This window comes from Taudactylus pleione, unplaced genomic scaffold (assembly GCF_031769625.1).
Source record: "Taudactylus pleione unplaced genomic scaffold, aTauple2 ptg000005l, whole genome shotgun sequence".
Lineage (NCBI taxonomy): Eukaryota > Metazoa > Chordata > Amphibia > Anura > Myobatrachidae > Taudactylus > Taudactylus pleione.
In genome coordinates this window covers 26330332-26474510 of record NW_028284408.1, presented here as the reverse complement: position 1 = coordinate 26474510, position 144179 = coordinate 26330332, and the positions used below count along the sequence as shown (strand labels likewise).

The 144179-nt window shown below is 45.4% G+C and overlaps 1 protein-coding gene across 2 annotated transcripts; it reads left to right on the top strand.

The window, feature by feature from the left end:
• The first annotated feature begins 49522 nt into the window (after window positions 1-49522).
• On the top strand, window positions 49523-127879 carry DHH (desert hedgehog signaling molecule). 2 transcript variants are annotated; one of them, XM_088479996.1, is made up of 3 exons: window positions 49523-50831; window positions 122500-122761; window positions 123746-127879. In XM_088479996.1, the coding sequence occupies exons 1-3, from the start codon at window positions 50532-50534 to the stop codon at window positions 124372-124374; spliced, it is 1191 nt and encodes a 396-aa protein (XP_088336122.1). In that variant the 5' UTR covers window positions 49523-50531; the 3' UTR covers window positions 124375-127879. The 2 variants fall into 2 exon arrangements, with proteins under 2 accessions (XP_088336122.1, XP_088336121.1); XM_088479995.1 differs by having other exon boundaries at window positions 122500-122776.
• Window positions 127880-144179: the final 16300 nt, after the last annotated feature.

Below are 144179 nucleotides of genomic sequence, written 5' to 3'. Positions count from 1 at the left end.
GTGAATGTGTCCTGTGACCCCAGGACCATCCCTGACATGGAGAGTCGGACAAAAACGGACAAAGCCTTTGTGTTGTAGTTTGTGGTGTGAAGGAAGCTTCTAGTCATCGCTGTACAATTCAGAGGATCACTGCAGAGGAGAATGCAGCCAGGAACAGGTTCTTGATCACTATTATTAATGTAGTACAACAACAATAACCACACAGCAGTGAGCTGCATATATTTTAAATTGTTGACTCCTAATATGCAACCCTGGCTCCAACTTTTGGAGACCTTTGTCCAGGTTTGTTCAGTAGGCCTTTGTCTAGATTCAATATCTTGAGCCTGATGCAGAGTTTTACATAAATCAGGCTTATGTGGCTCAAAATAAGCATGCATTGCAGAGTTGTACACATATCACAATGTGACCTCACCCTATGTGTGTACTTGGTTTGGCATTAGTTATCAGCACCAGTGCGCACTTGCATCTACCCTGTACTAGGTCCAAGAGAGAGGCCTCCAAACGGGTGCAGTTAGTGTATGTGATGGAAATGTGTATGACTCTACCACATCACACTTCACTGCATCCTATACACTTTGGCCCGTATCGCCTATTAACATGATAATTGATTCTGGCGGTAGTAGGTTTGTGTGCCCATCATCTTGAGTTTCTGAGCATGGCACGGCAGTGGTAACTAACAACACACAACAGCACTTGTGGGTGCAGAGTCCATCACATGACATCACTAAGGTGTCATGTGCTAGTCTAAAAGTCCTGGCAGTGCCGGAGAAAATTACATTGAATCTGCCAAGAACTGCACCCAGGGTACATTCCCTGATACCCCAGCACTTGCATCATGTGGCTTAGCTTAATGATGCCACTCTTCATCTGTGTTCACAGCTGATATGAAAGAAGACGGTGGTCACTGACCATGCTGCTACACTTGCGGCATGGTAAAATTAATTTGAGGATCGTACCTCATATGCTCAGACCTAGGGAGGTTCCTGGAGCAAACAAACATGCACACACAGGCCAATGTCATATAAAAGATCATGGGGCCTATTCATCAAGCTGGATGGGTCCATTATACATGTAGGACAAAAGTTCCCACATGTTTTATGTAACAGACCCATTCACCATTGCTGCAATGCACAGCGCAGTTCTGTTGCACCTCACATCCCCATACACTAGTATGAGGAAGTATTCATCAAGCTCCAAAGAATGAGTTTTCAGAGTTCAGCTTCAGGAATTAACACCATCAACAGCTGTCGTTATGCCGGGGAGCCCCACTGCTTCCATTTGAAAGGAGATCAAGTTTGCAAAGTGGTATCCACTCGGACGTGACAGTGTAAACTTTCCCCTCTACTAATTAGTCACAATAGAAAAAGGGTAGGGTTTGTGGGACCACTGCTTTTCGGAGCAACTGTCCCCACACCAGAGCAATACTGAATTGCTCCATTTGGATCCTTAAATTTTGTGGGTCAAAAATAATTAGTAATGAATAAGCCCCTATATCGGACAATGATCCATTGTGCTCATCTTAGGGCCACGCATCGCTATATGGAAGCATGTATGGGCACTATAAACCAGCGTTCAGTCGATAGATCTATACTAAAAAGGTCGACAATGTCTAGATAGACCCCAAATGGTAGACAGTCAATAGGTAGACAGGAACTAAAGGTTGACGCACAAAAGGTTGACATGGATGAAGATAGACAGGTACAAAAGGTTGACAGGGTCAAAAAGTCGACATTGAAATGGTCAACACAAAAATGTTCGACACAAATATTGTTTTAGTGGGCACTTACTGGAGGGTTAGGGTTAGGCTCTAGTAGGGACGGTTAGGCATTTACCAGAGGCTTAAGGGTAGGCACTAGGAGGGATGGTTAGGCACCAGTAGGGAGAGTTAGGGTTAGGCACCAAGGGGAGGGTTAAGAAGATTAGGGTTAGAAAAAAAAAAAAAATGTCGCCCATGTATGTATCAAGCATTTGTGTTGACCTTTTGAACCTGTCTATCTTCATACATGTTGACATTTTGTGTCGACCTTTTGTCCCTGTCTACCTATTGACTGTCTGCCATTTGGGGTCTATCTAGACATTGTCTTTCTTTTTAATGTAGATCTTTTATACCTAACCCCTATAAACCTCACTCACTCATACTGAACAAGAAAGGCATAAATATAAGCTATACACCCTTAACTTTCTTGTAAATCAAAATTCATTACATGACTGCTAGCGTCTAAATACACTGACAAAGAGGAGAGTGGAGAAAGCAGTGTCTGCTGACAAGTAAGCTTGAATTGTAGAGCAGTGTAGTTTTACACTGATATAAAGGAAGAAAACGGGCAGCTTTCCAATTGTTCTCTATAAATGAGACAGGACTTTTGAAACTTGCAGACTGTATGTCAACATATATATGGGAATGTTACATAACAGACTTTTATACTATTCCTGTTGTTACGACAAGCCAGCCCCGGGAATGTTGTGCTCTGGTGGTGACCTCAGACAGTATGTAACAAGGAACCTCTCATGTCACTAGCTGTAGAAGGGAACAGGATACAAAAAAAATTAACTTTACGACTCTCCTTGATTCCATCTCTTATCTTTTAATCCAGCCTCTGTCTCTTATTCAATGGAAATTTGTTTACCAACTTGAAATTCTTTTGAGCTTTTGTCCCTACAGTCTGTCACCTGTCTTCCGCTAAACCACCCCAATCACCTTTGTCTTTTCAAGACTAATGTTGGGATCTTTCTCTGTTTGCTGATAACACAACTGCAGGTAGAGGAATATAATTGATTGCCAGGAAAATGCAAATAAACGCTAGGCCTCAGCAGCTTTGCTCACATGTGATCAAAACTGGATATGTAACAGTTACAGAACGGGTACATAACATGCCCCTTATGTGACATTTAAGGGTTTTGCAAAGAGAAATCTATATATCAATTATTATTATTGTTATTTTTTTTATTTATTAACCACCAATACAACCTGAAAGTTTATCATTTTCTATTAGTACAAAGAACCTGATTCAGCAGTGCACTAGTGCTAGTGCACTGCTGAACACAGATTCCAAATGGTCGGGAATCTGCGCAGACGCCTGACCTGTACTATGCATGAGCAGTACAGGTCCTGCATGAACGCACGCAGAGTGGCAGCAGCCTGTCAGTGATTGACAGTCTGCTGCCGTTTGTGGACGGGAGGTGACGGTAACATGTATAAGCAGCTCTACTGTGGTGTAAAGTGTATAAGTGGCTCTACTGTGTGGCGTAATGTGTATAAGGGGTACTACTGTGTGGCATAATGTGTTTAAGGTGCACTACTGTGTTGTGTAACCAATATAAGGGGTACTATTGTGTGGCATAATGTGTATAAGGAGTACTACTGTATGACAACATGTAGAAGGCATACTACTATGTGACAGAACGTGTATAAGGGGTACTACTGTGTGGCATAATATGTAAAAGGAGTACTACTGTGTGGCATAACATGTAGAAGGCGTACTACTATGTGGCATAACGTGTATAAGGGGTACTACTGTGTGGCATAACGTGTATAAGGGGTACTACTGTGTGGCATAACATGTATAAGGGGCACTACTGTGTGGCATAACATGAATAAGGGGTTCCACTGTGCAGTGGCATAGAGAGATTGGCCCGGGGAAGGGGGTGTGACCTAATTGAGATAGGCGTGACCACACCCCATTAGGGAGAAAAAATGCGCGCCGGTGAGGGGGAGCACTGTGTGCCCCTCAACCCAGTGCAAAGCCAGGGGGGCGTGATCAGTGTGATCGCTCCCCCCCACAGGCAGAGGAGACTGCTGCATCGAGCAGTCTCCCACTACAGTGCAGCCCAGCACATGCTGCTGTGTGCTGGGCTGCCTGTGAGGTAAGACGGAGGGGGGGGGGCAACGACTGACCAGAGCCCCCGCTAGGCCCCTCCAGCAAGCCTGGGCTTGGGTAATTAGTACCCGCCCCCCACCCTCTCGGCGCTTCTGCTACTGTGTGGTGTAATGTGAATAACTGCCACTACAGTATGGTTAAATGTGGCTAACGAACACTACTGTGCGGTGTAATGTAAATTGGTACTATTATGTGACCACGCACCCTTCCCATGAAGCCATGCCCCTATATTTTTTACATGCGCCTTTGGCGCAGAGTGTACCTATTTTGAACAGAGGGGGGCACTAATTTTCTTTCTGGCACAGGGACCAAAATGTTTAGTTACAGCTCTGGCTATGACACTGTGCTATCAGCCCTGTTTTCTCCCTCCCACCAGTAACCACTAACAAATAAATCACTCCATCCTGAAAACGCCAACATGTTCAGTTCCTTCACAAATTGTAAATTCTTTATGTTTGAAAGAGTCAATATAACAGTCGAACAGAATAAAGAAAAACCAATGGAACTTAACGTGTGTTTGTTATAAACAAATAAACAGGGCAATTAAACTGAGATGAGGAGCACACAAAAGAAAGAGAAAGTGTGGAAAATTAGCTGAAGGAAATAGTTTCCCATTGGGCCTGGGAAAATCACAGGATTCATTTATGAATTGGTAAAAATTCAGGATGCAAGTGCAAATTTCCTTTTTACTGTTTGTGATGTCATGAGACTATTTCTGCATGACTGCACCTGTTGTCATAGGTAAGAAGAACACAGATTAGTGAGCAGAAACACATCCAGGTACACTTTATTATTATTTTATGTTTAAGGGGTCACATTCTCTACTGCGCCGTGCAGGAAAATACAAATACAGATAAACTGATAACAAGGGTTTTCCAGGTCACCCAGCAGGAGCACAGGTGTAGTCATTACTCACTGACACATTTTAAAAGATCCACAGGTGGAGCTAATTATTTCACTTGTGATTCTGTGAGGAGACCTATAAAACATGCACTGTTTGGGCTAAATTGAACTGTTTATGGCCAGTTGTACTCTCATGACTTAATAACAATATAAATGCAGATCCAACTTTAAGAAGGAAAAGTTAAAGTTTAATTCATGAAGGAAGGGGCCATAGTGACAGGGCTTGATATAACAGTGTGGGCTATATTTACAAAGCGGCAGCTTGCAAAAGGTAGGTTGGAGCTGAAAATTGAAAGCGGCACTCATATTTAGTGTAATGCCAAGCGTAATTTACACTTAATGTGAGTGTCACTTTAAATTTTCAGCTCCTTCCCGACAATAAGCGGCGGCTTATAAAAGACACTGCTTCATAACTATAGCCCCTTGACTTATGCTGGCATTCACTGTCCTACTATTGTCCACGATCTTGCAAATTGCCTGCCAAAGCACAGGTCAGGGGCTGGCTGGCAACTTTCAGCCTGGGGGGCAAACCAGAGCAAGTGGCCCAGGTTTTCTACCAGCGAATGCAATTTTAAAAATGGGCATGACAATAATGTTGGGGGTGTGTACCACAGTAAACTACTACATGCCTGATTTTTGAACCTATATGGTACACACAATAATTAATTTTTTTTACTTCAATGACATTGAATTTATCACACTATAAGGCGCTTGTTTTTCACCTTCAGTAAAATTGAAATATTTATATATATATATATATATATATATATATATACATACACATTGCTTGAAGTGTGCCGGTATGAAATGGTATGTCATGCCTTTACTTCGGCACCCGTCCGGCACTGGGACTGTCCCAGTGCCGGTCAACAGGCGGCTGCTCTCTGCTTGTTTAAATTGATCTCCGACCACAAATCAGTCATGGCTCGCGGAGTGGCAGCCAATCAGGGGAGGCCGGTACTGGGACTATCACTGTCTCAGCGCCGGTCACAAAGCAGCTGCATGTTTAAATTTGGCTCCGGTCCGCGAGCTGTCATTTGCTCACAGCCGGCGCTGAATTTAAAATGCCAGTGCCACCAAGGAGAAAGATTGGAGAAAGGCCCAGGGAAGGCAGCGCAGAGCAGGGTGAGGTGGGCAGTGTGCTGTGGTGTGACTGTGAGGGAATGTGTGCTGTATTTAAGAGGAAGCGTTGGTATGGAAATATCAGGGGGCTCAGGATTTGGGCCTGCCTAAGTAAAGCCCCCCTGACATTTCCATACCCCCACTTCAAAATGTCTACTTCGACCACACACACACACATACACACATGTGTATATATGTATATATATATATCTCCAAAGACAAAAAACCTTACGGTTTCATATGTCCCATTAAGGCTGCTTAGACATGATCTGAAAGTTTTCTGCCACTCAAACCTCAAAAAGCAATGAAATTATGATCATTAAGGCTGACGCCTTAATGGACGTGTTCCTTGCGTAATACAGATATGGTATGCCATCACACCCTGTGGTTAAATGCAGATTCAGCACTCTCACAAATGAGAAAGCTGTCACTCACAAAATGGTGGAGCTGCCAATTCACAGAATTGTGTGCTCATTGGACTACACACATGCAGTCTATGCAACTGAGGTTTGAGCAGTTATGTGGCTCCCACATCCAACTCAATGCCCACAATCTTCCCATTTGATCACCAAAACAATCTCACTGGCTATCAACATCCTTCTCACTGCATACATTTATCTCATTAGAATACACCTTCAGCTCCCTTATTTTTAAAAATATCATACTCTGTCTATGCATGTACACTTTCTTCCCCTATATGCCTCCATGCTGCTATATATTCCCCAACCCCTACTGCTGTGTGGTCTCCCAACTGTTATAGTCTGTGTTCCCTCAACAGCACCAATGTTTTTCCCCAGCCGCACCGCCCTGCATCCGTTCCTTCTCCACAGCCACGTTGCTGTCTTTCTCTCATCTGTGGCATGCTTTCTTCCTCCATCTGCACTACTCTGGTCCCCCAACCGTTCAACTCTGTCTCCCCCCAGCACCCGCACCACTCTCTTCCTCCCCATCCACACCAATCTGTCTTACCCAATCCCTACTGCTATGTGGTCTCTGAACTATGGTTGTCTGTGTTCTCTCATCTGCACCAATCTGTCTTTCTACATCTGCACCGCTCTGCATCCATGCCACTCTGTTTCCTTCTGCACCACTGCCTTACCCTAAGCCACGCCGCTGTCTTCCTTTCCTCTGTCTCCTCCCCCCACCCGCACTACTCTGTCTTCTTACCCATCCACACTAATCTGTCTTCCCCAATCCCTACTGTTGTGTGTTGTCCTATTTGTGCTAGTCTGTATTCCCTTATCCGCACCAATCTGTCTTTATCCATCTGCACTGCTCTGTCTTCCCATGTCCATGCCACTCTCTTCCCCCATCCACGTCGCTGTCCCCACAAACTGTGCCACTCTGTTTCCCCCCATCCGCACCACTGTTTTCCACCCATCTGCATTACTTTGGCTAGCCCCACGCCCTCTGTACTGCATAACCTTCCCTCCTCTACACACCTTTGTGTCTCACCTATCCACGCTGCTGTGTCTCCTCCCCCCATCCACACCACTTTTATCCCATCTGCACAGCTCTATTTTCTGCTTTGACCTCAGTTGCATAGACTGCATGTGTGTATTCCAATGAGCACACAATTCTGTAAATTAGCAGCTCCACCATTTTGTGAGTGACATCAATCTCATTCTGTGAGAGTGCTAAATCTGCCGTTAAGCACAGGGTGTGATGGCATACCATATCTGTATTGTGCAAGGAACACGTCCATTAAGGCGTCAGCCTTAATGATCGTAATGTTATTGCTTTTTGAAGTTTGAGTGGCAGACATTCAATAGGTTTTGTGAATTTTCAGATTATGTCTAAGCAGCCTTGATGGGACATGTGAAACCGTAAGTTTTTTTTGTCTATGGAATTTCATAGCTTTTTTAAAATGTATTAACTATCTATTAACTATTAATTATTGGATGAGCAAACCGGGCCACCTGTAGGGGAGAAGGGTAACAAAATGTACACTAGCACAGGTGGAAGAGGGGACAACACACAGGAGTTTGGTTTGGGAGGTGCAGAGTGTGAGACGGCTGTAGGCGTGTGGGGTAGCGGCAGCAGCAGTGGTACAGAGCAGTAGCAGCAGTGCAGTGCATGCACAGGGGGCATCAGTGGGTGACAGAGGGCTCATTGGTAGTGCTTATGCACCTGAGAAAATCAAATCAGTAAATCACAGATGCTGCACGAATGCAGCAGTGAGATCCATCTTTGCATCTGTTAAAAATTGAATGTTAAAAAAAAAAGCGTATCCCCGCCCCCTAGAAGACAACCAGCTCCGGGCTTTAGAATCCAGTACTGGTAGTGCTACATACAGGGGACAAATGACGTAGGGGTCCCCCATAGTAAGCACAACCAGCACCAGGCTAGTCAGAACATGTCCTGGTTGCCAAAATACGGGGGACAAATGACTTAGGGGTCCCCCATATTTAGCGCAACCAGCACAGGGCTCTGAGCCGGTCCTGGTTCTGGAAATACAGGAGGAAAAATGCATAAGGCCCCCCTGTGTTTTCCAGAACCAGCACCAGACCCCTTCTAGTGGGGGAGTGATGCCACGGCCAAGGGAGCCCTTTCACCGGGCCCCCGAGCCGCAGCATCACCCCTGACTGCTAGTCAGCCCAGGCCGGGGATCCCTGAGGAGCTGGGGAACCTCCCAATAAAGGGGTCCCTCTCCTCAGGGCACCCCAGGCCTAGGCTGATAGCCTGGGGCTATTCCCAGCACCCCTGGGTGGTGGGTGCCAGGTTGATTATGTCATGTGGTGCATTTTAAATAATATTTTCTTTTGCAGGTGAACTATAGGTCCCCGCATGCCTCCCTGCATGCTGGTACTTGGAAAACCACAAGTACCAGTATGCTGGGCATTAGGGCCCACTGCCACCTGTAGTCCACCTGTAAAAAAAAAATTAAAATAACACAACACACTTTAATATTGTAATATTTATTTTACAGGTCTTCACCTGGGGGACGGTGGCCTTTAAGCTCTTTTGCGTGGCCGCCACCACCCCAGGGCTTAGGCCTCTTCGCCTGGCGGGCGCCAACCCACCAGGGCTTCGGCAACTTCGCCTGGCGGGCGCCAACCCACCAGGGCTTCAACATCTTCATCTGGCGGGCGACAGCCTGTGTCAGCTCTTTTACTTGGCTGCCGCCCACTAGGACTTCTGCGCCTGGTGGACGCCAACCTGCCAGGGCTTCGGTGTCTCTGCCTGGCGGGCACCAACCCGCCAGGGCGTTGGCATCTTCATTTAGTGGGTGGCAGCCTGTGTCAGCTCTTTTACTTGGCTGCCGCCCACTAGGAGTTATGGTGTCTTCACCTGGCGGGCGCCCACCCCTTGAGCACCCTGCCCCCCCCTTCAGAATTCTCTATGGAGAAATCCATTTTTTTAGATGCAGCCTTAATATAAGGGCACGCCCTTATAATATATATATATATATATATATATATATATATATACAGTCACACTAAGTCAGCACACACACACAGTCACACTAACAGCCTCATTTAGCAACGAGTTTATAACTCAAAACTTGTGATAAATATCACTTTTTATGATACATGGTGCTCCAGCCAATCAGCTTCCAACTGTCATTTTCCTAACAGTTGACAGTTGGGAGCTGATTGGCTGGAGCACCATTTATCATACACAGTGAAATTTATCACTAGTTTTGAGTGATAAACTCGTTGATAAACGAGGCCCTAGCGCACACACACATACAGTCACACTTCGCACACACACATAGTCACACCTAGTCAGCACACCCAGTCACACTTAGCACACGCACATACAGTCACACTTAGTCAACACGCACACATATACAGTCATACCTAGTCAGCACGCACACACACATACAGTCACACTTAGTCAGCACACACACACATACAGTCACACTTAGTCAGCACACAAATATTTTAAATAACAAAACACCACAAACTTTATGCCACTGTGACACACACTGTCACTTACCTGGTATGGGTGTAGAAGACAGGAAACAGGCATTCCTCATCTCTGCCCTCTCTCCTCCATGGGTGCGATTAAAAAATGTATTTTATCATTCAGCTCCTCTTCAGGCTCTTCCCTCTCCCCCGATAAGCCACGCACCCTTTCTCATTCTACAGCCTCTTGGAATTGTGGGTAGGGCAACCTGGATCCCCATTGGTCGACAGTGGCTATCTTTTTGTAGCCTGATAAGGGGGCAGCCATTTAATTTTTGCCCCTGTTACTTGAATTGGATCTCTCTCTGGGCAGCATGGGAGCCAGAGCATCGCATTCTCTGCCTGCCTGCCAGCCCTGAAACACTAGAATTGTACCGGTCGGGGGGGCAGATGGCACCCTGCCCCCTGGCCCAGACCGCCACTGGCACAGGTGCACTTCGAAATGAGTTTGTGCATGTGTGTATGTGCACAGCAACGATAGACAGGCACATGTGTTTCTCTTTAGTTTGTAAATTAACTTTATGGGGGGGATGTACTAAGCTCAAAAATGCGGTAAAACCACAGAAAATGCAGTTTTCGGATGTACTAAGCACTTGAAAGGAATGGCATAAGGTGTATAAGGGTCTCGACCCGATGGATAACACCATATTTAGATGGCATTGCCCAATAGAAGCCTGTGGGCTTCTTTTCCGGTCACCCCCAGAAAGGGATCAAATCGGATTTCTCCCAGCTCCCCCTGCGGCGTGCGTGTCCTTACCAGGAAAGCTGTCCTTTGTGATTTTCTAGGTACATACCGGCAATATTATCGGCGGTATGTACGGCATCGCAGATGCAATGCTTAGTACATCCTGCACTATTGATTTTTTTTGTGAGAATTAATTATATATTTTTGTTGCATATGTTACTATTTTAATATCTCTTTACACTTTGATTTTTACTTGCTTATTCAACCACCTTGATTGTATTTTTACTTGTTGCCTCTTGTTACCCATATGATATACTGTTTAGCAAATTAATTTAATTGGTAACCCACAGGCCCACCTAGGCAGCCAAATTACATGAGATTCAGCTGTTTTGGACCAAATCACTTGGATAAGATACACTATACTATTTGCTATTTGCACTCGCTCGTTCAGAAAAAGGGGCCGGATATTTAAATTGAGCGCTCGCTCTTTGTGGTCTGTTGACACCTTTTTGTCTGAGCGAGCGAGCGAACGAAATATGCGCTCTCTATTTTGTAAATACGCCCCTGGCCGCTCGCATCCTACGTCATCTCCGCTGTTTATTAGATTAATCGAGTACATCAAAAGGCGTCTGAACTGCTCGCAGTGCTTGTGGTTGGATTTTCCTACCGCAATCATGCGAACAGTTCAGGCTAAGAAACAACCGTGACGTGGCCGATGACGCTGCTTTGTTAATTATGCACACCCTTAAAACGTCTGTTTTGACCGTTTGGCACGCCTGCGTTCGGATCACCACAGCACCTTCCCCTGTTACCACCCACAAACGCCTCATTCTGTCACTCAAATTAGCAGGCATTCGCTATTTTGCGAGCACACAATTTCCGATCGCAATGACTGGTTCGCGCATGCGTATTACAACCATACGCATGCGCAGTTGTGTGAACATCGCTCGGAGCGAACGAGCGGCCGCTTACGAGCGGCTCTGAATCAGGCCCTCAGTGCAGTCAGTGTGTATTTGAAGTGAACTACTTATCCCAGGGGCACAGAATCTAAAGGTGCCTACACACTAGACGATATTTTACACTATTCGCCCGATTTCGATGCGTCAGAACGACAAATCGTGTAAAATATGTCCAAATCGCGAGTGTCCACTTATGATTACGATGCGCGTACCCGCTAGTTGTACATCGCATCTTCAGATCTTGCCTACTGCAGGCAAGATTTGCCAAACTCATGCACGATTTTGTGCAATAGATAGATATTGTGTACGCTAGAACTATTGTCAGATTGGACACTTTTTAGCACCACATCGTGTCCTGGAGTGCCGGGGAGCTGCCTGGGAGAGTTCAAGGGAAATAACTCATGATATCACATCATCTAGTGTGTAGGCACCTTAACATAGTGCAGGTATTCACCAGGAGCCCCCGCAAGGAAATATGGACGTGCCTGCTGACACTATGCAACACATGGCTCTCTAGGTAAGCACCAGTGGCAGTTTTTTACCTAGGGGCCTCTGCCCTTCCAGTAAAATCTACCACCCCCAGTGAGTGTTCCTGGCAGTGGTTTCTTATTAGAAGTGCTATCTGCTAATCACACCCAGGCACGTAGTGCCAGGTGAGTATGGACTTTGCACCTGGCAGGAGCTGAAGAGAACAGGAGCTGGCCAGGCCGCTGACCGTGCTGCTGCTTGGGCAGCCCCTCTGCCAGAAAATGGTTGGTATGAATGTAACTGGAGAAGAATTGGGGGTAACACTGATTAGAGTGATTGTGTAGTGTGTGGTGACAATTTAAGTACCAGTGAATATGTACTGTTAAACTGTGGAACAGAGCAGATCGGACACGGCCTGATTCAGACCCGGACGGTATCCGCAGTGCGCTCGCTATTGCCGATGGTTGCTAATCTGCGCATGTATATGCATCGCAGTGCGTGTGCACAAACTACACTGTGCGATCACAGATCCCTCGCTCGCCCAGCAAAGCCAGCCCAGCAGAGTGAGTGACAGGAGAGGACATTTGTGGGTGGTGACAGGGGCAGTTCAGTAAAAAGGGGGGGCTGGAGATGCGAACGCAGGTGTGCCCGAGTGTTTCAATGCCGTTTTAGAGGCGCTCATAATTTACAGGCAGCGTCATAGTACACGTCACCAGCCATTTTTTTTCCTCTGTTTTCCTCGCAATGCTTGCAGTAAAAAAAGTTCACATCCGATAGTGGTCGATGTACCAAAGTTTTCATAAACTTCCAGGAGATGACGTGGAGCAGTGGGCGTCTTTGCATATGCTAAGGGGAGACTGCATATACAAAGTGAACGCTCGTACAGGTACGATGGGCGTGCCTATGCCTTGGCGAGCAATCGCACCCCCCCGCCACGTCACTTTCAAATATTTACATACACATCATGCGAGCGTATGCTCACAGCGACCGGGTCTGAATCAGGCCCAGAGTCTAGAAGCAAGCCAATGGTCATGGCAGGTGACAGACAAACAGGGTCAGAATATGGTCAACCAGGCAAAAAGCAGGCAAAACAAGCCAAGGTTAGTACACAGCTGAGATCAGAAAAGTCCAAAAAAACAGTCCAGGTTGGGAACAAAATATTAATCAGAACAAATGCAGCAGATCTAGCAAGTCAGGTGACTAGCAGTATAACCAGCACCTTATGAGGCCCATTTATTAATGATCGCATTTTGCAATGCGATCAGAGCATCCAGTACCGCCCATGATCGCATTGCAAAATGCGATCATAGCGGCTGAATGTATATACCGGCACATGCAGGGAGACGGGCTCCGATAGGAGCCCGTCCATGCGATGTGGCCGGAGTACATGCGGGGCTGGGAGATCACTCCGCTGGCTGAAATACGGTAAGTTGCCATAGACTACAGCGGCTAACGCTATCTTCAGATGGCATTAGCTGCTGGGGCCAATATCAGGAATGCTTCGCATTCCCGATATTGATACATTTGGCAGCATCGCATCCCCCATAGAAACTTATGGGGGAGGCGGCTGCCGGCGGCAATGGAGGGATCGCAGCAGGTATCGGAGATAGCTGCTGCGGTCCCTCCTTCATACATCCGGGGGATACTTAGTATTTGAGGTTAATCCCCCGAAAACAGGTGTTTTGGGGGAATTTACTTCAAATTAACTTTGATAAATGGGCCCCTAGGAGAGGCAACGCAACGTGGCTATTTAAAGTACAGGGAGCCAATGAGCTGCAAGAATATTCAGCCCTATTCTAATCAACAGAAGCTGCCATAGCTGAGAAAGCAGAGAAACTTGGGAAGTCCAGCATAACATCACTGGGGAAAGACAGCAGCTGCTGTCTAGCAATAAGCCATGAGTGTGGCGGTAGGAGCCACCGATGTTAGCACACTTATATTGTGGAAAAAGCAGGAATTCCCCAACAGCACAGAGTGGTGATGTAAGGTTACTGCCCAACTAATGTGGGAACAGCTTAGTATAAAAAATATATATTATTATTTTTTTTTTTACATTTCTAATGCATTAAATAAAATGAAATAAAGTGATTGATTGCTATGGATATCACAAACTTTGTAATTTGCATGATTTTTTTAATATGTTTAGTCTGTCTCTGCTTGGTGGATGAAACAAGTGTGTGGTATATTCATTGGTAATGCCAAGCGTTTTGGGGCCTGATTCAGATAATTGGTGATTGCACGCAGACCCTTCTATGCAGCTTTCTGATTGACAGGCAGAGGCATTTAAGGGGCAGTGTAGGGGCGGCTGGCGTTCCCGGAAATGGAGTGTTTCAGCCCCATTTTCCAGGTGTGGCAAGGCCTGAGACTGCGTCAACGGTCGCCATTTCCTGGCCTCGCAAGTCTAAGTAAGCCTCAGCAGGCCAGCGGTCCGGCGCTGTTCACCATCCTGACCTCGGTCGCAGTGCTGGGATCGCAAATGCAGCAGGGAGTGTCATACACCGCCTGCTGCATTTGCATATTAGCAAGGCCAAATTTTCAAAGCTGCCTGCGTGCACTACACACTACAGTATATGCCTGCGTGCACTACACACACTACAGTATATGCCTGCGTGCACTACACACACTACAGTATATGCCTGCGTGCACTACACACACTACAGTATATGCCTGCGTGCACTACACACTACAGTATATGCCTGCGTGCACTACACACTACAGTATATGCCTGCGTGCACTACACACTACAGTATATGCCTGCGTGCACTATACACTACAGTATATGCCTGCGTGCACTACACACTACAGTATATGCCTGCGTGCACTACACACTACAGTATATGCCTGCGTGCACTACACACACTACAGTATATGCCTGCGTGCACTACACACACTACAGTATATGCCTGCGTGCACTACACACACTACAGTATATGCCTGCGTGCACTACACACACTACAGTATATGCCTGCGTGCACTACACACTACAGTATATGCCTGCGTGCACTACACACTACAGTATATGCCTGCGTGCACTACACACTACAGTATATGCCTGCGTGCACTACAGTATATGCCTGCGTGCACTACACACACTACAGTAAATGCCTGCGTGCACTGCGCACACTACAGTATATGCCTGCGTGCACTACACACTACAGTATATGCCTGCGTGCACTACACACATTACAGTATATGCATACATGCCTACCCTCCCGGTTTTCGCGGGAGGCTCCCGATTTTTCGGGTAACCCCCCGCACCCCCGGAAGGGTAGGCATTTCTCCCGCATTCTGCCCACTTCCTAGTTAAGTGGGCAGAATTAGGAGAATACCCGCGGCAATCGCGGGTCTCCGTGAAGGGGGCGGGGCTTAAGCTGTGATTCTGCATGAATCACAGCATTTGGCCCCGCCCTTATGTAAATTGTGCCCAATCGCGGCAATTTTACCGCGAGGGGCGGGGCTTAATGACGCAAATCGTCAAGCCCCGCCCCCGTCTGCCCCCTGCTGCTTCTCTTACCCGGGCTTCTCCCGGGAAGAGAATATTAAAGGTAGGCAACCCTGAGTATATGCCTGCGTGCACTACACACTACAGTATATGCCTGCGTGCACTACACACACTACAGTATATGCCTGTGTGCACTACACACTACAGTATATGCCTGCGTGCACTGCACACTACAGTATATGCCTGCATGCACTACACACACTACAGTATATGCCTACGTGCACTACACACACTACAGTATATGCCTGCGTGCACTACACACTACAGTATATACCTGCGTGCAGCTTTGCAATTCCGTCCGGAGCTAAATCACCCCCTCAGTCACTTTTTCAAGTTTTCTTCTGTCAGGTGATATTTCATTTGCCTCGGCATAGCAAAAAGGCAGCTTCCACTTATATTAGTATTCCAAATAGGCAGTAATACCTATATCTCTATAAAGAACAACTTATGCCACCTGCTTTAATGAACACTTAATGCCACATACTGTGAATATAAACACTACTTACAGTATATAGCTAAGGGAAGTTTGCAGTAAAGAGTTGCACTAAATCAAGTTTCAAGCTTTTGCTTCACCATGTGTAAATCCATATTTTGAAGCATATATAGGGCAGGATGTACTAAGCCTCGCATCTGTGATGAGCTACATCCCCCCTGTCTTCGCGTACATGCCACGGTTGATTAACGCTGTATGTACCTAAGTGCTGTCCTTTGCGACGGTCCTGGAAAGATGGACTTCCGGGTTTAACACCCAGAAGTCCCTCTGGCGTCCTTCTGCACATGCGCAGAAGGACACGGGCTGCAGGGGGTGATGGGAGGGGTCAGAATGCTTCTATTGGGTAACGCCACATGAAGATGCAATGCATTCCAGTGCTTAGTACATATGGGGTGTGCAGTAAAACCGCATTTTCACCTTTAGTACATCCCGTGTGTGGATAGAACTGGATTGACAAAGGTCAATTCATTCTGCAGTAGCCTATGTTGTGTTTTAGGTGGGTTCAGTCTATCCTTGCTCCTCGTATTTCAAAAATCAACAGACACTGACAGATCCTGGATATCAGCCAACCAGATGTTCCGCCACTCCCTATCAACATCTCAAAAACATGACGACAATGCTAGTAATTTTAAACTAACATGTATAGTGATTTGTAAAATCTTGCAGGTCACAGGCTCAGAATGAGCCATTAAGTTGCAAATGGATCCACCAGAGGGCCCCAAACTCTGGGGGACCCAATTAGGATACTTCATGCAGGAAAAAAATATGGAAAATTATTTTTTTTTATCACATTAGCCCTCTTTTATTGTAAACAAATCCCTAGATGCCTATATTATGCAAATATGTAAATTGGGTATTTACAATATATAAAGTACACTATGTACTATAAATAAAATTTTAACTTTGCATTTGACACTGATCAGGCATTAGTAATTCAAGACTGAACCATGGGCTGTGAAAGGTAAATCAGAATTTTTCCATTCTCCTGCAGATTTGCCTGGGATGCAGCTAAGCCAGAGGTTCCCAAACTCTGGGCCTGATTCAGAGCCGCTCGTAAGCGGCCGCTCGTTCGCTCCGAGCGATGTTCGCACATCTGCGCATGCGTATGGGTCGTAATGCGCATGCGCCGCCAACCAGTCAGTGCGGTCGGAAATCGTGTGATCGCAAAATAGTGAGTGCCTGCTAATTTGAGTGACAGGATGAGGCGTTTGTGGGTGGTAACAGGGGAAGGTGCTTGAAAACGGGGAGTGGAGATCCGAACGCAGGCGTGCCAAATGGTCAAAACAGTCGTTTTAAGGGTGTGCATAATTAACAAAGCAGCGTCAGTGACCACGTCACTTGGTTGTCTCTTAGCCTGAACTGTTCACATGATTGCGGTAGGAAAATCCAACCACAAGCACTGCGAGCAGTTCAGACGCCTTTCGATGTACTCGATTAATCTAATAAATAGCGGAGATGACGTATGATGCGAACGGCCAGGGGGCCTCTTTACAAAATAGCGAGCGCATATTTCGTTCACTCGCTCAGACATAGAGGCGTCAACAGACCGCAAAGAGCGAGTGCTCTATTGAAATACCCGGCCCCTTTTTCTGAACAAGCGAGCGCAAATAGCGTCCGGCTCTGAATCAGGCCCACTGTCCTCAAGGCGCCATAACAGTTCAGGTTATAAGGATATCCATGCTTGACCACAGATGACTTAATTATTACCTCAGTCAATTTAATTTAACCACCTGTGCTCAACCATGTATATATCTAAAACCTGAACTGTTGGGGTTCCTTGAGGACCGCGTTTGGGAACCTCTGTGCTAAGCCATCTGTTGATCGCTGTCCTTGATTCAATTTTAGCTATATAAGTTGATGCTGACATAATCAACTTAAATAACCTCTCCCTAGAATCCAGTGGCATAAGAAAAGAAAATCAGTTACTTGTAGGACAGGATCCATCTTTCATACATGGGCAGGTCTTGTTTTATAGCCTTACTGCTGACCAACCAGATCTGTGGGATTTTGCCCTGCATGTGTGGGCTCAGAATGGCCACAGGTCCTGTTGTTTGGAGAGCTCTGTACTTGCCCATGTAGCCCTCATAATCCTACCAACAGTCCACTTTATAAAATGCTATATACACACATTATAGATATAAACAAGTAAAATACCTCTTCCTGTGTCATTGCACTTGCTACAAAAGCACTCAAACTCACTTATTATTCATTAATTATTATTAATAATAATAATAATAATAATAATAATAATAATAATACAGAGAATGCATAGTGCTATGTGACATTTGTGAACCAGACAGACACACTGATCAGGGATTCAGAGATGTAGGCTATGTACTAGGGGTGTGCACCGGCCACTTTTCGTGTTTTGTGTTTTGGTTTTGGATCTGGATCTTTCTTCGTGTTTTGGATCTGGATTGGTTTTGCCAAAACCACCCTTCCGTGTTTTGGGTTCTGGGTTTTGTGTTTTGGATCTGTATTTTTTTGAAAAAAAGCATAAAAACAGCTAAAATCACAGAATTTGTAGGTTTTTCTGCTCCTATGCTATTATTAACCTCAATAACCTTAATTTCCACTCATTTCCAGTCTATTCTGAATACCTCACACCTCACAATAGTGTTTTTATGTCCAAAAGGTTGCACCGAGGTAGCTGGATGACTATGCTAAGCGACACGAGTGGGCGGCACAAACACGTGACCCATCTAGGCGTGAAACTGCAGTGGCAGACAGGATGGCATTGAAAAACTAGGCCCCAAACTGTACATAATGCAAAGAAAAAAAAGAGGTGCAAGATGGAATTGTCCTTGGGCCCTCCCACCCACCCTTATGTTGTATAAACAGGACATGCACACTTTAACAAACCAATCATTTCAGCGCCAGGGTCTGCCACACAACTGTGGCTGAAATGATTGGTTCGTTTGGGCCCCCACAAAACAAGCTGGCAATTAATCTGTCCCTGCACAAACTGGCTCTACGGAGGCAAGAAGTCGTCCTCATCCTCCTCATCCACAGATTCCTCACCCTCTTCAGTGTTATGTACATCCTCATCCTCACAGAGTATTAATTCGTCCCTGCTGGAACCACAGGTCCCTCTGTACGTTCTGGAGGCTGGTCTCCCTGGAAGAGTTGATCATTCATTTTATGAACATCATCTTCTCCACATTTTGTGGAAGCAACCTCCTACGCCTTTCGCTAACAAGGTTCCCGGCTGCACTAAACACTCTTTCGGAGTACACACTAGAGGGGGGGCAACTCAGGTAAAATAGAGCCAGTTTGTACAGGGACCTCCAAATTGCTTCTTTTTCCTGCCAGTACAGGTACGGACTGTCTGACATGCCTACTTGGATGCTGTCACCGATGTAATCCTTTAACAGACAGACGCACGCTTGTCGCTGCTGCTTTGAGGATTCAAGTGCGGCTACAGCCCACACAATTCACAAAGACAGAAAAAAAAAAAGAATATTTTTATTGTTTGTGGAGCACACTTTGAGGGTTACACCACCCTCTAACAGACAGACGCACGCTTGTCGCTGCTGCTTTGAGGATGCAAGTGCGGCTACAGCCCACACAATTCACAAAGACAGAAAAAAGAAGAAGAATATTTTTATTCTTTGTGTAGCACACTTTGAGGGTGTCACCACCCTTTAACAGACAGACGCACGCTTGTCGCTGCTGCTTTAAGGATGCAGGTGCGGCTACAGCCCACACATTTCACAAAGACCAAAAAAAAAAGAACAATATTTTAATTGTTTGTGTAGCACACTTTGAGGGTGTCACCGCCCTTTAACAGACAGACGCACGCTTGTCGCTGCTGCTTTAAGGATGCAGGTGCGGCTACAGCCCACACAATTCACAAAGACAGAAAAAAGAAGAATATTTTTATTGTTTGTGTAGCACACTTTGAGGGTGTCACCACCCTTTAACAGACAGACGCACGCTTGTCGCTGCTGCTTTGAGGATGCAAGTGCGGCTACATCGCACACAAGTCACAAACACATTAAAAAAATAGTTTTTTATTTTTTGGAGCACTTTGAGAGTTACACCACCCTTTAACAGACAGACGCACGCTTGTCGCTGCTGCTTTAAGGATGCAGGTGCGGCTACAGCCCACACATTTCACAAAGACCGAAAAAAAAGAACAATATTTTAATTGTTTGTGTAGAACACTTTGAGGGTGTCACCACCCTTTAACAGACAGACGCACGCTTGTCGCTGCTGCTTTAAGGATGCAGGTGCGGCTACAGCCCACACAATTCACATAGACAGATAAAAGAAGAATATTTTTATTGTTTGTGTAGCACACTTTGAGGGTGTCACCACCCTTTAACAGACAGACGCACGCTTGTCGCTGCTGCTTTAAGGATGCAGGTGCGGCTACAGCCCACACATTTCACAAAGACCGAAAAAAAAAGAACAATATTTTAATTGTTTGTGTAGCACACTTTGAGGGTGTCACCACCCTTTAACAGACAGACGCACGCTTGTCGCTGCTGCTTTAAGGATGCAGGTGCGGCTACAGCCCACACAATTCACAAAGACAGAAAAAAGAAGAATATTTTTATTGTTTGTGTAGCACACTTTGAGGGTGTCACCACCCTTTAACAGACAGACGCACGCTTGTCGCAGCTGCTTTAAGGATGCAGGTGCGGCTACAGCCCACACAATTCACAAAGACAGAAAAAAGAACAATATTTTAATTGTTTGTGTAGCACACTTTGAGGGTGTCACCACCCTTTAACAGACAGACGCACGCTTGTCGCTGCTGCTTTAAGGATGCAGGTGCGGCTACAGCCCACACAATTCACAAAGACAGAAAAAAGAAGAATATTTTTATTGTTTGTGTAGCACACTTTGAGGGTGTCACCACCCTTTAACAGACAGACGCACGCTTGTCGCAGCTGCTTTAAGGATGCAGGTGCGGCTACAGCCCACACAATTCACAAAGACAGAAAAAAGAAGAATATTTTTATTGTTTGTGTAGCACACTTTGAGGGTGTCACCACCCTTTAACAGACAGATGCACGCTTGTCGCTGCTGCTTTGAGGATGCAAGTGCGGCTACATCGCACACAAGTCACAAACACATTAAAAAAATAGTTTTTTATTTTTTGGAGCACTTCGTGAGTTACACCACCCTTTAACAGACAGATGCACGCTTGTCGCTGCTGCTTTAAGGATGCAGGTGCGGCTACAGCCCACACAATTCACAAAGACAGAAAAAAGAAGAAGAATATTTTTATTGTTTGTGGAGCACACTTTGAGGGTGTCACCACCCTTTAACAGACAGACGCACGCTTGTCGCTGCTGCTTTGAGGATGCAAGTGTGGCTACATCGCACACAAGTCACAAACACATTAAAAAAATAGTTTTTTATTTTTTGGAGCACTTTGAGAGTTACACCACCCTTTAACAGACAGACGCACGCTTGTCGCTGCTGCTTTAAGGATGCAGGTGCGGCTACAGCCCACACATTTCACAAAGACCGAAAAAAAAAGAAGAATATTTTTATTGTTTGTGTAGCACACTTTGAGGGTGTCACCACCCTTTAACAGACAGACGCACGCTTGTCGCTGCTGCTTTGAGGATGCAAGTGCGGCTACATCGCACACAAGTCACAAACACATTAAAAAAATAGTTTTTTATTTTGTGGAGCACTTTGAGAGTTACACCACCCTTTAACAGACAGACGCATGCTTGTTGCTGCTGCTTTAAGGATGCAGGTGCGGCTACAGCCCACACATTTCACAAAGACCGAAAAAAAAAGAACAATATTTTAATTGTTTGTGTAGCACACTGTGAGGGTGTCACCACCCTTTAACAGACAGACGCACGCTTGTCGCTGCTGCTTTAAGGATGCAGGTGCGGCTACAGCCCACACAATTCACAAAGACAGAAAAAAGAATATTTTTATTGTTTGTGTAGCACACTTTGAGGGTGTCACCACCCTTTAGCAGACAGACGCACGCTTGTCGCTGCTGCTTTGAGGATGCAAGTGTGGCTACATCGCACACAAGTCACAAACACATTAAAAAAAAATTTTTGATTTTTTGGAGCACTTTGAGAGTTACAACACCCTTTAACAGACAGACGCACGCTTGTCGCTGCTGCTTTGAGGATGCAAGTGCGGCTACAGCCCACACAATTCACAAAGACAGAAAAAAAAAGAACAATATTTTAATTGTTTGTGTAGCACACTTTGAGGGTGTCACCACCCTTTAACAGACAGACGCACGCTTGTCGCTGCTGCTTTAAGGATGCAGGTGCGGCTACAGCCCACACATTTCACAAAGACAGAAAAAAAAAGAACAATATTTTAATTGTTTGTGTAGCACACTTTGAGGGTGTCACCACCCTTTAACAGACAGACGCACGCTTGTCGCTGCTGCTTTGAGGATGCAGGTGGAATCTAGACGGGATTTGGAACCGAGGACACACTACCTCCATCAATTGTCTAAATCCCACTGCACTAATGTCGGATACCGGACGCACGTCTAACACCAACATAGCAGTCAAGGCCTCAGTTATACGTTTTGCTTCAGGATGACTGCTGTCGTACTTCATCCTCATCGCTAGGGACTGTTGGAGGGTCAATTGTTTAGTAAAAGTAGTGATGTTCCTACTTCCTCTCTGGGATGATGAACAACTCCCAGCAGCAGCAACAGCACTAGTTGGAAGTGGTTCTTGATCTTTCCCTATTTTATTTTTATCAGAGAAAGTTTGGTCCTCCATTTATGTTATATTGATATATATACGTGCGGCTAAAGCGCACACAAACACAGAAAATATTTTTTTATTTTTGCTGGAGAGTAGTGCACTTTGTGGGTTACACCACCCTTTAAGAAATGAGCCAGCCGGCTCTTTACTTATGGGACACAGACGCACGCTTGGCGCTGCTCCTTTGTTGATGCACGTGCAGCCACAGTGCACACAAGTCACAAACACAGAAAATATATATTTTTTTGGTTTGGAGTGTACTTTGGGGGTTACAGAACCCTTTAACGGTCAAGCCAGCCGGCCCTTTACTTATGACACAGGCGCACGCTTGGCACTACTTTGTTGATGCACGTGCGGCTACTGCGCACACAATTCACAAACACAGAAAATAATTTTTTTTTTGGTTTGGACTGGAGTGTACTTTCGGGGGTTACAGCACCCTTAACGGTCAAGCCAGCCGGCCCTTTACTTATGACACAGGCGCACGCTTGGCACTACTTTGTTGATGCACGTGCGGCTACTGCGCACACAATTCACAAACACAGAAAATAATTTTTTTTTGGTTTGGACTGGAGTGTACTTTCGGGGGTTACAGCACCCTTTAACGGTCAAGCCAGCCGGCCCTTTACTTATGACACAGGCGCACGCTTGGCACTACTTTGTTGATGCACGTGCGGCTACTGCGCACACAATTCACAAACACAGAAAATATATTTTTTTTTTAGCACTTGGGGGGAGCACCCCTAATGGACAGAGCACCCCCTGGACAACACTACAGCACCTCTTTAGGACTGGGACACTGCACAGGACTTTGGAGTGGACACAGCCCCTATGGAGAACTGACTGCACAACACAGTCCAGCCAGCCCCTATGGACTTTGAAGTAGTGGACACAGCCCCTATTAACAACAGCAGCACAGCACAACACAGCCAGCCCCTATGGACTTTGAAGTAGTGGACAACAGCAGCACTACACTACACTACACTACACAGCCCTAACTCCCACCCTCCCTCTTCACTGTCCACAGCCGAGTGAGAAAATGGCGCCGACGTGGGTACCTTATATAGGATCCAAAACCCGCGAGACTCGGAAGGCGGGATGATGACGTTTTGCCTCGATTTCAGATCCGAGTCAGGCGGGAAAAGTCGAGCCTGATTCGGATCGGACTCGGATCGGGGGGGCTCGGGGGGGTTCGGATTTCAGAAATCCGAACCCGCTCACCCCTACTATGTACACAGCAGAAGTGTCTTTGGACGCAGCTGCTGTGTGCATTTATGCTAATGCTGCAGGAGGCATCTAAAGAAAACTGATTGTGTAAGTTTATTTTTGTAATCTAAAGTTGGCTATGCCTATATAGGAAAGCATCAGATGATTCCACCCTTCCAACTCAGACGAGATGGCCATGATCACTTTTCCTATATTTTTACGGTATAATTCCGAGGGATATTTTGGAAGTTTAATGCCTAGCTTTGTAATATGGGATTTAGCCCATGTGAGTGGGAGCTGTCGGCTCCAAGTTGGTTGAGTTACCCCCGGGACAAGATACATACCCTCCGGTTTAGAGATTGATCCGGACTCCCATAAAAGATCTAGGATCTTGGGAAGAGAGTTGCTAGGGTTACCTATATACAATAACACATCATCTGCAAATGCAGATAACTTCATTACTATGTTACCAATTTGAATACCCTTAAAGGCAGACAAGGCTTGTAGAATACGGAGTAGAGGATCAATGGATAAATTAAAAAGTAGCAGCAATAATGGGCACCCTTATCTTGTACTGCGCTGCATAATCAACTGTTCACCCCTTGAGCCATTAACCAAAAGAGAGGTGTAGGGCACGTATAAAGGTATTGTATAAATTTAATAAAATTTTAATTGAACTCTCTGCCTTCCAACGGGTGTGATATGTATTCCTGGCGGGCGCATGGCCGGCGGTTCAATTCCTGACAGCGGCTACCCGACAGCGCTGGAAATCCTGATCGTCCTAAAGGTAAGTATGAATTAACCTAACCCCCCTTTTGGGGTGCCTAACCCTAACCTCCGCCTGTGCCTAAACCTAACCCCCCCTTCCCCGCTGCCTAACCCTAAGTCCCCCGGGGGGTGCCTAACCCTAACCTCCCCCCGGAGGTGCCTAACCCTCCCCATAGCCTAACCTCCCGGGGGGGTGCCTAACCCTAAGTCCACCCCCCGGGAGCCCTAAACCTAACCCTCCTCCCCCCGCGGCTGTCGCTGCGGCACCCGGCATCTGCTTGATCGGGATGCCGGGCGCCCGTCTCCTGACGTCGGCCAAATTACAGGCGTCTACATTTAGATGCTTGTCATTTGTCCCTAGTTGGGATAAAGCAGTCTGGAAGCTGGCGGTCGTTATTTAGACCGTCGGGTTCCAGACTACGTCCTCTTCCAACACTTTGACACATGGCCTGGCCCCACTTATTTAAAGGCCTTATGGCCACTCTTGTGGACAAAACCCAATTGGTGGAAAGTTAACAACTCGGGGAGGATCTGCTGTATTCTGTTAGCCATTATCTTTGAAAAATTGTTTAAATCTACATTTAATAGAGTCTATATGAGTCCACTGACAGAGAATCTTTACTCGGTTTTAGAATAAGTGTGGTGAACGCTTTGGTAAAAGATGGATATTCAGGTTGGGATCTATAGATTGTATTAAACAATTCTAAAAGAGTAGGTATAATTTCACGTTTGAGCATCTTGAAATATACTCCTGTGAAGCCGTCTGGCCCCGGAGCTTTATGAGGTAGTAAACGAGTTATTACAAAGTTTAACTCTTCTTCAGTAATCTCTCCCTCCATGACAGCCCTCTGGGATTGTTAACTTAGGCGGTGCCGCCTGAGATAGAATACGTGAATGTAAAGTCTCCTGTGCAGGGATGGGGCTGTATAATGTAGAGTAGAAACAGTGAAAGTGCGCCAATATATCATTAGTGCGGGTATAGGTTTTGTTCAAGGACACATCCCTCAATGCAGCCACAAATGAACATTTCTTTCATGGCTTGGACATTGCAGCCAACAACTTGCCAGAACAATTTCCCCATTTGTAGTAGGAGTGCTTCGTATAGTCCAGGCGTTGTTGCGCCTGGGATGTGAGAAAAGAATCAAATAGCTTCTTGTCTCTAAGATAAGCCTCCAGATTGGATTCAGAAGATGATCCTATGTAACAATTGAAACTTTTAGAAATGGCCTCCTGGAGAGATTTACAGCCATGGCCAAAAGTTTTGAGAATGACACAAGTATTGGTTTTCACAGTTTGCTGCTTCATTGTTTTTAGACCTTTTTGTCAGATGTTACTATGAAATTACAAGCATTTCATAAGTGTCAAAGGGGCCCATTTATTAATGATCGCATTTTGCAATGCGATCAGGGCATGCAGTACTAAATGCGATCCTATCTGCCGGATGTATTATCCGGGACATGCAGGGAGACGGGCTCCGAAAAGAGCCCGTCCCTGCGATGTCTCCGGAGGGCAGTCGGGGCTTCTGCGCATGCTCAGTCCCGCGGACTGCACCTGAACGGCGCCCATTGCCGGCGGAGGGATCTGGCAGATCCCTCCGCCGGCTGATATGCGGTAAGTGCCCATAGGAAACAGCGGCTAACGCTATCTTCAGATGGCGTTAGCTGCTGGGGCCAATATCGGGAATGCTTCGCATTCCTGATATTGATACATTTGGCAGCATCGCATCCCCCATAGAAACCTATGGGGGAGGCGGCTGCCGGCGGCAATGGAGGGATCGCAGCAGGTATCGGAGATACCTGCTGCGGTCCCTCCTTCATACATTCGGGGGATACTAAGTATTTGAGGTAAACCCCAGAAAGGTGTTTTCGGGGAATTTACCTCAAATGCACTTTGATAAATGGGCCCCAAAGGCTTTTATAGACAATTACATTAAGTTTATGCAAAGAGTCAATATTTGCAGTGTTGACCCTTCTTTTTCAAGACCTCTGCAATTCACCCTGGCATGCTGTGAATCAACTTCTGGGCCACATACTGACTGATGGCCGCCCATTCTTGTCTAATCAATGCTTGGAGTTTGTCAGAATTTGTAGGTTTTTGTTTGTCCACCTGTCTCTTGAGCATTGACAACAAGTTCTCAATGGGATTAAGGTCTGGGGAGTTTCCTGGTCATGGACTCAAAATTTCCATGAGCCACTTAGAGCACCTTGCCATAAGGCTAAAGTGTTAACTATCATGCTGGAAAAGGCATTATTCGTCACCAAAGTGTTCTTGGATAGTTGAGAGAAATTGCTCTTGGAGGATGATTTAGTACCATTCTTTATTCATGGCTGTGTTCTTAGGCAAAATTGTGAGTGATCCTACTCCCTTGGCTGAGAAGTAACTCCACACATGAATGGTCTCAGGATGATTTTACTGTTGGCATGACAAAGACTTTTGGAGGATGGCCTGGTGTCAAGAAGGGCAGCAAAGAAGCCACTTCTCTCCAGGAAAACCATTAGGGACAGACTGATATTCTGCAAAAGGTACAGGGATTGGACTGCTGAGGACTGGGGGTAAAGTTATTTTCTCTGATGAATCCCCTTTCAGATTGTTTGGGGCATCTGGAAAAACGCTTGTCCGGAGAAGGAAAGGTGAGCGCTACCATCAGTCCTGTGTCACGCCAACAGTAAAGCATCCTGAGATAGGATCAGTGCAACACTGCCAAAGAAATACAACAAAAAGCACCTGATATGGCAGATACAATAATGAGATCAGGACAAGCTATAAAAAATATAAAATATGTATTTAATAATGTAAAGTGAAAGTCAATATACAGATAATAACCACACTGATCAAATGCACATGGGCATCATGCAAATACATGTAAAGTTCAAGAATATAATACATCTGTATTGTATATAAAACACCCCCGCTGGAGACAAAAAAGTGATGTTAGAATTAAAGTTGCAACTGTAAGAAATTCAGAAAATTAAATCAAAAGATCGCAGCATTCCCATTCTGCCTGGTCGGACGACCTATCATCTGGTGCAGGGGTCAGGGAACTTTTTTACCTTTTACCCCAAAATAAATTTAGATATGCCGATGTTACCCTCTTGATTTGAAAGGAAGGAAATCGTATAGTAGTACCCCAATGTAATGCCCCTGTAGTAGTGCCCCCATATAATGCCCCTGTAATGCCGCTTGTACAAAAAAACACCTTAATCCCTGCTGCTGCATCAGCCGCCGTCCTGTCCGCCCGGCTGCTCCTCGGAACTATGGGAGAGACGTCATGACGTCTCTCCCATAGTGCGCATGGAGAGAGCTGGAAGCTGGAGTTCAGAAGAGACCACCAGCCTCCGGCTAACGCAACGCTGCAGGGAAGGAGACGGGTGCCCGCTGGTAATAACATCTCAGCAGGGGTCCAGCTTAGAGCCTCCCTGCGGCACAGCCGGGCATGCATATGAATCATTCTATATTATATTATTATATTATATTATATTATATTCTGTCCATCCATTACCCCCCTGACCTCAATATTTGTTAATAGGCCCCTAAGTATGTATGTAGTTGAAGGCAGGGACAGGAAGGGTGATTGATTGGTAGTAAATTTAATATCCTTTTTTGATTCTGAAGCAAATATGAGGGAGGAGAGGAGGCATTTACAAAAAGTATTTTTCTCATTCACATCAGTCCTTGCCCCAGAAGAATCCTTGAGTGCTATGCCCGCTGCTCCTGGGAGTGGATTTTCATCCCAGAAGGGGACCATGAAGACTACTAAAAACAATTGACTGTTATACAATCCTTTGCAAGGATTCCACTTCACTAGAAAAGCATATCCCCACCTGTACAGGGACATTGGCCTCCAAAATGCCGTTGTACCCACTATCCACTTAACCACAGATATGTGGACAAGCCAAACAGAGCAAATGCAAGATTTAAGATTAATGGTTTGTCTTACGTTGTGTCTTTCTTAAGAATCCTTCAGCGCTGTGCCTGCTGCTGCTGGGGGTGGATTTTCATCCCAGAAGGGGACCAGTAAGACTGCTAGTAGTGCTTTCAAAAAACAATTACCTGTTAAATAATCCTTTGCAAAGATTCCACGTCACTAGAAAAGCATTTCCCAACCTGTACAGGGACATAAAAAAAAAACTTACTTTGTGGCCTCCAAAATGCCGAACAGGTGTAAGTATATGCTGTTGAAATCATCTGTAATTTCTCACGGTCTGCTGGCCAATCAGCGGCCGCTATACATGTATGGCCGCTCATTGGCTGGTTCCACGTGGGTCCCAGCCAATGAGCAGCCGTACATATAAAGCGCTCGCTGATTGGCTAGCGGCCCGTGAGAAATTACAGATTTTGGTCATCTGTCATTTCGCATAGTGTAAGTATATGCAACAGCATATACTTACACCTGTTCGGCATGGTTTCGGGTAAGTAGTTTTATTGTTTTGCCAATACCCTGGAGGCTACGGAGATCTGCGCCATGATGTCGGTGAATATAAGATCTTTTTTGCAGGGCCATGCACACGGATTCTACTTGGACAAGTGGATAGACCGGCTGGTACAAGTAAGTATGTGTGATTGATGGATGTGTGTAATAAATCTTTACAAGTCATGGTGTGTGTGTCATGACTTTATTTAACTATTTATTTTACAGTGGGGGAACGGGTGGCGGCCGTCTGCTGGCACTTGTAGTTCCACAAGTGCCAAACAGCAGGCATGCTGGCAAATGTAGTTCCACTGTAAAATACAATAGTTTTCGTCTATTCACTTTATTACCCCCATACCCACGGCTACAGGGGTGCAGGGAAGAGCCCCAAGCTTCAGACCAAACCTGCGGTTTGGGAGAGGGGGGGGCTTTTTGTATGGGGTCCCCACCTCCCCTGAGATCCCCGGCTTGGCCTGACCGACTTGGGGTGAGAATGCTTTGGCCCTGGAGACCCGGTAATAGGGTCTCTGGGCTGTGACATTACACCCCAGTCGTTTTGGGCCCGGTGCTGGTTTTAAATATAGAGGGACCTCTACGCATTTCCCCCCCCCTATATTTAAAACCAGGACTGGCCCTGTAGCCTGGTGCTGGTTCTTAAATTATGGTGGAACCCTACTCATTTTGTTCCCTGTAATTTTAGGAACCAGGATTGGCTGACAAGTCCTGGGCTGGTTATGGCTTTTGGGGGGGTACCCAATGTCAATTGTTTAATTAATATTAACCCTTAAAATAAAAAACAAATAGTCTGCACATATTTCACGGATATGTGCAGGCTGCTTGTTCAGGAGAGAAATTCAGGCGGTGAATTTGGGGCTTCAAAACGGACAGGATTGACCAAATACACCATTAATCAAAACAATCCTGTCAAAACCAGGAGCTTGGTAAATTCCCGATCTTAAAAGTGAAAAAAAACTACTGTTTTTTTTATCGATCCTATCAGAGTTGAAAAATGGGACAAATCGAAATAAGACTCCAGGGAGGTCTCCAAGTATGCACAGGTGTTTTTTTTTATTGCAGGTGCTTGCGGCAGGTGAATTTTTTTACGTATTATAAAACTTCTCTTTAACAACTTAAAAATATGCTAGTACCCATTCTCATGTACCCCAATTTTGCTGGGACTACTTATTTTCACCAAAAAATTATGCAAAATGCTATTCTTCACCACTTATGCAAAGACGCTAAAGAGCAGCTATGGAGATCATATAACTATCCCAAATACCTACAGCAGGGCTATTCGGGGGTATCTATAGTGATCCCCAATGTCAGCGCATCTTTTGGGGGGTGTCAGGCTGATTTCCCCAAAACTGACAGCACTTTTCGCCTGTTTGAGTTTCGCCGGCGTCCCGTTTTCGCGAAAGTGGGCGAAAAGCGGTCGCGCGCACGAAAAGACTTTTCGCGGCTAATTAAATACGGACCTTAGTGTCACGAGATTAATTATTTATGAATAAGAATAACACACTGCGCTAACACTTATGTGGACTATACACAGTGTGATAAAGCAGCCAATCCGATGTGTTGGTAAGATTCGGCTGCTATATTGCACCGTGTATGGCCATGATAACGGACAAAGCGCACTCCCGTGGGGTCGTACATCACACCACCTGATCTTACTGCAGGATCAGTCGATCAGGGGATGCGATGTGCGATCCCATGCAGCGCTATGCGTAGGAGGAGGGGGGAGCCGGCATATTGGGTGGTCGGCCACCGTGTATGGGGACCGCCCCATATATTGGACGTCTGATCGACTGTCACCTTGCACAGTGCCATCGCACCGTGTATGGCCCGCATTAAGCTGCCCATCCGCTAGGCGATATGGGGCACAACGGAACAATTACGACGCCGTAGTCTCCCGCGGGGTGAACTGCATACACTGAACGTTCAGTGTACGCAGATCAATCATCCCCGAACATAGCAACCTGACGGCGGTCGTCAGGTTGACCATCATGTTCGGGCGATGATTGCTGTTAAAATAAGAGATATGGTAAGAACTTACCCTTGTTATCTCTATTTCTATGAAATCCATAGGGTTCCACAGGATACCTTGGGGTATAGGCGATGCGGCAGAAGCAGCGCGCACCACAGAGTTAATACTTTAGCCTCCCAGGATGCACTGGGGTCCCTCCTCTATACCCCGCCCCCCAGCCAAGGCCATCAGTTTTGTAACAAGCCATAGGCCGGAGGAGGAGAACAAAGATAGAGAGAAGAAAGTCTGGAACACAGAAGAATCACATTCTCACTAATAGGAGACGGAAAAACCGGAGACCAGATTAAAGCCCATCTGCAGTACAGGTGCGACAGGGCGGGAGTCCTGTGGAACCCTATGGACTTCGTAGAAATAGAGATAACAAGGGTAAGTTCTTACCATATCTCTTATTTCTACTGCAGGGTCCATAGGGTATCCACAGGATACCTTGGGGATGTCCCAAAGCACTATCCTTTTAAGGGAGGGGACGCTCCTGTGCTGGAAGGAGAATCTGCCGCCCGAAGGAAGCATCCTGAGAGGCGAAGGCATGAATTGCATAATACCTGACTAAGGTATGGACAGAAGACCCCGTGGCTGCCTTGCAAAGCTGAACAGCTGAGGCACCACGGCGAACTGCCCACGAAGGACCCACAGACCGAGTAGAGTGAGGATTAAGAGAGGTTGAATCAATCCTGCCAAAAGTTTAGTGGCAGGTCAAACTTTCTTATGGAAACTATAGAGGACAAAAAAAGGGAGTCCGATTTCCTAAAGGAACTGATACGATCAACATAAAACCTAAGAGCACATACCACATCCAAAGAGGCCTCACCAGCAGAGAGGACTGGGGAATTAAAGGCCGGTACTAGGATATCCTAATTAAATGTGGAAACTAGAGACCAACTTAGGTAGAAAACCAGGGCTGAAGTAATGGACAGAAGAAACACAGTCTTAGCTGTAAGCCATTTGAAAGCCACTGAGCCCAGAGGTTTCAATGGCGGTCCTTGGAGAGCCCTCAGGGCCACAGCCAAATCCCAAGGAGCCACTGGCGGTACGAAGGGAGGCTGAATACGAAGTACACCCTGCATAAAGGTGTGGACATTAGAAGTGTAGCGATCCTACGCTGAAAACTAGACTGACAGGGCAGAAAGTTGCACCTTCAGTGAAGCAAGGCGAAGACCGTGATCTAAGCCCGTTTGTAGGAAAGCCAAAACCCTGGATATCCTAAGGACCTGAGGATCAGAACCTCTAGGACGACACCATTCAAAGAAAGTATGCCTCACCCGGTGGTAAATCCCTGCAGAAGAAGGTTTCTGAGCTATGAGCATGATGTTAACAGAGCTGGAAAAACCCCTGAATCTTAAGAGGGCTGACTTAACAGCCATGTGGTCAAAGCCAGACGACCTAGGTCCGGGTGCTGGAAAGGACCCTGAGACAACAGGTCCGGTTGCAGAGGCAACAATATCGGGGTGTCGACTGAGAGACCCCGAAGATCTGAGAACCAGTGTCGCCTGGCCCACGCTGGGGCTATGAGCAGAAGTGTGTCGCCTTCTTGCTTGAATTTGCGAATAATTCGAGGAAGAAGGGAAAAACGGAGGGAACAGATACGCAAACCTGAAGGTCCACCTGACCAACAGAGCGTCCACCAGAAGAGCCCCTCCGTCTTTTGTGATTGAACCGTACACAGGCAGCTTGTTGTTGTGGCGGGAGGACATGAGGTCTATTTCTGAAAAAGCCCCATTAGTTCACCAGTTGGATATACTTCCCGGAGAAGAGACCATTCCCCTGGATGCACGCCTTGATGGCTGAGAAAGTCTGCATCCCAGTTGAGGCCTCCTGGCATGAACATTGCCGAATTATGGCAGGGAGGTTGGCCTCTGCCCAAGCTAGAATGCGGGACATTTTTGTCAGAACTGCCCGACTTCGGTTTCCTCCTGGGCGGTCTATGTAAGCCAGCGTGATGGCGTTGTCTGACTGTACCTGCACGGACTGTCCGTGGAGGACATGTGTTACCTGCTTAAGAATTTTGAATACTGGCCGAAGTTCCAAGAGATTTATTGGAAATGCAGATTCAGTTGGCGTCCACGTCCCTGAACGAAGTGTGGACCCGTCACTGCTTCCCAGCCCTGAAGACTGGTGCCCGTCATTAGAAGGACCCAGTCCGCAATTGAAAAGGGGGGCACCCTGTTTGGGTGAGCAGTTAGTAGCCACCAGGCTAGAGACAGACGGACCTCTGGGGAAAGCACAATTGTCTGTGTTTTTAACCGATTGGGCAACCCATTCTATCTGTTGAGGATTAGCTGCTGCAGAGGTCTGGAGTGGAACTGGGCATATTCCACCATGTCGAACATCGACACCATGGAGCCCAGTAACCGCATTGCTGAGTGCACAGACACTTGTCGGCTGCGAAGGCAACTTCTGTAATGCAGAGATATTGTCCTTTGTCACAAAGATCCCTGGTGTTGAAAGACTAACAGGGCTCCGAAATGGAGCATCCTCAGTGAGGGACCCAGGGAGGACTTCTCTCAGTTTATCAGCTAGCCATAATTGTGCAGCACAGATATTGGTAGGTGCAGATGGCGCTGAAGGATTTCTGGAGACCCTGCTAACAACAGGAGGTAGTCCAGATAGGACAACAGGCGGACCCCCTGCATTTGAAGGTGGGCTGCCATAACTGCCATGAGCTTGGTAAATACTCGAGGCGCAGTGGCCAGAGTAAAGGGCAGTGCCTGAAACAGGAAATGGAGGCTTAGCATCGCAAACCTGAGGAATTGCTGTTGCACCAAGATAATAGGTATATGAAGGTAGGCTTCATAATTGTCCAGAGACACCATGAAATCCCTAGGTCCCATTGCCAATATAATGGAACGGAGAGTCTGTATCCTGAACCGAAGAACCTCAAAGACTTGTTTAGGCACCTGAGGTTTTGGCCGGTAAAACCCATTGGGTTTGTGTACCAGAAAGAGAATCGAGTAATATCCCGTTCCCTGTTGGGATAACGGAACAGGCACTATAACTCCAGCCCGGAGCATAGAGTGCAGCTTTTCTGGAGTTCCATGGCCTTGATGGATGGAAGACCTGTAGTGAAAAACCGTCTGGGAGGCCTTCGCCGAAACGAGAGGGCGTACCCCAGAGAGACCACTTCTCTGACACAAGTGTCCACGGTTGGCGAACTGAAGAAGCCGGCCTCCCACTTTGGGGTCCCCCAAGGGGAGGCCTTAGGCTGAAGGCTTATCGTCTGACCTGGGAGTAGGACGTCTTGTGCTCTAAGCCTGCTTGTTTGGCTTGGCAGATTTTCTGGTTGCAGCGCTTGCACATTATTCATAAAATGGCCGCCGAGGAGCAGAGAGGAGGCGGGCACCGGGGGAGGAACGCTGAACACAGCCCGCTGTGGAGAGGCACTGTGCAGCGGGGGAGGCGCCGGCTGTAAACAGGGAAGGCGCGCTCCCCTGGCATGCATTTAACCCCAGGGACGCCGGACATTTTCCACTCAGTCACGGCCCGCTGTCCCTGGGGCTTGTGGAAGCGCAGGTTAATACCTGGCTCCACTCGCAAGCCAGTCCCCAGGGAGCCCCCTGCCTGAGGGCTATGTCTTCCGGCGGGTACCCTCCGCGGGAGACGCCGCTTACCTGGTCCCCTTAGATCCGGCCACAGTCCGGGTGGTCCGGGGTGACCGCTAGCCGTGACCCCAGACCCCCACCAGCATTCGGTACCGGCGTTCTGGTACCGGCGGGGTGAAGGAGCAACAGCATGGACGTCTGTATAGACTGTCCATGCTGTACTGCTCTAGATGTGCAGCCACAGCTGCTTTTGGAAGTCTTCAGGGGCTGTAACAGAACACTCTGCTACATGTGCTCCGACTCCTGGCCCGGCACCGAAAAAACTGATGGCCTTGGCTGGGGGGTGGGGTATAGAGGAGGGACCCCAGTGCATCCTGGGAGGCTAAAGTTTTAACTCTGTGGTGCCCGATGCTGCTGCCGCATCGCCTATACTCCAAGGTATCCTGTGGATATCCTATGAACCCTGCAGTAGAAAAATGACCAGCGGGCGCGCGCATCGCTGTTCGTTTTTAACCTTTTACTGCCCGATTTGCGGGCAATTACCAAGCGATGGAGTGATAACGACCGTCGTTATCGCTCCATTGCTAGGTTTAATCACCTAGTGGATGGGCAGCATTAGTGTCACAAGATGAATTATTTATGAATAAGAATAGCACACTGCGCTACCACTTAGTGTCACAAGATTATTTATGAATAAGAATAACACACTGCGCTACCACTTACAGTGATGTCATTATGTTTTATACAAAACGCATGTTATTTAGCACTTTGTTGTGGTTTTGCAGTCAGCGTGTAATCATTTATTCTCAATTGAGGAAAGAAGTGAAAAGTTGAATATTAGACTGCGCTACCACTTACAGTGTCACAAGATTAATTATTTATGAATAAGAATAACACACTGCGCTACGACTTATAGTGTCACAATACATGGACGATAAACTGCGGTCTGGCCGGCAGTGTCACCAAACAATAACAGCGCAGCTAAGTTGCTAACACAGACAAAAAAAAGCACTTTTATTTTTTTTACACTGGGGATTAGCACCACCGAATGAGGCAGCAGCCCCTTGATGAACAATATAGACAGCACCCCTTCTTTATAGACAACAAAGCACCCCTGCCGAGTGCAGACAGACCACCTGCAGAGTCACAAATACATGGACGATAAACTGCGGTCTAGCCGACAGTGTCACCAAACAATAAGAGGCGCAGCTAAGTTGCTAACGCACAAAAAAAATACAATAATTTACACTGGGGAATAGCACCCGATTGACAGAGCACCCCCCTTTCCCGGACAACACAGTACCCCTTTATGGACTGCAGCCCTAGCCCCCTGATGGACAGGACAACAGCAGCCCCTTGATTGACAGGACAAGTGACATAGCAGCTGCAGCACCCACTGAAGCCCCCCTTTATATACTGCAGCCTCAGCCCCTTTATGAACAACACAGCAGCAGCCGCCTTCAGCCCCAGACCTCGACAGGACAAGTTGGTCAACACACTGACACAGACAGTGACAGTAGTTCACCATCCATACCCGCAGTGAAAATGGCGCCGATCACCGGGACTTTTATAGAATTCAAAACCCGCGAGAATCCGACAGCGGGAGGATGACGTTTTGCCTCGTCTTGGATCTGGAAGTTTGAGTGGGTCCGATTCTCTGAGAACCGGACCTGCTCATCTCTAGTTTAAAGACAAAACCAACCTGATTTTGCATTTAAACTAATTACCACTTTAAATTGAATGACTATTCGCCAGGATCACGCCGGTTTCAACAAATCGTAGGCTATTACATTTGGCCCAATGTCTTCCTAGGTAACATTAATGTGGGTACTGCAGAGGGGTGTGGTATGTTAGGCCGACAGTTACCATATTCTTCAGGTTGACATGGTCAAAATGTTGGCATGCATGTCGACATGATCCCTGGTGGACCAGCGGTTGCTTCTGGTTCCCGGCGGTCATGTGATCATCACTCTCGGCACAGACGTTCGACAGAGCAGCAGTTTGGGTAAGTATTCTATCGCTCTCCCTAGTGCCTAACATCCCCCCCTCCCCCACACACACAGTCTAACCCTAACCTTCCTGGTGGCAACTAACCCCAACCGTCAGAAGGTTGACATATCAGATGTCTACTTTGTAAACAGTGGCGTCACAGGAGGGGTGCAGATTGCACCAGGTGACACCATTCTGACAAGGGGGTGACATCAAAATAGCAGAGCAGACACGCTATGTTGATGTCACCCCCTTGGATGGTGTCACTGAGCAGAGCTGCAACGGTGATGGATCATGCACAATTCATCATAACTGTGCTAGGAGCTTCCCAGCAGCTCCTGGAGCCCTGGGCAAGCCCTCAGCGCGACGAGGACCGGGGCGTGACGTGCCTTGCACCCTTTCACATGCACACGCCGAGGGATCTGTAGGTGCCGCGCTGAGAAAAGATGTACTAAGCTATGAAAAGTGATAAACTGTAGAGTGATAAATGACCAGCCACTCAGCTCCTGTCATGTTACAGGCTGTGTTTGTGAAATGACGGGAGCTGAGTGGCTGGTGGTTTATCACTCTCCACTTTATCACATTTCAGAGATTAGTACATCGGGCCATGAGTGTCAGCACCCAGTTGTGATGCCTCTGCAGGCTCGGACTTGGCCACTGGGGATTCCCTGGTGGGCCCTGGTGCTTAACAGACACGCCTTCTAACACAGGAGGGCGTGGCCTAGCACTGGTCTCTGGCGACTAGTTTCACACTGTGTGGGTGGGGCAGCAGGTATGTGTGCGCAGCGGGAAGCGGCAGTCTGTCTGCACTAGTACCGCTGATTCTATTTTCCGGAATCAGCGGTGCCGGTGACGTCATGGGGGGCGGCGGTGGGTAAGTGAGCGTGGCAGGTGGCGCGGCAGTCTCTCTGCACCAGCAGCGCTGATTCTATTTTATGGAATCAGCGGTGCTGATGAGGTCATGTGTCATCAGCGGGAGGGGAGGACTTGCTCAGTCTGGTCTGCAGTGCACTCTACAGACGCACCTTCCTCATATGAGAAGTCCCCAGCACACTCATTCCTGCAGGGCAATGTCGAACGTCGTAGATTTGCCTAATTGTTAGCCAAGTGCCTGTGATGGTTGGCCACACCCCCTTTTGTGGCTGACCACAACCCTTTACCCAGTGGTTTCCAAACTGTGCGCCGTGGCACCCTGGGGTGCCTTGGGACACTTGCAGGGGTGCCTCAGGTTGGTGGTCCAGCACCAAATCAAATTATTTATGGTCAATGTAATGTAAATATGTGGACAAACAGAAGCACAATACTGTCCATCACCACATAACTGAACCTAAGGTGGCTTCTGTGGAGGGTCCTGCCTGGAAATGACACTGGAAGTACTGTAGCAAAGTCCAAGATTGGCATCACTGAGAATAGGGAATCTGTAGCCTGAGTGCCTGCTCTCTCTGGGCCTGATTCAGAGCCAGACACTCTTTCAGAGCGCTCGCTCTGAATCAGTGCACGCCTATTGTATTTTTAGAGCGGCCTCCTGGACGCTCGCATAGCTGTGGGTAACCACCCACAGCTAGTGCGAGCGGCCAGGATGATGGACCATCGCGACCAACGGACTTCCGACGAGACCCTTGTGGTAGGGTCTCGTTGCGGGTCTCGTTGCCGCAAGTCCCAGTGGACTTCTTGTTCTTACAGAGCAAGAAGTCCACCCAGATTTCGGCTCTAACTTGTGATGTCAGTGGGGCCGGCCCTAGACGGTAGGCGTTCCCATGGGAACGCCTCCGTCTGGTCAACCATGCCCCCGGCACGCCCACCAAAGGGGGCGTGCTGTCACTCAACATCGACAGCACGCCCCCTTTGTAGCGAGACCCAGAGCGACGGCTTGCCCGTCGCTATCCGGGTCTCGCGCGTGCGCACGACGGAGCCGCCACCGTCGTGCGCATGTGCACTGGACCAACATCGACCCGCTTGCGAGCGCTCAGCGCTCGTGAGCGGGTCTGAGTCAGGCCCTCTGTCCATTCTTCATAGCTTAAAAAATATAAAAAAATTGTTATCAGTTTGCTATTTTATGTTGATTTAGTTCTGGAAAATAAATTGTCTATGACAAACAGCCCTAGCCCACCCACATTACAATTTCATTACAAAAGCAAAAAAAAATAAAAATCTGCAAGTTTTCCCCACGTGTCTCCCTGGTACCAGCCAATGTGGTCCTGCTGCTCCCCTGTTTGTTTGGGGAATTAGCCTGCTGTTATGCCTGCCCATCCAAGTTGAATCACCCAATACATAAACTCACTGATCTGTTGTGTGAAATATCATATGCATCATTCACACAGGCAGCAGCAGCAGCACATTGCAGAACTCTAGGCATCCCCTGCTTGGTGCAACTGTTGCAGAGCTTTACCACTAAAAACAGACTTATCCTCCAGTAGAGCGAGTAACTCCTGTTGCTGACACTGTAGGAAGTAAGGATTGCTGGGTTTAGCCACAAAGTTAAGCTAGATACACACTATCCGATTTTTTTTTTGATCAGGACGAGAAATAATGTGATTTTTCGGCAAACTGAAAGCTCCAATATTTGTGGAGATTTTCCACGACACCACACTGATTTTGCATATGTCCGCCCACAAGGAGGATGACATAGTCACAGGAAAACATATGGGCAGATTATTGGGAATGTGCACACTCTACTCGATAACAGGAAATTGAGGCAGAGATTTTCGGTCTTAAGGTGCCCACACATATACCGATGTGCTCACGATACGATTTTATGGCCAATTTCCTCATGAACTTTCACGGGAGCTCCCTTGCCGTCGTGATCACGATTTGGGAAAAAAAGACACCCAATCTGTCTTACGATCTCACGATCTATCGGATCGTACGCATCGTGAGATTGGACATAACAAATCGTGAGTTTAAAAAAAAAATAAAACAGGCTCTTGACTATTGGTGGGAAATTTAAATAGCCATAACAATGGGAGGGGCTATCTAGGGAGTATAAACAGCAGGAACCCTTTAAACTCTGTGTACATTCTGCTCTGCTACTAGATGAGGCTAGGTGTATTCCTGCTGAATCCTGTACATTGCTACTGTGCTCTTTGTATTTGGCTTGCCTTATACAAAGTTTATTCTACCTGCAAGTGACTGCTACCTACCTGCATTCTATCCTGTTCCTGAATTCTGTACTGATGCGTCCCTATCAGTATAAAGTGTTGGTCGCTGAAGCTGGGGTCCGGGAGATTAGGAAGAGGGCCCAGCGAAGAAGGACGAGAGCATGCTGGACCAAGGAGTGGCTGCTACAAAGGGATACCCGCTCTCACATGTCCCTGCTGATAGAGATCAAGGAGAACAACCCGAAGGACTATCGGAACTACTTGCGCATGGATGACGCCAGCTTCCAAGAATTGCTACATCTGGTGACCCCCCACATCAAGAGACAGGACACAAGGTGGCGGAGGGCAATCTCTGCTGAAGACAGACTGGTGGCTACCCTGAGATACCTGGCTACAGGAAGGTCACTGGAAGACCTAAAGTTTGGGACACTCATCTCACCTCAGTCTTTGGGCGTCATCATTCCGGAGACCTGCAAAGCCATCGTAAAAGTGCTACAGTACCAGTATTGCAAGGTAAGTTAAAAAAAAACACCACACATTGGTTTCTTGTGCAAAGAAAAATTTTTATATTTATTTTTTACTCAACATATAAAGCAAGAAATTGCCTTCTTTTAATACAATGTGCACTGACCTGCAGGCAACTGAAAGTGTGCACTAAACTGTGTGCGAAATACTTTTTTATTACAACTTTACAAAAGAACATTATCACCAAATTTTATGAATCTCAATAGGTAGCCGGCTGTATGTGATAGGGTGGGTCAGACGCCAGTTTGAACAGGCCAATACACACATGGCACAAGTACACATTGTGGCCCCGGCTTCCAGCTATGTGTACTTGTGCCATGTGCGTAGTGACCTTGTTCAAATGGCGTCATCACCACCCTATCCCATGCAGCAAGCACCGATTGGAATTCATAAAATTTGGTGACATTAAAATCAAGACAAGAAAACAACCAAATTAAATATCACCAAATTTAATGAATCCCAATAGGTAGCCGGCTGTATGTGATAGGGTGGGTCAGACGCCAGTTTGAACAGGCCAATACACACATGGCACAAGTACACATTGTGGCCCCGGCTTCCAGCTATGTGTACTTGTGCCATGTGCGTAGTGACCTTGTTCAAATGGCGTCATCACCACCCTATTCCATGCAGCAAGCACCGATTAGAATTGATAAAATTTGGTGACATTAAAATCAAGACAAGAAAACAACCAAATTAAATATCACCAAATTTAATGAATCCCAATAGGTAGCCGGCTGTATGTGATAGGGTGGGTCAGACGCCAGTTTGAACAGGCCAATACACACATGGCACAAGTACACATTGTGGCCCCGGCTTCCAGCTATGTGTACTTGTGCCATGTGCGTAGTGACCTTGTTCAAATGGCGTCATCACCACCCTATCCCATGCAGCAGCACCGATTGGAATTCATAAAATTTGGTGATATTACAATATAGAACAAATTTACATCTCTGTATATTGGGGCGACTCATCTGCTGCATCCAGCAGAGCATTATACAAGGTGGTGCTGGTGCTTGGGGTGCTTGGTGGGGGAGTAATATCTAACTGGGCAGGGGGGGGGGGACATACCTATTTGGGGCAGGGGAAAATAGCATTGGATCTGCAATTTATGTCGAATTTGAGATATTTTTGCTCATACAGCGACTCAAGAGGTCGTAGTTTAACCGTAAAAATTTTTTTGGGATATCTGCATCCAGATTTCTCAATGTGGTGTTCACATGAGCTGTGAAATCATCAATTGCATCTGGGGGTTTCTGCAGCAGCCGTTCTGCGTTTTGTAAAAAATGGTCCTCTCGTTCTGTAAAATTCTCCTTTCTGCCTTTTTTTTTTTTTTTTTGGGGTTGTTGCGAAGATGAGGGTCCAGGTGGAAGTGGAGTTTCCACTTGTGTGCTATTCTCCGGATCACTGTCGCCACCGAGCAGACTGAGGTCCGGTGTGGATGTTAAATCAGGGTCTTGGGTGGGAGTCTATATAGGGAAAAAAGATATAAAAAATATTATAGTCATGTTTTAACATCTTTTTTCCTATTTTTACAGTTTCCTAACACCGTGGAGGAGTGGACTAGCATCGCGGAAGATTTTGAACAACGTTGGAATTTCCCTAACTGCGGAGGAGCCATCGATGGGAAACACATCCGCATCAACCCACCTGCCAACACCGGATCATATTACTACAACTACAAAGGATTCTTCAGCATCGTTCTCATGGCAGTGGTGAATGCCAACTACGAATTTCTGTTTGTGGATGTCGGCAAGAATGGGCGTGCTTCAGATGGTGGATCCTTCAAAAAGACGGCTTTCTACCAGAGACTCGCCAACAAAACCCTCAACCTGCCCTCACTGGACCAGACAAAGCACGGCCTAAATTACGTTTTAGTTGCAGACGAGGCTTTTGCATTACATGAACATGTGATGAAGCCATTTGCACACAGGGGCCTGACCAGAGAGAAAAGGATATACAACTACCGTCTATCCCGGGCACGGCGCATTGTGGAAAATGCGTTTGGAATAATGAGCAACCGCTTCCGCATTTTCCACACCACCATCAATCTACATGTGGAGAAGATAGACTGGGTCGTGATGGCGTGCTGTGTGCTGCACAACTTTCTGCGAAGAAAATCTACTCAACGAGGACCAGTCCCAGCTAGACCAGAAGATGTAGGACCCCTGGAGGACATTGAACATTTGACATCTGTGTCTGCACCAACAACTACAACAACATCCACCGCACGTGCCAAAGAAGTGAGGGAGGAGTACATGACCTATTTCAATGGACCAGGTGCTGTACCATGGCAGGAGGACTATCTGTGAACTACTGACTAAATTGGACATTTGGGATTTAACAACAAAAACATTAAGGATTTTGGTTTAAACTGTGTCACTACTTACCAAGACTTCTGCAACCTCCTCATCTCCCTCACGCTCAGACATCAAGATGATTGATTCCCTTTGAGGCTCTTGTTCACTGATGAATGACATCATTTGGTAGTACCACAGCGCAGGAGTATATATTTCATCTGTAGCCGCCCCTGATTTTTTGGAGTCATCCACCTTCTTTTTTTCTTTGATGTATACTGTCCTGAGATTTTGTATCTTTTGCCGTACAGTTTTCAGGTCTGCATCAGATATGTATTTTTTTGTATACACCAACAGTTCCTCGAGTGCGGCCAACTTCTGCGACTTATTGTGGTACTTCCGAGAACTGATCTTCCACAGACAGTCTTTCGAGTGCAGGATTTCAATGAATCCTGTAACGAATTCACGTTCTGAATCCATGGACATTATCTATGAATAAGAAAAAAAAGGACATTTAAATATTTGTGTATATAGTTTTGTAAAATGTAATGTTGTTATAGCTCACATTTTTAATGTTTTAATATTTTCTTTTTTACAGGTTTTTAAAGGTTTGTTATGGTATTCTAATCATGTTTTCTTTTACAGGAATGTTATGTGTTTATTGCTTGGTAATATAATGTTTTTCTTTGACAGTATGGGTTTTCCAGCTTTGGGCCTGTCGTTGTGGTAGAACGACAGATCCCAGGATGCCCTAAAAATAGTTTCAAAGGTGGGTGGCAGGTCATCCTGGGATCTGTAGTTCCACAACAGCTGGAGACCGAAAGGTAGAAGACCCCCAGCTTGAAATAATGTGTTTTTAAATGTAATGTATGGTGTTTTTTTGGAAAAAACGTGTTTATTTATTTATTTGAGGTATTACACACATTGGTGGGCAGTGGGGGAGCTTAATGCATGACCCAGCCACCGCCCGCCTCAATACGGCGGGCGGTGGCTGGGTCATGCATTTATTGCCTGGGGGCACACATTGGTGGGCAGTGGGGGAGCTTAATGCATGACCCAGCCACCGCCCGCCTCAATACGGCGGGCGGTGGCTGGGTCATGCGTTTATTGCCTGTGGGCACACATTGGTGGGCAGTGGGGGAGCTTAATGCATGACCCAGCCACCACCCGCCTCAATACGGCGGGCGGTCGCTGGGTCATGCATTTATTGCCTGTGGGCACACATTGGTGGGCAGTGGGGGAGCTTAATGCATGACCCAGCCACCGCCCGTCTCAATACGGCGGGCGGTGGCTGGGTCATGCATTTATTGCCTGGGGGCATACATTGGTGGGCAGTGGGGAGCACATATTGGTGGTCAGTGTGGTTGCAAACTGTACAAATACTCACCAAATATCCAACAAAACAAAAATCCAGTGTGCAGGCTCCCAAAGTGCGACTGACTTGCTCCATACACGATGCTGCACAAGATGGCGATGGGGCGTGTCCAGGCTTCTGTCAGTCAAATTCTGCATTGTGTGATGAATCGTACGATTCATCGTGAGGAAAAAAACACTCACGATCGGCGTCCATCGGGTTCATGGTTGGCTAATCTGCCCTACAGCACGGCAGATCAGAAGATGCGATATACGACGAGCGGGGCCGCGCATCGGCATCATGCTCGTGAGTATAAACTCACGATTTGTACTTTTTTTACCCGATTTGTCGTCACGATTCGTCGAAATCGGCCAAATCGTGTAAAATGTCGCTATGTGTGTGGGTACCTTTAACCAACAGATCGGATAATCAAAGGAATGCATTTTTGCATGTTTTCTAACCATTTTATCAGTGAAACGCTCAACGATCGTTCAAACACACTATACAATAAATGAGGCCGATCACCCGATTATTGGCAAATGGCCCAATAATTATATAGTGTATACCTAGCTTAACTCTGTGCATGGCCTAGAATTTGCCTGTTTGTTGGATCACATTATAACAGGGTAAAGCTGGGTACACACTGACAGATATATTGGCCGATCAATTGATTGGCCAATATATTTGCTGCCCGTCCGCCAGTGTGTACCCGCAATATGTCTGTGAACGTCGTCGTTCACAGACGTATCGCATTGGCTGTGCTGCACACCGCCCATACACACACAGTGGCAGCCGTGGGGAGGTGGACGGGTCACGCCCCCAAGGAGGCCGCCGGGACCCACGTCCAGACACAGATGATGGCCGTTCAGTGTGTATAGTGTGTACCCACCATAACATTGCATCAGTGAGATAATGAGGATAATGCATTATGTCTGTATCAGATCTACCCCAAGGTCAAATAGGGCATAGCAATCATCCAAGTCACAGTAACACAGGAAATGGAATTTTGTGCAGGAACAGAGCTCCCTGTTATATTAATGTTCTACAGATCTCTCTCAAAAAAGAGAAAGTGAGATAGATAAACTGATAATCTGCTGATTATTTGTATAGCGTAGAAGGACTCAGAAGATGAATAAGGAGAATTCAGATGGTTGGAGTTTATGGGTCCATATGGTAAAATTAATAAATCTAGTTTTGGATTATTTATTGGGCAATTCATTAATTATTGAATAGTGAATAGTTGGTGCTGCCGCACATTAGTCCTGGACATTTTTATAAATACCCACCATGTAGCTCAGTGATGGTAATATTTAATATTACCCATTAACATATAATGAAAGAGTGACTATTACATCCCTGATCTCATTGCTGGGATAATGCAAGATAAAATGTCAGGGTGTATTTGTAGTCTGATCAGTAGCCCCATTGTAAACATAATCCTCAGAGTAAAAATCGATCAGCGCACTTATTCCCCAAATGTATGGAAGGGATGTCAATTCCTAAATGTGAAATTGATAAATTATTAAAGTGGAAATAAAACCTTAATATGTACTGAAATATTACCCTCAGTATCTGCAGTCTGGGGCTGTGATGATGATAATTCTCATTGTGGATTGGAGGGGGAGGGTTGCTGTACATACTGAGAGCATGGGATGGAATCTTAGAAAAATATGGCAGCAATCGGTGAGTAATTTGTGAATGATTCTCTGAATAAACTATGGATACCCCTCAATCGCTATACCAAATTGTCGCTATTTAGCGCTACTAGTTGCTTAAGAAATAATTGCTTTCCAGTCTAATCGTGTGGTTCCAAAGCACAAAAAGTTATATTATTCAAGGAAAAAGTATAACGCGCTTTGACCTAAACAATTAGCGCAAAAAGCAAGTAAATACAAAGGTACAAAGCAGATACATACGCGTGCGCACTGGTCCCAGTATACAGTCGTCAATCCAAAAGCCTGTGGTCATCCAAGGAGAATGGCTGTATACTAGAATCAGCATGCAGGTTATATACCTTACAGAGTTAGACTCTAACAAAGAAACTAGTTGACAGATTGCCATTGGTTCTTCCTCCTGGACATTCTGGTACGATGCAGGTCATAGGTCAGTTCATACAGCATCACTAGGGGTATGTCCCAATTCCTCAGGAGTTGCTTTGTGTGGTTTTCCCGCCGAAGAACTGGTTTAAGCTGAATATAGACACTACATACAGATATACATTCTAACTACGAATTCCCTATAATTCATAACTCGCAGACACATGATGTGATCTCCTTGCCGATAGAACCGGAGATCTGCGAATAAACAGGGATTTAGAATGGTACCAAACAAGACAGGTCTACTATGTTTCTGCACCTTAAATATCATATACATTACATTTCACAACATAAGCATTTGCTAATAAAACCTCTAATATTAAGCTTAATGTGAGGGAACCTTTTTATAAGTGCGTGCATGTGTGAGTATGAGAATACTGTGTACCTTCGCTAGTAGGCGTTGTGCGTATATGTGTTTTGTGCTTATCTGTAGGCTTCGATGTACAGCGCAAATGTGCGTTGTGCGTCTTATATATTTTATATGTATTATCTAATGTGCGTACAGGTTTTGATTGGACTTTCAACAATATGCAGTAGCAAAAACAGACTCACGACGCTAATAACCAAGTATAGCGTCGTATACAATAGTATTGTGCTGACGACACAAAATGGCGTCATTGGACGCAACGCAAAATGGCGTCGCCAATTATTAATTTCAACGATTTGGTCTCAGCCAATCATCCGGCTTCGACAAAACAGATACTCTTACAGTCAAATAAACATACATTGTACCCTCATGTATAACTTTAAATATTATCACATCAGTAACTGATATACAAAGTTTCTGTTGTTGAAACTACACTAAGATTTGCGTAATTGTTAGCCAAGTGTCTGTGATGGCTGGCCACACACCCTTTGGTGGCTGACCACAACCCTTGACCCAGTGGTTCCCAAACTGTGCACCGTAGCACCCTGGGGTGCCTCGGGACACTTGCAGGGGTGCCTCAGGTTGGTGGTCCAGCACCAAATCAAATTACTTATGGTCAATGTAATGTAAATATGTGGACAAAGAGAAGCACAATACTGTCCATCACCACATAACTGATCCTGAGGATGACCGGTAAGCACAATGTACTTCACGACTAGTTTACTAAAAAAAAAAAAAAATCTGAATTTCTGAATAACAACTTTTGGCTTAGGGGTGCCCTGAAGACAATGCTGATACACTAAAGCCCCGTAATTCAAAAAAGTTTGGGAACCACTGCCTTAACTACTTGCCTGGCATGGTCGTTTCAGATACGACCACACCAGGCTGGGCTTTCCTGACATGGTCGTATCTGATACGACCAGTCAGAAGTGCCCACTAGGCGGCTGTGGGAAGCTAATCTTCCAGCAGCCGCCTACATCAGAGGGCTGGTCCCTCTGCAACTGTGGCTGCCCCTCCAGTGTTTCCCGATCACTGCTGGCCACAGTGATTGGGCATCTCGCAGCACCCCTCTCCCTTGCGGCTGCAGGCTCCAGTAAATCAAGATCACTGTGGCCAGCAGTGATCTGGCAGCCTGCGTGACCCTCCTCCGTAGGTAGTTGTAAGCAGGAGCAGCCAGCACCACACCATCTGCTCCCAGCGTGGCTGCCTGCTGCTGTGTCGCTTTTCCCGGAACGGCGGCTGCTCCATCGTCCACAGGCCAGCCACCTCCTCCCAGCGCAGTGGCGTCAGTGGCGGCGGCTTCTGTGTCCTGGCCATCTCCTTCTCCTCCCAGCGCGGTGGTCAGCTTCTGCATCCTGGCCATCTCCTTCTCCTCCCAGCACGGTGGAGTCAGCTTCTGCATCCTGGCCATCTCCTTCTCCTCCCAGCGCGGCGGCTCCTGCATTTCGGGGCTGGCCTCCTCCTCCCAGCGTGGAGGTGGCGGCTTCTGTGTCCCCACGGCCGGCCACCTCCTCCAATCTCGGCAGCTTCTTCTGTCCCCGGGCCGGCCACTTGCTACCTCCTCCCTCCCAGTCCTCCTTCCGGCTTGGCTGTCCGTATGTTCCGCCGCAGCTGTTACAATAGCCAGCGGCATCCATACCACCTCCCCACTCAAGCTCCGCCTCTGTCCCAATCACTGCTGGACACAGTGATCGGGCAGTAGATTGTGTTATAGATTATATACATGTGTATACATAAGTATATATATATAATGTGTGTATATGTGTGTATATATATACACACACTGTATATATGTGTATGTGTGCATAGATATATAATGGCGGTCCTGTATCAATCAAGACTCTATACGTTGCCTCCGATTAGGATGGTATACTAAACAGCAGGGGTGGGGAACTTTTTTTTTGCCGAGGGCCATTCTGATATATATAACATTATTCGCGGGCCCGGTGCAGGCCATGTCACCTCCGTGTGATGTCACACAGGGACGATACCACAATCGCCAGTGATTACAGCAATGCCCGGCAATCAAGAGGATGCACCAGGGAGCTGTAAGGGCAGCAGTGTGACCGTCTAAAGCATCCTAAGGATGCTCCAGGCGGTACTGCTGCATAGATTCTGGCTGCAGGGTGAAATTCTAGGCAACTGCTACCCAGATGAGGCTAGCAGAAAAAAAAGCTCTGAGGGCCAGACCAAATGATGCCGGGGCCTTATGTGGCTCCCGGACCTGAGGTTCCCCATCCCTGCTATACAGTATACTAGGGATGGTCACCGACCATCAATGGTTTGCAAACCATCGATAGTCTGTGACAAGTGGTTTTGCCATCGCTGACTGGCTCCATTGATGGCAGCCCCCCAACAGATGTTAAGGAAACATCGGTGGCTGCAGTGTCAATCGATGGTTTCTATTGATGGTTGAAACCATCGGCCATTGATGGGTACAGTTGTCAATGGCCATCACTACAGTATACCATAGACATTTTTATTTTTATGGTATACGGTGTTTTAAAAAATATATTTTTTTACAAAATCGTATTGGAAAAGTTTTAAAAAGATGTTCTTGACCTAATTCAATCATAGAAAAAACCCCGACAATTCCTGAGCGATTTTTGGGGAAAAAAATTGTCAGTTAAGTGGTTAAGCATGGGCCCCTATCACTGCATTCCCCCTGTGGGCCCTTCATGCCCCAGTCCGACACTGTGCCTCTGTTTGTGAACATGTTGACATTCTATTAATGTGGACATACTACCTGTTGACCCGTTGAACCATGTCGACATCCTAGTGTCGACATTAGAAATGTGACTGGATCCCCTGCAGAAAAGAATGATTACCAGAGATGTTATGCGAAAGTGACCCCCTGAAAAGTAACAAAATAGAGGACAGCCCAGGGGTGGAAAACAGCATTTTCAATGAGATGGTTAAAATCGAAATTTTAAAACCCCGAGGCTGCTACACAGTATTACCCCTGATTTGTTGAATCACTGGTAGCTTTAATACTACTTGACCCAATTACTTCCTTCGGTGAATGACTGATGTGTCCCACCCCTGACAGGACGCGGCGTTGTCGGCGGGCACACTGATCACGTCTGGAGCGCCCAGCAGACACTGCCAGTACCGGAGAGGGCGTGCCAAAGGGTGGGAGGGCGCACTGTCCTTGTCCCTATATCAGGGCGGCTGACGATGGCCGGGGAGAGGCAGATAGCCGGTGCTGGGATAAAGTCCGGGGGATGGGAAAGTGCTGCGGAGGGTCCCGGCGGACAGAGGCTGCACATTTGGTACTTGAAGGACTGGGATTATAGAGGGCAGGAGAAGGAAGGAGCTGGATGAGGCAGGTTCCTCTGCTGCAGAGTGATCGGAGCGGTGACCTGGGTGTATAACTCTGTAATGTAGCAGTGACCGAGTACTGACACCGGGCACTATCTGTCCCGGACACCGAGCACGGAATGGTATTTTACTGGCTATACTGTGCAGCAATTACCTGGCTACCCCTCTGCGCGTGCTCATCATAGGACAGTGCAGGTCACCTGTGCCAGCGTGACCCGACTCTGCTGACTTTTGAGTTTACCTGTCCAGCAGAACGACGGAATTGTGTACTGGAAACATCAACCCGTGTGGAATCGCTTACATTCTCCACCTGCTCGCACAGACATCTGGCTATAGGAAAGTCGTGTCCTCCTGATCTCACTGATGGCAATACAAGTGACTGTTCTACTTACCTGGGCAGGCGGTTCTAGCCATACTTACCTGAACACATAGTGCCAGCCATACTTACCTGAGCAAGCAGGTACTGCCAGCCATACTTACCTGAGCACATAGTGCCAGCCATACTTACATGAGCAAGCAGGCATTGGGCAGGTGGACGCAGGCACACTTACCTGTGCAGATAGTGGCATACACACTTACCTGGGCAGGTAGGCAGGCACACTTACCTAGACAGATAGTGGCAGACACACTTACTTGAGCAGGTGTATGCACACCCGGCTGAGGTGTTGGTTGTCACAAATACCAGTGCTGGTGTAGGTATGTAAAAGATGGCACACCTGGTGCAAGTGTCGCAGTGACTGGTGACTATTACTGGGCACCACAAGAAGCAGCTCTGTGAGCCTGGATATCACACAGCCATTACCCCTGTAAGACCGAGAAGCCATTTGGGGTACAGACCCCCGAGCAGTGTGCTGTTCCCGGGGTGCCCGGCATGCAGTGACCAGAGGGGAGATGCCAGCTGCCCGGATATTGGTGCTGGTAGCCTGCTTCTGGCTCCTCCTCGTGCCAGTGCGGTGCTGCGGTCCAGGCCGGGGACCGGCTGGCCGGCGCCGGTACATGCGTAAGCTGGTCCCGCTCCGGTATAAGCAGTTTGTACCCAACGTGCCGGAGAAGACTCTGGGAGCCAGCGGCAAGACGGAGAGCAAAATACGCCGGGACTCGGAGCGGTTCCGGGAGCTGGTTCTGAACTACAACCCGGACATCATCTTCAAGGATGAGGAGAACACCCGGGCGGACCGCGTTATGACCGAGGTGTGTACACGGTGTGGGGTTAGGGGCTTATTCTCCTCTCTATCATTTCTTACGCTTATTCATGGGGCAAATAAAAGTCTTTTCTCTGTACACCTACATTATACACCTAGCTCTGTCCCCCTGCTCCCCTTTTCCAGAGGTTTCCAGACTCCGCCATTTCAGTCCAGGTTTTAAGGATATATCAATGCTTGGGTCCAGATGGTACTAATTAAGTCACCTGTGCTCAAGAATGGATAGCCTTAAAACCTGGACTGTACCTCGGGTTTATACATTCATACTATGCTTCTTATATTACATTAACACCTCTAGAAATCTGCAGAAAATGACATTTTACAGCATTATCTATTGGGGCATTTAAGGCCCTCATACATCAATGACGAATTGTCACAATTCCCTGATCCCCCAAATCGATGAAATCAGCAAATATGGGATTTTTAACATGAAGAACTTTATAGATTACTTGGTGGATCGGCAAACATCGATGGCTGGCGATCAGTGTTTCCAATCGTGGTTCCAGTCGGATCGGGAAAACGTCCGCCTGATGTATGGGGCCCTTACTGTGGTCTTTAGAAGGCAGGAATTGCCCCAGGTGGTGATGTAATTTCTTTATTAATTTCACCATCATTTTAGTATATACTTTACAATTTTATCGGGTCATTACATAGGACATTATTACATAAATTTATCAGTATAACAGAGTGTAGTTTTAAGCTGGGTACACACTGGAGAAATGTGTACTCGGACGATATGGAGGCCAACGGGACTATATAAATCGTATCCACGGTACACATCAGAACGGTGCCGCATGTGATATTGGCTAAAATAAGATATCTCTAACGACCGTGGGAGTGCACTGGCCAATAAGTTGTTCAGTTTCGTCCGGAAACTACATATAGGGCCGATATCGCTCCAATGTGTACCCAGGTTTAGACAGACACTGCATATGCAGCTGGGATTTCTGCAAGCCACTGATAGGCATCTATCTATCTATCTATCTATCTATCTATCTATCTATCTATCTATCTATCTATCTATCTATCTAATGTTTTATGAGGTGATTTATCTTTGCATGCGCATCACTTCAATGATGGAGTGGAGTTGGGATTGGCAATACACCCCTTGAATTTATATATAGGGACTGGTCATATTTTGTTAACACACTGTTTAAGGCAGAGGTTCCCAAACTCCGCCATTAGAGTGCCGGTTTTAAGGATATCCATGCTTGAGCACAAGTGACTTAATTGGTACCGCTGTCAATTTAATTTAACCATTGGATGGATTTAGGCATGGATAGCCTTAAAATCTGGACGGTAAACTCTGGTTTAAGGTATAAGTTTGAATTAGACCAAAATGGACAAGATGACAGTAAACTACTTTTTTTTTTTCTAAAGCTGACCACGCAGGTTAGACATTTGTGGCAAAATCTGAGTTTTCTATTCTTTGGCAGATAGGGCACCAAAACCAGAATTGGATGTGATTATCATCTGTCTGATTATACAGCACATCCTCAGTGGCATCAGATGTTCATCATGATCTGGGGTATTTTGCAGTTTGTAGTCAGTTAGGTCTAAAATTCTCAAATTGGTCAACAATAATGCAGAGTTTGTGGGAACCTTAAGAAGTCCTCATTCACAATTAGTTTTTTAGCAATTTGACAGCATTTTGAATGTGCTTTGCCTGTGGTTCATTTGAATGCATTCTCTGCAGAGTTTACAAATAAAATGCATATCTGCCCTCTCTGGCACAACCATTTGTTGTTCATGCATTAAGAATTGGGAGCAGTTCAAACTGAAACCAACGATTTTTTGAACGATTTGTCGATAACGACGTCGTTATCGTTAAATCGTTAAAAAAATCGTCAAGTTTATGAGTTATAACGATGAACGATAATCACAAAAATCACAAGAGTGCACGCCGTTTGTAGTTATCGTTCATCGTCTATTTCAGACTGTCCAACATGACGATTTCCATTAAGGGAAGGAACATTGGCCCTCATTCAGAGCCGTACGCTCTGAGCAGAGCGCACGCTCTGAATGAGGGCCGTCCTCCATAACTATGGAGCGTCCTTCTGGACGCTCGTATAGCTGTGGGTCACCACCCACAGCCTACACGAGCGTGCAGTTTGATGGCCGCGATGGTCGTGACCATCGCGACCATCGAAACTGCAAGCCGGAGCCTGCGGTTGAGGTTTTCAACCGCAAGGCCCGGAGTGATTTTGGCTCTATCAGAGCCAAAGTCACTCCCACTGACATCACTAGTGATGTCAGTGGGCCGGCTTCTGACGGGAGGCGTTCCCCCGTCAGGGAGGCACGCCCCCGGCACGCCCACCAAAGGGGGCGTGCTGTCAATCAACATCGACAGCACGCCCCCTTTGATCAGACACAACGAGCGAAGGAAAGTCCTTCGCTCGTCGCGTCTGGCGCATGCGCACGACGGAGCTCCCTCCGTCGTGCTCATGCTCAGTGCAGACCATCGACCCACTTGCGAGCGGACAGCCGCTCGTGAGTGGGTCTGAATCAGGCCCATTATTCATTCATCGTTCAAAAAATCGTTCATTACACTTCAAAAAATCATTCACTTTTTCGAGGGAAAATCTGACAGAAAATCTGAAAGAAAATCGGTGGTTACAAAATCGTTACGTGTGTATGCACCTTAACACAGCATCAATGTTGGAATCTAAAGGTGCCCACACACTGGACGATTTTAGGCACAATTTGCATCAATACGATGCATTGGAAAGATATATGGTTTAAAAACGTGCAAATAATGCAGCTTCCAGCAACGATAACAATCTGATGCACGGTCCCACGGGTCATTTGTCGTATCATCAGATCTTACCTACTGCAGGTAACATCTGGCAATCTCCTTAACAATGCACTGGAAATCATTAAGGACGCACGATAGGTTGTTAGTCACATTGCACAGTTTAACAAGTCCAGGTGCCGGTGAGTTGCCTTCGGGGAGTTCAAGGGAAATCGTTGATGACATTGCATCTTTTGCGAGTAGTCCAGTGTGTGGGCACCTTAACTTAGGCATACTTACCTACTCTCCTGGCTTTTGAGGGAGGCTACCGATTTTTCGGGTAGCTCCCTGCACCCCCGGAAGAGTATCCGGATCTCCCACATTACACCCACTTCCTAGAGAAGTGGGCAGGATGGGGAGATAAATTCCCAGAATCGCGTCTCTGTATGGAGAGGCTGGGCTAAATGATGCAAAAACACGTAATTTAGCCCCACCCCTCATCGTTGCCCCACGAGTTGTGGCAGTATGCCATGTTGGGGGCGGGTCCTAATGACATAGGAACCTGGCCCCGCCTCCCAAAGTGTCCAGCTGTGTCTCCCCTCCTGGCATATCCCGGAGAGAAGATATTAAAATTCGGTAAGTAGGAACTTAGGGCCTGATTCAGAGTTGTACATTACTGCATTCACAGCTGTGATCGCGCTCGCAATTTATGTAATGCCTGCTAACAGGCTCCCCTCCCGAAATAGTGTGTGACATACTGAGCAAATGCTGCTACACCAACTTCCCCTAGCTGCGTAGTGTGCAGGTCCTCCAGGGGTTGAGAACACACCACCATCGACGGATCATCTGCTGCACATCAACTCCTCCAGTAAGTCCTGCCTTCACTGTGTACAGATTCACAATCACAGGCTGATATACGCCCAGGAAACTGCTTAGACACACCTGTTTTTGCCTCGCCATCCCCCCGTTACCTCCCACAACCAATCCATTAATTACACTGCATCCAAGTCCTCACTGCGACCGTCGCTGGTAATCTCACTTTGCGCATGGGCAGTGTGACTCATACGCATGTGCTGTATACAAGGAATTGCTCAATCAGGCCCTATGTAGCATATTATGCCAAATACTTTACCCTGCAAACCCAGCCTTTATTATGATGGTATCACTGCCTCAATATATACCCTAGCACAAACAGTAATGCTTCTGAAATTATTTCTAAAATCAGAGGTAACATTTATCTGATAGAACATGTGGCCTACAGTATAAAGGTAAGACTTCAAGAGCATTACAAGTCACAGCAACACAAACACACACACATAAGAAAGCACTCCCCCCCCCCCCCCAAACACACATATATATATACACATGCGATATTTTTCAGCAGTAACTCATTCCTGAACCTCTGAATTAACTATGACGTAATGTGTTGGGACAAAATGTCTTTTCCATAAGATAAGTTTAATTTTAAAGTCCCTTTTGAGTGCCTTCTTTTCTAAATACTAGTATATATAATAGTAGCGGAGAAAATGGCACTCAGAGTCAGCTTCAGTGCAAAAAGACATTTTATTGGTCAAACGTTTTTGGGGTAACTACCCCTTCATCAGGACCACAAGCATAACAGTTCAAAGATAATTGTGCACTTACCCCATACAAATACCCCACCATATGTCACCTGTTTCCGCTCCACTTCATCCACTCGGTCACCACCCACCGGAACAGCCCCCTGCTGCACTTCTGGATCCGCGGCCGCCGTCACTATGGATACTGCAGGCGTGCGTTCCATTGGCCATTTGCCTGCGTTCCATCAATGTTAAGCCAGAAACAAGTATCCAGGGGACGACCTAAGGGAGTCAGGAGAGGGCAAAGAAACTTATGTTTTCTCCATTTTCCTGTCTGCTATTATGAATCTGATTCAAATGCACTGGAGCACTTTGTACCTGTTGATCTGAATGCCGGCAGATTGTGGATGACTCTACGTGTGTGTGTATATATATATATATATATATATTTATTTATACACACACACACACACACCAAATAAAGCAAAAACGGTACTCGGAGACTGGTAAAAAAAAAAAGTTGTATTACACTGTCACATAAAGCTCCCAACGTTTCGGAGCCCGAAGCCCCTTTGTCAAGGAGTGAGTGCCATAAAAAGTTCTAGTAGTCAAGGTGCAGCACTCCAGACAATAAATCCACCTCCTTGCAGCGTATTAACATATAGTGTATCATACACACATAAGCAAGCGCTCCCCCTCTCACACCAAGCCACTTACCTGGTATCTGATGCTAATGTAGGCAGGCAGCCATGGCTACAGAGAGGAGTGAATAGGAGGAGACATGGGTACAGGGAGGAGTCTGGAGAGGACGGAGTGGGATAGAGAAGGGAGCAGGAGAGGAGGGGCCAGACTGTAAAGGAGCTCAGGTCATTGGTGGCTGGTCCCAAGGGAGGGGCCAGCCACTGTAAAGCCCGGACAGCAGCAGCTTTGCACGAGTCTAGAACTGTAGATCAGGCAGGGAACTACTGCATGTCACTTGGACATAGACAGCTCCGCCCCCATAACGCTGCATTCATGGCCACACATTCGGAGTGTCCGGGAGTATACTATACATGTCTCCCGGCTGCAGTCTCTGCGCAAGAGTAGTGTGCCTGCGGCCCACAGACAGCAACAATATACCGGCACAGGGGGCAGATGGCACCCGGCCCAGCCCACCACTGTCCCTGACCCCATCCAGGAACACCCATGGATTGCAGTGGTCTGCTCAGGACCTTGTTATCACTGAGACATTGTGAATACTTTGTAAAACTACAACTCGTGCGTGCATAGTGAGACTTTCCTCTGCATTTTGCACATGCGCAGTACCAAAAAGTTGCTCAACTGTGTAAACATTGGCATAACGTACAACTCTGAATCAGAACATCTCCCCCTCCTGGTTGGCAAAATGGTATCTATAACATGACTTTCTTCCTATTGAGTTTCTTTTTACTATGCAGTGTGGTCACTTTATCATCTCTCTGATTATGGAATTTGAAGGGGTAATTTACTAAAGGATGTAAGTACCAACAGTAGGCTATCATTGGGGCCCATTTATCAAGAATCACATACTCAATGCGATCTGGGCATAATGTTTGTGCTTTGATTGCATTGACGTATATGCGATTATACTGCAGGAATGTATTAAATAGCACAAGCAGGGACAGGGGCTCTGAAAGGAACCCATCCCCGCGATGTGTTCAGAGTGAAGTGACCACATCAGCGGTCTATTCACTCCACTATCGGAACCCCTGTGCATGTGCGGCCTACTGACCTCACATGTGCAGCGGCCATTGGCAGGGAGACTTCCAGAGGAACCCTCTCCTGGTAATTTTTTGCGAAGTTAAGCCCATAGGCTGCAGGGCCAAATAGACCAGCAGTACAATGTCATCTTCAGATGTCGTAAGCTGCGGGGGACCAAGCTCCGGAATGTGAGCTTTCCTACCCCCTTAGTGGTTTACGGCTACTGTTGGAAATGGAGGGACCACAGCAGATATTATAAAACGGGGGTCTAATTTGATAGCCTGATAATGACCATTGGGCAAAAAATCGCATTAAAAGACAGTTTTTTTTTGCGAGAACAATTTACGTGGCTAATAGGATATCGCCCCAAGATGCATTAATGATAAAAGAGCAGTATGCAAATGGATTTATGTAGATTATATCAACTTGTTTACGTATATTATTTTTTTATACTTTGGACTTTATCACCTATTTTTACTAGAGAATATTAAAAAAAAATCTGTTGAAATGAGTTGGAAGAGCATGTGAGGTGCACATTCATTAATGAGGGTATATTCAATCACAAAAGCTAGGACAGCATCAACTCTGTTATACTATGCTAGCCATTTGTCCAAGAAATGCTTTCTATTCCAATTACGTTTGTGTCCCCTACTTTGCCACTAGCATTATATGCAAATGATAGGGAGGAGATAGGAACAGGTAGGAATCCCTGACCCTGTGTCTCTGGAGGAGCGATTACAAAGTAAATATACTGTTTCCTTGGGGTCATTTAAGACCTTTGTGGCTTCTATAATGTGCATTTGCACCTATTTATATGGATACATGAATACATATGATCATTGCAGCACGGAGCATGTTCATGGTCCATTTCCACAACTAATGTGTGCGTGATCATTGTGTTGAAGATAGGACTCTATAGCAGCTGAAACATGTATTTTGTTTAAAATTTTGGTTTACGTAGTAGAGATTTCTGAAAAAGTATTGTCACTTGCAGATAATTTTCTGTAGCTAAAGGTGCCCATCTGCTAGACGAATAAGTTGAGCGTTTGAACGATAACAATATCGTTCAGTCGTTCATTAATCGTTTGCAAAAATGTCTAAAACGACCAGCGATGCGCGCTCCCACTGGTCGTTTAGACATCTATCATCGTGCAGACATGCTGGACAACCTGACGATAACGTCAGGTTGAGCCTGTTAGCAGATGATTGATATGCCTACACTGAACGACTGCTCGTTCAGTGTAGGCACATCACAGACTGACAAACGACTGCGCAATTACAATGTCGTAATCGTGCAATCTTTTGCCTGTCTTCTAGTGGATGGGCACCTTAAGGCCGTGCCGTTCCCAGCAAAATCAGGAGCAGCTTCATATATGTGCGCACTATGCTTTCCTGATCACTTACATATCTCATCCACATAATGAAATCTTGTTTTGGAGACTTGAAAGCTTAGTCATACAAATACTTGCACCTTCCTCCACTGGCAATACTCGTAAGCACCAAGGTCCATCCCTCACCTTGTATAATGTACTTGTTTATTCCCTTATTTTGAGCACTGAAATCCACACTCAGGTCCTTAGGCAAACAGTGTCCAAATAGTTTTATGGTGTCACATAGGAACTTCTATTTTCTCTGTAACAGCAGAAGAGAAATGAATGTCACTGAAATCTAGATAGCATTAGTTGTTTTGTGGAAAAGGATATTTAGGTAATATAGGTACATGCTATAGATATAAATAATTATAAATCGTTTAGACAGTTTTTGGCTTATTTTTATTAGTTATTAGTAGCAGATTCATTGCATTGCTGGCAAACATACAAATTTATAGAAAAGAGAAGGGAAGATCCTGCACCAAACTCAACATATAACAGGTGGCAATAATCAGTCAATGTGTACCAACAATACTGTTAAAGCATCAAATGGGACATTACTCGTATTTTGTGTTGGTGGTGCTTCCCAGGGCTTATATTTCTAGACTATACAGATAGGTTTTGATAAGGAAGCAAAACAAAGGAAAAAAACTCTTTTGGGGGGCACTCTTATTTGTAAATTTTCTAAATATTATTATTATTAGGTATACATTAAAATAGAAAAGGGATAAAAAATGTATGATCGTCTTTCTGGTGAGCAAAAGGACACACAGAGAGGCCTTATGAGTATCCTCCTTAATATAAAAAAACAACATTTAAGCATAATAGTTATGGGGATAATTTCTCAATATCGCTCTGTATATGGGCGAAAAGGGATGTAGTTAGAATACCGATGCACGGGAACCCGTCTGACGGAATCCCGGCGTCGAAATCCAGACTTATAATACCGACGCCTATCTTTAGCCCGACATCGGTATCCCGACAGCTGTTAGCCATGGGGGTGGAACGGTTAGGTTTAGGCACCCCTGGGAGGACTTAGGGTTAGGCACCCCGGGGGGCCTTAGGGTTAGGCACCCCCCAGGGAGGGTTAGGGTTAGGCTAGGGGAAGGGGAGGTTAGGCTTAGGCACAACCAGGGGGAGGTTAGGGTTAGGCATCCCCCCCTCGAGAGGGTTAGGGTGGCGGGAAGGGGGGGGTTAGGTATAGGCACCACTTTGACTTAGGGTTAGGCACCACCCTTGGAGTTTTAGGGTTAGGCACCCCTAAGGGAGGGTTAGTGGGGGAGAAGGGTAGGGTTAATATACTTACCTACCCTGTTGGGATTCTGGTATTTCCGGCATCGGCATTTCATACCCAACCTGGGTGAAAATATTTAGTAACACCAGTGCTATAAATGCTATTAGGAGGATACTCATAAGGCCTCCTTGTGTGTCCTTTTGATCACCAGACAGATGATCATACATTTTTGGGATTGCTCCGACACATTGAGCACATCATTTAGTGTGTACCCAATATGCGTGCTCCCATGGGCTTTTCATTAGGGTCGATGAGCGACCTGCATGCACGGGCGCATTGGGCGACCCAGCTGCTGATACCGGCAAGGTCAGTGGTGACGGTGAACAATATATCTGGCGGTAGTTCACCGGATCGTGCAGTGTGTACCGACCTCCCAATATAACGTTCATTGGCACCCCTAAGTGAAACTAGTTGGACTGGAGTATGTATACAAAGTCCCCTTAGATTCTGCCAACTGCATTTAAACCATATCTGCTTTGCAGCTGTCATTAGTTCACTACCATCTGTAATGCTGGGCATTATTCCCAACTGCTGCCGCGGTAGTAGGAGGTAGTGTGAGGGTGACCCTGGGTCTGTCGCTCACTTTTATTGTGTGGCTGGGGGAAGGGGGTAGTAGCAGGCGGCGTGCTGGTAGGTGCGGGCAATCAGTCACTTTTCAGTGGCTGTTATAAATCAGCTGTGTTTAGGTGTCTCTGGGCCTGATTCAGAGGTGCACGCTATTTGCGTGCGCTCACTCTGAATCAGGGCGTCCCTATTTTTTTTTTTGACCGGCCTCGAGGCCGCTCGCACAGCTGTGGGTGCCCACACAGCGTGTGTAAGCGGCCTGGCGATGGTCGCGATTACCAAATGCAGTGCCCCCAGTAGTAGTCCCCCCTATGCATTCCCCCAGTAGTAGTCCCTCCTATACTGTGCCCCCAGTATTAGTCCCCCATATGCAGTGCCCCCAGTAGTAGTCCCCCCTATGCATTGCTGCATTGCCCCTAGTAGCGCCCCCCCCATACAGTGCCCCCAGTAGCGGACCTCCCATACAGTGCCCCCAGGAGCGGCCCCCCTATGCAGTGCCCTTACACACAAAAAAAACAACTTACTGAATCTCCGCTCCTCAGTCCCGGCCCGCTCTTCTCCTGCACCAAGGGAGAGACCACATGACGTCTCTCCCATCACACGCTGCGGGGGGAGCCGGAAGGCTGAGATCCAGCCGGCTCCCTTCATGGACGCAGCAGCCAATGAGAGTCTGTCTAACTCTCATCGGCTGCTACAACAAACACACAGCCACCGCTGCATGTGGTCCTCAGTCGCATTGTCAGATTGAGCTGCATGTAGGGCCGACCTGATGATGCGACTGACGAAAAACGGGAGCTCGCTCAGTCTTTAGTAGTGCGTACACACTGGCCAATATTTACGATGTGTCGACTCGATCTGCCAGATCGGGCGACATTTCGTCTACATATCAGCTAATGTGTACCCAGCTTAAATTGCAGCTTAAATTGTAAAAATAAAGCTGGCCAGCATTTATAGGCTACATGTAAAAAAGCAGCCAGTATTTATCCCACAGGCAAAAAAATTTATGTATTTGCACCCCTTGCATTGCAACATGGTTTGTCCAGGTACACAGTTATCAGGCCCAGAAATCGCTATTGCTTGGTTTTCATTTGTTATGCTCTCTGGCTTTTGAAAAACAAAAATATACTGTGCCATTGTTCTGTCATTATTGCATACTTCACTTAGCTGTAATGTGCTATCAACACAGTTAATGTACTCACTGTACAGAATTAATAAAGGCAGTATTAAACAGGTGTAAGGTCTTATTACAGATTGTGTTTAAAAAATTATTTGCACCCACAATTTTCATGCAGCTCCCATGAAAAATATTGATTATTGCAGTTCAGCTATATCCGTTATCCTCCCCTCCACCTAATACACACACGCACTGTACTTCCAAGCTTCTGGTCTAAATAGGATCAAGGTTGTCCATGATCCTTTCGAGAATGTGTGAGTCACGTCACTAGTGAGCGGTGCTAAGTGCCTGGTGTAATCCCCAGCCCCACCATGACCAGGAAATCCGCTCAGGGCCGTAGGCATCAGGGTTTTACTCTCCTGGTGTAAGGCAGTAACTTGCACCCGTTTAAGACCGTTATTGTGTGGACAGATGTTCTTCTTGTTTGAAGAAAAGTTGTGTTAACCCATAAGCTGCCACAGTGTTCAACAAAACATCACAGTGTATACTTTTTACTTTCAATCAAATATTTACAGGTGCATTACATATCCATATCAAGTATTTATACTATGTACCGCGGTTTCTGAATCTGTTTTTTAACATGTACGTCTACTTAGGGCAGTATTCAAATAGTTTTGCATCGGCGAGAAAGTTTCGCCTGCCCGACTTTTCGCATGTTTTGGCCACGAAAACTTATTGTGCGCGGCCCCGCTATTCGCCGTATTCAATTCCAAAACATGCAAAACGGCAAGCGGCGAATGTAACACAGGCGGAAAGTACTGTCAGAATGGGGGAAATCAGTGTGAACCCCCCAAAAAGACGCACTAACATTGGGGATCAATGTAGTAGTGTTCCATTAGCCCTAATAAAACTATTTGGGGTACTGAAGTTGTTGAAAATTCTAGTTATTAGCCTCCTTGTAAAAGTGGTGAAGAATGGCATTAAGCAGTTTTTCTATGTGAAAATAAGTAGTCCTGTAAAATTTGGGGTACTTGAAAATGGGTGCTAGCATCTTTTTAAGTCTCTAAAGTGATTTTTTAAAAAATGTGAAAAACGCACCTGTTGCATGTACCTGCAATCCTAAAAACACCTGACCCATCCTTGCAGCCCCTAAGAAGTCTGGGCCTGATTCAGACCCGGTCGCAAGCACTGAGCGCTCGCAACCGGGTCGATGGTGGCCCAGAGCGCATGCGCACGATGGAGCCAGCTCCATCGTGCGCATGCACGAGACCCAGATAGCGACGGGCAATGCGTCGCTCTGGGTCTCGCACCAAAGGGGGCGTGCTGTCGATGTCGAGTGACAGCACGCTCCCTTTGGTGGGCGGGCCGGGGGGGGGGTGGCTGCCCAATCGGAGGCGTTCCCATGTGAACGCCTACCGTTTGGGGCCAGCCCCGCTGACATCACAAGTTAGAGCCGAAATCTCTCTGGGGCTTGCGGTAACGAAACCCTACCACAAGGGTCTCGTTGCAAGCCCGATGGTCGCGATGGTCTTGACCATCGCTACCATCTTCCTGGCCACTCGCTATAGCTGTGGGGGGTCACCCACAGCTATGCGAGCGGCCAGGAGGCCGTTCTAAAAAATAAAAAAAGACCGGCCCTGATTCAGAGCGAGCGCTCTGTCAGAGCGTCTGGCTCTGAATCAGGACCTCTATTTCTCTAGTTTTTATGTTTGTCCCCCCACTGTGTACTTTTCTCCCCCAAAATAAAAGTACTTTTTTGGGGTGATCTTATGTGTTTTGTCCGGATTTTTTGACACAGTTGTCCTTTTGGGGGGCTGTCCCAAGGGTTCTGAGTGGTTTCCCCACCTTTGCACCTTTTTGCCTATTACATTGCATTGACTTTCCGCGTAGGCGAAAACCGGCTGCAATTGAATCTGGAGTTATATTCGACCACGCGAAAAGCCGCGATCGGCGATACTTTTCCGCTGATAACGGCTTTTCGCATCTAATTGAATAGAGCCCTTAATGGCAAATGTATTTCAATTACCCTCTAAATTATTTTCATTAATACTAAGAACCCCCTAATGCAGCGGTGGCGAACCTATGGCATGCGTACCAGAGGAGTCACTCAGACTCCTGTAGGCACGTGTCATCGCCCCAGCACAGCACAGCATGGGGCTGGGCTGCTCCCCTCAGCGCACCTAAAGACATCCAGCCAGCAGGCTGAGGGAAGCAGCACAGGCGGTGACATCTGTCAACGATCAGGTTGGCGGTCTCGGGTTATGGGTGCCGGAGGCCTGAGGCCACGCAATTTGTTGAGTTCAATTTGGTGAGCGCGGGTCAGAGGGACAGTGTGGGGGCTGTGGCGTGATGAGCGGGGTGTGTGTGTGTGCAGGGGCGTACAGAGCCCTGACGGGCCAGGTAAAGATGGGGGCGTGGCCTAATCGTGGGAGGTGTGGCCACGCCCCCTCGAGCAAAGAAAAAACACATTTGCAACGGCGCTGCGTGCTGGCGTGCTGGGGAGGGGGGCGCTGTGAGCCCCCTCAGCCCGGCGCAAAGCCAGGGGGGCAAGATCAGTGTGATTGCTCCCCCCCCACAGGCATAGGAGACTGCAGTGGCTGCTGCTCAGCAGCCACGAGCAGTCTCCCACTGCAGCCCAGCACACGCTGTGTGCTGGGCTGCTGTGAGGGAGGGGGGGGGACGGCGCCGGGCCCCTCAGGAAGCCAGGGCCCGGGTAAATAGTACCACCCCCCCTCTCGGCGCCCGTGTGTGTGTTAACTAGGGCTGGGGCTGTATAGACGTCTATGGGGCATAATATATTATAACTATAATGCAGAACATAAACTGGGGGCACAACTATAGGGCATTATATGATTTGGGGCATAACTATGGGGCATAATATGATTTTGGGCATAACTATATTGCAGAACATGAACTGGGGGCATGACTATGGGGCATTATATGATTTGGGGCATAACCATGGGGCATAATATGATTTTGGGCATAACTATATTGCAGAACATGAACTGGGGGCATGACTATGGGGCATTATATGATTTGGGGCATAACCATGGGGCATAATATGATTTGGGGTATAACTATATTGCAGAACATGAACTGGGGGCACAACTATGGGGCATTAAATGATTTGGGGCATAAGTATATCGTAGAACATGAACAAGGGGCATAACTATGGGGAAAACCATAGTATTCAGGTTAAATTGCTGTGTTGGCACTTTGCGATAAATAAGTGGGTTTTGGGTTGCAGTTTGGGCACTCGGTCTCTAAAAGGTCCGCCATCACTGCCCTAATGTGTGTACAATTATACGAAGTTGCTCCCAATCTGAGTAAATTAATACCAAGATAATTCTTAGATATTTCAATGTTTTAAAAAGTCCCTTTTTGATTTAATTTTTTATTCACTAATATTTTTAATAGAATTTTAAATTATATTTAACATACTAAAATCGCTTTGAATGTATCAGAGGTATTGAACAGGGACCAGCTATCACAATTTGAGTAACCATAATGCACTATAGAATAGACAGATGCACACCTTCCTGTGAGTACTTACACCCTAATTGCGATTGTGCACTTAGGGGTCCATTCAGAGAAGCGCACACAAGTCAGCTGGAGGTGAAGCTGGGAAATAAATGTTGATCTTGGCCTGTATTCCAGACTTGCTTACTGTCCCGGCTTATCTGGGAGGCTCCCAAATCTTGGGTGGCGCTCCCAGACACTTAGAAGAGTGGCATGAGGCTTCATACATCGGCATGTGGCTTATGCTGTGGCGGTCGCTGGGGAAGATTACATACAGCGGCAGTGGTGGCCGTGGGACGGAGGGCGAGGGGAGGGACAGGCTTCGTTGGGGGAAGGGATCACACACAGAGGCTTGGGGCTGATTGGCCTGGGTCAGATGCCAGTGCGAGGGGGGGCACACGGAGTAGGGACTGCGGTCAGGGATAGGGGGACACTGAGCAGGGGCAGAGCTGTGGGCCGGGAGAGGGGGGCACTAAGCAGGGGCTGCGGGCAGGGAAAGGGGATACAGTGTGCAGGGGCTGCGGGCAGGGAGCAGGAGCTGCGGGCAGGGAGCTTGGAAACAGGCAGAGGCTGTGGGCTGGGAGCAGAGAGGGATTAGAGAAAGGAGAAAAGTATCACAATTCCGAAAAGGTAACTCTGCAAAAAGAGCAGCTTTCGGAAGTGATACTTTAGTTAATGAGGCATGATGAATGCCTCTGAATGATTCTTTGAACTTGCAGCGAATTCAAAATATAGTTATCACTAATGATAATTTTGTAATTATGAATAGGCCCCAGAATGTGTGAAAATGGCCGCCTTTTGTTTTATTTAAAAAAATTCATTAATAAAAAATTTTAGTTTTAAACTAGCAAGTACTTTCATGTGTATATTATGGAATTTTCTATAATGACTGCTTACAGAGGCATTTATTTTAGTACATATGGAAAATGCGGTAAAACCCCCGAAAACTGAATTTTCGGGGGTTTTACTGCATTTTTCACTTTAGTACATCCTGCTGCAGCCATCATCATTAGTATCAGGACTTGCACCCATTCCTTACTGGGTGCAAAAGATCTGTCTGAAGCAGGCATCTCATCTCCATCCAAACACTCTGGATGAGCATGGAAGTCTGCTTACACACCCACAACACTTTCACAAGATGACTTAGGGCCTGATTCAGCAAGGAACGCACGCACCCGGCCTCTGCGAGAATATGCTAATAATTGCATAGCACAATGATGCAGACGCCTAGCACTACATAATGCCGCCCCCTTTACCCTCTGCTAACGTCCGTACTGATGTGCGAGCCTAAGAAAACATCGGGAACATCGAGTAACATCGGATCCGCACGCAGAATAAAGGTAGACCTGACCCTTCCGCAGGAGTTGAGAGACTTCCTGCACGCAGAGGGACGACAGGCCGCGTGCGGCATCTCAGTGGCTAATTTATGCATGCCCCTGTAACGGGGTGCGAACGCACTGGCAGGCCTGCGTTCGGCCGACCACTCCCTATATCCATCAACAAACGTCCCTTCCTGTCAATCACTTTTCCATGGGTCTGCGTAATCACTGCGCTCGCTTTTGTGGACACAGTGTGCGGTTCGCCCACGCGCACTGCGACCCAGATGCATGCCCAGACTGCGAACATCGGCCAATTGTGTGCATCTGCATCCGTGTGTTCCTTGCTGAATCAGGCCCTCAGTTCCATGTGTTCGCATGGTCGACGCCCAGTTATGTCTACTTCACGGAAAGAGTGGACCATCAATGGACAGATTAATCTGTCCAAACTTGCAATTTCCATAAGTGTGCAAATGCATGGCCGGAGTATGTACAGTCAACAATTGGTGTCTATGGCAAATGCGTAGTTTGCAGATATCCGCAAGATCCGTCTGCATTTCCACGTGCATCCAACCCAGAGTCGGACCCATTGTGTTTTATGACCTCATGCACCAATTTTCATCTCTTTATACTACTACTGCTAGGTTTAGTGGGTCAACATTGTAGTAAATTTTGCTTCTTGCTTTGAAAGGAGCTGGGTGATTCAGGGAGATTCCTTGCTTAGTGCAGGCTAGCTGTACTCATACTGTAGACCTTATACTGTACCCAAAGAAGACATCACATAATTGGATATGAAGGGTTCATAAAACACTCACACCATACTTGCTGTCTTTTGGTAACACAATTCCATCATCATGACTCCGCCATTGCAAGACAAAGATGTGAAATATGGCATCTTGTCATGGGGGAAGGGTGAGGGGTGGGGGGGGGGGAGCAAGGCCATTATGAGGTGATTCCCAGCAATCCGGGTAATTTGGTAGTCTTCCGATTATTCTGGGAGAGTAAACAAGTATGACTCACACCCAAGAATGTGACATGCTCTATAACTAACGCCAACTGCTTAATTCTCTCCTGGCCAATGGCTTTAAATGATGTGATTGGTTGGGAGGAGTACAATAGCTTTCAGTCATTGTTACTGCAATTTACTTGAGCCCAGAGATTAGAATGTTGTTCATTACATTTCTTTCCGCTTTCCGCATGATATCAATCAATGAAAACTGGCAATATTAACACAATCAACATGTGCATAGGATGGCATGAATAAGTAGTGTGAAATAAAAACATTAGAAAGGATAATTTCACTAACGTGCATGAAAATAACACCAATCAAATGTTGTCATTATGAACGGAAACTGCTACAAAGAAATGTTACTTGGCTCTAGACCTTAGTGAAATTTTTAAATTTTAAAAAACTGTTCTGCAAACAAATTAGCCTTGTTCTGCATTTGGCTGTGAAACATCACACGTTTATCTGGCGGAATTTGGCCTTAAGCATTCCCGCAACCACGCCATACAGCAGAAAGAATTCATCGTTGTTGCACTAGCTGTACACATAGACTATAAATTCTGTGAAATGCGAATGAACATATACAGTGCGAAATGGCCAAATAAAAGCGGAACTCGAAGATTATATTGCTGGAAAGTCCACAATCAATTTGCAGGAAATTTTGCTCAACTCTCCTGCTATGATTTTCATTGGTAACACATGTAATTTACATACCTTCTAATTTTAGTAACATATAATTTGCCTTCATAGCTATTTAAATAAGGGAAATTAAAGATCCCTAATCCCATTGCTATAGCATAAAGGTCCCTAATCCCATTACTATAGCCAAGTGATTGGGCTTTTCCTATTGAACTATATGTAAATAATGTCACCTTGTTAAATGAATGATTGCTTTGCTGCTTTACTATACTCTTATCACCTGAAACTGTAGCATGTATTGCATTATTTGTTTCCTAAATTTGAAGATGTAATTTAAATTGCCCTATGCTATTTTACTAATTTGGCATTCACTCCGGGGCTTCCCCATGCAACAGGTTTTGAGCATGAAGACCAAACCAAGAGGACCAAGAGATTGTGGTTTATGATTGGTCCTCCCACTCCTCTCCTTGTAAGCAGGCATCCAATCCATTTTTAAGTGATTCTACTAGTACTACCTCACCAGACAGTGATTTCTGCAGTATAAATGGCCTCACGGTAACAAATCCCTGTCTAAGTTGGTACATGCGAATAAGGCCATCTGTAAAGCAACTTATTTTACAATAAACAACCGAACTTTGCATATCCGAAGGTATCCTTGTCGGGCTCAGATTCCAAAACAAAGCAAAATGACATCTTCCGTTTGGATCTCGCAATGTTTTGGATTGCATATACAAGTCTCTCCCATATGTTCGGCCGCCATTTAACGCGGGAGATCTGACGGGGGAGGTCGTGAAGGTAGGGCTCTAGCGCTAGAAAGAAAAAAGGCTATTTTAGTTAGCTTGGCAGCAGTACTTAGCAGCAGTATACAGTCACAGAGTATCCCTTGTCTGTATATAATATAAGATTTGGGGATGTGTGACTGGCGCTGAGTTTCATACAAAAAGGGATCCAATTGGATATGCAGCCATGAACAGCAGGGGCTTTTCAACAGAGCTCCTCAAACAGACGATAGAAAAAAATGGGTTGGTTCCAGAGACAAAAAATATATATAGTGTAAATCCGTAAATAAAAAAAATGTTAAATTAATTTTATTTTCTCAACAAAAATATTTTCCAGAAAGAGTATTTAAGATGTGTGCTTATATATATAAAAATGGTATTTGCAGGTCATACATAACCATTTAAACACATCAAAATAGAATAAGAACATATATGACAATAAAATTCTAGAGAAACATACTTTTTTTTTTTAAATAAAAATATTTAGTAATAAAATTATTTCTTAAAAAATAAAAAATGTTTGATAAAAATGGGTAATAAAAAATGGAGAGTACCGAATATCAAGCAACGCGTTTCGCAGAGCCTCTGTCTGCTTCCTCAGTCATGGAGATTTTGGCTGCTTGCTTTTAAACATTTTTTTCCGCTTCTCAGATATGATTTTTCCTATAATTATAACTGCTCTCCTCTCTACCTCATAAATTTGCTTCGGAATCCAAATATTAAATACAATTTACAAACGAATCAATCCTTCCTTTCCATGCCTTCAACTACATACCTACTCCATCTCCTTCAAGCGTCTGATCTAGTTCTTGATTAATGAATACATATTCATTAATGAATACATAATCATACATATTCCGCAGCGCTTTACATAGAATATTTGGTCATTCACATCAGTGAATTCTCTACCATTCTCTACCACATATACACACACATACACACTAGGGTTGATTTTTGTCAGGAGCCAATTAACCTACCTAACTCTTCTATTCTTTTCATTAATAAAATTGCTTTGAAAGACAGTTTTATGTTTCAGAATCATTTGCTAAAGGTTGTCTAAATCTTCCTCCAGAAAAAATGAAGGGGTGTAGAACGCTGATTTTAGAAGACTATCCCACAGTCCTGATTGCCAGGACTGTTGGGAGGCATGTCTGCCACACGGCAATACATTTTTGTGGGAGAGAAAGGATATCGATCTCATCTCTGGTATCCAGTTATGCCATGCAGAGACCTCTCTTAGGACCTGTCATGCTGGTCACACATGGGCCAATTACACATTTTATTGTTGGATAGTGCCTTCAACTTGCTGCTGCCAATGTCCCACTTGCCGACATTATGATCATCGACAAGCTGACTACATCCATGTTGTTTCATTATCCATGCTTGTGTAGCTCATATGCCTAAGAAGTATCCTATAGAAATATTATGCCAGTTCCAGTGAGCATGCGGGAGACAATAAGCTGGCTCACTGACACGCTACTTGGCACCTAACTGCCCTGGCAAGCAAGGAGACTGTTCCCACCACTGTATTGCTCAGCTGCCCCAGTGACCTTTTGTTTAAATTGCAGTACAGTTTATTCCATCACTATGACCTCATGGTGCTTCCTCAAACACCATTCAGCATTTATTAATGTCCTACAGGATACCTGGGTATGGTGTCACAGGAGTTTCTGACCGGAGTAGCTCCAGTTGCTGTACAGTAATAGCTCAGAGCAGTAACAAAGTGCAGAGGTCAGCTTCTGTTGTGTATGCTGGATACAATCCTTATATCTCAATGCTGCATAAGCGTAGAGACGCTGCACTGTATAGAATACGAATAGTTTAAAAGCCCCATTTAACAATTAACCTTAATTCCAGCAGCCTATTTCATTTAGTATTTTAGTGATACTAACGAATATGCCACTTGTATTTAACATTGCTTACCCCTTAGGCGAGGTCCAGCGGCGTCCCCCTTCACGTTGGCACCATTTGCTCTGCTGGCAGGTTGCTGTGTCACGCACGATGGCCAGTCTGCATATATGCATGATACTTTCACCAGGCGGGGACACAGCAAAGCCTTGAAGGCTTCGCTTAAACCAGAAAACTTGTTGCTGGGCCCCCATTGCTGGCAGTGGAGACCGTATCGCTCTCGCCATCTATAGATGGCGTAAGCAATACAGTAACAAACAGCAAGAAACTAAGCTGTTTGTTAAATACTGAAAGGAAGGCATAAGCACTTTAGCGAGTGCTAAAGGGGTTATGGCTCATTAAATGGAGCCCTTAGCATTATCATAATAAAGAGGAAGGAAAAACTGCCAACTCTTCACCCACTAGTACTGATGATCACCCTGTTCTCGCTTTATATGATGTGGATTATGGGGGTCATTCAGACCCGCTCGAGAGCGCAGGACGCTCGCAAGCGGGTCGATGTTCCCCCACTGCGCATGCGCACGACGGAGGGAGCTCCGTCGTGCGCATGCACGAGACCCGGCGAGCGACGGGCTCTCCATTGCTCCGGGTCTCGCACCAAAGGGGGCGTGCTGTCGATGTTGATTGACAGCATGCCCCCTTTGGTGGGCGTGCCTGCCAGACGGAGGCGTTCCCATGGGAACGCCTACCGTCTGAAGCCGGCCCCACTGACATCACTAGTGATGTCAGTGGGAGTGATTTTGGCTCTGAGCCAAAATCACTCCAGGGCATGCGGCAGCGAGACCCTACCGCAGGGTCTCCGTCGCAAGCCCGATGGTCGCGATGGTCACCATCATCATGGACGCTCGCATATGCTGTGGGTGGTCACCCACAGCTATGCGAGCGGCCAGGAGGCCGCTCCATTTTCATGGAGGAGGGCACTGATTCAGAGCGAGCGCTCTGGTCAGAGCGTTCGGCTCTGAATCAGGCCCTATATACGTAGGTAATGTTTTATAGAAAAGTATTTATATATATACACGTGTATTTCTAAATTGTAAGTGCTGTATTGGCTGCATAATTACTGACAGTTGTTAGGACATAACTATAACTGCTGTTAGTTTAGTTTATGTTGTATAGGTGTATACTACTATTGCAGTCCAGGTGTGGGTATACTGTATGTCAATCACTTAATGGGTCATCTCCCTAAAGTTTATCCTTCATTATCTGAGATCCCTATTACATTCTTTTCAGCCCACTGGAATGACAGTCATTTCAAGGATTTTGAAGTGTTATTTATTTTTTCTTTTTATGTATGATAAACTCTTGCTGACCCTGCAGCACTCCTTGAACTCACAAAGCGCCACCCCCTTCAGAAAACAGAGCACCCCCTCCCTCCTGCGTACACACCTTGATCTCTCCCTCCAACTCACACTGTTACCTGCAGAGGCCTAGGTGCTGCTGAGATGGGGGCAGGGGTATAATTAGAGACTGCTCTCTAACTTTATAGCTTTATTTCCAGTAGTTCAAGGGAAATGGTTACCAGGGGGCCCATTTATCATTCAATATTTGAGGTAAAAATCCCTGAAAACACACATTTCGGGGTTTACCTGCTGCGATCCCTCCATTGCCGCTGGCAGCCGCCTCCCCCATAGGTTTCTATGGGGGATGCGATGCTGCCAAATGCATCCCCGATATTGGCCCCAGCAGCTGACGCCTTCTGAAGATAGCGTTAGCCGCTGTAGTCTATGGCAACTAACAGCATATCAGCCGGTGGAGGAATCTCACGGAACCCTTCGCCGGCAATGAGAGCCGCTCATGTGCAGTCTGTGGGAGTGCGCATGTGCAGCAGCCCCGACTACCCTCCGGAGACATTGCAGGGATGGGCTCCTTTCGGAGCCCGTCTCGCTGCATGTCCCGGATAATACATACAGCAGATAGGATCGCATTTTGCAATGCGATCAGCAGCGTTACTGGCATGCCCTGATTGCATTGCAAAAGCGATCCTTTATAAATGGGGCTCTAAGGGTCTGATTCAGAGTCACATGTGGCTGCAGCGGGATGTAGTTATGAAACCGGCGGCCATGATTCGGCTGGTCTCACAATTGGAAAAGGCAATACAAAATGAATGAGGACAAAATTACAATGTACCCGAGCTGATCCAGTCCAAAGTGTTCTGATCAACAAAGATCAATCATCAAGAGCAGCACACAGACAGGGGAGCACTTGCAGTGTCCAAGCAGTGAGTGCAGTAAGTAGTTGCCTGGATACAGCAGAAGATGTTGATTTTGTTCATTCACATAAGTATGTTGCTTCTTGTTGTTCAGAAAGTGTTCTGGTTTTGAGTTTCGTTTTCCTCCAGTTTAACTCCAGCGTAACTCCGACTTAGTTACTCCACGTCACGTCCGGTACATTCACTGAAAGGGATCTATACACAACCCTATGGTATATGAGGCATAAGTGACTGTGGGGTCTATGTAGCATTGGTGGGCAATACATAATGAAGTACCGTCACAATTTACTATGGCCTTGGTGAATACTCCCAGCTTGGTGGTCTATCACAAGCGGCTTCTCTCTGCCATTAATAGGGAGTACTGAATACAGCAGATGTTCTGCGCACGCACATAAGTGTTTTACCCAGAGGTAACTAATGAAGCCTCTGGCTTTTTTGGTCACCATTGTTGGTTACAGCTAATAATATGGTGGCAAATATCTAGGCTTTTACTCAAGGCAACTTTACTATATAAAATAATTCCAGTACAATTCAATTGAAGCAGAAACTTGGAATGTCCATAGTATTTTTGTATTGTTTTTTTTTGAATAGTAGAATGCATCTGATGATCAGTTATCCAGTCCTGTGCCAATTGCAGTGTTACCAGGAGCCCGCGCTACAGTACAACATGACTACTGGAATAGAAGGTTATATATGCAAGTTATGCAGTTCTATTGAAGCCTATCAGGCTCTCGCCTGCCATAAGAAAGCCTGAACGTCTTGTGCTACTCAGAGCAGTGTTAGACTGTTGAGTGCCACTTTACAGCTCTCTGTAACTACAGTGGAATTCATACTATGGTATAAAAATACCAGAGGTGAAAATTGTTCTATTTTCTTTTTATTTAGTCTTGATTTAAATTTTACCTTGCTGCATGAACTAGGTGAGTGGGTGACAGTATTCTGACTGAGATGTATTGCAGGTTCCTTCCAAATAACAGATGTCTAGACATAGTAGAATAAAACTAAAATGCTGAATTACCTGCCTAGGGAGTGTGTCTGTTCAAGTTTGTTACTTCTATTAGTCTGCCCTGGGCCAGTGCTAAAACCATTCCGATTAAACGACTACAAGGTAGTCCAGGGGTGATCTGTGCCAGACAAAGCAGATTAAATTGACTGTTCACTCTCCAGGTTAAACCCTATATTCAAACAATACACTAGGTGAAACCGGTATGCTGTCAATATCCCGACTGCGGGATTCCATCGCTCAGGTTGGGATGCCGGCGCCCGGATTCTGACAAGTATCGGGATTCTGGCACCGGCATCCCGACTCCCAGAATCCCGAAGCTAAGTAGCAGGGTTGGGGGGAGGCTTAGGGTTAGGCAGTAGGGGGAGGGTTAGGGTTAGGCACTAAGGGGGGCGAGGGTTAGGGTGCAGGGAGGGGGAGGTTAGGTTTAGGCACTAGGGGGGGAGGTTAGGGTCAGGTCCCGGGGAGGGAGGGTTAGGGTAGGGAGAGGGGGAGGGTTAGAATACTGACCAACAAGTGACGGTATTTAAACCCTGTCGGGATGCTGGCATCAGGATTCTGACTGCCGGGATCACAAGCGCCTGCATCCCGTACCCATCCCGGTGTAACCATACTTGAGCCTCCTGGGCGTTGCCTGAGAGTAGGCAAGTACGGATAAAAAGTTAGCTATTTGTACTAATGTATAATGTGAGCATCTCTACATAATGAGTACAAAATCTTTACTGCGCTAGGCACTGTAGGTGGATTAGGATCTATATATCTATATTTGGTTTGCTATCTGTTAATAAACAGGAGGCATATATTAAAGATGAAAACAGATATTTATTAAATACAAATGGATCCACATACAAACATCAAAAGTTGCAATCAAGTGCACATAAATAAATCAGACATATAAAACTGCAGAGATCAAATGACTCTCTTGCTACGATGTATAAGGGTATAACTTGATACCATATCAATGAGGTTCCACAGCACAACGTTCTAATTGCTGCCAATAGTTATGCAACAGTGTGACTTTAAAGTAACAATTTGTTTCCAATGAAAACAGCTGAATTCCGCTATTTAGTGGATAATCACTACTGGCGTCCCAGTGTGATATACAGTCACGCTGAATATATAGGTGGAAAAGGGGAAAGAAATGATAATACCTCGACCCCTGGAAGGCAGCAAATGGTGTAGTGCTGTGGATACCTCCAATGCCTGGGTGATGACGTCAACGCGTTTCGTCCCGTAAAAACCGGGACTTTCTCAAGACTGTGACAGGACGAAACGCGTTGACGTCATCACCCAGGCACTGGAGGTATCCACAGCACTACACCATTTGCTGCATTTGCACTTTGGAGGTTCTTTGGAAAGTGACGATCCATTCCCGGAGTTCACTGCCGGCTGATGTACAGACACTGCTCCGTGGGCTGCTCTGGTTTCCCGCTGAGTCCCCGGAGTCCGCCGCCAGCTGGTCTATAGCCACTGCACATTCGGAGTATACCGCCAGCCGCTATTACAACCACCGCTCCGTGAACAGCTCTGTCATCCCGCTGCACGGCAGCTGATTTCATCCAGCCGCAGCTCAAACAGCGAGCAGACAAGCCACATTAAGGACGACTATTGATTTGGATACAGCCTTCCAGGGGTCGAGGTATTATCATTTCTTTCCCCTTTTCCACCTATATATTCAGCGTGACTGTATATCACACTGGGACGCCAGTAGTGATTATCCACTAAATAGCGGAATTCAGCTGTTTTCATTGGAAACAAATTGTTACTTTAAAGTCACACTGTTGCATAACTATTGGCAGCAATTAGAACGTTGTGCTGTGGAACCTCATTGATATGGTATCAAGTTATACCCTTATACATCGTAGCAAGAGAGTCATTTGATCTCTGCAGTTTTATATGTTTGATTTATTTATGTGCACTTGATTGCAACTTTTGATATTTGTATGTGGATCCATTTGTATGTAATAAATATCTGTTTTCATCTTTAATATATGCCTCCTGTTTATTAACAGATAGCAAACCAAATATAGATATATAGATCCTAATCCACCTACAGTGCCTAGCGCAGTAAAGATTTTGTTTTCATGTTGTTTTTGCTGTGGAGACTTGTGTCTCTGGGTTTTTGACCAAACCCCTATTACTTGCAGCAGGCACGTATTATACTACTCTTTTTGATATTGAGCGCCGGGATATTTGCAATTTTGATTGCAAATAGTTTTTTCTATTTCTACATAATGAGTAGCCCAAATGAAAGTTGTTTTGAGTTGGACCTTCTCTAAAGGCCCCTATACATCAGCAATAGATTGTGGCAATTCTGCTATTTGCAATCGATTGTGTATAAAAATCTGCAATGTACTGTATGGGCTTCACAGATCGCAGATTGCAACCAAAACGTGATTGGAATTGGTAAATCAGATTGTCCAACATGATTTCACAGATGGATTGGGGCTGTAGATTGCTAGTGTATGGACATGATCAGCAGATTTGCAGACCGTTACCAGTAAAATAATGGGCCTTTCAAGATTGTCAGATCTGTGTTTGCTGCAATCGATCTGCAAATCACTGAAACAGATCTGTAATGTGTGGGCGCAGATTTCTAGAATGGGAAATCCTAACATCGGGCAATAAATCTTCAAATTGTTCAATTGTGGTTTTCAGATTGCTGATGTATGGGGGCCTTAAGATGAACCAGCATTAGAGGTACATACTCACAGGTGGTTTACTATCTGTCCTTTGCTACAAGTGAACGCAGCTTTAATTATTATCAAATGAGGGACAATCTCTGGGCCTCATTCAGCACCCACAGCTTTAACGACCGACATGGGTGATGGTCGCAATGGTCAAGACCATCGCGACCATCGGGGTTTACGACCAGACCCTAGGGTAGGGTCTGGGCACTCGTAAGTCCCAGGGAGCTTCCTGCTCTGGGGGTCATTCAGACCCGCTCGCGAGCAAAGGACGCTCGCAAGCAGGTCGATGTTGTGCGCATGCGCACGACGGAGGGAGCTCCGTCGTGCGCATGCGCGAGACCCGGCGAGCGACGAGGAATACGTCGCTCGGGGTCTCGCACCAAAGGGGGCGTGCTGTCAATGGTGAGTGACAGCACGCCCCCTTTGGTGGGCGTGCCGGCCAGACGGAGGCATTCCCATGGGAACGCCTACCGTCTGAAGCCGGCCCCACTGACATCAGTAATGATGTCAGTGGGAGTGATTTTGGCTCTGATAGAGCCAAAATCACTACTGGGCTTGCGGCAGCGAGACCCTACCGCAGGGTCTCGTCGCAAGCCCGATGGTCGCGATGGTCTTGACTATTCTCCGGCGGGTCACCGCACATTTCTTCACCCGCGGGACACTGCGACCCGCGGGTGAAGACGGCTCCTGCAGGCTGTTAGAGCAGGGCGCTTTTTGCCCTCCTTCTGGAGGGCAGGGCGCTTTTTGCCTTCCAGAAGGAGGGCAGGGCGCCGCGCCCCGCTAGAACAGCCTAGCGGGAACGCTAGGGAAGGTGCCCCGCTCACCCCTCCCTTGCTATGCCACTGGAAGAAATTGCTGGATTGTCTTTAAAAAAAAATATCATTAACACAGCTTTGCAATAAAGCTGGGTAAACACTAGGTAGACGAATCAGCCACACAGCCGACCCGCCGATTGTATACACACTAATCAATTGCCCGTCCAGTGTGCCAGGCTAGACAGCTCATCTAGGTGGGCATTTCAATTTGTCCGCCCATGTGAGCTGTCAATCACCACCGAGTCCCTGCAGCATATGTGTATAAGCGATTGGCGGTTCACCCGATATATCGCCCATCTGCTGTGCTGCACAGCAGATTTAATATGTCTGTGAATGACATCGTTCACAGACACATCTGTTGTACACACGGCGATGCACTATAGATATATCGCCAGTTCAATGGAACAGGCGATATATCTATCAGTGTGTACCCATCTTAGGAGAATAAAAGGAAACGATTGACGGAAAAAATAAAATACAATGAAGCAATTTAAATAAAAAACGTATGTGTGCAATGGCATGTGAGCAGTATGTATGGGTTCAATGGGCATCTGTGTAGTATGTATGTGGGCAGTGGGCATGTGTGCATTATGTATGTGTACAATGGGCATCTGTGCAGTATGTATGTGGGCAGTGGGCATCTGTGCATTATGTATGTGTACAATGGGCATCTGTGCAGAATGATATGTGCAGGGGATGTAGTCTGCATCCCGGCGTGCGGGATGCCGATGGTCCAAATACCGGGGCCAAAATACCGACAGGTCGGGATCCCGGCACCAGTATCCTGACTGTTGGCATCCCAAAGGTAAGTATCGGGGTGTTAGGGGGAGGTTAGCGTTAGCTAGCGGGGTTAAGGTTAGGCATTAGGGGGAGAGTCAGTGTTAGGATTAGGGTGCGGGGAGGGGGAGGTTAGGTTTAGGCACCGGAGAGTGAGGGTTAGGGTAGGGAAAAAACTTACGTGCCTTCCTACGGGTGTCGGGATTTTGACTGTCGGGATGCCGCTGTCGTTATTCTAAACAGCGGCAACCCGACAGCTGGGATTTCATACCCAACCCATGTGCAGTATGTATGTGAGCAGTATGCATGGGTACAATGGGCATCTGTAAAGCATGTATATGTGCAGTATCTATGTGGGCAGTATGTGTGCAGTATGTATATGTACAGTATGTATGTGGGCAGTATGTATGTGTGCAGTGGGCATGTGTGCAGTATGTATGTGTATAAGGGGATTTGTGCAGTATGTATGTGTACAAGGCCCATGTGTGCAGAATGTATGTGTAGTGCCAGTGCATGCTCTGGCAATGAGGGGGTTAATACTGTACCAGAGAGCACTGGCCGCTGTCAGGGTGTCACAGGGGAAGATATAGGGAAGTAGGGGGAAATGCAGGAGCCAGTAGCAGCAAAAGTAGAGGTAGGGAGGAGGAAAGCCCCAGCAATTAAAAGGCCACAGCAGTAAAGATAAGCTCTAGGGACCAGCTAGTTTAGGGGCGGGCAATTAGCGCTCCTACAGCTGTTATTTTAGCTGGGACAACAGGTCAACACACTAAAGGTCGACATGTAGTTAGGTTGACAGGTACAAATGGTCGACCGGGGTCGACACAGTTTTTTTTTTTAACCCTAATCTTCACCCTAACCATCTCCTTGGTGCCTAACCCTCCCTCCTGGTGCCTAACCATCGGGGTAGGTGCCTGACCCTAACCCTCCCTCCTGGTGCCTAACCATTGGGGTAGGTGCCTGACCCTAACCCCCCCTTCCAGTACCTAACCCTAACCCTCCGGTAAGTGCATAACCCTCCCTCCTGGTGCCTAACCATAACCGTTGGGGTAAGTGCCTAACCCTAACACTCTGGTAAGTGTCTAACCATAAAAAAAAGTGTAGACCATTTTCATGTTGACCTTTTGACCCTGTCGACCATTTGTATCTGTTGACCTTACATGTCGACCTTTAATGTGTCGTCCTTTTGTCTCTGTCGACCTTTTGTCCCTGTCGACCTATTGCCTGTCTAACATCTGGCGTCTATCTAGACATTGTCTACCTTTTTACTGTAGATCTTTAGACCGGATCCCAAGCCATTAATGGAAAAAATGCATTCTCAAACACTATGGGGCCTATTTTTCAATCCGGGCAGCCTGTTATGCCAAGGGCTCTCACACAGTAGCTTCCTCATGCAAAGCAAGGAGAAGCTAGTTTACCATGGACAGCGACAGTACCTCTCTGCCATTGGCTGTCCTTTCTATGCTATTACCATCTTTAATGGAAATCAAATATTCAAATAAAGCTCTGTGAGACTGCCGAGGGGAATGTGGTGTGCAGACCAATACAAAGCCGCGAGCATGGACTGCAGCTTTCTAATGGTTCTCCTGCTTTACAGCGGCCATTTTAAAATCGTGCATGATAAATATTTGAGATTGCCATATTACAGAAACGGAAGCTCCCTCTGGAAAATCTGTTTCAGTACACGGTTCCTGGGGTCTTCCTAGGGTGAAGACCATTCACAGCACAGTGAATGGTCAGTGGATGATTCAAGTTTCTAGGAATTCATTTTTTGATGACTTATTATGGTCTTCACATATCTCATCAGTGATGGGGAAGGCTCAGCAACGTCTTTTTTTCCTTAGGAAACTTAAAGCAAGTGATTTATCAAGACCATTACTCGTACAATTATACAATTTACTGTTGTATAATTAAGAGCCTTCTAACGTATTCCATCACTGTTTGGTATGGGAATTCCAATTGTTCAGAACGTGGCTCTTTAGCTAGGGTCGTTTAAGTGGTCGAAAGAATCATCGGCCAATCCCGACATAGATTAGAAGAAATTTATGCAAAAAAGTGTGTTTCTAAAGCAAATAAGATTTGTTGCTGATTTTAGCCACCCATGTTATTCTCTGTTCTCTTTATTGCCTTATGTTAAGCATTTTAGGTGGTGTATTGGGTGTCGAACTAGTAGACTGCAGAACAGTTATTTTCCTGGCGCTATTATTAGTTTAATTTCTTACATCTTTATTGTACTTTTATGTAATTTTATCTGACTGCGAGTTTTCTTGCACTACAATTTCACTGATACATTTGTAATGTGGTTGTGATAATACATTTTGATTGAATGATACTGTACATTCTGTTGCCAATATTTGAATATAGGGCCTGATTCAGACCCGGTCGCTAAGCTGCAAACGCTCGCTAGCGGGCGATTATCGCACATCTGCGTATGCGTCAAAGTACGATTGCGTGAACCAGTCACTGTGGCCGGGAATCGTGCGCTCGTAGTACACAGACTGGACGCTACTTTGAGTGACAGATAGCGCCATTTGTGGGTTGTGACAGGGGAAGGTGCTTGTGAATGGGGGAGTGGATGTGCAAACGCAGGCGTGTCTGAGCATCAAAACGGAGTTTAATGGGTGTGCATAATTAGCAAAGTAGCGTCATTGAACACGTCCCTTGGGTATTTTAGCCTGAACTAATCGCAGTGCTTGCGGTGGGGTAGGGGCTACCTCAAGTGCTGCGTGCAGCTCCGATGGGTCTTGATGTTCCCGATTAATCACACACTTCCTGGAGATGATGTGGGCTAAGAAAGAAAGGTGGGCGGCTTTATACTCCTGCGTACGCTCACTGCCGTCGCCCTCTAAGATATAAAGGGTGTCCTTAAGCCAGACAGTGCAAACGCAGGATTTGCATACCCGGCCCCTTTTTGGAGCGAACGAGCGCAGCTTAGCGACCTGGTCTGAATCAGGCCCATAGTCTATTCATTTAATTACTATCTCTTATTGATACAACTTTAATTCTAACTTGCATGTGGTATGTTTACAAGATAAAGGTTATACTCAATATAGTTATAACGGATCACAATTATTATGTAATATCTATTTCTGAACCTAGAATAGTGGAAGGGCCTCTGGCACCAGTTCTATATAGTGGGCTATGTGCAGCTCACATGTGTATATCATTTTGCAACATAGAAGGCAAATATTATGAGGATTTTGCATTTGTCAGGGTGAGGGAGTCAGGTTGACATGGGAGAGGTATCCACAAGGGAACATTTGTGCCTGCTGGAAAAGGAGGGGAAAGAGGAGGACGCACATAGGGCACAGCGATCTCTCTTCAGTCCCACGTTGCCCTTTTCCCCGTTTGCCCCGCTTCCTGACAGCAGTGACGTCTCTGAAAAGCTCTTTTGTGGGCAGGCTGGGGAGCTAGCTGGTATGTTGCTTCTGAACTCTGCGCTGGCAAATTCTCGCACTGTTAAGTCATTTAGAGAATGGAAATGGCTATTGTTTGGGCTTGGCAAGGAGTCCAAGTACCATTCCACATGTAGACCTTTTTCCTAGTTCAAGATGTTTAAAGGTGCAGAACTAATTAATTCATGCAAACTTCAATTAACTCTTCCTTGCCTGTAATATTGCCATTTTTACCACTGATTTCCAACTCCTTCACTATTCTTTCCTGTTTGTTTGTTTTTTACTTTTTTATTTATGAAGCTTCTCTGTTATAAGAAAAAATATACTAGTAGGTTAATTGGCTCCCACCAAAAATTAACCCATTAATCCTAGTGTGTATGTGTGTGCGTGTACATGTGGTAGGGAATATAGATTGTAAGCTCCACTGGGGCAGGGACTGATGTGAATGTCCAGATCTTCTCTGTAAAGCGCTGCGGAATATGTGTGCGCTATATAAATAACTGGTAATAATAATAATAAGAAGAAGAAGAAGCATTTCTTATGCCTGTGGGTCTGTGCAGTGCAAAGCAGAAGGTCACTGTCCTCATCTCTGTACCTCCTGCATGTGGGAGGATAGCAAGAGGACGTGTGAAATGTAATTTGTAACCCAAAGGACAAAACCTGTGGCCAGCTTAGAAAGCCACTCATAACAAAGAGCATTGTTCTTCCACAGAATAACTCTGAACTATCAAAAAATCAACATCCATCAACGCTCCGCCTGTGCTGCCTGTGTATACTGGAAGGGAATCTCTTGGAAAGATATTTGCAAGACAGACACAGAATGAGCAGGGTGTAGGAGGAGGAGATTTCAGTTTTCAATAGGATAACAAGACACAACATAAGGCTTATTCAGTATACTGCAGCTGCATGTACAGTAACCCACTGAATCTACACCGCCAGAAGAAATAGTTAGACACACGCTATGTATACCCACATAAACAAACCACATGGCATTGGTTGTAGCACATAGGATGCAAACAATTGTAACAATGCATTAGTATTTGTAAATCTGTGTACTTTACATGTCACAGTGGTGAATATATTTGTGACAAAATGAATAAATGTTGTGTAACATGGGTGCTTTTTACACTAAGGAGTCTATTCATAATCACTTAATTGTAGAAATTAAGTGTCCAGGCCATTCATCAAGAAGGTAACGCAGGAGATATCACAGATGTTTCCTAATTACATTTCTCTCCCAATGTGGCCCTCTGTCCTCATAAAATGGGGACAGAATTTGTCAAGTTCCGAAAATACAGTATTTTCGGAGTTTGACTGCCGGAGCATTCGCAATCTTCAGATGGTGTTTGCTACTGCTCATGGCTCGCAACTCGCTCCTTCCCTATGGAGTCCAGGGTTGCGAAGAGGGCTCATTTCAGATCCCTCCACCCCTGTTCGTCTAATTCCACCGGACGCCGGGGCTTCTGTGTGCATGCGTGACCAACAGGTCACGCGTGCACACTAGTGTCACGGCTCTTAAAGGAGCAGTGAAGCGTTTCAGGGAGACAGCTTATTTTAGGATTAGCTGTCTCCGCGCTGGAGCAATGATGAATTGCTCCAGCGCTCGCCTCAAGTTAGTATGTTCATTATAGGGGTCCGTTTGGACCCCGATAATTAACATAATGAACAGACACTAGTGAGAGGGTTAGGGTTAATCACAGGGGGGAGGGTTAGGTTTAGGGTGCAGGGAGGGGGAGGCTAGGTTTAGGCACTAGGGGGGTAGATTAGGTTCAGGCACTGGGGAGGGCTAGGATACCTACCGACAGGTGTCGGTGTCCTAACCCTGTCGGGATGCTGGCGTCGGGATTTTGACCGCCAGGATCCCAAGCGCCAGCATCCCGTACCCATGCCATCATGGCTAAGCTCCAGAATGCTCTGTAGCCCACATAGAAACCTATAGGGGATGCTGTCAGAAATGGAGACCCTCTATGGTACATTTGGGTTATTATTAATATTTGTAGGTATCCCCCGAAAATGGCTGTTTTCAGGGAATATTCTGCAAATATTCTTTCAAAATAGGCCCCTAAGGAGCCTTTTTATAAAGGGCATTCTTCCTCCAAATCATCTGAAAATAGCAGTTTCTACATGAAATAAATATCAGAGCACTTCAACAAATGCCTACTACAGGAGATATCAGCGATATTTCCAGCATTAGGCAAAATAACGCTGAAGAGCACAATCCCTTTTATTCTTTATGGGAACTGCGGTCTGGCCTAAATTATCAAGCTCTGATAAGATTAGTTTTGGTGTTTGATCCTGTTATTATTATTATTATTAAATTTTATTTATAGGGTGCCACAAGTGGTCCGCAGCACTGTACATATAGTAAAGGATACACAGAACATTACATTACAATACAGTAGCCAAAATATAAACACCAGTAACAATTAGCAACACGATTCTCCATACACAGTACAGCTCTGAAGGTGAAGGCTGTCATAGAAGTGCTAGAGAAGAAGGCTGTGAGACAGTGGGCAGGAGGACCCTGCTCCTAGGAGCTTAAAATCTAGGGGATTCTGTTAGCAAACACCATTAGCCGTTTTGCTCCTATGGGGAGAGCATGGCCAGAGTATTATATAATGTCAGACAGATGGTGGTAATGGTCTTTCTAGTGTTTTTAAAAGTGCTATAAGTATTGTTAATGATTTTTTTTTATAGTCTCCTTTACTGACACATACTGTCAGCAAGTTACTATCTGACAAATTGTTTCCTAGAGTAAAGGCCCCCATACATCAGCAATTGATTGCAGCAATCGTGCAATTTGCAATCGATTGTGTATAAAAATCTTTCCCTTTTTCGATTCAATCAATTGCCGATGTATGGGGGCCTTTAGTAGGTTGTGCTACAGGATATTATACACTATCAGTGTGTTTTTTGTCATATGATCCATGGAATAAATGCAAGCCCCTCATTCTCTTAATATTTATATTACAGAAGATTCCATTACTACTATATCCAATGTACAGTAATGAAAAAATGCACATAGACATGTTAAAATTAAACAGAAGATATTGGACACAGTATACTAGGTCAACTGAATATTTCAATATTTAGTTTAAATACTGCCTTATATATTCATGATAGGACTCAAGTAGTATCGGGGCAATACTGAAATACTCCAGTTCATTGGTATGCCCTTCAACTCACAGGAAATTGGATACCTAATTAACAGGTGGTCATAAGATCCTAATGTATTAGCATGAAAATGCCCTTAGTATACTTTTTCCACATTTGTACTCCCCCTCCACCATACACTGTGTATCTCAAAGCGTAATGAGATAAAACTCTAAAATGCATCCTGGTCTTCATATGGACATAAGTGTAAGTATTGATGGTGTACATGTGAAGTAGATAGAGATCGATCCACCTCTACATGAGCCCCTACACCATGGTGCTCTAGATCAGTATTTCCCAAGTCCAGTCCTCAGGGACCCATCAGGGCCGCAACTAGGGGGGGGCTAGAGGTGCACGTGCACCGGGTGGGGATTGGGGGGGGGTGAAAAATCTGACTCAACCATCCGGCGGCCATCCAAAAATGGCCGCCACCAAAGAGGAGACAAATGCTAGAGGTCCTTACTGGACCTCTAGTGTCTGTCTCCTCCTTGGTGGCGGCCATGTTTGGATGGCTGTTTTCAGCAGATTCCATGCGGACTAGCCGTCCGCATGGACTCTGCTGAAAATGGCCATCCAAAAATGGCTGCCGCCAAGGAAGAGACAGATGCTAGAGGTCCTACTGGACCTCTAGTGTCTGTTAGCAGAGCGCAATGCACACAGCGTTCCCGGAAGTGCCGGGAACGCTGGCGCTGCCGGGAGAAGATACTGAAAGCTGCATCTTCTCCAGTGAAATCCTCTGGCATAAATGAGCATAAACCCCCCTGGAAACAAGCATAAACCCCACTGGAAACGAGCATGTAACCCCTGGCAACGAGCATGAAACCCCTGGCAACGAGCATGGCACCCCTGGTAACGAGCATAAATTCCCTGGCAACGAGCATGTAACCCCATGGCAACGAGCATGTAACCCCTGGCAACGGGCATGGCACCCCTGGCAACGAGCATAAATCCCCTGACAACTAGCATGAAACCCCCATGGCAACGAGCATGAAACCCCATGGCAACGAGCATTTAACCCCTGGCAACGAGCAGGTAATTTTAAAGTAATTAGAAGCCTTACTGTGGGATATAAAATGGTGTCAGGCAAATATGTAAGTGGCACTTTGGTAATAGGCATTACAGTGTGTGGCATAATGTGTAATGGGCATTATGGTGTGTGGAATAATGTAAGTCACTATACCAGGGACGTCTGAGTAGTGCACTGCCTTATGGAGTAGCAAGGACAAAATCCAGGTACAGGAAGGGAGGGGGCGCAAAATTGCTGCCTTGCATCGGGTGACGGCTATCCTAGTTTCGGCCCTGGACCCATAACAGTGCATGGTTTACAGATCTCCTCAGAATAATTAATTAGCACCACCTGTGGATCTTTTAGAATGTGTCAACCAGTAATGAATACACATGTGCACCAACTAGGAGATCTGGAAGCCATGCACTGTTAGAGGTCCTTGATAACTGGAGTTGGTAGACGTTGCACTAGGTCTCAAACTCTATCTTCAAGGTGTATATTTACTAAACTGCAGATTTTTAGAATTGGAGATGTTGCCCATAGCAGCCAATCAGATTCTACTTAACACTTATCTAGCACCTTCTAGAAAATAATAGCTAGAATCTGATTGGTTGCTATGAGCAACATCTCAACTTCTAAAAACCTGCACTTTAGTAAATATACCCCTAATAATCCAGGTTTTAAGAATATCCATGCCTGGACTGTTTAGTGTGTCTTGAGGACAGAGGGCCTAATTCATCACGGATCGCAACTGCAACAGCGCACGCAGATCGGCTGATGGTGCGTACTGCGCGTGCATATGCACCACAGTGTGCGTGCGTGAGTTAGCATTGCGATCACTTACACAGATACAAAGCCATCACAGATCAAGGGACGGGACGTCAGCGTTTGGGGGTGGTGACAGAGGAGTGGTTGGAGAAGCACAGGCATGCCTGTCCGTTTGAACACCGTTTCGTGGGTGTGCATAAATCAGCCACTACAACGGCATACGCAGCTTGTGTACTCACTGTGTGCGACGACAGTTGCCATTTCTGAGTAAGGTCAGACCTGCTGGGTCAGATGTTACCAATGTATACGCAGGACTGCGAGGTCTTACGGATGTGCGAAAGCGATAGTGGGCGTCTCAATGCCGGGTGAGCGGTTGCAGACATTAGCATATTTTAGCAGCAGAACTGCGTGCTTCTTTGCTGCTGCGATCGCAATAGCAATAGGTACTGTAGGTAATAGGTACTGTAACAACTTGCTGAAGCGTGTTGTTACAGTGTGTCCGTGGCTCTTATTGGATTTCTGCGGAGAACATCGTGGGACAAAAGGTGAGTATTGGATCTTTTTTTCAGGTACTTCCATAGGATACTTTACGTTGAGAAGGGGACGTGAACATCTGGCAGCAGGTGAGTATGTGTGAGTGTGTATGGATGTAGTAAACCTTTATTTTCACAGTATGTGTGTCTTGTGTTTTTTACACATTTCTTTACAGGTGAACTACATGTACCAACAGCCCCTTAATGCCCTGCATGCTGGTACGTGTGGTTTTCCAAGTACCAGCTTGCGGGGGAGGCTTGCTGGGACCTGCAGTTCTACTGTAAAGCCAATGTTGTTAATTCTATTTTTCACACTACACATACACTATCAGCCCACCGCCCAGGGGTGGTAGGGAAGGCCCCGGGCTATCAGCCTAGGCCAGGGGTACCCTGGAGAGGGGGACCCCTTTATTGGGGGGGTCCCCAGGGCTGACTAGCGGTCAGGGCTGATGCTGTGGCTCAGGGGCATGGTGAAAGGGCATCCCTGGTTGTAGCATCAGTCCCCTGCTAGAAAGGGTCCGGAGCTGGTTTTAAATATAGAGGGAACCTCACGCAATTTTTTTTCTCCCTATATTTAAAACTAGGGCCCTGATTCAGACCCACTCGCGAGCGGCTGTCCGCTCGCAAGTGGGTCGATGTTCTGCACTGAGCATGCGCACGACGGAGGGAGCTCCGTCGTGCGCATGCGCCAGACGCGACGAGCGAAGGAAAGTCCTACGCTCGTTGTGTCTGATCAAAGGGGGCATGCTGTCGATGTTGATTGACAGCACGCCCCCTTTGGTGGGCGTGCCGGGGGCGTGCCTCCATCACGGTGGCGTTCCCACGGGAACGCCTCCCGTCAGAAGCCGGCCCACTGACATCACTAGTGATGTCAGTGGGAGTGATTTTGGCTCTGATAGAGCCAAAATCACTCCGGAGCTTGCGGTTGAAAACCTCAACCGCAGGCTCCGGCTCGCAGTTTCGATGGTCGCGATGGTCACGACCATCGCGGCCATCAAACTGCACGCTCGTATAGGCCGTGGGTGGTGACCCACAGCTATACGAGCGTCCAGGAGGACGCTCCATTTTTATGGAGGGCGGCCCTCATTCAGAGCATGCGCTCTGCTCAGAGCGTACGGCTCTGAATAAGGCCCTAGGTCTGGCCCTGCTGCCTGGTGCTGGTTCTTAAATTACTGTGGAACCCTACACATTTTGGGCCTGATTCAGGGCCACTCGTAAGTGGCAGCTCGTTCGCTCCGAGCGATGTTTGCCCAACTGCGCATGCGTACGGATCGTTATACGCATGCGCGAACCAGTCAGTGCGGCCGAAATTCATGTGCTCGCAAAATAGCAAATGCCTGCTAATTTGAGTGACAGGATGAGGCGTATGTGGGTGGTAACAGGGGAAGGTGCTTGAAAACGGGGAGTGGAGATCCGATCGCAGGCGTGCTTAAAGGTCAAAACGGGCGTTTTATGGGTGTGCATATTTAAAACAGCAGCGTCATTGACCACGTCACTGGGTTATTTTATAGCCAGAACTGCTCGCAAAATTGTGGTAGCAAAAACCAACCACAAGAATAGCGAGCAGCTCATACCCTGGTCGATGTACTCGATTAATCTAATAAATAGCGGACATGACGTAGGATGCGAGCAGACAGGGGGCGTAGTTTCCCAAAAAACGACCGCAAGTTTTGTTCGCTCGTTCAGACCTAGAGGTGTGAACAGACCGCAAACAGCGAACGGTTCATTTGAATAGCTACCCCTATTTTCTGGACGAGCGAGCGCAAATAGCGACCGGCTCTGAATCAGGCCCTTTGTTCCCTGTCATTTTAGGAACCAGAACTGGCTGGCAATTCTGGGGCTGGTTAGTCTTTTTAGGGGGGAAACCTACGTAAATTTTTTTAAAACATTAACCCGTTATTAACCATTTACGGAAAGAAACATACACAAATCACAGTGATTTGTGTATGTTTCTGACCGTCTGGCAGCTCAGGGGTTTGAGAGATTGAAAAGTGATTTTGACAGAGAGTTTGCTCCTATCTCACCCGAGCTTGTCATCCCGATTCTTGGTATATTTGAGAGATGTATGTTTTAGGTGAAAAGTACTTCCGATTTGGCCGATTGGGATTTGATCGAGATTGCTATCTCACCCGAGTTTTACGAGTGAGACGAGAGAAATCGCTCTCTAACTCACCTGACTTTTGCCTTTAGTAAGTTTGCAAGCAGGAAAAAATATGAATAAATCACCCGAGATGGTCATCTCGACCTATCTCGAATCTTAGTAAATTTACCCGTAAAATTTCTCTAGTAGTTCCCCTGTTGTGTGTTAAAATCCATTCCCCATACACTAATATGGGGAGAGCGATTCATAGAAGAAATGAAAGCTCAGCTTTCCGTCACTATGCTCTGTAAAAATGTGCCATCTCAGGATGGCGCAATGAGGCAAAACTAGCCCCTTGTTAGTAGTAAAAACAGGGAAGATGAATACTTCCCTGCATCCTTCCCGTACTCTGCACTCGCTCCACCCTCTTTGTAGCATCCAGCGACCATTGTGCAAGTATACGCAGGAGTGCAAAACATAAAAGATAAGTAAAATGCCTTCAAAACATGACTATGTATCTATCAATATGAAGCAGTATATAGTGTAAATTACCACTCTGCATACTCTAATCTACATTAACAGACCCCTAAGAATGTATGCAGCTAATGGCTTGATGTATAAAAAAGGGGATGTAGGCCGCCGGTCTCTATACCAACGCTGGAATGCTGACAAGGGAGTTAAGATAGGCGTCGAAACACCTTTCTTAATCCCGACGCCGGAATCCAGGACTATGCGTGACCGATGGTGTTAGCCACGGGGGGGGGGGGGTAAGGTTTAGCTCAGTTAGCGTGGTTAGGGGAGGGAGTTTAGGGTTAGGCACCCCTAGGGGGGAAGGTTAGGGTCAGGCACCCACTGGGGTGGTAGGTTTAGGCACAAAGGGGTTAGGGTTAGGCACGAAGAGGGGAGACTTAGGTTTAGGAACTAACAGAGAGGGTTAGGGTGCGGGTGGGGAGGGTTAGGTTTAGGCTACAAAAAGGGAGGGTTGGGGTTAGGGGGAGAAGGGGAGAGGGTTAGTATACATACCCGACCCCTGTCGGGATACCAACAATTGGGATGCCGCTGTTGATATTGTGACAGGAAGCATCCCGACAGCCGGCATTACCCATTCCTGAAAAGGTATACCATTTCCAAACTTATACGACAGTATGTGGCTTCATTATTGTACTGGTTGTTAAATATGCAGATAGGGGTTTATTTCTTTAAGTGTTAGATTGTAAAAGCTGCCGTTCCCCGGGGATCCATTAATACCACCTAACTATTATCCCTGTGTGCTTAGTATTATTAGATCTACATACACATATTGGTCGTCACATTAGGCGCCTACAGAATTACACAAACTAGCGCAGGCACTATAACGATATCATTGTCTGTAGGAGATCTGGGATTATCTCCATAGTGCCAGCAGCTACCATTATCCTATACCAACCAACAAGTGCAGGTTTTGCATCATCGTCATACAATTGGTCTGGGATGCCTAACTTAATAATTTGAAGATTTAAACCCAATTGGTTGTTATGGGCAAATCTCCACTTCTAAAAACTCTCACTTTAGAAAATATACCCCATAGTGTTGTCATTGTTTTCCTTAACTTATGAAGTATAGGCAGATTCCACAGTGCTTTACATATGAAAGATAATAATGGGACAAGTATAAAACATAACAGTGACACCCGGGTTACCAGAGTTATTTTTGTTTTAGTGTATTTTCTGTTATCTGTTTGAAAGGTATAATCAGACATCATACATTTTGATTTTCTACAAGAGAAACAGAACATTGCTCCCAATATTTTTTTTTAATGGCCTTTAAAACTGTAATACATGTGTACTAACTATGAGATATATAAAACATGCAGTTATACCCCTTTTCCACCAAAATCCTGGGTATGACCTGGGATTTGAAACACGGTTCCAAGCCAGGTCAGACCAGAGATTTACCCCATTTCCACTGCGGTGCCGACCCGGGAATATCCCCGGTCGACGCCGTTCACACTGCATCCGGGTGCAGTGCTGGAGCTTGGAGATGATGTCATCACCAAGCTCCGGAAACTCCAGCTCTCCCCTGAACGCCAGACCGGAGAGGACCGGCAACCAGGAGAGGGGGGTCCTTCTTTCGGGAGTCTGTGATATCACAGCTGACACTGGGGAGACGGGCAGGGAGAGATTACAGCCTCCCCGTAGCCTCCCCGGGGCTGGGGTAAAAACCAGAATGGTCTAGACCATACAGGGAGGCTGTAATCTCTCCCTCCCCAGTGATAGTTGTCACACAGACAGCTTCAGATTACCACCCAATCAGCATGCTGGAAATGGGTCTCGGGTCGGAAGACGCGGGTAACCTGTTTCCAATGAGCCTGACGGCTTAATGAGTCGCACAATAAATAAATGCCTTCAGACTTTGAATGTGGTTCCAAAGCAAAAAAAGATATTATTCAATAAAGACAGATGGTTACACGCTGTGATCTAAATACAATTAGCGCAAATAAATCATACAGACCCAAGGTACAGTTGTTACATATGCACGCACTCTGGGCCCAGATACCGGCATCAGCATTAGAAACCTCCATCAACAGCACAGCAAGAAGACTCAAGACTGGGGTCAGAGAGCGCACATATATACTCTTGCAGGGATAGGCAATACAATAGACAAGTTTGACATGATTCCATTGGTTCTTCTTAAAGGTGCTTTTGTTACAGGATAGTTCATAGGTCAATTCAAATAGACACAAACAACCTCCATCCGCCCTTTGTGTCCTTTTTCCCGCTGCATGCTAATCTAAGCTGCTAACATTACAGAGTACATTTTAATGTTTTAACTCTCTGTAGTCCACAGTTTGCAGACGCATGTTCCGATCTTCTCACCGATGATACCGGAAATCTGTTGAGACACAGTGGATCAGTACAACAGCAAACACGGTCTGCTTACCATGTACTAAACCTTAGATATCAAATAATCTTTATTTCACAACATTAATAATTACTGCATAAACCTTGAATATTACACTTTAATACTAGGGAACCTTTTATGTAAGTGTGCAGTGTGTAAGTATTGGGGAATAGGGAAAAGACGCTAGTTAGCGCTGTGCGACTATGTGTTTTGTGGATTACATTATGGTACATGTTATGCAGGGATAATCTTTTTTTATGTTTTAGTGACTGTCTGTATTTATATGGTGAAGACTTTTAACTTCTTTCTATTGCGTGGGAATTGCACAACACTAAATAATAGCATCTCCGTATGTACTTATAATGGCGAGTTTCACTAAAATGGCACTGGGCGGCTAGTCGCAAAATGGCGTCTCATTGCCATTCGCAAAAATGGCGTTGCGCCGATCTAATTTTAAACCGATCCTGTCTCAGCCAATTATCCGGCTTTGACACTGTCCTGAAGACACACTAGTAGTCCAGGTTTTAAAGGTATCATATGCCAGATAGGCAGACCCGGGCTGAGGTGTTATTATTATCCGGCTTTGACAGTCCACCCTTTGATAGCAAACAACATGCTATCATACTCTGATTTTAAAATTCATTTAGGCTCAGTGATCGCGGTGAGATAAAAAATATGTGGGTCCTAGGGACCCCTCACTGAAAAATCGGGGTCCTACCTGACATTTTCTGGGTCCCATCTAAATCCCATGAAGCATATAGCAGATGACATTAGGTAAAAAAAAACACACACATTGGCCCCAGTAGGAAAATAAACACATGGGGGCTGGGGCACTGGACAGAAACACACATTGGGGGCTGGGGCACTGGACAGAGACACACATTGGGGGCTGGGGCACTGGACAGAGACACACATTGGGGGCTGGGGCACTGGACAGAGGCACACAAGGGGGCTGCAGTTGAGAGAAATATATATATATATATATATATATATATATACTCTGAGTGTGCTGGGGGCAGCTCTCCATACTCCCCAGTGCCTGGCAGCAGTGACATCAGATCGGCTTTTACAGTGCACTGGCTGTGGGGAGCTTTCAGTCGGCTCTGCAGCACGTTGTACATCGGTGTGGTGAGCAGTCTCGGGACATTCCCTGCTCACCACACTGAGCTCCGCACGGCCGGCGCACTGTAGTGACAGGCAGCCAGTCTGATGGTCTGCTAGGCTGCCTGTCACAGAAGTCACTCCATGCTGCCGGGCCAGCGTGTATGTACAGCTGCCCAGCAACTCCCCCTACCCAGGTGCAGGCCACACTTCGCCCCCAAACATATCTGGCGGCCCTGGGTGCATCTCCCGGCAGCCTCAGCGCAGCGCTCACTATTGCACTTTTGTGCAGCCGCTCTGCCAATGTCACTCCGGGTCTGACCTGGGAACAGGAGGAATGGGGGAAGAAGACGCTGTCTCGCTGCTGCTGCACCCAGCATAGCCCCACACAGTGCGTCCTGCAGGACCCGCTGAGTTTTTAAAATGAGGTCCGCAACCCCCTACAGCACAAACGCGCTATAGCGCATATTTTGTGAACCCTGGTATAAGGAATGAGTTGCCACTGTGTTACAGGAAAGGGTATAGGGAAGGTGGTGCCACTGTAGTACAGGGGATTGTGGGTGTAGGACTGGAGGTGCCACTGTACTAAAGGAGCGGGTAAAGGGTAGGCAGTGCTACAGGAGAAGGTGTAGGGCAGAAGGATCTTCAGTATTATGGGGAAGGGTATAGGGCAGGAAGTGCCACTGTACTACACGGGAGGGTATAGATCAGGAGCTGCCACTGTACTAAAAGGGAGGGTAAAGGGTGCCACTCTAATGCAGGGGAGGGTGTAGGGCAAGTGGTGCTAATGTACTTAAGGGGATGGTGCTGGGCGGGATGTGCCACTCTACTACAGGGGAGGATAGAGGGCAGGAGGTGCTACTGTTCTACAGTGAAGGGTATAGGCTGGAGAGGCCACTGTGCTACAGGGGAGGGTATAGGGCAGAAGGTGCCACTGTACTATAAGGAAGGGTATAGAAAAGTAGGTTCTACTGTACTACAGGAGAGGGTATAGGGCAGAGAGTGCCACTGTACTACAGGGGGGGGTTGCTGTTACCTATACACATAGCACCACACTACAGGGATGCTGAGGAACTATTTCAGCACCCCCATGATACACTGTTAGAGCAAAGCCACAAGGACCATGCTATACCCCGACTGCTCACAGTGAGGAGGGAATGCATACACTCACCCATAGCAGAAGGTGTTGATGATCTTCCAGAAGTGCTCCCTCTCCACCTCGCCTGGGCTCTTGCGCTGCCTCCGATCAGTGTAGGTGGTGTCAGTCGTACTCCGTGTGGTTGCCTTGCTGCACTCCGCTCCGCTCCCGACTTTCACCTGTTCCAACTGTGAGTGACCGCGTATAGACATGGCTCGGGTCCGGCCGGAGAGGAGGTGGGTAAAGGTGCTGCTTTTGCTCCCGGGTGCTGCACTTCACTCCCGGCTCTCACCATTCCAACGGTGAGTAGCCGCGTGCAGACGACGCTTTGAGAGCGGGAGGAAAGTACTGCTTCTGCTCCCAGGTAGTGGGCGGGGGCTGGCGGTTCCCGAGACGCAGCGTGGGGGGCCGGCCGGTGTCTGTAAGGAAGCTGCCTGGCCTGCTGATTAGGTGAGGAGACGCCGCGCAGTGACTGGATAAGCAGACGTCACTGCCGGCTATTGGTTGAATAGACGCTGGCAGCGGCGATTGGCTGCTGTGGCAATGCCATACGCAGTGCCAGCGCGTCCTACAGGACCCGCTTAGTTTTTAAAATTGGGTCTCCAACTGCCTATAGCGCGTAAAAACACGCTATAGCGCGTATTTTGCGAACCCTGTAGGCTTACATTATGACATATCATTTAATGTTATATTATGGGATGGCACAAGGTGGTTCTTAATCCATCAATAATGTGTCTCTAGGAGGGGACATAAAGCTACCCCTATATGCACACCGCGGATCTTGGGAGATCATGGGAAAGATGTGGGGATGCACCAATCCTATAAAGGAAGTTTTGAGGGGGAATAGGGACTTACATTATTTAAGATGTTTTAAAATAACATTTTAGTAATACATTTTATGCATGTCTAAATCGTATACATTATACGATGGTACCTTCTAGTTTAGGGTTATAATGCAGTTCTATATTTACCTCAGTATTCATATCGTTACCACTGACCACCATCATGATTTCATTCCTTTGCTTAACCTTATCTTTACATTTTCCACACTTCAACACAGTAGGAACACACCTGACACATATGCCAATTACTATGATGACAACCAGTATGAGGATCAGGAGTTTACCTATGCTCGCAATCATTTCCTGGACCCACTCTCCTAGACCTGAGAACCATTTCACTGGGTTCAACCATGAAACCCATTCCACTAACTTCTCCTCTACTTCAGTCACTGAAGCATTATGGTTCCTTCGAAATTCCCATTTTAGCTGCAGAATTTCATCCATCTTCCGGTCTGTCACCTCCTTGGGATCGCTGGTATCGTTTGTAATATAAGTGCAACACTTTACTCCAAATTGGGTGGCCAAAGTTACGTAATACCCTCCAGTGACAGCTGTTAAATAATTTAACACTAGTCTGTGTTGCACCAGTTCTTTCTTGTACGCTTGCAACTCCCTACCTGTATACCTGAATGTGTCATCATACATATCGGTGATATTATCTATTAATTTAGCAACATCTTGGATATATCTAAAATTTAGTGTACCCCGAGCGATCCTGGTGGGATCCAATGCTACTAGAACTTGAAAGCCAGTTGTCTCACTAATTAACTGTGTGGCGTTATGCACGTATCATATTTCTTTTATCTCTGTGTTCATACTGTGTGTGAAGATATGGTGATGGTGTGTCTTTATGAATACTAAGCATTTCACCATGTGTAAGGGTCAGAACTTCTGGAATTACTCTTCCCAAATAACACAAACCTTCGGAACTCGGAGAGAGCCACTTATACGCTTTCCTTCCACATATAAAATATACATCATCGGGGAGCACATAAGGAATAGTAAACATCATTATCGTCGCACACATGGCAAGTAATCCTACTTCAGGTTCTCCCATTTGACTCATACAAGTTTCGGGTTGTAGTATCTTGGCACAATACCCTTCTGGTACCCTACCAATCATTTCTTTGGTGGGACTCAGTGTATATTTATACCGGAAGTGTCTTCCACTCAACCTAATTGTGCGTAACAGTTCATAATTCATAGGCTCACGATCAGCTCTTACTGAGAAGGTCTTCGTCTGATTATTCCCAGTCACCTCCCAACTTCCTGGTTCATTGGAGTTGGTGATGTTTAAGCATAAAAGTGATATATCTACTTGGTACTGGTGGAGTTTAAAATGGGGTGGTTTGGTATTAAGAAATTTTCCATCTAGTGCATGCCCTCTTTATGATTCTATAATTTCAGAGACATTTAATGGGAATGGCACTAATCCTACATTATGCTGTCCTTGGGGCATGTGAGAACACACCCAACAATCGGTTTGGTTTAAAATTTTGCCCACCATGGTGTAATAGTCCTCTAAAGGATACCCACCCCAATACTGATTATACTTAGGTTGACACTGTTGAATGCAAATCTCATCAATTACGGACCCACAGAACTCACATGTACAATAATCCTCAGACGATAGACCTTCACACTGTCTCCGAGTATCAAAAATACCAGATCTCTTAACTATTACAGTACTAAGATTGGTCAAACACTCCCCTGATTGCCATAGCACTCCTCCTTTCGACTCCACTCCATCAATACTGCCATTAGCTCTCATCTCCTCTATCAGTCCCCCGTCACAGAAACTAGATATCCCGAACAAACCAGGATGTTGGAAACTCTGGAAGAGAATACAAAAATGAACACAGCAGACCAGTCCATTGCCGTAGCAAGGACCTGCAAATTTCTTTAGTTCAGATATCTCACTGCAACCTTTTAACCCTCCCGGAACAAGCTCGCGATCGACAGGTCTACGTTATCAGCCTCGTCTCTGCCTTGTTTCTCCACCGGTTGGTTGACCTTCTTGCAGTGAGTGGAATGGACCCAGGTATCTCTCTCTGCCACCTTCAAAGATGTGGTACTTGTCAGCAACACCTGATACGGACCTTCCCAACGATCAGTCAAACAACCTGAACGCAAGACATTTCTGATCATAACATATTCTCCAGGTTCAACATCATGACAGATTGTTTCAGGCATATCATGGGACAACAATTTCAGTTTCTGCTGTTGCTGTTTTAACTGTTTACGCATTGATATATTAATACCTTACAGTTACCTCGTTGTTACCTTTCAAGTCTTCTTGTGGACTTACAATCAAATGAGTTTGTCTACCAAACAGTATTTCAAAGGGGGACAGATTTAGAGGGGGTCTAGGAGTGGTCCTTATGCTATGTAGGACCAACGGTAATGCTTCTGACCATCCTAGTCCAGTCTCTGCCATGATCTTACTTAATTTATTTTTAATCGTACCGTTCATCCTCTCTACCTTGGCACTGCATTGTGGTCGGTTGGGGGTATGAAGTCGACTATTAATACCCATCAGTTTGAACATATTTTGAAAAACATAACCTGTGAAATGAGTACCCCTGTCACACTCTATAATTTTAGGGATACCGTATCTGCACACAAACTCCTGAACAATTTTCTTGGCAGTGAACGCAGCAGTACTAGTGGCAGCTAGGTATGCCTCAACCCAATTGGAAAACACATCAGTGCAAACCAATACATACTTGAGATTCCTGCAGGGTGGTAATTGGATGAAATCAATTTGTATTACCTGGAAAGGTCCGTCAGTCGGAGGAATGTGAGATGGTTCAGTAGGGATCGTTTTCCCAATGTTTTTCCTCAAGCAGGTCAGACAGGACATTGCTCTCTTTTCCGCTTGAGAAGAAAAACCCAGTGCGCACCAGTATGCTCTCACCAACTTGCACATACCTTGCTTTCCCAAATGAGTCAGACCATGCGCTGCCTCAGCCAGGCTGGGGTAGTATGCCTTGGGAGCCACTGGCTTACCTTGTCCGTCCCTCCAGAGTCCAGAGCCCACACCCCTTGGATCTCCAGACTGACTTTTCCTGGATAGAACACAAATTTTGCATCTCAATTAATTTCAGCATATCAATTCTTTGAAAAGTCATGATTTATTCAATTGGTACATTCATTTTTAATTCTGCTGCCCATTTTGCTGCTTCGTCTGCCCTGTTGTTGCCCAGTGACACCGGATCATCCTCACATGTATGGGCTTTACACTTAAATACTGCCACTGCCTTTGGAAATTGGATTGCTGTTAATAGTCCTTTTATATGTTTGGAATGTGCAATTGGCGTACCTGGTGCTGTCATAAATTTTCTCAGATGCCATAAGGCACCGAAATCATGTACTACCTCGAAGGCGTACCTAGAGTCAGTGTAGATATTAGCAGATTTACCTTTCGCTAATTCACACGCTCTCTTTAGTGCCACCAGTTCCGCCACTTGGGCCGAGTGTGGTGATCCTAAAGGTTCGGCTTCTATAACGTCCTCGTCATTTACCACAGCATAACCTGTACATAACTCTCCAGTGTCACATCTACATTTTCTAAAGGTGTATCGTATATGTCAGGTCTTGCAGTAAAGGTTTGATTCAGATATTCCATACAATCATGTGCATCAATATACCTGCAGAACTCACCTGTTGCCAGTGGCTCACCTCTCTCCACCCTTTGTGCATCATGTTGCACATATGGTAAATATGTTGCTGGATTTAATGTACTGCATCTTTTGATGGTGATATTTGCAGGTGCTATTAAGGCTAGTTCCCGTTTTGTGAACCTAGCTGAGGAGACATGTCTGGTTTGGGCAGAGTTTAGCAAAGCAGATACAGCATGGGGAGTATAGACAATCATATCATGGCCTAGTACCACATCCTCACTCTTACCGACCAATAGAGCAGTTGCTGTTACACTTCTTAAACACGTTGGGAGTGATCTTGCCACAGTGTCCAATTGTGCACTGTAGTATGCTATGGGCCTACTGGCATCACCTTGTTTTTGTGTGAGGACACCTGCTGCACAACCATCGGCTTCCGTACAATACAAATCAAAAGGTTTTTCATAATCAGGTATTCCCAATGCCGGTGCTCTTGTCAGACTATCCTTAAGATTAAGGAAAGCCTGCTCTGATTCCTCTGTGTGTATGACACGATTGGGCTCTGAGGAAGAGACTTAGGACCTTATTCAGAAGCGACCGTACGGTCTACGACCGCACGGCCGCCTCGATGTTTTGCCAGTGCGCATGCGCACGAGGGAGCCGGCTCCCTCGTGCGCATGCGTGAGACCCGCTACGACCGACAGTGCTGGTCGTAGCGGGTCTCTTTCCGAAGGGGGCGAGCTGTCAATGTTGATTGACAGCTCGCCCCGTTTGGAAGGCGGGCCGGGGGGGTGGCAGCCCAAACAGAGGCGTTCCCATGGGAACGCCTGCCATTTGGAGGAGGCCCCACTGACATCACTAGTGTCAGTAGAGAGCTTCCGGCTCTGACAGAGCCAGAAGCTCTCTGGGGCTTACGACAAGTGAGACCCTACCCTAGGGTCTTGTCGTAAGCCCCGATGGTCGCGATGGTCTCTGACCACCGCGACCATCACCCGAGCGGCCGTTAGAGCTGTGGGTGTTAACCCACAGCTTTACGACCGCAACAGAGGCGGGCGTTCAGGATGCAAGTGGCCGCCCAGTTTCTGAGCGACCGCTTGCATCCTCCGACCGCCTCTGAATGAGGCCCTAAGTCCTGTAATGGCAAGGCCAAAATAGAAAAATCTGGGATCCACATTCTGCAGTATCCACACATTCCCAAGAAGGTACGGATTTGCTGTCGATTCTGCGGCAGTGTCATGTTCTGTATGGCCTGGATTCGGTCGTTTGTGAGATGTTGTAACCCCTGAGTTAGGTAGTGTCCCAAATATTTAACCCTGGACTGGCATGGCTGTAGTTTGTCCTTAGCAACCTTGTGTCCTGTTTGCGAGAGATGAAGCAACAAAAGTTAAGTATCATTTAAACATGACATAAACGAATCAGAACATAGCAATAAATCGTCAACATATTGTATTAGAACAGATCCATTGGCAGGTTGAAAAGATTGTAAACAGTTGTGTAAGGCCTGAGAGAAGATCCTGGGGCTGTCTATGAAACCCTGGGGCAATCGTGTCCATGTGTATTGTACACCCCTGTATGTAAAGGTGAATAGGTACTGACAGTCAGGATGAAGAGGTACAGAGAAAAAAGCAGAGCAGAGGTCAATGACAGTGAAATGGGTTGCATTGGGTGGGATCTGCATAAGAATGACGGCTGGATTTGGCACTACAGGAAATTGGCTCTCTACCACCTTATTAACCCCTCTAAGGTCTTGTACCAGCCTATAACCCCTCCCACCACTCTTCTTTACAGGAAAGATGGGACTGTTGGCTACACTTGCTGTACGAACTAAAATTCCCTGCTGTAACAATCGCTCAATTATGGGATAAACCCCTAATTCTACCTCCTGTTTTAATGGGTACTGGGGAATTTTAGGAGCTTGCCTACCACTTTTTAGACTTACCATTACAGGGCTTACGTTTGCCATTAATCCAGTGTCCTGTCCATCCTTGGTCCAAAGCGAATCTGGAATTTGGGATAACATTTGATCTACCTCAGATGGATTTTTATCTGAACCAGTAGAGTGATACATTATCCTTTGGGGAGTGTCCAACATATCCCTTACCTCGTGCACAACTCTCTCAGGGATATCTAGAAATACACCATCAGAGGTACAATATATTACACATCCCATCTTACATAACAAATCCCTTCCCAGTAGGTTAGTAGGAGCCGCTGCTGCCAGGAGGAAAGCATGCCTGGTATGCAATGGCCCGATAGTGAACTCTGTGGATTTTGTTAAAGGATAATGTTGCGCTTTACCCGTTATACCCATTGTTTGTACTGTCTCGCTGGTTACCTGTAAGTTAGCGGGAGATTTTATCACTGACCTGGTCGCCCCTGTGTCTACAAGAAAAGGATATTTAGTACCAGCTACATCAACCATCATTACCGGTTCCTCCCTAGTACTTCCCATTAACCTGACTATCTGTAGACTACAGGTATGACCTGACCCCTAGCGTTGACTCACACTCTCCAATACAGCATTTATGGCCACAATTGGAGCTGGTGACTGTTGTGGGTTTCCTGTACTCTGTGTATATTCCGTATGGGGATATACAGGTATTCTCTGGTTAGGGGGTCCTACCCTCTTCACCTTACAGTTCCTACTTACATGTCGCACTTGGTTGCAGTTAAAGCACTCTCGTGAGTGGGGTGGGTGAAAGGATTGCTGTGTGGCTTGAGTGGAAGGGAAAGATGGTGGGTGTGGGTAAGAATATTGAGGGAAATATGGTGGTTGTGGATAGTATGGGTTTTGTGGTTGTGTGTGATAAGTGGGGTATGGCTGTGTGTGTGGTGGTGCAGGATTGGTGAGTACGTGTAGCTGTGCAGGTGTGTCTGCCGGCTGTGATGTTACAATCATTACTTCTAGAGCTTGAATACTAACAGCCATTAGCTTCTCGCTCTGGGTCTCTCTTTTTAAGGATGGTCTTATCGTGTTCAATAGCGGATTCTATGAGGGTGTCTACAGTGACTCCCCTCCAGCCAGGTTGTGAGGTCTGAACTCGGGTCTTTAGGTTCTCTTTTAGACCATCCATAAGTACAGTGACGATCATTCCCCTGTGATGAGTGCTAACTTTAATATCTTCTAACCCAGTGTACTGGGTGATAGCCTGCAGAGCTCGGTTACAATAATCCTCTGCAGATTCACTCTCTTTTTGTATTATGTTGAAAATTTTGCTCCAGTTAACTACTACTGGAAAATATACACCCAATTGAGTTATAATGCGGAAAATTTTACCTTGGTTAATTTCGTCTGTTAAGGGAACATCTCCATCCAATACATAATCCGTGATAAACTTTGTCACATCGTTATTGCGTGGAAGACAAGCCCTTAACACCACTCGCCAATCTTTATTGGTTGGCTCGTGAGCACTACCCAAATTTTTCCAAAAGCGTTGGCATTTGGCTAATTCCTTTTTAGGGTAAGGGAAATCATTCATTATGGAGTTTAGCTCCGTTCTTATCCAAGGACAATGCATTGCTACCTCCCTTGTGGGCACTACACCGTTCACATCTGCATTCCCATTCGGAACAGTTATCCCATTCGGATTAGTTCACATCTGCATTCCCATTCGGAACCGTTCACATCTGCATTCCCATTCGGAACAGTCCGGATAGGATGCAGACCGGCCGCACTGCTACTTTTGACCTTGTTACCTGGCTGGGGATTTAGTTTACTACTGCTACGTATGTGGTTAACAACTTCCTCTACGGGTGCAGTGGATGTTAACACTTCCTGTACTATCACTGATGAAGATGGCGGCACCACTTGTTGTGGTGGAGCATCTAACATGTGTACAGCATGGGAAATGGCAGACATAACAATAGGCTCATCATCCGCATCATAAACATTTTCCTTATGATTACTTACGAGAGTGTACAAGTTACTTGTCATATTTTTATGGTTTTTTTTCAACAACTGTACCTGCACCCCTATCCGCATAGGGCGGCGGTGGTGCGCGTGAACCACTGGCGATACCTTCCGCAATGCTACCTTGCTGCACATGGCGCGCATGCACCGCAGTTTAGCGCTGCTTGTGTACTCTCCGGTAACGTACTCGCGACGCTAGTTTGCGTCGCGTGCACACCTTTAAGCCACGCATCCCCCTCACGCTGCAATAATTTTAAACACTCGTTATATTTTACCTTTTACATTCGAGAGCGCACCATACAGATGCTATCTCGGACATTGTTCAGTACCTCCTTATCAAAACTGCCAATTCTGGGAAAAGGTCTAACACTCCTTATCGTCATTTTAAACCATACATCACAGTACCTAATGGCATAAGCACCGTACTTAGTATGCATAATATGGCGTGCCGACAAAAGCGACGCTTCCAACAGCAGCACATCATCTAACATCTCTACCGTTTGCTTGGCCCCCATCCTGGGAGAACCCTAAGCTTTTCAATGGAGATTTAAACTGGTGAAAGACAGTCAAGATACTTTCACTTACCTGCGGATGGTATTAACAGGATGCGCCCAGAAACCTATGGAAGAAAGTCTAGATTCCTCCACTCACCTATGGAAGAAAGTCTAGATGCCTCCACTCACCTATTCCCTTTTTAACTACCTTTCAACTGTTAGCATGTAGGTATTCCAATAACACCTACCCTTTTCAGTGATTTCGTCCACCCTCTACCCAGTTCACAATCACAATTTAGCCAAAACTGTGCGGTTCAATTACAATGCTCAAATAACCCTAACTGATCACTGAATACTGTAATCACACTAGGAGCTGAATCTACAACAAAGACAACAGATACACCTGCTTATGTGTTAGAACGGTATCTACTACCGAGCTACTAGGCCAACCCTTGCACCTAGCACTTAAGGGTCCTACGATACCCTTAACTAGGGAACATGTTACCCCTACCAACAAATACTCACTGTTACACACCCTTTTCCTGTGCAGAAAAATACACGTTTTCCCAGACTATGGCAACACTGATCAATGTATTTACAACAATGCTATCTATCAATATCACCGTGCACTCTCAACAGCTTTGTTTAAAACACGTGGCAGCAATACCGGAAATACGTATACGCTATTGTGCGACTAGTCGCATACACAATAATGCAACTACTACACAACACGTATTATGACTTATATGCTATATTGCGACTGGTCACATACACAGTAATGCGACTTCCCCTTTTTAACACAAAAAACCTATCGATGTAGGAAAACAAACTTTTTCCTCCCTCGTCCCTGGATTCTCAATCAGCGCTCCTAAATCCACAATAACAGGTAGCGGACTGTCAGCAATAAAGTGATAGCAGATTTCGAAGGCACAATACGTTCTCCTGCTAGGCGCCTCCACCCTTTTGCTGAGACATCGTTACCGAGTGTTACCTAGTGACCGGTAGCGTGATAAACACTGCGAGCCCCCAACTATCGATTCTTTAACTATCTATACCTTTTAAAAATCGATTCCTGACTATACCTTCTAAACAATATTCCTTCCTATACCTTCTAAAATTGTCGCTGTTTAGCGTAATGAGTCGCACAAGAAATAAATGCCTTCAGACTTTGAATGTGGTTCCAAAGCACAAAAAGATATTATTCAATAAAGACAGATGGTTACACGCTGTGATCTAAATACAATTAGCGCAAGTAAATCATACAGACCCAAGGTACAGTTTTTACATACGCACACGCTCTGGGCCCAGATACCGGCATCAGCATCAGAAACCTCCCGTCAACAGCACAGCAAGAAGACTCAAGACTGGGGTCAGAGAGTGCACATATATACTCTTGCAGGGATAGGCAATACAATAGACAAGTTTGACATGATTCCATTGGTTCTTCTTAAAGGTGCTTTTGTTACAGGATAGTTCATATGTCAATTCAAATAGACACAAACAGCCTCCAACCGCCCTTTGTGTCATTTTTCCCGCTGCATGCTAATCTAAGCTGCTAACATTACAGAGTACATTTTAATGTTTTAACTCTCTATAGTCCACAGTTTGCAGACGCATGTTCCGATCTTCTCACCTATGATAACCGAAATCTGTTGAGACACAGTGGATCAGTACAACACCAAACATGGTCTGCTTACCATGTACTAAACCTTAGATATCAAATAATCTTTATTTCACAACATTAATAATTACTGCATAAAGCTTGAATATTACACTTTAATACTAGGGAACCTTTTATGTAAGTGTGCAGTGTGTAAGTATTGGGGAATAGGGAAAGACGCTAGTGCGAATATGTGTTTTGTGGAGTACATTATGGTACATGTTATGCAGGGATAATCATTTTATATGTTTCAGTGACTATTTACATGGTGAGGACTTTTAACTTCTTTCTATTGCGTGGGAATTGCACAACACTAAATAATAGCATCGCCGTATGTACTTATAATGGCGAGTTTCACTAAAATGGCGCTGGGCGGCCAGTCGCAAAATAGCGTCTCATTGCCATTCGCAAAAATGGCGTCGCGCAGATCTAATTTTAAACCGATCCTGTCTCAGCCAATTATCCGGCTTCGACACTGTCAAGACACACTAGTAGTCCAGGTTTTAAAGGTATCATATGCCAGATAGGCTGACCGGGGGTGAGGTGTTTTCTCAGTGATTAATACAGCCATTGCCTAGTCCAGTGTTTAGACTTTTTTTTAATGGAATAAATCTGTTCAGTCCAGGTTACTGGCATATGAAAAGCAGGAGATCGAGGCTACTGACCCCCGAGTACTTCTTAATTTACCGAGCATTTAACAATCTCTTCCCACTACAGTAACTGAATTCATTAATCAGTCTAGGTCAATTTGGAAGCAGCATTTTTGCTTGCCTAGTACTGTGTAGGACCCCCTCTAGCCCTGCAAAGTGCAGCAACTCGACATGGCATCGATTCCACAAGTGGAAGGAAGATCTCTGGAGAGATGTTGACTCATGCTTTCTAAGTAACTTCCCACAGCTCCCTGATATTTTTAAGTGCAGAATCTTAGGTACGAATGGACCTCTCCACCACGTCCCATAAATGCTCGATTGGGTTCATGTCAGGCGAATGTGGTGGTCACCATTCATCGGAACTCTCCTGAATGCTCCTTGAACCAATTCTGGACAACTTGGGACCGATGACACGATGCATTATCTTGCTGGAATATTCCATTGTTGTGGTGGTACATGAAGTTCATGAAGGGCTGCAAATATTCATCAAGCAATGCAACATAGTGGTTACCGGTCAATGACGTGTTCAGGCAGATCAGTGGACCCAACCCATGCCACATTAACACACCAACACCATTATGAAACCACCACCAGCCTACATTGTGGACAACTGGGATCCATGGCCTCATGGGGTCTGTGCCATACCCGAACCCTACCATGAGCCAGAAACAACTGGAAGCATGAGTCATTGGACGACATCACATGTTGGCAGTCCTCCAGGGTCCAATTTGCGACATCACGAGCCCAGGTGAGGCGCTGTGTCCGGTGTCGTAGTGTTAGCAGGGGCATTCTGGTGGGTCTACTGCTCCGATATCTTATGGAAGCTAAAGAACACTGCACTGACCTGCTGAATATGTGTCTGGTACTTCCTGCATTGAATGTGGATGTGATTTGAGCCAGTGTCACTTGTCTGTTGCCTCTGACAAGTCTGCCCAGACGCCGTTGGTCACGATCATTAAGCACCCGTGGTTGGCCATTTGTCCATGATGGGTGGTAATGCCTTCCATGAGGTATTCCTGGTACGCACATGAAACTGTAGATCGAGGAATGTTGAATGTCCACACAACTTCGTAAATGGAATGTCCCATCATCGGGTACCCACTATCATTCCCCTTTCCAACTGCAATAATTCACATTGCCTTGCCATGAGCAGCCTAGCCGATGTTCAAGCTGACTCACAAGATGTCATATTACAACTGATGCAGGTCTGTTCATTTTCAAGATATCACAGTACAGTGACACCACCTACCATTACCTTTACATACTGCTATACCTTGACTTTTGGCACATCAGTGTATATATATATAATATATAGAGAGAGAGAGAGTCCTCCTATGCTTTTCTAAAGCCTAGGTAAATGTGATGTTTGTAGACAAATGAAATCCCCTCTCTGTTCTGGGGCCCTGATCAAAATAATAATAAATTGTTCATTTTCTAAGAGTGAGACAGATGTTTATTGTGCATTTATATTTGCCTAAGGATGGTGATGCCATTGTTTTCTAAGTGTTTGCATTTGTACAGTCACATATATTCTGGTATTAGCACTGAGTGCTGGAGGAAAATCCAGAGATCTAGTCTTATCCTGACATGTCATCAAGTCACATGATTAATGTATTGTCAGACTGCCATATAAAGGGTTATCTGGTAAATATACAATGCCCCACTGCAGCATATTTTATACCTTAAACACATTCTGTGTGGGACGATCTTTTGCACGGACGCAAACAGAGATTTAGCATACAGCGCACCCGCAGAGGTAAATTTACGCATTTTATCTCAGTCCTATTCAGTCGGATCTTTGCTGGATCTGCCTTTTTGTGAAATCGACGTTTCAGGAGGGGAACTGTACAGTAACTATGCGAATGCACGGAGATGTTCTGTCTTGTGGCGGTGTGGTGAGCATATAGCTAGAGTACCATGCTATTCTGAGTCGTGCGTGCAGGGAAGGGAGGCCTGTTTTAGACGGATCTCTTGCACCCAGCATTGAGCTAGTGTAAGTGCAGATACTAATAATGACGCTTGTGGCTGTGGATGGAAAACCAGTGGACAGCGCAGCTTCCCACTTGAAGTGATGTCAGCACAGCATGAGGTGACAGGAAGTGGAACATGAAACTAGACTACTCTCCTATGTCCTACAGCCTTAAAACTGATCAAGAAGATCATCGTAAAAATATGTATTAAGAAAGCAATTTGGTGAGCTTCATCCTGCCTAGTTAATAAATATCTTGTAGACATGTAAATTATCTCAGAGTATCGTTGAAAGCTAGAGATACTAACTAGCTGGTTGGCATTCCATAGCCAGTCACAATATGTCATGAAAAATGTCCTTAACTCTGTGCTAAGTCACAAGAGCTGCTTAATGTTGACATGTGCAGGGTACGAAGAAGGAAAGTATGCATTTCAGCATCCCACCAGGACACTTGGGGACATTTTTTAACTGTATTTTGCAGAAAATCCTCCTTTTTCAGATGATTACTGCAAAATTTAGATATTGCCAGAATGCAGATATTGAAGGATGACCTTCGATATCTGCTGCAATTCTTCTGCTTTTAACTTGCAAATGGGGGCATCAGGGGCGTATTAAGAGAGGAGGGGGCCTGTGTTCACTCCCCGTCTGGGGCTCCCTCATCTCTCTCCGGCGACAGCTGCGCACTGACAGCCTCAGTAGACTCCGGGCATGCGCAGATCACCAGGAAAATAGCGCAGCAGCCATTTTCCTGGCAATTTCCCTGCTCCGCATTTTCCAGGCATTTTGTGTAGCACCTCTCCAGCCGACGTGGAACTTCGGATAGGTAAGAATTAAAAAGTATGGGTACAGGGTGTGCGGTGTGGGCCACCCCTAGGGGCAGCGGGTCATTCCGGGAGAGAAAGGTAAACAGGAGATATCTGTGATACAGTATCTCCTGTAGGTCACACAGTCGCACTAGTTAAACTTTTCCGAAAGGAGCAGTGAAAAGTGGCAGGGAGACAGCTGATTTCCGCGCCGTAGCAATGATGAATTGCTGTTGAACCCCGATAATTAACATGATGAATAGAGCCCTATAGTAGGGGGACTCCATGCTAATGGTCTTCCCTTTTGATAGGGAATCCAGGAAATTCAAATAAATTTGTCTCTGTACCGTTTATGTTCTGAATGCATATATATAAACACATCTGAGCGTGTACAATGCAGATCAATTACATGTAAACTACATAACAATTGCATTTCGGGCACATATTTTTATGAAGACACAACGCCAATGGGAAAGGGCCTTTGGAGTCAAAATTGGATTTACTGAAGAACAACACCTTTTTTTTTTTTTAAACAGACCCACAAGGACATCTAACTCATTGATTTAAAAGGGGACACTACTGAAGGGGATTATTTAGTTATTTTATTGCCTAAGTATATATGAAATGACAGTGAAACTAATGGTTGTTTCCAGGTGCCTGTGGGAGCCAAATAGATAATTTTATGATGTATTGACCTCTGGGTTTCTCTGTGAGTAATTGAGTGATTTCAATGTGACTACAAGGGTGGGCCAGTCTTAAGGTGCGTATCCCCTATGCGACCTTACTGAGCGATTGCACGATTACGACAACGTAATCGTGCAATCGCTCAGTAATCGGCTGCAAATCGGGCATTTAAATGACAAAAACGACCAGCGATGCGCGCACCCGCTGATCGTTTTTTACATCTATCATCGCCCGAACATGCTGGTCAACCTGACTACGTCGGCAGGTTGACCATGTTCGGGGATAATTGATGTGCCTACACTAAACAATCAATCGTAGGCACTGCACCCCTAGGAAACAACGGCACGATAACGATGTCGTAATCGTGCCGTCATGCCGGGATCTAGTAGTGGATGTGCACCTTTACTCTGTTGATTGCCATATTTGATTGGTGGCACTAGCAGACCAGTTCTGGACACCAGAGTCATTGTACTGGATTGTGGATTGATAAGAATTAGCACCTGACAGGTGTATATATCTGGTTCCAACCGTAAGCAATAGGAATTTTTGCAAATACCAGCAACTGGCAAATGATGCTGTTTTTACATGACTAGTCTATAGAGAAAGGATCGTGACTGACACCCCACCACCACCACTACTACGTCTCTTACCTAGGAGAAGATTTCGTAAACCTTCTAAACAGTATAAATGTAGGTGTTTCCTGTTGAAAACCCATCAGATACTAGCTATCATTTTTTAGTACATACCTGTACTATAAAATGATAGCTAGAAGGTGATAGGTTGCTACGGCAACTCCTTTTCTTGCGATCTTTAGAAGATTCGATAAATGTATCTAGTATGTAGCGGGAGCAGCATCTTCTGCTCTTCTGAGTGTAGCGCTGTGATATCATAGGCCAACACCACACACCCTGCTCATTACACACATGGAGGAGCAGCAGCCAGCATCTTCTGAGTGTAGCGCTGTGATATCATAGGCCAACACCACACACCCTGCTCATTACACACATGGAGGAGCAGCAGCCAGCATCTTCTGAGTGTAGCGCTGTGATATCATAGCCCAACACCACACACCCTGCTCATTACACACATGGAGCATCTTCTTCCTGCTCCCTAGGCAACTGCTTAGGTTCCTAGTAGTAGCGCCAGCCAGGGCCGTAGGGAGGGTGGTGCGGCCGGTGCCTCCGCGCAGGGTGGAATCCTCCAGGGTCACCGGCCACACACTTCCTGTCTCCGGAGGTTTGCAGGAAGAAACCACCCTCAGTGGTGCGTGGCGCACCAAGAACGCCGGCGAAGATTCCCGCCCGCCCTCCACCCCCCTGGAGGGAATGGTAAGCGCTCAGGGGGAGGAGTGGAGCGAGAGGGGCGGCAGTGCTGCACAGGGCACACTGCCGTCCAGATACGGCGCCAGCTATGGAGACATTCTGTCCAGGGTTACATTTGGATTATACTTTTTTTTTTTTTTCTTTAAAAGACCTTGGCCCCTTGAATCAATAACCCCCGTTAAAATATTTACATATCAATGTTTCCTCTTCTATTGCACAGCTAGTTAACCCCATGAACATATTTGTTGCATAATTTGTAAATGACAATATATTTCTTTGGACAGTCCCAAGTTTTTAAGATTTGTAAATATAAAGTTTTGTCCTTAGAAAACATTTTTTTGACATTAAAATCCACCCTGTTCTGCCTGGTAGCTGCCATACTTACCATCTGTTTATGCTGCATAAGTAATATAATTAACAAGTGAATTTGTATCAACTTCAATAAAAATAACATGATGGCTGTACTCCAAGATCCGCCACGACTCTACCATGTGTAACTTGTGTGGATGCACCAGTTGAGCGGTAAAGAGGCCCTTTTTATTTTCATATGGTCTACTCAAAACGGCAAACACCTGTCTTTGATGACTGTGTTTGTCTATGTTATTTGCTTTGTCAGGAACAAATTTTACTGCATTTTTTCTGCTGCCACTGAGAACTGTTCACAATCCATAAAATATTTATTGATGTTAAGAAATACATGTCTCATTTCCAGCAGTCGACCTTTGACTTTGTTTTCTTACTTGGGGCCTGATTCAGCAAGGATCGCAATTGCAAAGCTGCAACCAGGCATATACTGTAGTGTTTAGTGCACACAGGCATATACTGTAGTGTGTAGTGTACACAGGCATATACTGTAGTGTGTAGTGCACACAGGCATATACTGTAGTGTGTAGTGCACACAGGCATATACTGTAGTGTGTAGTGCAACCAGGCATATACTGTAGTGTGTAGTGCACGCAGGCATATACTGTAGTGTGTAGTGCACACAGGCATATACTGTAGTGTGCAGTGCACGCAGGCTATACTGTAGTGTGTAGTGCACGCAGGCATATACTGTAGTGTGTAGTGCACACAGGCATATACTGTAGTGTGTAGTGCACACAGGCATATACTGTAGTGTGTAGTGCAACCAGGCATATACTGTAGTGTGTACTGCACACAGGCATGTACTGTAGTGTGTAGTGCACACAGGCATATACTGTAGTGCACGCAGGCAGCTTTGCAATTGCGATCCTTGCAATAATGCAAATGCAGCAGGAGGTGTATGACTGCTGCATTTGCGATCCCAGCACTGCAATGGAGATCGCAGGCTGGGATCACCATCGCGACCATCGGTGGTCGATGGTGGATGGCGCCAACCGGCCAGCTGAGTAAGCCTCAGCTTACTCAGGCTGGTCGGTTTGAGAGCCCAGAAGACTGCGTACGTCCACGCAGTCCCTGAGCTGGCCACTCCCGGAAAAAGGGATGGACATGCCCCATTTCTGGGAAAGCTGTCCGACACCGCCCCTTAAATGCCTCTGCCTGTCAATTAGACAGAGTCATTCAAGGGCTTGCGTGCGTCTTAATAGGACCCATTCTGCACACTCGCAGACTGGGTCCTGCGCACGCGCAGATTCCCGATAATCGTGAATCTGCTGAATCTGGCCCTTTAGTTCCTGGATTGTTTTTAGTAACCATGCCACAAAACAAAATGAACTACTGCATATGCCTGAGATGTGATGCACACACACTGGGGTGCTTCATAGGCGTGCACAGCACATTACATTAGGATGTGCACCATCGCAAAAACATTTCTAGCTCTGCTTTTGGGGGTGTCTAAACCAGTCAGGTTGCGAGTCTAACATTACCTTAAAGTCTTAAATCCGCACCCCCTATCCCCCCCTATACCGCACCCACCCGGTTTCAGGAAATACAAAATGACATTAAAAATATGGAGGCTTAAGTATGTATAAATAATCCTGAACCTGAACAACTGTGCCCATGATTAAACCAGTCATTAAACAGTCCTGACTATGTGCCGTTGGGGGGACATTAATTGGCGGTGATCACTGCAGGCGTGTGTTGGGGAGGGTGCTAGACATTAGAGTGTGCCTGTACACACCAGGCACCCCCCGTGCGCACCCCTATGGGGTCCTTGCTCTTGACTGAACATTGTATATCTATCTATACATAGTATAAAATAAAGTCCCTGGTAGGGGTCTATCTGTTTGTTTGGGCTAACCACTGAATGGATTTTGATGCAGTTTTCATTATTCTTTAGAGCATTTGTAAAGGAAGGATTAGGTGTATGAGACATTAATGTATGACACAAGGGAGCCAAGCAGTGATGATTTTAGTGAAGCAAGTCAATGAAAAAACAGATGTCCAAGCGCTTCCTTGGCTTAAACCGTTAAAGATATATCACAACGATGGACTTTATTATACCATGTATTATCTGGTTTCTCCACAATAATTGATATAAGCCCTTTTACTGATACAAAATGTAAGTTTTTCTTTTTCTGTTACTGTCCCTATTTCATTTATCTGATCCTTTCATTTGAAACAAGTCCAATTCCTGGTTAGAATCTGCTTTGGCATGACAATAAATAAAGCACAGGGACAGACACTTTATGTGTTTGAAGTTGACCTAAGTGGAGAAATGTTTTTCTCATGGACAACTCTACGTGGCCCTTTTGGGTGTTAAGTCAAAACTAAATCTTTTTGTGTTGACGTGAGGAGGAAAAATGGCTAATGTCATCTACAAGGCAATCTTATAAGACCTGGTTAAAAAAGTCTTATTGCCGTAATTTCAAAATTGCTTGCATGAAGAGACGGTGCGGGTCGCTATTATTAGATAAATGTGAAACGCCCATTTCATTTCTGTTGTTAGTATTAACGATACTGGATCAGAACCTCTATACACTCCTTCCTATACCTTCTAATATCCTGCCTATACCTTCTAAGGATGACGCAAATTTGCGTACGCAGTCATACAGTAAATAAAGACTTAAGACCTGGAATCTGTGGTTCCAAAGCACAAGTATTATTCAGGTAAAAGTACAGTCAGTTACACGCTATTGATCCAGACACAATTCGGCGCAAAGGAATTATACAGACCCAAGTACAGTATACATACGCAGCGCTTCCGGACCAAATGTTAGGCATCAGCAAGAAACCCCTCGTCTATCAGCATTCAGCACGAAGACTAAAGACCCAGTGTTGGAGCACACATATTTATACCCCCCAGGAATAGTCAACACAATAGAGAAGTTTGTTGCTGATGCTATTGGTTCCCAAGGGGGATACATCTGTTACAGAGCATTTAACAAGCTGATTCAAATAGACACAACCCAGCCTCCAACAACTGAGGGTCCCTAGATTCCCGCCACAGTTATTCATATCATATACATTTTGTTGCTTGCAGTCTCTGCGGTCCATAAGTTGAGAATGCATGATGATCTCCCCACGGGAATACTGTGGAAAGAGTACGCATCAGTACAAAACCAAACACTGCTTACTTATCATGTATAAAACCTTAGTTACCAAACAATCTTTATTTCATAGCATTTATACTTAATGAACAAGTTTAAATCTTATACCTTAGAGCTTATGAAACCTTGTATGTGAATATGTAATGTGTGAGTATGCAGGGTTTGATATAAAGACGCTAGTTAACTGGGGACAGATGCGTGCACATTTAGCTACTAAACTGTGTTTTCATACAGGATCTTATGCATTCGCTAATATACGACTAGTTAACAGCACAATTGTGCGTATTACTGTGTATATGAGAAATGATGAAAGATGCAATCGCATGGTGCTAATAGTAATCTCGCCATATGTACTTAATTGTGAGTTTATCTAAAATGGCGCTGGGGCGGCCATTCGCAAAATGGCGTCTTGCGATTTCATTTCCAAGATGGCGTCTTGCGGCCAGTCGCAAGATGGCGTCGCCGGGATTCAATTTTAAACTGATCTTGTCTCAGCCAATTATCCAGCTTTGACAGTATTAATGGCTGCATGGGTCAGGAACAATCTCTTTAAACCATTGTTATTTTATGTAATGCATGTTTGTATAATTCAGCATGACACATGGCATTTATATCACTATCTATATAGTTTTGCATTGTCGGTGCTGTTCATTACAGAAGTTAGTTTTAAAACTGTAACACAGAAAAATTATTTAATAGTGATAACCAAGGCTGCTGAGAGTTATCTCAGGATATGATGTTCCTACTTCTTTTAGCCCCACCTAACCCTATTATAATCTGCCTCGGTCTGACCATCAGGGGAGGCCTTGGCCCAGGTGCTTCTTCGATATCTGCTGCGGTACCTCCATTTCCGACAGCAGCCCCAGCCCCCACAGTGAACCTGTCAGATTCACCAAGCTCCAGATGGTGCTACCCTATATTAGTCTATGGGCTACTAAATCGCAAAATGTGTTAGAGTGGGAACCATCCAGCTCCCTCTTTGTTGCTCCCCTGGTGACGCATGCAAGAGGAGTTTAGTAAATTTGCATGAATATATTCGTCTTTACTTTGCGAATTTGGATGAAAAATATATATCACATCCACATAAAAAATGTGTATTGTGATAAATATGCCCCTAATTGAGGCTCAAATGTAAAGGAAGGTAAGGTACACACTTACTCTCCAGGAGACTCCCAAATTTTTGAAACTCCTGCCGGGAGAGTAGACCACCTGTGCAGCAATAAGCATCATCATTGCCACATCCCCGCTGTGCCATGATAAATAATCAGTGGCTCTGATGAGAATGCTGCATTTTTTCTTGATGGATAAAACACGTGTGACACAGGCATGCACGCTAAGTTTATTTTCTACATAGCACATGCATAACACGTGTTTGGGAACACAACAAAATAGTCTCAGATCACATTTAAATAGATAATGACACATACAGTGCACTGTATAGATAAAAGTAATTGGACACTGACAGCAAATAGATCAACAAGATTTTATTGACGTCAGTACTCTGTAGGTCTATCATGTGCAGTGAATACTGCAGACACCCTTCTTGGCAAACTGTACACAAGTTCCTGGACAACAGCAGGCGGTATGTTTTGCCATTCAGCCTTAAGTACAATGACCAACTGTGACAATGAAGAAGGTCGAGTTGGCCTAGAACGCACCCGTTGCTCCAGTTCGCCCCAGAGGTTCTCAATAAGATCTGGACTCTGAGCTGGCCAGTCCATTTGGGTTACTGAATTTTCTGTACACCAGTCGCCCTGGAAACATGACAGGTGGAATTTTCGTTCTGATAAAAACATTTGTTGTTTCCATAGGACTGCAAGTGCATGCAGGGGGAGGCCCCCTACGAAGTGTTCTTGTAGAAACTACCACATTAGTGGCCATTTGGAACTCGTGTGCCGCATGGGACCATTTCATTTGCGTGGTTTTGTCCAATCACTTTTGTCTTCATACTGTATGTTCACTATCTGTAAGCTGCAAACAAAGGTTGAGAACCGCCTTTACTATGGATGAGTTAAAATGAGTAACATTGTACATGGCATGTTGGGTGTCTCAGGAAGAATGCCAGGAGTGGGAGTGCTGCAGGAAGCCAAATCTGGAAGTTTTTACATTTTCTACATTCCTAATCACACATTTACATAGAAACTGGTTAATTAATGACCAGCTATTAAACTGAAGTCACTGAGCCGTATGATACAGGCCCCTAGGAGTGACAGAACAGGGTGCATGGTTTGATGCTGGCATTTTTCTAAAGAATTCTGGATTCATGGAACATAAAATTAATTTACCTTTTTGTTACACCAAGTGATCAAAACTCATATTAACAGCCATGTTTAGTGTGGGCATGGCATATCATTAATTTAATAGCTAAAGTAAAAAGTCAGCATTAACCTCTAGTCCTGATGAATTCCAGAATACAGTTACTGTATGTAATTTCTAATAGCCAAATGCAAAAAGCATGGATTGTTCCAATACTACAGAAATTCCAGTGTATTTTTTACAGAGGTATCACAACTTCTATATTCTACCATGTAAGAAAACAATAACCCACTGGGGTAAATGTAAGTGTCAGGTTTTTAAAATCAATGGATTTTCTGCCTTTTCCTGGCGGTTTTGCCTCCAGCCACCAAACCCCCGTTTAGATTGAAAATCGCCATCCTGATTTTTTTTATATTGCAAGAGTATAAACTACCAGATCTGGAGTGCAATTGAGATGAATTTAGTAAGGGGTCTATTTAATACCCCTCGCATATTAGCCCTGAAAAGTGCCATTGTTTATAGAAGTGATAAGCAATGAATTTGACATTGCATTGTGGCTGTCAGACTCTGAGGGGGGACACTGTGTGGTGGGACTCCTTCTGCAGAAGCAGCTGCTTATCAGCTTGGGACATGTCATCTCTATAGTAAGTAATGTACTCTTGGTATCACTAGCAGAAAGCAGACCAGGCTGTGTAGCACTGTTGTTGCTTGAGGAGGTTTTAGGACATGCTGTTCAACATTTTTTTATAAAGTGCACTGAACATGTGAACTGCAGAATTCAAGTCTTCCAATCATGGAGGGTGAATGACAGTGCCCGACAAGCCATGCCCTCTGGAAAATACACTATGTCCACCTCTTTATAGTATTACATTATTTTTACTAGTAACACTAAAGGCGGGATGTACTGAGCACCGCATCCGCGATTCCGTACATCCTGTCTTTTATCGGGTACATACCGCAGTTGATTACCGCGGTATGTACTTAGAAATGCGATTTAAATTGCAAAGGACAGCTCTCCCGATAAGAGCTGCCCTTTGCGATATCCTTGGATAGAGCGCCGCAAGGGGAGATAGGACGGATCTTATCGGATCCCTCTCTATGGTGCGTCCCAATAAGAAGCCCATATGCTTCTATTGGGTGACGCCACGTCAAAAATGCCGGCATTTTCGGTGGTTTTACCATTTTTCACTATAGTACATCCCGCCCAAAAGGAGATATGTGATAAGTTCCAAGTTTATGGAACCAGTGAGTGTTCGGCGAATTTTAATCAGTTATAAAGTAAAACCAGCCTTATAACTAATTGGCACTTTAAATTTAGTGGCATACTCGCCGAAATACGCCAGTTCCTTAAACTCAGAACCTATTATATAACCCCCAAAATCTGTTTGTGTACAACTTCTGCTTCTCTATCTTGCTTTGTAAACCTATGCAGCCATTTTGTGCTTCATAATTTACATCTTACTTCTTTGATAAATATGTCTTACTTTGATAATTAGGTCAGTTCGGTCCGCGGCTCTAAGCACTAAAACAAACACGCCGCCGCTGGCTTTGGGTAGTACATTCACTGACAGTGAGTGTACTACATGCGGCGGTGTCTTTGTTTTAGTAGCCAAAAAGAGTCAGACAGACTTTTATTGGCTGCTGCACCCAGGGCCGGCACCGGGCTTGAGCTCACTCATGAGAAGCGGCGATTCGGGTAAGTAGTTTTGTGTTCTGTGTGTTCTATGTGTAAGGGGCGCTACTCCTTGGGGCACTGCAAGGGGCACTACTGGGGGTACTGCATAAGGGACACTACTGGGGGCACTGTATAAGGAGCACTACTGTGGGCACTGCATAAGGGGCACTACCGGGGTCACTGCATATGGTGTACTATTACAGAGGGCACTGCATAAGGGGCACTACTGGTGCCACCTATACAGGGGGCATTGCTACTGGGGGCATTGCTTAAGGGGCACTGCTACTGGCAACATTGCATAAGTTGTACTACTACAGTGGGCATTGCATAAGGGGCACTACTACGGGCATTGCATAAGTGGCACTACTACTAAGGGCACTGTATAAAGGGCATTACTACAGGGGGCACTGCATAAGGGGCACTACTACAGGGACATAGGATAAGAGGCACTGCTACTGGTGGCATTGCATAAGGGGCACTACTACAGGAAGCATTGCATAAAAGGGCACTGCTACTGGAGGCATTGCATAAGGGGCACTGCTACTGGGGGCATTTAGGTGAAATTGGAATGGAAAATTAAATTTTTACTCACTGTAAAATCTCTTCCTTGAAGTCCATCTGGGGGATGCCATTATGTCTGGATTATGCGTAGTGAGGTGTGGGGTCGGGCACTAACTAATTGAAACTGGCTCCCACCCCCTATATAACCCCTCCCCTTCCACCATAACCTCAGTCTATGATCAGCAAAGCCGGAGAAAGGCCCACGGAAATACTGAGAAACCAGAAACCAACAGGTATCTAGTATAAATCCAAACAAGGGAGGGATCCCAGCATCCGCCAGATGGACTCCAAGGAAGAGATTTTACGGTGAGTAAAAATCAAATTTCCTTTTTCATCCATCTGGGGATGCCATAACTTCTGGGATATACCAAAGCAAGCCAATTAAGGGGGGGAGCGTTGGAGCAATCTAAGAATTTTCCGCCCGACACTGGCATCCCTCGTGCCAAATGTATGGAAGGTAAAATTTTGTAAAAGTGTGTACTGATGACCATGTAGCTGCTTTGCACAGCTGTTCAACCACGGCACCAAGGCCTTACAGCCCAAGAAGCCCCAACAGCACGAGTTGAGTGGGCCCGAATTGAGGCAGGAACCATCACATTTGAGGACAAATATGCCTGCCGAATGGCAGAAGTGACCCATCTAGCGATGGATCCTTTCGAGGCTGGCCAGCCTCTTTTTGGTGCATCAATCAACATCAACAGAGAATCCGTACGCCTCAAGACGCAGTACGGTCTAAGTAAATGCGTAACGCACGTACCACATCCAACAGTGCTGAAGAAGAGACTTCACTAGTCATTGAATCCTGGCGAAAAGCTGGAAGGGCAATATCCTGGTTAATTTGGAAAGCCGATACCACCTTTGGAAGAAAGGAAGGCTTGGTGTGTAACACTACCCTGTCCTCATGAAAGATGAGTAGCAGAGATTTACAAGAAAAGCCGCTAACTCAGATACTCTTCTGGCCGAGGCAATGGCCAAAAGAAAAATAACTTAAGTGAGATATCACAATTTTACAGATTCCATAGGCTCAAACGGTGCCTTTTTGAAGTGCCTCCAAAACTAAATTCAAGTCCCAAGGAGGAACCGGTGGGACATAAGGAGGCTGTATACGAAGAACCCCCTGCAAGAAGGTTTAAACTTTAGGAATGGAGGCCAATTACCTCTGAAACAGGATCGATAGGGCTGAAATTTGTCCCTTAAGAGAGGACAATCTGAGACCCTTAAACAACCCCTCTTGCAGAAAAGACAAGAGACGAGACACTCGGCACATTTCAGATTTGAACCTGTGTTGTTCAAACCAAGAAATAAATATCTTCCATATTCAATGATAAATCTGGGCAGTAACTGGTTTGCGAGCCTGTATGGTTTTCACAACAGATTCTGAAACCCTTTGGCCTACAAGATATTGGATTCAAGAACCATGCCGTGACAGCCAAGTGAGTGACGACATGGACCCTGAAGTCCATGGACACAGGGACAGACGAAACTGACCATCTGCCAGCATGTTCTGAAGAACTGTTGTGTACCAATGATGGCACGGCCAGTCTGGAGCCACCAGAATGACCAGCCATGCCACTAATTGAATCCGCTGAATTACCTTTGGTAACATTACCATAGGAGGAAAGATGTATCCCAGCTGGAACACCGAAGGTGCTGTCATGACATCCACCAGATATGCCTGAGGATCCCGGGATCGACATCCATACCTTGGAAGTTTCTTGTTGAGACGAGAAACCATTAAAACTGTCTGGAGATCCCCATCTGGAAATTATGGGCCTGATTCAGACCCGGTCGCAAAAGCGCTGAGCGCTCGCAACCGGGACGATGGTGGCCCAGAGCTAATGCGCATGACGGAGCCGGCTCCGTCGTGCGCATGCGCGAGACCCGGATAGCGACGGGCAAGCCGACGCTCCGGGTCTCGCACCAAAGGGGGCGTGCTGTCGATGTTGAGTGACAGCACACCCCCTTTGGTGGGCGGGCCAGGGGAGTGGCTGCCCAAACCGAGGCGTTCCCATGTGAACGCCTCTGTTTGGGGGTGGTCCCACTGTTAGAGCTGAAATCTCTCTGGGGCTTGCGGCAACGAGACCCTACCACAAGGGTCTCGTCGCAAGCGTGATGTTCGCGATGGTCTTGACCATCGCGACCATCTTCTAAGGCCGCTCGCTATAGCTATGGGTGGTCACCCACAGCTATGCGAGCGGCCAGGAGGCCGTTCTAAAAAAAAAAAAAAGACCGGCCCTGATTTAGAGCGACCGGCTCTGAATCAGGGCCTATTTCCACAACACCTCCTGGTGTAATTCCCATTCCCTTGGATGCACACTGTGGCGACTTAAGAAGTCCGCCTCCCAGTTGTCCACCCCTGGAATGTAAATTGACGAAATAGCTGGAACCCAAGGATGTGAAAAACCTCCCTCATTGCTTTCCAGCTGTGTGTGCCACCCTGCTTGTTTATGTAAGCAACTGCTGTGGCATTGTCTGATTGGATTTGCACTGCTAAGCTCCGTAGATGGGCTTGAGTCTGAACCAATGCATACCGAATCGTCCTTAATTCCAGTATGTTGATGGAGAGAGAAGCTTCCTAAACGGACCAAAGAACCCTGTAGGTGCATGTCTAGAATCACCGCCCCCCAGCCTGTTTGGCTGGCATCTGTGGTGACAAAGATCCAATTTATTACTGACAATTGCCAACCCCTGTTCAGATTTGCATCCTGTAGCCACCATAGAAGTGACTGACGGGTCTGCAGAGATAATCTGAACATCTGCCTGTTCAATCGAGGGTCTGGTTTCACATATCGATGAAGCAATTGGTTTTGCAGTGGTCGGGCATGAAATTTGGCGAAAAGGAATGGCTTCGAAAGAAGCCACCATTTTTCCACCATAGCCCTGAGGACTGAGATATGAGACATCTGTAAAATGGTCCTTATTTGGATTGAAGATCCTGAATCTTTGCCTGCGGAAGAATCACTCTGTGACACTGAGTGTCAAAGAGAAGACCCACAAATACCATTCTCTGAGATGGAATTCATTTTGATTTGGGAAAATTGATGATCCAGCTGAATCTCTGGAGAAGTGCCAGGATGCATTGACAGAACAAGTTATCTTGCATGCTGGCACTTGAAGAACATTGGCACAAGGGTTTAACAGAATTTGGACATAAGTATTGTTTGAAAAAAAAAAAATGTGAATTGCAATGTATGCATATATCTTTCTGGAATATTGCAAAATTAGGGACCTACATCTTTCAGAAGAACCGAAATAAACTAGGAGATTGGCCTGCAACATGGCAAAGGAAATATAATGAAAAGAAATGTAAGGTTATACACTTGAGACATACTTGTGTACACTCCCGACACATTCAGGAAACTAAACACATTTTGTGGGCCCTCCACCGATCCTTGGGTGAGTAGGTCACCCTCCAACATCACACCCACTTCCTAGTGAAATGGGCTGCATGGTGGTTTGTGATAATGCAATTCAAATGTCATTGCAACCCCCTTCTCCATTGTGTCACGGCGGTAAGGACCTAATGACATGATTCTTCTTGGTCTGCCACTCGCCCTGGCCTCCTCCATCTTCCCTCCAGGAATTCCAGGAGGGGAGGAAAAAAAGTAGGCAAGTTTGAAGTCTGCAAAATATGCTAACAATCTAAACCCTATGTGGGAATTTGCTGGGTGGCTCTCCGATGAGGAACGCATTTAGGTAACATTTGTAGATCATTGATAGTACGCACTGCTTACACACCTCACCTTCAGTAAGCAGATCATAGTTGCTGACTTCTGACAATCAAGTAGGAGGTGCGGGGGCCTGGCACATCCTAATAGGGAGATGCTGAGGTGTGGTTCAGGCAGGTGGGAGACGTTGGGGAACGTGTCATCGTGGCTCCGCCCTGGTATACAAATCCATGGTTCACATAAGTGCAAAGTGGAGGGCGGAGCCACGATTATGCAATTTGGTGAGTATAATGGCATCGTGCCGCCTACATGGCTACGCACAGGATGTGGGAGACTTGCCTACTTTTCCAGGCCTCCAGGAGAGCCACCAGAGATTTGGGAGTCTCACGTTCCAGGAGTGTAGGTAAGTATGATGCAGGTCAATGGTGTGTCTCAGTTCCAAAGATCTGGACATTAGGCATATGAAGAGAACCAAGTTGATAAGAGGTTTGGAATATCTCTGTTATAAGGAAAGACTGTGCTAGATTTATTTATATTGTAAAAGAGGTGAGTACAGGAGGACAAGATCACCCTGTATTTTACATTACTGACCACGCTGAAATTGAAGATCTGTTTAGTGAAAGAACCCATAGAGGACACAAAGTTGCCCCCTTGTGGTTGGAGGTAAAGAGATTTTGAAGTGAAGGGAACTTCCTCAGAGAAATAGGTTATTTATTGTAAGAGTAGTGAAACTGTGGAATGCATTGCCACAAGAACTAGTATTAGCAGACACTATACATAGATTCAAAAATAAATTGTCCAAGACCATAAAGTGCTACTGGCATCAAAACACACAATAGAATGTTGATACAGGAGTAGTTCAAGGGCCTGATTCTGAGTCGCATACAATGCCGATATTCACGCAAATATATATTTCTTTGACATCCTGGTTGAGATCTTTCAAATTTCTGATGGACATAATTGAACACATTTGAATATGATGACCTATTTTGTGTCTCTTATAATTGTAGCGCTGCAAGGATAGAGTGAATGCTCTGGCTATCTCTGTGATGAACATGTGGCCAGGCGTGAGGCTGCGGGTCACAGAAGGCTGGGATGAAGATGGTCACCATTCCCATGATTCTCTGCACTACGAAGGACGTGCACTTGACATAACAACCTCAGACCGAGACAGGAACAAGTATGGCATGTTGGCACGCCTGGCAGTGGAAGCTGGTTTTGACTGGGTGTACTATGAATCGAAAGCACACATCCATGTCTCTGTGAAAGCAGGTACCATTTTAGGAGGTATACAGCACTTTCTGCCAGCAAGGGGGCTGTGCATGTTTATAGTGCATGTGCTGGGAGTACAGATGGCTGCTAATTCCTAGAATCCACTATGTAGTTGTACAGGACAGTGGTAACATTACCTAAAGTATCACTGCTATGCATCCATGTTATGTAACACATACTGTGCACTATAGTATATTATTTTATTCTTACTTGCCACTGACTAGTGGGCAACTTCAAGTTCTTACTAATATTTGATCGCCTTATTATATAACAATAAAAGTATTGTATAGTACTACATCCTATCAACTGTTTGTAAGCAGAGTCATGAATTTAATTTCCGGGCTATGTATGAACACAAATCATTGTGTTCATACATAGCCCTTACCATTGTGTTCATACATAGCCCGGACCATTGTGTTCATACATAGCCCGGACCATTGTGTTCATACATAGCCCGGACCATTGTGTTCATACATAGCCCTTACCACTGTGTTTTTACATATCTTAAATCGGATCTTACTGCTGTGTTATTAAATTACTTCTAAATAATTTGTAGGATTTTTTTATTATTTTTTAATTATGTCATCCCTTTTTACACAATCCTTTTGCCACCTCTGTATATCATCAGTCTTTTCCATCATTATATTTTACACATACCTCTCAGCATCCTGCATTTATTAATCTTAGTTTTCCAATTTTCTTTATTCTTTCTCCCACTTATACATATAATATTCACACACATTATTTTATTTTACGTCTCACAAGTTTCATGCCATACAGCTTCTCATTCTTTTTTAATATTTGTTTGTCTGCTTACATTAACCTCTCACCATTATGCTATAACTCCTATTATTCTAATGCTGCTTTCAAAATTCTCAACCTTCTCCAATTTTCTATTAGATATTTTTCTCACTTTTATGTTCTTACACTTCACCATTTATTTCCAGTGGAAATGTTCTCACAGTTACCTATGTTCTCTTTCAGACAACTCCTTAGCTGTCCGTTCTGGTGGCTGCTTTCCTAGCACTGCTATGGTTACCCTGGTTAGCGGTCAAAAGAAGCTTCTTTCTGAGGTTCAGGTCTCTGATAAGATCCTCACTATGGACAATGCAGGACAAGTGGCATCAACAGAAGTCTTGCTGTTTTTGCACAAAGACCTGGATAAAAGGGCCACCTTTGTCGTAATTGAGGCTGAAGGACATCCCCATAGGCTTCGTCTTACACCACACCACTTACTCTTTGTAACCAGAGACCCACAGACAGGCTTCTTGCCAATGTATGCTCATCGCGTCCAGGTGGGGGACTTTGTTCAAATTTATGTCAATGGCACTCAGCTGCTGCCATCTAAAGTGGTGAAGGTGTCCATGCAGGAAGAGACAGGGGTTTATGCTCCTTTGACTGTCCATGGTACCCTACTGGTAGATGGCGTTCTGACATCTTGCTATGCAACTGTTGAATGGCATGACTTAGCACATAAATCATTTGCTCCTTTGAGACTACTTCACAGCATATTTTCCATATTTCCAGAATTTATAGGGGGTGATGGGATTCACTGGTACTGCCACTTCCTCTATCTGCTGGCAAAGAAAGTTCTTAGTTGGGAAATGCCTTGAAGTGCAATTTTTTGGGTTGGTCTGTTTGTAAATGCTGCTGAAGTGTGGTCTCATAGACCTACAGTGTGACTTGTATCCTGAGTTTCCTGTCAACTGTGGAAACTCAACAGAATTACAGTTCATACTCTGTGTCTCCAATGGACCTCAACTCCCAAAGTTCCTATGTAATAAAAGCTGATTAATAATGATCACGTTGATCAGATGGACAATAAATGTTAAATGTTTTATGCAATTAATTGCATAAAGCTGCTAACTTAGTTGTATGAATTGCAGTCTACCGAAATGTCCTATTTTGTCAGAAGATGATAGTGGTCATGCAAGGTGAGATAAAGAAAAGGATGGTTGGAAAGTAGATGTTTTATCAGTGGATTGGATAATAATGTGTAATCTTAAAATGTAAGAATAATCATTCGTCATACTGTTTATAGCTTCCTTAACATAAACCTATCTCATGTTAGGTAATGTCTTGTAGGCCTCTTAGAAACCCCAGGATCAAATTAAGAGGCAGTAAGTCTTGGTCAATACATTGAAAATATTGATCCTAAAAACTTCTGCAGGTTACAGATGTTGGTATATTTTATATATTGCATATCAGTAGGTGAGCGAAATATGATCTAACTGTCCCCTAGATATAGATATGAATTGTTTATCTGTATACATTGCCTCCTCTTTTTCCTTCTCTTTTCAGTGGATCCGCCACATTTTTTAGTTTTTTATTCTGGCAGACATGCCTGCAAACATCTACATAAACGCGTTGTAATACAAAACTAAACGCCTTGTGCCACAAACATAGGAGGTGACAAAGGTCATTGTGCACTGGTTATTTATTGCTGCATATTCCAGTAACTGCTATGATCACCCTGTGGATGTGTGAACTCAGAGATCTGACTCCAGTTGGGAAGATTCAGAGCAATACAAAAATTATATATTTTTCCTAACAGCTAACTATACAAAGGTTACAATTTATTATTTATGTTGATGGTATAAATAATTATGAATATATGGTGACTACCGACTGAGGTAAAGATTTTATTGAACAGAAAATGAGTTATAAGGAATGTAAACCCTGAAAAAAAATTTCTTTAAACTTGTTGCTCTCCAGGGGGGATGGAGTGTTTTGCTGAAGGTAAGAATGACCTTAATCACTCCCTCAATTCTATCCATTTGTACATTTTGATGAATTTACATTGGAAGGCATAGCACACCAAAATGTAATAATCACCTTATACAAGCAATTTATTTCTAGTGTCATCGCTCATATAAGTGCCATAACTGCCTTGGAGTCTTTATATATAGGGATCTATTTATTCAATAAAGATACAATAATTAAAGGTAACAATTGTTTCTGCATGGTTTAAGGATCAAGACAATATAGGAAATACCTAACGCAGGAAAGATCAGAGATATCTCCTGCGATAAGCAAACTAAAGCTGCAGACCACTGTCCCATTACTCTCAATGAGGACTGTAATCAGGGCAATTTACAGTGCTTGGCCCTGCTAGCCAGTGCTATGTCAGATGGCATTTTCCGTTGTGTCAGTATGGGGTGACAATCCTTGAATCTTATTGCTGATTTGACACAATAAGAATTGATAGTTTAAGGGGCCCCACTGCCACCAAAGGTAAATAGACTTTACAGAATCTCGCCTTGGACTATTAGCAATATATGCATAACATACAACATTCCTTATTGGAAAATTGGCCCACACCATGATCCAACTAATCTACTTCCAGTCTACCCATAACATACACCTTTTACAAAAACCCTTACTGCTTTCCCAGATGATCATACTCCATCTGACCTCTAAGGTGGAAATTTAATTAAAAGCAATATGTGCCGTAAGAAGAACATAGGAATACTCACAGCGGCAGCACATCCCAGGCGCAACATCACTCATTGTACCTCATACACCCATAGGGATGTGACGTGAAATGAGCGATGTTGCTCACACTTATCTGTGATGTGTGCAACCGTCACACATCATGGTTAATTGAACTGCCCTGCTAAATATTTAGACTGTTGGGCAGCTTGTACAAGCAAGAGATTTCTCATTGTTCCCTGTTGCTCTTCCACCATTATTGTTATGTAAATATTGTACTTTGAATTTCCAAACAGCTACACAATACTGTGGTCAGCAACCATTTTGTTCTACTGGGAGGATCATCCATTTTGTTTCAACTGCATATGTCACTCAATATACATGTGGTTTCAGAAATGTGATATATTGTAAATATAGGGAAATGTTAAATGTAACATGCAGTATTTGAGTCTGACATATTTATTTATATCTTGAAATTGACTGTATAAAGATTTACAACTCATTGCTAGTAATGTTTTTGGAGCACATTGACATGTGTGTATTATGCCAGCTATAGATCCTGTGATCCCATGCACATAGCACAGCTTTTATATATTCTAATGTGCTAATGTGTTTCGCATAAGCTCATCATTTAAAGAAACCAGCTTCTTTGCAGCATTAACTATATAAGCACTGTAGAGGAGGCCGGACTGCTGTGCTGGCTGCTTGCCAAGGTCAGTGGCAGTGAATGAATCAGATCTTATGTTGGGTACACACTGACAGATTTATCGCCCATTGAACGGATGATGTATCTGTAGTGCATTGGCGGGTGTGTACAGACGATGTATTTCTGTGAACGATGTTTACAGACATCGCATCTGCTCTGCAGTATAGCCGATGCCTATATATCTTGCAGATATATTGGCATATCTGACCATGTGTACAGAATACCCGCCAACCGCCCGTACACTTGCTGCAGGACCGCCGGTGACTGACATCTCAACTGGGAGGGCAAATTTAAATGCCTGGCCAGTTGTGATGTCAGCGCAGACACATCGAGCAGCAGATTTGTAAGTGTGTGCTCGCTTACCAATCGGCCGCTCGGTCTGCAGATCCCTGGGTCAACGGACAAGTTGCCCAGCCAGCAAGGCAATAACTCATTGCTATAGGTCAGATTGACTTTGCCTTAGATCAGATCATGTGTTAAAGCAAAATGAATATGTGCCTTATTTCCACCATGTCAGCAGAACATTTAATACCAATGATTTGTAAATCACCTAATTATATTTTGGCGTTACACATTTTTATTAGTTGGATTGAGTTCCCTTTTACCATTCTGTTTTAACATTGTTCTTGCCATTATTTGTATGTATGAATACATACAGTATCCATTATTTCACTAAAGCCACATGTTATTTACCTAAAATACATGGCAGTGTGGGAGGTGATGTTTTCAAGATAGTTGCCAAATCCTTGAATACAAATATATTTTTTTAGATCAAGTCTTATTGTAACGTTCCAAAAGAAACCTGCTTTAACACGCCTGCTGCACAATCAATCTTAGAGTATATTTTTCTACTTATAAATTGTAATTTAATTTGTTCATTTTAATGTTCCAGCTTCCTGTAGATGTGACACAATGAATGTTCAAACAGAATATAATATAGTTTTAACAAGTAATATGATTTAATGTGTTTTCTGATAATAAACCAGGTTATAATTTATCCAGACTATTACATTTGATTCTCTTAATGCACACAGTAACCCTATTTAGTACAGCATGGATATATTAAGAAAAGGTGTCTTGTGTAATGAAAAGGTTTATGGGCCTGTGTGTGGTCATCTTCTGGCAATACTAGCAGGTTACCATTAGATTTGGTCACTGTGCCAAAGCATTGGCCATAAATATAAGGTGATTTGGGAGACGTTATCATTTTTAAGTTAGGCTGCTGCTATAGCTTTAATTAGAAAAGTAATTAGAAAAGTCCATTGTTGACTTACAACCAAGTATACATTTTGTTTTCTGCAGATGTGAATCTGCCCTTAATTGTGTGTGAGCCAGAGAATGTGCAATATACTCGGCTCAAATCCATTCCCCCATTTTACACAGAATGCAGTTTGGTATATTGTCTCCTGGTCAATCATGTTAAATGATTGGCAGTTTAATATAAGGGGTAATCCAATTCCTCTTATACCCCTTTTACACCAGAGCTAAAACCCGAGTTATTGCAGTATTAACCTGGATTGCTGCTCGGCGTAAATGGGACCAAGATTGGATTCCCGAGTCGAGTGACCCGGCAGTCCAACCCCGGTAGTTTACATGGTTTAATATGGAAACGACCTGTGCCACCCTGCAGTGTAAATGGGTAACCCGGGTCGTGCTATCCAGGTCTTGTTTAAACCTGGAGAGTTCTGGATTTTCCGGCGCTTGGAGATTATGTCATCTCCAAGTGCCGGCAGACCAGTTCCACTGCGCCTATGTGAATAACCTGGGTCGGCGGCGCGGTCTGAAGGGGGTATGTCCCGGGTCTGACGCGGCTTGGAGCCTTGTTCCAAATACCAGATCAGATCTGGGAGTTTAGTGTAAAAGGGGAATGAACAGAGTGTTACCTAGTGCACAGTCCTTTGTTGTAGTCTAAATAGACATGTGACCAACTTCAGTGAGGTTACTGACATCCATAGCAAAGATACAATATATGTAGAAAAAAATCATACAAAAACAAAGAGCACTAAATGTGTGTAAATGGTAAATAGGATTGGCTGCTAACATTAAATACAATGCTTCCCTGGAGTTGTTGCCAACAATGTTTTGTGGCACAATTGATGAATGACCGAACATTCTTGAGTATGCTATGTATGTTCACTTTATATCATTTTCTATGTCATTCTCTATGTCACCACTTTATTTTGCCAACCATTATCCTTGGCAACACAACTACTTTTGGGAGCTTTTATATATATATTTTGGAAGTTCTTCTATTGTAGGCATAGCAATCCTGTAACACATAGTATTAGATCTTTCTATTGCCTCTGTGAAACGTGATGTCAGCAAGGCAAAAGCATTTTGAAGTTCAGCTATGAATTGTAGCTTTCAAAACAGATAAAGGTAACCTCATTCTAGGATGATGCGTCTACATGGTCTTCACGCATAGTACAGTACTAATCACTATGTCATTGTCACATTTACCACAAATTCACTGGTTGGAGTTTTCAATGAAAATATGCTTCAATGTGAGGATTCTGCTTAGATTTTCTGGAATACCCTGATAATGGGTAGTTGTGGACTTAGAGGTGAGAGACCTGGGAATAAAGAGTGCACTCTACAGATGTCATATAACAATGAAACAAATCCATATTCTCATAGTTAGCACTGTGTATAAGTGAACAGACAGGCAGCGTATAAACAGTGAAGCTGATAAATCAGCAGCCAAGGGGTGTTATACCGAGATCATGATTAATTATAACTTGTGACAGAGTTAAACTAACAAGTGATCTGACTCCCTTCTCTCAATACATATCCCACCACCCCACAGGGCACTCGGATACAAGTGGAAAAGAACATATAAAACAAGACCTGCATTGAGGACTCTGCGGTCGCCCCCAGTAAACACTGTGTAAGCCCAGAAAGAATGTGTTTATCTGTGGGGAGCGGAGGGGATTACCACGGTAAGCGGGGAAGCTAACGGTGGGTTTAATGAGTCTAATCCCAGCATGATTAGCAGGCTCAATGCAAGGGCAGCAGCACAGTATGCAGGGAGGGGGCTCTCCTCTGCGGAACCCCTGGAGCTGCTTAACACCCCCCCTCCTCCCGTCCTGTCTTCTACCCCAATCTCTACTGGATGAAAACTGGAATAATGGTGATAGATCTAGAAGCAAAATCAGGCAGTGCAGGAAAAGCACAGGTGCAGTGAGAGAAAAACTATGGAAACACAGACACAGTCACATAAAGGTTCTCTCTCAGCATGCGGTGTAATTACTGAAGTGTGTCATTTCACCAGCTACATGAAGATACAAATATAGGAACTGAGTAGAACTCTCCACTAATCTCTGTTTGCCCAAATTAACAAACCATTGTACAGTGCGGCACTATAGAAATCAAAAATTGTATCTGATCCAGCAAAGAATAAAATCAGATTATCAGATGACTATTAACAAATGTGTATGGTCATTAGCTGTAGCCAATGTCCATTGCATTCTGATTAATGCAATCTGGTCTGATTAGTGATACTTTGCTATCCACATTTTTTGCCTATTGTAGATTTGATCAGATTGCAACAATCCAATCTGATCGGTTTGTAAATTGCTCCAGTATAATAGTATTTGCCAATGACTAGACAAGTTCCAAGGACTGAAACAATCTTGATAACACCAGATGTGTTGCATACACACTACACAATAATTGCTTCATTTCAAACGATCACCTGGACTTCAAATCATTGAGGTGACGTTTTTTATTTGCAGGATCGGGACGATCTCCGTACACACTATAATTTCCGAACTATGCCTTTCCAATGGGAGAGACATAGCGTGTGCAGCACTTGCTATGCTGGTGTCCGATCTCACCGAAAGACCCTGGTGCAGCCTAAACAACCCAATATCTGACAGGCCGGCCTGAGAATTGTATAGTGTAACCCAGGTTTAGGCTTCTTGTGATAAACTACCGCAGATGGGGATCCACAGGTTACACCACTGTAGCTTAGAATTTTAATTTAGTTTTAATTAAATATTGTATTCTGTAAGATCCCAGCCCAGACCAGCAACCTGTCACTTTAATGTGCACATGTACAGTTGTGGTGTGAGGAGCTTGTGGGATCTAGCTATACTGCAGCACTCAGTGATATGTGTCAGTATGCTTTTGTGTTTGTATGCCTCTGCATCTTTATATATGTAAGGCTAGCTGAGGGAGTGTTTTATACATGCATGTTTGCTATGTATTTAGTTTTCTGTGTGTGAAAGCATATGTGTGTGTGTTTGCATTGGAGGTTGTGTGTATAGATACAATTGTAGGATTTCTGTTTGACACTGTGTTTGTCTAGATATCTGTATGTGTAACAGATGTGTGTATTTGTAGCGGTATCTGAGTTTGTGTGTATATTCAGGGCACTGATCGCTGCCTTCCATGTGAAGTGTTTGCTAAGAGTGAATAGTTCATGATTGTTAACCAGTTAATGATCTTCTTCCTCTACTGATACCTGGCCTTTGTTTGGCCATCTTTATTAACCATTGAAACCGAGAAGTCTTTGTATTCAAACCAGTTTTATTATCTGCACTCCTGGTCTCTCCCAGCAGAGATTGCAAAGAAAAATAAAAGTTTGTTTCAGCGGTAGCTTAACAGAGAATGCTGGAGTTTGTAGTCCAACAGCAGGTGGAAATGCACAGGCTAGCTGTCTATAAGCCTGATTCACTACGGAAAGCTATTGCGATCGCAGCTGCGATTACGCATGGTGGTCTGCTGCGAAAATATGCTAATGACTGCAATTGCAAAGCCGTTGCACAGCCAGCATAGAGACGCCCACTACTGCCCACTACCGATATCTCTCATCCGTAAAACCTTGCAGACCTGCGTATACATCGGGAACATCGAGCAACATCGGCCCCTCACGCACAATTACAGCAGGTCTGACCTTACTCAGAAATTGCTAACCTTGTTGTACGCAGTGAGTACACAAGCTGCGTTTGCCGTCGCCGTGGCTAATTTATGCATGCCCATGTAACGACGGTCAAACAGACAGGCACGCCTGCACTTCTCCGACCACTCCCACATCATGCTGACCTCCCATCTCTTACTCTGCGATGGCTTTCTTTCTGCGTAGGTGATCGCAGAGCGATTGCAATGCTAACTCAGGCACGCGCACTGTCACGCATGCGCAGTATGCACCATGGAACGAAGTTGCAGTTGCGATCTGTGATGAATCAGGCCCTGTGATCAGTGCATTAGATGGCAAGGTTTGGAGAAGCCATGGACTTTGCTTACAACTAGGATACTATTTACATTTTTGCTATCAAAGGGGAAATGAAATTCTGTAATTTAATACCCAACTGCGAACATATTGGCCATATATGGTAGTACCGACATTGCAAGTTTTCCTTTTCACCTCTATGGGGTGTGAAGGAAAACTTGCGATGCTGGCAGGATGCAATGTGCCGTTCCGTCAGGATTTGAATTCAGCCCAGTGATTTTATACAACTTAGTTGTATAACTGTTAGAACGCATACATCAAAACTTTTAGGGGGCAATTCAATTATTCATGATGTCCATGAAGTGCCATCGGAACACCGTGGGTACCACGCAGACACCAACATGGCCAAATTTCTCTCTCATACTATAGAGCTGTGTAGGGAAATGTCAGATGTTGCTGTACCATAGTCCCCAGGGATGTGCTCAGCCAAACATTGAGACCACACATTACTGAGAATTCAGTTACCGCCTTACATTCTCCTAATAGGGACAGTGTGCATGGGATGGTGGAGTGGTCAAGTTACACAGGACATGGCCAAATTATGTTGGGTTATGCCACGTCCCCCATGGTGCATGCCTAGTGTTTCCAAAGCTTTGGGTCGGCCCCCGGCATCATTCCTCTCATTTGAAAACAATACTTCAATGTTACGCACTGCAGATGCTGGTATGAAGGGGCGTCCTTTAGCCACACACATCTCCAATCATTCCTGCAATTGGGAAAAAATCCTGATATACAGAATGATGGGATAGTGCCATCCAATTTGGGCAACAGGGAGGTATTGCAGCCCTTGTCGTGCTGTGTGCCACTTAGTAGTATTATTATTTTATATATATATATATGGCACACAAAGGTTCCGCAGCGCCTTACAAAGTACATAAACAATGAGCACACAAGAAAAACAGTCATTAATAGTACAAAGCAATGCAGGACAAGGACATGGTTTATAAGACCAAGGCCAATCTGTGATTTCCGATGCAGACTTCCTGGCCTCAGCTACGGAGCTGCAAGGGTCAACTTGAGTATTCTCAGAGTTACTCAGATGGCCGATGGTCTCGCAGAAGATCCGATGCTGCGTCCTAGGATGCAGTACTCGTATCTGCAATGCAGTCATGAGGAGGCGTCTATTTACACCAGATGCCTCCTGTTGCACTCGTGAGCTGTACGGTATTGCGTAGACTCTTCCCTGCAGCACTGCAATACCAACCAACTCTGGCTCAGGCCCATAGTCTATATTTAACAGAGAATTTGGCCCATAACTAGCACATTTATGAGTGTCCAGGTTTTCCTTATAGATCACAACCATTTATAAAACAAGAAGCTGACCATGGAAAGTAGAGGCAGTTAGCAACTATGGACTCCTCATGTACAAATTCAACCTACTGCTCTTGTTCTATGCATCTTACAAATAAAGTAGCGGTGTAGGTATTATAACAATTACATCACCATTGCGGGGATACACACGTTTTGTCAACAATTATGCTGTCGACAGTTAAAATGTCGACGGGATAATGCAGACATGGTACTAATGTTATTTAAAGCATGTAAATTGCATACACTATTGTGCGCACATTCAGTTTGTATAAATGTGACTGACTGCTCTTGTTCTTTACACCTTACATATAAAGAAGTGATGTAACGTTCCTTAGTAAATGCAATACTATTGCACCTGATTTAGAGCTGTACATAAAGATGATCTGTTTGTGTCGGCATACTTTCAGTCCACATGTCTTTTGAGTTTTGAGTTGCACACATCTTAAAACTTCTGCAACCTTAGGCCCTGATTCAGAGCCGGACGCTCTGAAAGAGCGCTCACTCTGAATCAGGGCGTTTTTTTTTTATTTTTGTGCAGCTCCTGGCCGCTCACATAGCTGTGGGTGACCACCCACAGCTATAGCGAGCGGCCATGATGATGGTCGCGATGGTCAAGACCATCGGGCTTGCGACAAGACCCTTGTGGTAGGGTCTCGTGGCCGCAAGCCCCAGAGAGATTTCGGCTCTAACAGAACCGGAATCTCTCCACTGACATCACTCGTGATGTAAGTGGGGCCGGCCCCCAAACGGGAGGCATTCTCATGGGAACGCCTCCATTTGGGCAGCCACCCCCCGGCCCGCCCACCAAAGGGGACGAGCTGTCACTCAACATCGACAGCTCGTCCCCTTTGGTGCGAGACCCGGAACGACGGATTGCCCGTCGTTATCCGGGTCTCGCGCATGCGCACGACAGAGCCGGCTCCGTCGTGTGCATGCGCTCTGGGCCACCATCGACCCGGTTGCGAGCGCTCAGCGCTTGCGACCGGGTCTGAATCAGGCCCTTAAATCTAAAATATGGTTGTGTCTGATGTGACAATCTGGAACTCCACAATTTGCTCCCAGTTTGTGCAAGTGCTACATTTATGTCTTATAGCTGACATATATAATGCATACTTGCAGTTTTTCCAGTGCTGACCTCCAGAAGATCCCAGAGGTGGAGGTCCAGCTAGAAGGTGTGAGATGGGTGGCATCTTGCTCCATACCCCAGTGACGAGGACAGGATATGGGATGCTGGTCTATTCTCCAAGGAATGCTGGAAAACTCCCTGAAATTCATGAGACTGCAATGCATTCTGGAAGAGTACACAAGTATGATTACAAGATTTGTGTAACTCAAAATAAGACATGAAGGGTGTATTTCATTTGCAGCTACACAATCTAAATGTAATATTCCTGTAGCTTAACGTCTCTGATCCCCCATCTCCAGAGGTCTCAAGCGTATCTCAACAACATGTTTACCTTGTGAAAATACACTTATGTGCCACTGCAAATAAGGGTCTATAAGTCTGATGCATCTATATTCTGTTTCACATTACCGACATACTTAGCCTACTCTATTTTATACAAATGTCCACATGATGATTGTGGATAATTCTTCATAACATTTGTGTCCATATTTCTCTTCCATTATTGTCTTATTACTATAAGTAGCAAAGGATGATGCCATATATGTAATCAGACCCCTTTACTAATGTAAGTAGAATAGCTTTATTATTTTTTTACTACAGTTTGATAAATATGTAGCTTGAGACCAGATGTGCTACAGTCAGGGCCGGTCCGACCAATACGCAGGGTACGCGGCTGCGTTGGGCGCTATCCTGTAGAGGGCGCCGCTGCCGTGAAGCAGACTGACATGCACCATGTACAGTGAGTCACCATCACTCAATTGGTCACCCACCCCCTCCGGACAGACAGACTCCTTTGGCAGGTGCACAGCTGTGCCGGTGTCCAGAGGAGGCTTGGAACTGACTGCTCCGCCTCCCGGAAGCACACGAAACCCGGGCATCAGCTATGGTAATGTCTAAAGCCCCTTCACGGAGAGGACCCTGAAGTCATCAGCCAGTGTCCAGCGTCATTCCCTACCATCCAAGTGGGCATAGAGGGGGAATATAACCATGTGGCGAGTGTAGCGAGCCACCGTGCCCGAAGCGCGGCGAGCGCAGTGAAGCTGCAGTGCAGCAGGACGCAGATTCACTGGGGACTGCATATGGTGACTGGGTAAAATCTTCTCTGCACACTCCAAAACTACATGAGGTATCTCCCCCATTAATTTCCGTCTGTCTCTCTCTCTCTCTCTCTCTCTATCTCTCTCATCTCATCTTATTCCTCTTCCTCCTCTCACTTTTCCATCTTCCCTGATTTCTTCTCTCTCTCTCTCTTTCCAGTTTCCCCCTATTCCCCTTTCACCTCCCCCTATTTATAAAATTGCCATCTGCCCTTATTCCTCCTGTTTCCCCTCTCCCCCTATTCCTAAACTATGCCATCTGCCCTTATTCCTCCTGTCTCCCCTCTCCCCCTATACCTAAACTATGCCATCTGCCCTTATTCCTTCTGTCTCCCCTATCCCCCTATACCTAAACTATGCCATCTGCCCTTATTCCTCCTGTCTCCCCTATGCCCCTATTCCTAAACTATGCCATATGCCCTTATTCCTCCTATCTCCCTTCTCCCCCTATTCCTAAACTCTGCCATCTGCCCTTATTCCTCCTGTCTCCCTTCTCCCCCTATTCCTAAACTATGCCATCTGCCCTTATTCCTCCTGTCTCCCCTATTCCTAAACTATGCCATCTGCCCTTATTCCTCCTGTTTCCCCTCTCCCCCTATTCCTAAACTATGCCATCTTCCCTTATTCCTCCTGTCTCCCTTCTCCCCCTATTCCTAAACTATGACATCTGCCCTTATTCCTCCTGTCTCCCCTCTACCCTTATTCCTAAACTCTGCCGTCTACCCTTATTCCTCCTGTCTCCCCTCTACCCCTATTCCTATCCTCTCTCTCCCATCTCTCCCTATTCCTACTCTCTCTCCCAGCTTCCCCTCTTTTTATGTCTCTCCCGACATCCCCTATTCTTTCTCTGTCCCAGCTTCCCCTATTCCTCCTCTCTCTCCCGTCTTCCCCTATTCCTACCTACTCTCTCCCAGCTCCCTTCTCCGATGTCTTTCCCAGCCTTCCCAATTCCTTCTCTCTCGGCTCAACCTGTTCCTTCACTTTCTCGCGGCTCTCCCTATTTCTTCTCCTGGCTCAACCTATTCCTTCTCTCTCTCCTAGCTCCCCCTATTTCTCCTATGTCTCTACCAGGATTCCCAATTCTTTCTCTCACGGCTCAGCCTGTTCCTTCACTTTCTTGCGGCTCTCCCTATTTCTTCTCTCTCCTGGCTCAACCTATTCCTTCTCTCTCTCCTGGCTCTCCTTACTCCTTCTCTCTCTCGGGTCAACCTATTCCTTCTCTCTCTCTCCCCACTCCCCATATTTCTCCTATGTCTCTCCTGGCTCCCCATATTCTCTCTCTCCCCAGTTCCCCCTATTCCTCCTTGCTCTCCCTAATTTTCCTATGTTGGATCCACTCTATCCTTCTCTCTCCACCAGCTCCCCGAATTTCTCCTCTCTTTTTCTCCCGTCTCCCCCCTTTCATCCTCTCTCTTTTCTGTCTCCCTCTATTCCTTTTAGTATGTTGTTATTTCAAACCTGCAGATCCATGTAGTATTAATATTAATTGTATACAATATATTGTTTATAATATTTGTATCTTATATTTCTTCTGTACAAATATTCATAATGTTTTATTTGTTATTTTTATACAATATACTGTATATGAGTTGAGCACTATATAGTGTTTATCTCGATCGAGCAGGGATAATAATTTTTTACATGATTTTCCCCGCTATGTACTAACTGTAATTTGCAGGGACAGCGGTAGCACTAACTGTTCTCTCTGCAAGTTACATCCCCGGGGGTGTCAGAGGAGTCTTTCACATTTGAGAAAGACACCTCTGGGGGAATCTGAAACTCGCATGCACCCAGGGTCAGATTCGGCAGCTGGATGGCGGCTGCGGGAATGCCTCCATAGGGATAAAGCGGTTTGCGCCATTCTCAGATGGTGTAAACCAAAAGGGACCAAACTCCAAAAAGCTAAACTTTTGCCAAATTTAATACATAGGTCAGGTGTCAGATTGCAGTCCCCATTGACATTGAGGGGACTGCGGATGCAGTGGTAATTAGCCTTTTGCAGGAGATTTCTGTGAAATTTCCTGCATTAGGCTGTTAGTACAGTACTGTATATAGCCTTGATACATACAATTATGTAGAAACTATAGTTTGTGCATAACTTTATGAAAAACCACCCTAATAAATAGGCCTCATTTATCTTTATCTGTGTGTAATGTTTATTCCACTAAGGGGCGCCAAAATCGATATTCGCTTACCAAAAAAATTAGTGTGACCCCCCCCCCCAGTTGTGCCAGTGAGGGAGTGAGTCCAGCAAGTTGAGACAGTCTTAATAAAACAATTATTCCTATTTCCAGTTAAAGTGTGCTTCTCCCATGTTGCAAACCATTTCAAAGAATATTCACCTAGGGCTGGATGAATACCTTCAAAGGACCTAAGCACTTAAAGGATTTTGGTGCCCCCATATATATTTTGCTCCCCCCCCCAAAAAAAAGAAAGAAAAGTTATCTCTGAAATTCTCGCCAATGTCTTTAAAAACCTCCAAATTTGGAGAAACCTTCCCCCATCCGGCAACACTGTACTGAGCACCGCTGCACTCACTCTCAGTGGACAACAGAATAGGACATCCGACATGACCAAGACAAGAATGATCACGTGAGCCTCGGTGGACAGTGTGGCAGTTTACCAGTTACCAGATTGTAATTTTGTTGTATTCTCAAGATTAATGTATATCATTAACCTCTAATATTACTATTTTATTATTGTATTATTATACAATAATATATTTTATTATTATTTGTATTATTTATTTTTATAGTATTGTGGAACCTGGTTCACCAGGGGTGGTTTAAAAAGTGATCATTAGATCAAATGGATCAGTAGCATACATGGGGATCTTACTGTTGGCTCCCAGTAACAGCCACATCTAAACTTGCTGAGACAAGACTGTTAGCATTAAATGATTGTCCCCCTCCCTCCTAATCTGTTATGTTTTTATTATTTTACATTTTAATGGCTTGGAATAATGTATATCTTTGTTTATGCCAGTTTCACTGGTATGGTACTAGCACACGCTAACAAATCAGATTGGGTATGTGGCCGTTAAAGAGCATACATTTACCATAAATAGTCAGTTACTTTGTCATTGTTATGATACTTAACGCACGCCCCGTCCTAGTTAATGTTTAATAGAGATCTGTCATTTATGTATTCAGCTTATATGTTAAAGATATTGCTCAGAGCAAATATGTGGGTACACTAGTGCTGCTCCTTATGATCTATGTTCTAGTGACCGCATGCAGAGATCTTTCTATCTGTACAAATAGGGGAAAGAAGTAGATTTTTTGGTTTCCTATAGGAACTGAACATATCGGACAACATATCGCAACTATGCAAAACCTTATAGTTTCTATTTAGTTTGTGAGTTTTATATATATTGAATATATGACAACCTCAAAATATATTTATTTCAAATATTTTTCCAAAGTCTGATTACCTTTCAATAAAATAAACAGAAGAAGAACACAAAAAGAAAAAAAAAGAATTCATAAATAATGTGTCTGCTGCCACCTGCTGGCCAGTGTAGCTGAATAAATGCGTTGCCATTGTACCTGCTGTTCACAGATTTGCGAGCATGGCAAAATTACACAAATTAGATTATGTTGTGTGCTCAACGTAATAAAATGAGTTTAAGAGAAAATGTCAACACATCCCCTGATGTGGGAGCGACACTGTCTCTGGGGTGTTGTTTGCTCATTCTCTGTGCCTAGTGGGCTTGCAGCTGAAATGACGATAGGCCTCTGGTGCCCCTCACAAAACTAAGTGGGAGTGATGTTACACTCTGTGGGCCTGATTCATAGTTGTACGCTATTACCAGCGCAGCTGTGATCACGCCTGCGGCTGCTATGCAAAAATATGCAAATGGCGCAGTCGCCTGGATATGTATTGAGTTACCTACATGCGTCTTTGCAAATCCAATCATCTGTATACAAAGACACAGCACCAGTCACAGATCAGTCGATGAGTAAGCAGTCCTGAGTAACTCTAGGGTTGCGCATAATTGCTGCGGGAACTGAGGCACTGGAGCCATGTTTCTAGTGCATGGGATGGCAGACGCAGGATGTGATATGTCCGCGAAACGGTCACAACACACCTGTGTTTTTACCCTGCTCTCTACGCTACCACCCCAAATGCTCCATGACTGTCAAACATACTGCAAATACATACTCACTATGAGTGACACAGTAATATACCTTGACACACACGCAGTTTGACTCAGATGCATATCACACAACACAATAAAGTAAACAGTGTGCATTAGAGTGCAGCTATTAGTGCAGATTCCTATAGAGGTTCCTCACTCCTCCACCAACAATGCAGAAAAAATTTAAGGAATACCACTCCACCGATGCTTATCAAATAGCCAAATATACTATTATGTATCCAAGAATAGATGTTAATCTTCAATCTTATATATATATATATATATATATATATATATATATATAGTCAGCAGTTTTCATAGCAAGTGTATCCACTCAGCTGATGGAAAGAACTGGCTACGGACAATGCATATGGGCCAATCAGCATTATCCCGGCTGCAGTCCTGGGATTACTTCCTTGTCAACATTCTAGCCCGTTTGGTCTGAATCATGACCAGTGTCAGCTCCAGAGGTGGGGCTGTAGCACAGTCCAAAATTCAAATAGGGGAGCCACACCAACTGTCACCCCAACTGCTGCCAAATATCGTCTCCCAGTACTCACTGGCAGTTGGTGTGGCTCCCCTATTTGAATTTTAGACTGCGCTGTAACCCCACCTCTGGAGCTGCCACTGATTGTGGCATCCACGCATTCCAAACCTCCTGTTGAATCGTAAATAAACCTTTAGTACATTCCTGCCTATAAACCTCTAAGATTCACCTGCCTAGAACCTCTAAGACAAAACCTGCCTATACCTTCTAAAACCACAAGTTGTCGCTAATTAGCGCTGTGTTTAATTATACCATTAATAAAACTCTGAGACAGTTGAATAGCGGTCCAACGCGCTAAAGATTATTATTCAGGTAAAAGTACAGATGTTACCACGCTATGATCTAACAATGAGCGCAAAATAAATTGTACAAACATTAGGTCATAAGGTACAGTCAATACATACGCGTGCGCTCTGGGACCAGATACCGGCATCAATAATGAGACCTCCGTCGAACAGCATAACAGGAACACCGCAGACTGGCATCTTGTTTCAGAGCATTCACATACATACCTGTACTGGGATAAGCAATACAATAGAATACGTTGGCAGGTTCTCATTGGTTCCTCTTCTTGCTTCTTCCGTTACGGTACAATTCATAGGTCAGTGCAAAGAAACAACCCAGCCTCTAACAGCCTGATTGTGTTCACCTTCCCGCTGCATAATAAATCTAATCTAACTATGGCATACAACATTTCAAGAAGTTATTCTCTCTTAACATTCATATTTCATAGCCGCATGTTCTGATCTTCTCACCGATGCCACCGGAACGCTGTGGGAACAGAGTAGATCAGTACGGCACCAAACATGGTCCAATTGTCATTTACTAAGCCATAGTTACAGAAAACATTAATTTCTTTATATGCTGACATTGTGATTAAACCAAGTAATAATCATTCCTTTTGCGCTGCGGGACCATTGCTTTTAAATGTGTATGCGGGGAGAAATGACACTAAATTGCGTTGTGCGTTTGAGGGTCTGTGGGGCACTTAGCGACCAGCACTAAGTTGGAAAGGCTTCTGTGTATGTGTGTGAGCATGCCAGTATGGGTTTGGGAAAGATCATTAAAAAGCTGGCTGTGCGTCTAGATCGCTATTTTGCGTTGTCCTATGTTTAACATGAAGTGCAGGGAAAACACCACTAATTTGCTACTTTTTGCTACATCGCGTGTTAATGTGAATGCAGGGAAAACACCACTACTTTGCTACTGCTCAAATATAAGTCTGTAGTGATTTTAATGTGTTGGAAAGTTATTTTATGTCTGCTAAACACCGTCGGTAGGTGTTAGGGGAAGATTGTTAAAAAGCTGTTCATGCTACTTTTTAGCAACTTTGCGTTGTGAGTAGCAAAATTGCTACTTTTAGCAATTTTGCACTGTGGATTGTGTACTATGTAAATTTTACAAAATGGCGCTTGTGTAAGCTTTCTTTTCTAAAATGGAGTCTTGCTGCCATTCACAAAATGGCGTCGTGCAGGTTTTCCTGATTGCCAAACAGATTCTGTCTTACCCAATTATTCGGTTTCGACACTCCCCAGGTCTTTCTCAAGGTTAAGCCAAATAAAGTGTCTCAGATGCATGCGTAGACGGCCACAATCGCTCCACTGCGAAAACATGGGCATAGCGTACAACTCTGAATCAGGCTCTTAGGCCTAACTCAGAGTCGTACACAAACCCGATGGTTTACATAGAACTCCAATGTTTTGTGATCTACGCATGCACTAGATCTGTACTGCGCATGTGCAGATCAGTGTCTGCGAACTGTAGCAGTACCCCTAAGCCTTGGGGGCGGGGAAGGGGTGGCGACAACCAGTGCCAGAGAAAACGGGGGAGTCAGCCCCACTTTCTGGGCGTTCCATGGCCAGTGGCTGCGTCCTTGGATGTAGCTTCACTGGCCCCGGTAGTGCAAAATACAAAGCTATCCTGAGTAACCTGGGGAATACTTAGATGACTGATGGTCACACAGTTGATCCGAATGCTGTGTCTCCAGATACAGCATCAGATCAGAGAAGCCGACAGTGGGTGTCGTGTTACTTAAGATGCCTCGTGCGGCTATTGCATATTGTAGCACAGCCGCAGCGTACAAAACCGCAGTGGCTGTGCTACTGTGTCCATCTCTGAATCATGTAAAGATATACTTAAATACAGCATGGCTCCATCACCACGGTATTCAGTACATTCCCTCATTAATCTGGTGATAAGTATACTAGGCAAAGCCCATATACTGTATCTTGTGTCCAGTATAACAGACAAACTCCTTCTTTCAGTAAACTAGCCATAGCGCCATCATCTAGAAGCTATAAATATTACCATGGTGGAAATATAATTGTGAGTATGAGGATCCATCTCCTAAATAATGTGGCAAGAGTCCTTCCCTCCATTGCCGAACATGGATTTTCAAAAAGACAACCCATCATCATCATTATTTGTAAGGCAACACAAAACAGTACAGAACAAGTTACAATTCATACAAATCACTCAAACAGAACAAGTACAGATGGGGTTGAAGACAAAGGATAAAGAGACCCATCTTATGTCAGCTTACATCAATGGTATCACGGCACTAGGAGGGTTAGAATTTGGATCAGGAACTCCTGGGCTTGATGAGTGTACTGGCTTATAGGAGAAGCTGGATGATGCTGTTCTTCTTGTGGACCAATAGAGGGTCAGGAAATTAGTTGCTGCTAAAGAAAAGATATGCAGTCAGACTGCAGATGACAGGAACAACGTTAGCTGTGCAGGACAGATTAGCCAGGGTATTGGCACTGGAGCAGGATGCAGGACCCACCGAGAGTGGGTGTGCAGGTACAAGTCCTTCGAGATTACCCGAATGCTGGTACACAGACATATGTGGATTTTTGGGATTGCCTGAAAGAGGAATCACAAGGGCAGGTGCAGGTTTTCAGGATTGCCCAAAAGCGGAATCACCAGGGAAGGGATACAGGTTTTCAGGATAGCTCGAATGCATGAATCTCAAGGACTGATACAGGTTTTCAGGTAATGGTTTTCTGGATTGTTTAAAAGCAGGAACAGGATAACAGGAACAAGTAATTTCCTATTTAGTGTTTGTGTGTCTGTCTGTTTCCATCTACCCATGTGACCTCACCCCACCTACTTCTTCCACATGACCTACTTTTCCTCTGTGACCCTCACCACCCTGTTTCCTGCACCTGTAGTATAAGCAATGGTCAACTGATGCTCTATTTCATATCCTCTCAAGAATTGTTACACCTCTCTGTTGAGATATTCTCCACTATTATCAGATCTCAGGGTTTTGAGACCTGTTTGATTATCTACAAGTCTCTTGTAATCTGCATTAATTTTCTCTCTGATGAAGTACACGTGTCATCCATGTGAAGTCATCTATAAATGTCACTACGAATCTGTATCCACTCACATACTCCACCTCCATTGGACCACACACATCTGAATGCACTACCTCAAGTGGTTCTGTTGCTTGTAGATTTTGGAAACAGCTGATGACTTTGGCCCTCATTCAGAGCCACTCGCTATCGGCAGTACGCTCGTTCCGAGCGATGTTCGCACATCTGCGCATGCGTACGGTTTTTAGTACGCATGCGCGAACCAGTCAGTGCGGCCGAAAATCATTTGTACGCTATATAGCGAGTGCCTGCTATTTTGAGTGACAGAAAGAGGCGTATGTGGGTGGTAACAGGGGAAGGTGCTTGAAAACGGGGAGTGGAGATCCGAACGCAGGCGTGCTTAAAGGTCAAAACGGGCGTTTTAAGGGAGTGCATAATTAATACAGCAGCGTCATTGACCACGTCACTTGGTTTTTTTTAACTCAGAACTGCTCGCAAAATAGCG

Bases quoted from the DNA above. Each gene is read 5' to 3' on its own strand.
- DHH (XM_088479995.1), top strand. From the start codon at position 50,532: ATGCCAGCTGCCCGGATATTGGTGCTGGTAGCCTGCTTCTGGCTCCTC. The intron at 50,832-122,499 runs GTGTGTACACGG...TTATAATTGTAG, and splicing joins CGGACCGCGTTATGACCGAG to CGCTGCAAGGATAGAGTGAA. The intron at 122,777-123,745 runs GTATACAGCACT...GTTCTCTTTCAG, and splicing joins AGCAGGTACCATTTTAGGAG to ACAACTCCTTAGCTGTCCGT.